This window comes from Eleginops maclovinus, chromosome 2, assembly GCF_036324505.1.
Source record: "Eleginops maclovinus isolate JMC-PN-2008 ecotype Puerto Natales chromosome 2, JC_Emac_rtc_rv5, whole genome shotgun sequence".
Taxonomy (NCBI): Eukaryota; Metazoa; Chordata; class Actinopteri; order Perciformes; family Eleginopidae; genus Eleginops; species Eleginops maclovinus.
Window position 1 is genome coordinate 16,897,947 of NC_086350.1, and position 144,179 is coordinate 17,042,125.

General features: G+C 40.2%; 5 protein-coding genes across 7 annotated transcripts; 3 read left to right on the plus strand and 2 right to left on the minus strand.

Annotated features, from left to right (window-relative positions):
- Window positions 1–855: 855 nt before the first annotated feature.
- On the plus strand, window positions 856–30,029 carry pdhx (pyruvate dehydrogenase complex component X). The gene is made up of 11 exons (XM_063875941.1): window positions 856–1,009; window positions 3,487–3,570; window positions 5,794–5,894; window positions 11,446–11,654; window positions 12,443–12,541; window positions 18,928–19,105; window positions 19,918–20,065; window positions 23,157–23,215; window positions 24,703–24,861; window positions 28,144–28,208; window positions 29,107–30,029. Exons 1-11 carry the CDS (start codon window positions 874–876, stop codon window positions 29,360–29,362), a joined length of 1,494 nt encoding a protein of 497 aa, XP_063732011.1. The 5' UTR covers window positions 856–873; the 3' UTR covers window positions 29,363–30,029.
- Window positions 30,030–35,660: 5,631 nt separating this feature from the next.
- Window positions 35,661–48,055, plus strand: cd44b (CD44 molecule (IN blood group) b). Its single transcript, XM_063909737.1, has 8 exons — window positions 35,661–36,033; window positions 42,931–43,096; window positions 43,674–43,816; window positions 43,959–44,006; window positions 44,796–45,137; window positions 45,674–45,766; window positions 45,937–46,015; window positions 46,211–48,055. The coding sequence occupies exons 1-8, from the start codon at window positions 35,967–35,969 to the stop codon at window positions 46,422–46,424; spliced, it is 1,152 nt and encodes a 383-aa protein (XP_063765807.1). The 5' UTR covers window positions 35,661–35,966; the 3' UTR covers window positions 46,425–48,055.
- Window positions 48,056–49,424: 1,369 nt separating this feature from the next.
- slc1a2b (solute carrier family 1 member 2b) lies at window positions 49,425–78,553 on the minus strand. Of its 3 annotated transcripts, none has more exons than XM_063906108.1 (11): window positions 78,331–78,553; window positions 60,878–61,017; window positions 59,073–59,225; window positions 58,685–58,935; window positions 58,175–58,322; window positions 57,424–57,550; window positions 56,997–57,230; window positions 56,714–56,908; window positions 55,798–55,932; window positions 55,471–55,659; window positions 49,425–53,552 (listed from the first exon to the last, which is right to left on the minus strand). In XM_063906108.1, the coding sequence occupies exons 2-11, from the start codon at window positions 61,005–61,007 to the stop codon at window positions 53,549–53,551; spliced, it is 1,566 nt and encodes a 521-aa protein (XP_063762178.1). In that variant the 5' UTR covers window positions 61,008–61,017; window positions 78,331–78,553; the 3' UTR covers window positions 49,425–53,548. The 3 variants fall into 3 exon arrangements, with proteins under 3 accessions (XP_063762178.1, XP_063762172.1, XP_063762187.1); XM_063906102.1 differs by lacking the exon at window positions 78,331–78,553 and adding an exon at window positions 64,130–64,388; XM_063906117.1 differs by lacking the exon at window positions 78,331–78,553 and adding an exon at window positions 64,130–64,388 and having other exon boundaries at window positions 55,383–55,659.
- A 6,208-nt stretch (window positions 78,554–84,761) lies between these two features.
- On the minus strand, window positions 84,762–105,529 carry pamr1b (peptidase domain containing associated with muscle regeneration 1b). Its single transcript, XM_063876545.1, has 14 exons — window positions 105,363–105,529; window positions 98,790–98,966; window positions 97,755–97,880; window positions 97,106–97,220; window positions 94,368–94,585; window positions 93,552–93,659; window positions 90,324–90,494; window positions 89,964–90,155; window positions 88,887–89,744; window positions 88,631–88,807; window positions 87,918–87,984; window positions 87,512–87,741; window positions 85,859–86,217; window positions 84,762–85,778 (listed from the first exon to the last, which is right to left on the minus strand). Exons 1-14 carry the CDS (start codon window positions 105,514–105,516, stop codon window positions 85,200–85,202), a joined length of 3,531 nt encoding a protein of 1,176 aa, XP_063732615.1. The 5' UTR covers window positions 105,517–105,529; the 3' UTR covers window positions 84,762–85,199.
- A 14,442-nt stretch (window positions 105,530–119,971) lies between these two features.
- On the plus strand, window positions 119,972–122,284 carry fjx1 (four-jointed box kinase 1). The gene has a single exon (XM_063900135.1). It carries the CDS (start codon window positions 120,361–120,363, stop codon window positions 121,642–121,644), a length of 1,284 nt encoding a protein of 427 aa, XP_063756205.1. The 5' UTR covers window positions 119,972–120,360; the 3' UTR covers window positions 121,645–122,284.
- The last annotated feature ends 21,895 nt before the right edge of the window (window positions 122,285–144,179 follow it).

Genomic DNA, 144,179 nt, shown 5'->3' on the forward strand with positions numbered 1-144,179 from the left:
GTGTGTGTGTGTGTGTGTGTGTGTGTGTGTGCGTGTGCGCGTGTGTGCGTGTGTGTGTGCTATGTTGCAGATCACCGTTTATAAAATTAGCAAAGTTACCAATCAAACTACCTCTTTTTGCATTTGTACTCAAATAAAAAACAGCCCATATGTCGAGTCATGTACTCGAGAAAAAATTGACAAAAAAAAAAGACAAAAACAGAAGTATTCATGAGGACCCAAAGATGTCTTGTTATAAAGTTACTTTATATGGACTTTCCATCAGTATGTTTTCCTATTGCTAATTTACTCACCATAATGACCTCATTTGCACAAATTGACACAAATACTACATTTACTCAAAATTACAAACTGTCACAATAGTTTAAGAGCTGGGCTAATAGTTACTACTATAAGATGATTTAGAATAAAATACACAGTATAAAAACAGACGTGCAGGAAACAAAAGATGCATAAAATTAACAAGAAAAATAAATAAATACAACGCTATGAATGATTTACAAATGAATAAATGTTTTTTTTTTTAAACACGTGCAGGAGACGTTTGTTTTACCCCCTGCAGAGGGCAGTAAATATGTGAGCACTTGGAATTTCTACCGATTTTGAACGCAACAGAACTACAGTGAAAAGGACCTTGAGGGACCCAAAATAGCTGCTGTTTTTTATCCTGCTCATTTATATCTAAACAAATAATTACAACATTTATATGTAGATAAAAAAGGCAAAAAGTGCTTAAAGATTCTAAAAGTTATCTGAAGATGATAATTTCATCAGGGTTTATTAAAATTATTATTTTTACTTATGTTCCCGCCTCCCTGCCGTTTTACTATCAGGCATCTGTATGGACACCACTCACCGACGGAGGACGACAACATGGCGGCCTCCTTGCGTCTGGGTCGTCAAGGGATTTTATTTGGCCTTAAATTATCTAATTTTAATAAATGTTTATGGGCTACAAACCCATGGCAGGAGCATGTCAGACACTTCTTTCGGTCCCCATGGATCCTCGGTGAGTGTTGACAGTAATCTCCTAACATAGATGTTGTAATGTTATGTGCTGGCTGCTGACAGATGCTATCATCGTTTTTGTATTTTTAGTGACGCTAATCGTGTAATTAGGTTCCATTGTTATTGTTTTTGACATGACAACTAACACAAGTGTTGTTCAATGTGCGGACTTTTATTGCGTATTCCTTCCTGAATAACGATGTCTTCATATGACCTCAAATAACGTAAAGGCGGGGTCTAAAAAGTGATGGGAGAATGTAACGTAGGGCTAACTTAGTTCAAGTCATTGCCCACCCATGACAGTGTTACAAACTAGAACTAAAGGCAATTGTAACTTTTTTGAGAGGTTTCGACGTGTTTCGGTGTTAGGAGAGGGAGAACATAATCCAAAAGTGCCTCTCTTGAAGGTTTCACTGCAAGATATGGGGGATTTTTTTTAAGTCACTTCTGGACTGCTACTATATGCATTTCAGTAGATTTGTTTGGGTGCAGACTGATTTACATGTCATGCCAGGTAAAGCACTGATATACCTAATCATACGAATGGTGGCTCCAATCCAAAGTGTGCCGGTATGCATGCAGATTCAGAGCCATCATTGAATTGATGTCAGAATTTCTGACAGAAAAAAAAGTCTTCTGAAAGCATTCAACCCTTGTGACGAACAACACACTTGCATGAAAACGGAGAGAAGGGATTCATGTTAGGTCTAAACTATTAGATATATTAATATAAGTCTATATATTTAAGGCAATCATGTCAACAGCTTGTTCGTTTGTTAAAGGCTAGACGGTCGCATGACATTTTGGCAGTATATATAACTGTAATATAAAGAATGATTAATGATTGTGAAATAAAAACAAGGTGTACGCATACGAAAGGTAATGCGTATATATGGTATCTTTTTAAAAGATTACAACTTTTTTTTTTACTTAGTTTGCCAGAAAACGGAGGCGTCATGTCATTGACGTTTGACAGTCAGGCTAATCGGCTAATTGGCCTGTACTTGCCTTCTTTATACATGCTTCCAAATGTTGTGATACTGCCAATTATCCAGCAGATGGCAGCAGCACACACCATGACCAGAGACCACACCACATTTAAACATTTTATGGCCGCATATAGGAAAAATATACAAAGGGCTGGGCCCCTCTCTAGAGGTGAGGTTTTTTACTGCAAAATATAAGTTATAAGGTTGGATAAATCAAACAAGTGTATCACAATTATTCTTCATAATTGAATATGCTTAAAAAAAAAACTAAAAAAACAAACAGCCTATATCACAGCTTTTGTTACAAAATGGTTTGGCAGCTCATTCCTTAACACATGAGCCTCGGATTGCTTATAAAATATGAAGGGTATATTTCAAGACTTGTATGCAAAGACGTTATTGGCCTTTATTTTATCAACTGAGATTTGTTAGAAAATGTTTTCACCTTTCAATTGACTGGATTTATTTGAAAATTGGCTTACTAACACATGAAGACTGTTATATATATTTACATATAATGAAGAAAAACAATATAAGTTAAGCACAAGTCTCAGGTGTGGGCCACATTCCATTCTACTTTTAGAATTTCCAGAGGACCAATTAAAAGTAGACCCAGGGCCACATTTAGCCCCGGCCGTAGTTAACTGCTACTTTGAGAAGACCACATTTTGAGAGTTTTCAGTTATTTCATTGCTTTTTTAATTACACGCAGTATTACATTTGACCTATAAAGATCAAAACTTAACATTCAGAATGAATTACATTTTTTATTAAGTTCTTATGTTAAATGTTTAAGAAACCTTTGCCTGTGCCAACATGTATTATGGGTTCCATTTAAACCAAAATGAAATAAAAAAAAAACGTTCATCTGCCTAATCCGTTAACTTTTTATGTTTCGCATCTATTGTGTCTATATCACCATCTCTATCTATACATCATAAATGACTGCATTATGCGAGCAGTTCACTGAGCATATACAATACACTATACAAAGGGGTCCTCCTTTGAGTTGGGCTAAACAATACACTTGACAGGTCTTTTCTGATGTAGCTCTCCAGGCTAGTTGTAGAAAAGCAGTGATACCTCTGGCAGCATGCAGAATGCATGAATGAACTCTGACCTTCTCATTGACTCCAGCTGGTGACAGTAGGGGGCTTTGCTGGCCCCTTTAAAGGCCGGCAAAAAAAGGGTGCCTCTTGTGCCCTGTCAGCAAGGATCAAAATGACATACGTGACCTGCCAGCGTTCTGTCATAGTGGCAATTTCACTTCCGGTGCCCTGTACCCAAGCTGAATATGTTGAGGCCTCAGGCTAACACTGCTACTTCTGGGTGTTACTTGGTTTATTTTGACATTCACATTGCCTATTCGGTGCTGAAAGATCTGCCTGTAGGGAGATTCTCAATATGGTTTTTATGGAAATATGTCTGATGTGGTTTTAAGCCTGATGACCCTTAAAGTGAATTGTATATTTCTCTTTCTGTCCTGCAGGTGTCAGTCCAGTCAAAGTGCAAATGCCCGCACTCTCCCCCACCATGGAGGAGGGAAATATAGTGAAATGGCTGAAGAAGGAAGGTAAAAAAAAAACACAATACGTCATTTCGAAGGTCTCATTTGTGGTGCACTTTCTCTAACATGCATGCTATGTCTACTCTTTAGCAGGTTAGTAGGTTCAGCAGGTTGGTCCAAATGTATGTAAATCTCACAGTAACACCTTCTGCATCTGTGCTCATCGGTTTAAAGAGCACAGCATTTATTTTCTCATGCTGACGGACTAACTGTATTGCTAATCATTTATCTGATGACAACACATTGCTCTGTAAGGCAGAGGGCTAAGCATTGGAAGCACCTGAGGGCCTTTGGTGGCTAATTGGCTCAAGGAAACATGGCAGTCACTATTCATCACGGCTAAGCAACTCTGCTCAGCCAGGCGCCTCAGCCACACTCAGTTATTAGGAGGCAGCAAACTGATTTCTGATTGGCCTCTCTGCTGTGTTGCCATGTGCTTCTGTTTCTCGGAGTGAGATATGTACATGTAGGTGTAAGTTAGAAAGATACATTCTCACACATCTGGGATGCTACTTTTCTACCCTTAAATTCATCATGGGGTTTAGGGCTGCATGATTTGGAAGAAATTGCAATTATTTTTGACTAATATTGACATTGTGATATGATTCATGATAATCCAGGAATTGATCATTTTGCATCATTGTCTTCATTATCGTTCGAGACAACAATAAATCATTATGGAAGATCAGTACCAAATAAACATGTTTGGTTGTTTTAAGTCTGTAGAAAATGCACACATACAACACATGTTCAGCCTTTTAACAAATATTGTTCTTACTGCGATTTGAATATTGCACTGGTTCATATTGCGATTACAGAAAGATTTGTAACTGTTCAGCCCTACATCATACTCAATAATTGATCTACATATAAAGATTATTTAAAGATGTGTTTTTGTAGCGTATTAAACATGCTTTAACAGAGTTTTTTAATGTTCATTTTAGTAGTCCATTTTGAGTTTTCTTCAAATTGTCAAAAGTTTAGTAGATTGAAGTGTGAAGGTGATGTACGGAAACATAGGTCTTGCCTGCATACTTCTGTAGTCTATACATCCTTTTCTGTTGTTATGCCCATTGCCTTTCTTGTCGAGCAGAGCGGAAGAGGCTTGAGGTCGTCTGTTTAATCTTTAATGTTGCACATCACACCTAACCCCTGGGGTCATACGGTGTTAAAGCCTCATACAAATCCAATTTTGACTCCACTACTGGTGGCACTCAGGGGCTTCCAACATCAATACTGCTCTTTCAACCTTCCCCTCACCCATCCCGCTCTTCCCTTGACACAACACTTTTTCCTTCCCACTTATGTTTTTACCTTAAACATATCCTACCAACTTATTTTTTTTTTTTGTCATTGTACTGTCATTCATTTTCTTATCCTTCACTAGATGATGCACCATCCGAAGATAGAAATATGACCAGATGTCAGATTTGGATAACACTTGCCCTTTTATCTCATAAACACTCCTCCTCCGATCTTAACACATGGACATATGTCACAAAGATGACTCAATCATAGTGCAACTTGACTCTCCACGTTAAATACATTTACTGCAAGAGCTCAAGCTAGAAATTGCTCAGGGATACAATGTAACCAAATCATTGTTCATCTTCAAAATTAAACTATTGATTGTTAAATGATATTCCTCTATGAAAAGCTGGTCAACTGACAACAGTAGGTTTTCCCCTTTGCGCAAAACAGGTGTAGCACAAAATGGATATGTGAGCGTGGAAGAATTGAACCAGTGGTTCCTAATTGCCATCCTCTTTCATTGCTAAGCAGATGGTAATATATTCCAGCTCTCGCATGGCGTGGATCAGTGGGAATCTTCAGGGATTCTAAGGATAGGCAAAGATCTCGCCTGCTTTCAGACATGCTGCGTTTCCGTATCTCACATTCTTTCCCATGAAACATTGATTATGCTCTTCACTTGATATGTAGGCCAAAGTCCCGAGCAGATATTTTTCTCCCATAACCTTTTTGTCCCATCAATGGAATTCTTTCATTAGTTGGCCACAAATGTGTTCTCTGTGCGTGTGTGTTTTGAACCTGCTGCTGAACATCATGATTTATGCATTTCCAATAACAGCTAAAATGAGTTATTTGCACTTAAACAAAGGTCAGAAACCCCATAATGAAGAAATCTGATTTGAGAATTGGGTGCTTATTATGTAATTACGTTTTTATGTTATACTGAAATTCTTTAATGTGTTTCCTTTAAATTTGCAGGTGAAGCAGTGGCAGCGGGGGATGCCCTTTGTGAGATTGAAACTGACAAGGCTGTTGTCACCCTGGAATCCAATGACGATGGTATCATGGCAAAGATATTGGTAAGTTGGTAGTAAGCAAAAACATATCTAAACCTCTCCTAGAAGATGAAGGCTTTTGGGATTACAGATATCAGAAACCGAAACAGAATCAGAAACAGGTTTATTGCCAAGTAGGTTAACACACATGAGGAATTTGGCATGGTGTTTAAGGTTCAGACATAAAAATCAAATCAAAATTAAAACACTGATGAAAAGTGTACACCTAAAAGTTACATTGTGTGAATTAATTTGATGCATAAAGTCTATAATGTGGCTGAGGGTCAGTGTCAGTGGGGGTCCTGGGCCTTGTTAATGATAAAATATAAATATATTTAACTATAGCTGTCGTGTTTAAGTATGTAAATGCTTTATATTGAAATCTGTGCCAGCAACAGGATTTTAAATACAAAAACTGTAAAGCAGTATCGGGTATGTTTTCGGAAGGATTTTATACTCGCATAGAATATATTCCTGTTAATTGTTGTGAGTGTTTCAGGGTTTCCTCGTTGCCTATGCTAATTGGCTACGCTTGTTAAATCTGCTACATAGTGACAGCAAAGCTTTGACAAGGTGTCTATAGTGACAAATACTTCTCTCCTTCCAACCCCCCCCCCCCCCCCCTGTGCTATTTGTGTTTGAATTTTTAATAGGCTGCCGAAGACGCAGCGATCAGTTTTCTTTCATCAGTGTTCCAGCACATGTTCATCCCGCGGAACAGAAAAGAATGTGTTAAGTGGGCGGGAGGGGAGGATTTACCTGTTGTTTAAGCAAGATTTAACTTTAATTTAGTTACCCTATTTAAAAAAACAAAGGGATTGAACTGAAATATTTCTGCATGTATACCCTTGCATGCACACACCCTTGCTCCATGTCGCCGATTATTACTTTAAACACAACTTGTTCTCTGGCCATGACATTTTGGACATGTTCGAAATCTGGTGACGCCTGAGTGGACGGGGGTCTAATTACCCAATGTGTGTGTTTGTGCAACCTTTACAAAAAACAAATACACAATGTGCATGCGCTAATGAACATCACAAATGAGCACGCAGATGCATTGTTCATGAACAAAAACACAACCGTTTCTCACATATGCACGTCCAAACAGAAATGGGTAAATTGATTAATTACTGTAATAAGTGGAGGGGTCATTGTCACGTATAAACTACAGGACTATACCTCATTTTTTTCCCCCTGCCTTTCACTTCACTTGCTTCCGTTACTCCACATTCCCTTACTCCATCCTTGTCTTTACAACTGTGGGGTTGAGGTAGTTTCCATAGCAACCGTCCAAGAATTGGGGGTAGGGGCTTTAGAGCTGTTGCTGGCAGAGAAAGATGGTCTGCATTAGATCAGCCCCCGAGCTCTCTCTCTCTTTCACTCAGTGTTAGAGAGTGTGTGTATAGTTAATATGAAGAACAGCAGCTAGTGGCAATATTTCAGAGGTTTCTGCACCATTAAATTGCGCTGGCAGGGTGGTGTACGCTTTGTCTGGGTCAGTGTGTTAGAGCTTACTAGTTTAATTGTCGCTCACCAAGCACCCATTGGGTTTTCTAATTTAGAGGCTACCATAATTACCAGCCTGTGGTCAAACGCCTGGGCAGGCTTCAGTAGGAGTTGGACTTCCTGTGCTCCTCAGGGGTTATTTATGGGGGTCAAGTACTGCTCTGGCCCTCTACCAATTACCAACCATGGCTGTTGAGGGTGAAAGGAAATAGGGGATATATTTTGCTCATATTGGGAGGTGAATGTTGGGGGTAGGGGGACCAGCGGCATGAACACAGATTACTATATCTCATCAGACTCTTACTGCCTTGCTGTACTCTGACCCTAGGGCTTCAATCTGAAAATCAGCCCTGGGTACAATCAGTCATAGCCTTCAGGAAACGACCCGCTTGTATTTGCAGATATATACTATAGATTTGTATTGCCTCTCTGTTCAGATGTATATGAAGAGGAATGCTACTAAGCTTCGAACAGAGAGCACCAGTCTAGAAATGTAATGATGGGTACATAAGAAGGTTGTTGATTGTGTATGAGTTGGTGATTAACGTAATGAATTTTATGGCAGATAGGACTGATAGATAGGTGTGTAGATATAAGGCTAAATTGATGAATATATCCATCACATGCTGCACTGCTAACCTTTCAGTTTCCCATTCATCATCCCCTTTTATCCTCCTCTCTTCATCACCACACACTGTCATAAAAGGGATCGATTTAGACACCAACCGTTATGTGTCCTCTAAATCAATTGTTGGTATAAGTCACTTTCTAACTGTGCAGCATTCTTTGGTCAAATTGGGTGAGAAGCCTGTGTCTTTGTTGGCTTTAAGATTTCAGAAAGAGAGTAAATAGCCTGTAAGCTTTTGGCAAAAAGCCTGAACTGAATGAGTTTACAGACCATATTTTTCTTCAACAAAAGCCTGCAGTGCATTTGAGAAATGGACATACTGGAGTGGAGAGCTATAGAAAGTACATGATAATGGTTCCTTGATACCCAAAATCTTGTGGTTATTTGGTTGGAAAGCTGAACAGGTTTCAGCTTGAATTGTGTTTTTTATTTGCAAGATTACATTGCTCTGGTATTGCTAAAATGAAGGATGTGGCTGCGATCCTCTTAGTGCAATATCTTTCATGCTCTATCGAGCACAGATAGACCTTGTGTCTTTCTCTCTCTCTCTCTCTCTCTCTCTCTCTCTCTCTCTCTCTCTCTCTCTCTCTCTCTCACCAAATATATCCTAACATACTCAAACACTATTCAACCAGGGGTTGGTCTTTGCTTGGCCCTATTGTTTGTTTGACTGTAATCTGATACCTTTGTAATAACGAAATGACGAACCTAGAATAAAAACGTTTTATAGCAATACGAGCTTTACAGAAACCTCAGCTGATAGAGAGTTGATAATTGTCCCCGGTCAAGCTCAGCTGTTTGTACTCCAGGGACATGTATGGCTCTATCATAACAGTTTGCAGATAAGTAGGTTTAACCTCATAAATGGTGTGGGCTGGCTTTGTAATATCATTAGTCTAACTGATGGCCTCCGCAGATAACACTGGAACAGGCTAGCAGACTGACTTTGTTAATAGTTATGAGCCCATTTGTAGCATCAGAGAAAGGATGGTTGCGAGTGAGAGGACATGACATGAAGATCAGAGACACTATCTGATCCCTCTATCACAAAATAAACTGTTTCATAGTAGTCCAAAACACTCATTTATTCATATGACTAAAGTATAATGAATATTAAACATTTTCCAATGTTTGGTATCCAGCCCAAAGTGTGTAGTATCCCTTTGATCGCAAAACATGTTTAAGAGGTTTTTTTAGCTCTGTGACGAAGAATTGGTCTCTACTCATTTCTCTTGCGTATAGCATAAATTGGATTTTCCCAATGTTCTACCACACACCCTTGGACATAAAGGAAAACTGTACCATGGACAGCAGATACTTGACCCATTGCAAAAGCTGAGATGTAGGCGTCAATATTACTTCCCATAGGTTTCAATGTATTTTGTAACCATTTGATGGCAGTGTTGAGCCCCAAACCCCATCAGTGTCTAAGCATCTGTTTATGCAACTACCCAGCATGCATACTGTTAACAGTGCATATGATTAGGCTGAGAGGAGTACTATAGTAGCATAAAGGTGTGCAGAGTGCGTGACATGAAACCACTCTTTTTGCAGTTTCAATCTAAAAATGTGGCGCCTACTCTGTCAAACTGTTTTCCTATGTCTCTCAAAAAAGCATGCTGCCAGTAAAGCTCAGTTATACTAAATTGTCTTTACCAAATAGGCCTTTTCTGATACGCATACATCTACATTTGAACTGATCTACATTAAGGTTAGGATAAATACTAGGAACAATTTCCCTGAGGGTCAAACACTGCAAATAAATTCAGAGCCTGAGCGGTGGGGGGAGGGGCTAAGGATAAAGTGTCAGCTGCACAACAACATTAAATTCTCAAGCTAACTAGGAATTGATTTGATTAGCATTCTGTTAGACTGACAGTCACTCTGCACTTGCAAATATATTTCCTCACAGAATTAGTAAATACAATTTTCCAATAGGTTCAAATCTATATCTTATTATCGTGTGTGTGTGTGTGTGTGTGTGTGTGTGTGTGTGTGTGTGTGTGCGCGCGCGCGCGCGCATTTGTCATCACTTCATTTTGGCAAATAATTAATGTAGTATGTTATTGATCCTGTCTTTTGGGGTTACTTTTTCCTCTTCAGTTACACACAGATATATTGATAGCTGTTGTAGCATCATATCGTATAACACAGTGAAGCTTGTGTTGTTAAAACCACAGGAACTCTGGGAGGTTTATTGCGTCTTTAGTCTCTACCATGCAAGAAAAAAATCCCTTTGGCACTGAGCAGAAAAATCTCAGGAAATCAGTCAGGATGATTCACTGAGATGTTTTACCCTCATCTATCACTTCCCATAGCAGTTCAGCCTTGATCACACATCGGACTCATTGTTTCAGGTATATACTTCGTCTGAACGTTTGCTCATTAATACAAATCTAATCCATCCATCACTCTAGTTTTTATATAAGTACTTCTCATTACAGCAAAATCCAAATGGGTAAAAATGTTTGAGCCCAAGATGCCTATCAAAATGAATGATTCCATCAACAAGGTAAATGAACTCCAGTACGACTGTCCGGAGGTTTCTTACAGGTCTGCATTAAACTATATAAGCACCAAATAACCCTGCCAGTGCAGCTCTTTCTACCAGTGAGCGCAGGTGTTCATATGTTCTGCTTTTCTTTCCAGTTAGGTGGATATGATAATTGGAGGGCTCCTTTTGATTTTGCAGGCTTGCTAGAGGGAGGGAGTTGGGAAGGAATATGTTGATAACTGTGGATAAACAAATCGTTGGATCAATTTGTACCATTTTAGTGTAACATTTTATATTATTTTTGAATTTGATCAATTGTTAGGAAATACTGGTTTATTTTTTTGCCATTGTTGGACTTTTTCTTCCTGTTCTGCTACGTCTTCTGATATTGAGCTATGCCTTTAAGAGGCACCTCACTAAGTGGACACCTTTTTTATATAGATGATGTGCAGCTGCCCAGCCCTGTGTAATGCGCCTGTCCTTTGATTTAAACTGATCAATATTGACTGAGGAACAACACCTTGCACTGCTTTGGGAGGATAGCGCAAGGCTTGCAGTGGATTTGGTTTACTCCTCAACAAGATAGTGAATCAATAGTTAACAGCTTTGATCCGCATGAAAACACAACCATAGCACTCCAAGAACCTATTGCACCACAGCTGGGTTTTTGTATGATTTGTGCAGGTAACAGGGGGGGGAATGGGAACGATGGAAATTGGTGCGATTGAGAAGGCAGTCATTTTTTTCAAGAGGTCTTCTAATGATGGCTGTCAAAATAAGTATCTCTTATTCAATGACAAATGTTTAACTGATCAATTTAAGAACCACTTTCCGTTCATCCATGCATCTTTATAATTGTTGAACAAGAGACATTTCCATTTAATGAATTCAGTTGCAAATATTCCCCCCTGACTGTGTAAGTGCATCTCTCACCGTCTTTACAGATGGAGGAGGGAAGTCGCAACGTGCGCCTGGGCACTCTCATTGCCCTCATGGTGGAGGAAGGGCAGGACTGGAAGCAGGTTGAGATGCCCCCTCCAGATGCTGTAGCTCCATCTGCAGCTCCACCTGCTACAGAGGTAGCCACGGCCCCAGTTGTGCCTCCTGCTGCCCCCTCTCCAGTTACTCCACCAAAACGGGCCCCGTCAGGACCGTGAGTGTTGCTTTCCTGTTTCAGCTGCTTGTATCGCACACTATTCTAATTTAAACATGCAATTTAGCATAGTTGTTTTTAATAGGCCCACATTATGAGTCAGCTCATTGTCACCTGAGTTTCAAATTAGCTCATGTGTCTAATGCAATATTAGCAATAACTCATAAACTAACATAAAGTATTAACTTCAGCTCCACCCTTTTGCTATACAGCCATGTTTCACCTGTACATAAAGTAAGATGATTTTCCCCTGTTCACATTCAGAAGCATGTGAGATCCAAACTACGCTCTTTACACTTTACTGTATATGCTCTATTGGAAAGCAAAAGAGCTGCCGCAGTAAAAACAGGACGTATTTGTTATGCAAACATTTTACGCTGAGCCCGTCCACATGTCTGATTTGCACCTCGGCTGCATCAGCTTGGCAGGGTTGATGGATGAGTTGTGAGGCAGGCAAGATTATCAGGAAAAGGATACGGGAATGGGCTGTATTAAAGCAGTCAGGTTAAGTAGAACTAAAACAGAAGATGGTATCTGAGCTAAGCAAAAGGTGCTTTGACGTTTCAATGAGCACACAGTCAGTGATGTCCTACAGCTAGACTGAAATGCTATATGTCACTTTTTACTGGACAGGATTTCATTTGGTTAATCTGGTACCCACTATTCTCTCTCTGAAGAGAAATAGAGATAGTATTCGACATGTTTCAATGATTAAAGCCATAACCATTAATGTTTAGAAGTTAAAACTATTTTAAAATGATTCCTGACTCTCTCTCGTCCTCATCCAGGTTGCGTCTGAGTCCAGCTGCCAGACATATCCTGGACACTCATGGTTTAGACCCAAAATTGGCCACAGCCACAGGACTACGAGGACTTATCACCAAGGAGTGAGTATGGATGAATGGATTAGCTCTAAAACCTGTTAAGGCCTGCTTAATGAAAGCAGGTATGATTCAGAACCTCCCTGCTGACATTTACCAACAAGCAGACATCAGTTTCATTAGGCTCAGTCTGCGGTTATAAGAAACAAATAATCTGTTGATGGAAATTGTTTCGACAATTTTCTTTCTTTCTTTCTCTTTCTAATGTAAATTGAATTGAATTTAATAAGGATTTTGAGGTGGAATTTGTAATTATCACACACTTAAAATTTACATGAATTGAACAGCCTGATTGTTTGTTTATTCGCTTTTTCCTTTATTCTGGTGAACAAAGACAAAGCAAAATGCTCATCAGGCTGTGCAGATCAATTAAACAGTTCAAGATTTACAGATAAAGAAATAAGTATTTTGGTGTTTAACCTCATCTTTTACACAGGGAGTGATGTGTGTTCAGTGCTTGTTTATGATAGTAACAAGCCTATGGGCACAGATGGTAGGGTCCCCTTGTGGCCACCATAACACTGAGGTATCTCTGAGGGGAACTGATGTCAGTCAGGGCAAGGCGAGTTATAGCCAATGTGTAGGCAGTGTGAATGACAACAGAAATGTGGGGGAGACTAGATAAGTGAAAAAATGCGACTAAGGTGGTTAAGTCTTCATGTTCTTTAATCCTGTGATGTGGTGAATTCACACTACAGAGAGCTGTGAACACACACACACACACACACACACACACACACACACACACACACACACACACACACACACACACACACACACACACACACACACACACAGCACCAGTGGTTACCTGCCGTCAGAAGGGACCTGATTGAATGCTCTCGTTACCCACCTAACACCCTGCTGGGGAATCTCATTAAGCAACTTCAGTCGCCATAGCAACCCAGTCTCCAGAACCCACTGGTGACCATAGAAACGCAGACCATATGCTTTCTGAGATGTAGGCTATGTCTTAGACAGTGTATGAGAAATATATATGAAGCTTTATAAACCAATTTGGGATACAGAAAGGATCATTAAAAGCTTCATTTCTAGCTGTATCACAAGAGTGATTATGAATAAAAACCTTATTTATCAATCCTAATAACTAATGTGTTTACCACTGAAAGTTTCACTTGAGCGCCTTTTATAAAGAAGTTATTTATTTAGATTTTTTTTTACCTCTGCCACACAAAATGACAATTACAACAATGGTGTGAAAATGCAATTTCACGGTTTTGTCCCTCTTTATTTGCCATTAAGCTGTAATTGTTGTAATAGGTTAATGGAGATGGGCATGTTCTCTGCTGTATGTGTGTCAACGTCATTTCTAGGTTTTGAAGATTAAATTGTTCAATTAGTAATGCAGTTTTAATTATATCCAAATGGTTTGATTAAGCACGCTTGTTCGGTTAATTCAGCCATTTGTTGGACTCAGGATTGGCTCACCAATCTACTTACAGACTCCTCGGCTGTCTAATTAGCTGAGAATGTCTTCAGAAAGGAAAGGCTGATGCAGAAAGGAAGCAAAGTAACGTTCAGCAGGAGAAAAAGACTGAACACCAGAGGTTTAATAAAAATACATACCTTTGCTAAGATAACTTTTTGAATAGAATGACGTGCTGTTTGCTGGCCAACCACAGACAATAATGAGTATAGAGATTTTCTTGTTGTACAGTTAAAAAAAAGTCCTAGCTTGGGGGAAAAAAAGTCTATTCTTTTTCTTTTTTCATGTTACTTTTACACTTGGCAAAACAGTGCATGTGAGGGTGTTGAATGCCGGACTTCATGAATAGAACCTGATGATAAGAATGGTTTATTAGTTGGGAAAACCTGCAAATAAATCCATAATAAGAAAATCAAATATGATTAACATAATAAACATTATTTAAACTGTTTCCTAACTATGCGGAGAAGCCATTGGTGGCAACATTTTCTATTGTTTATATCCTTTTAGTCTTTAAATTTAAGATATACTCATTTTGATGCCCCAGAAGATCCAAGCATATAGTCTATTAGCTTAGGTGTGTTGTGAGAACAGTTGTGCTCTTGTTGGAAACCAAATCTCCTTGGTGAGAAAAGCTCACATAGGCTAAGAGGGCAGAATAGACCCCATTTCCCTTCCTTTGTCCCTTGGTACATCAGATAAAACTGAAACCAGGGAAAGGTACCCCTCCCATTCCACCCTCTTCTCTAGTGAGGCCCCTCTATAGTGGGCATGAATACCAAGAGGTCACGCAACCCAGGAATGAGATCATGGCATGTTATATAATCCCCAACAAGCTTTAAATACAAATTGGGTACAAAGAACACATTTCTGTTACTTTTTCTCTCCCACCAATGTCATTCATATTAGCCAATAGGCAAAGAGAACAGAGTGATGGAACGGTTTCCAACATTTTTACCGCATTGTGGTCTATACCTCTATTGTTTCTTTGTATTGTCCTACAGACAGAATGAATATATGATCGTAACTTGTTCATATGCCGCAGAACACTACCATTGTTGAGGAGACATGACACTGAGGAAACCCATGATGGATATAATATATCATATATGAAGAATGAATTATTATGGGTATTATGTGGTTAAAGCATGATACACATTGGAACTTCCACAGTGAAAGCAATTAAATTCAAGCTGTCAGGCTCTTGTAGCAGCTTTTAGATATTTGTAAGTGTTACTGTTAGCTATACGCAGCTGTTTTTTTGCTTGTTAGTTTGAACTAAGTCTTGCGTAAACGTAAATGTCAAATATATCACGTTGATACTTTTTATGCAACATCTTAAGATCTTTTTTTTAGATCTGTGAAATCTTAACTTAACTTACAATAAGGGATTTAACAGCAATGGGGGCAGGATCAAAAGAGTAATTAAGTTTGGTCTTGACCAACCCAGGTATTTAATACAGATTGTCTTGATCCCTGACTCTCTGGCATGTACAACACCAGAACTGCACTTTAGCTGAAGTTGAAACATTGCTTTAAATTACTCAATATATATCATGTTCATGAGTCATGAATATTTACAAAAGCCTTTGCTGCAACACTTAATGCTAAAGTAACTGCCAACTCCTGCTATGCAAATCTATTGTAAGTGTAGTTACTGTGTGATGCCTCTCTTCTTCTTTTACTCCGGTCTTCTTTATCTATTATTGTTAATATGACCATTCACACCACAGCATATTTTCTACGAACTTCTATTTAAGATTGAGTTATATATGTTTTAATGTGAATAAAAAGGAAGACAACACAATCCATTAAAGCCTGGCTACAACCCCCCTCTCTTCACCATAGCCTGTCCTAGGTGGCAGTAGAAGACAAACTTTATTCATGTGTTGGTGCTTTTGTGTGCCTGCGCTGCCTCATTCCCTCTTTAATATTCTACTCATCCTCCCCCAGTCTTTCAGGGGCTCCTTTGCCTTGGCTGTCAGTACGGGCGTAAATGGTCAGTGTTAAAAGTGCATGCCAACCAGCAACACAAACGGTATCTATGGCGTCATCCACAAGTGTCCACTGAAAGCTACTGTTGACTTGCCTTCCTCTTGCATCATCATTGAAGGATATGATGGAGTTTGCACTACTCAGCAATTTGGATCTTTTTCATGTATTTTACTTTAAGGGTGGTTTTATAACATGTTCTTATAATATTTGTCTGAATGTGCTCTACTCTTTCCAAACCATTCATATTATAGGTGCATATAACATTTGTGCTGCACTTTGTTAATGTAGCGCTCTGTAATCATTAAACCATCATTATGGTATTCTCAGGTTATCTGGGGGATTTCCATGAATCCTCAGTCCTTCCACAAACAAATCATCCTATCAGCGAAAGGGAGAGGGAGGAGCTCAGAGAGGGAAGTGTAGAAAATAGCTGTTGGGCCCAGACAGTTTCAGGCTACATGTTTAGGTCAGAGGCAGCTGGTCCAGAAAAAAACATTGGATGCATGTGGGTAGCTGGACCCCAGAGTGCTGAACTGGAACCAGAGCACAGAGCAGGCACACCTGATACCTGCGCCTCCTACCTCTCTAAACTGCTGAACATGGGGGGAAATCCAGGGCAGATAGTGCACTAAATTGATATTCCCTTCTTCATAACCTTCAAATAGTCTAAAATAGCGACATAGAAGAGACCTTTAGTCTGTAAATGCTTTCTGTATATCTTATGGGGAAGTGTAATTAAATTGATTTTATTGTAATGACAAGCTTAATGATACTGGCTTTTTACTGTACGCTTGAGATAGAAAGAATCTCAGTTAGCCGTGGGATTAGTGTGGAGTTAAATTAACACTCTGTGGTTATACCAAAAAATTTGGTTTTGCCTTTGCTATTATATTGTAGGGCCTCAGGAAGAAGAGGCTGTTTAAAAAGATGGCTATGGCTCGCCTTGACAGTAGGATGTATAATGAAGCTAGGGTTTTGAATATCTCTGTACCTTGCTGCAGCTGACACCTGATCCTGTCTAGTCTTACCCTGATGGGGTTTGTTTGTCAATGGCAAATTATTCTCATGACACCCATCCACTGGAGGAAAGCCAAATGTTACCTCTCTGTACAAGCCTGACAGAAATACAACCCAGATACAGATACTAGAGTGCTGCTTATAAGCTTGCCAAGTGGGAGCAAATGAGTGAAGAATATATTATTGTACCGTCATAAGCTACGCCAGTGTATTTTCATACATCATGTCTTTTATATTGGTCAGAGCAATAAAAAAAAGTGTTGTTCTTTTCAGTCAAAGGAAGTTTGTTAGATTTAGTTTTCAAAGCAGAGATGAGGGCGTCATTAATAAATTCTAGAATTTTGGAAAAAACAGCGTAAAAGAAAAAAGTTAGCCAGAGGCTTGAAACAGCATCGTTCATGTGTGTTTAACAGCGGCATAACAGGAGTCAGTACATTTCACACATCAACAAAAATGGACGCAAAAGCATTGCAGTGTTGAAAATATTTCAAAGGAGACGGGAAATCTTTCCTCCCGTGTAAATGTTTGTGAATTATCATTTATTAACGTCTTTCATATTAATTCTTCTAAAGCATGTTAGTGAGTGTTGACTTATATAGTTTTTAAGGTATGTTTATAGCTTGTTGCACTTCTATTTTCACTTACACCACACACTTCAAGTGGCTGAAAATGGTATGAAAACATTGTATAAAGAATGCAAACATACACACTAATAAAAAGTGAAGCCACTCCCAACCCCCCTTTCCTCTGACCATCAATGGTGCTGCTGGGGAGCAGGTGAGCAGCACCAAATCACCCCCCCCCCCCCCCCCCCCCCCCCCCCCGTCATGCTCTCATTCTACCGAGGCGCCACTGAGAGCATCCTCAGCAGCTGCATCACGCTGTGGTTTGGAAGCTGCACCGCCTCCAACCGCAAAAGCCTGCAGCGCATCGTGAAGGTTCATCGGGGTCTCACTCCCTACACTACAGGACATTTACAGCACCCGACTCACCCGCAAAGCACTCGGCATTGCGGGGGACCCCTCCAACAGCCTCTTCAGCCACTTGCCTTCAGGGAGAAGATTCCACAGCCTCCGCTCGAGCTCCACCAGGCTGAGGAACAGCTTCTTCCACCAGGCGGTCAGGATGCTGAACTCTCTTCCTCCCTCCCTCTCTCCTCTGACTCTCTCCCTCCTCCCTCTCTCGCTCTCTCTCTCTATCGTCCGTCCCTCCCTCAATCCTCTCTCTCCCTCCCTGTCTCTCTCTCCTCCCTCCCTCCCTACCTCTCTCCCTCCCTCTCTCCTCTCGCTCTCCCTCTCTCCGTCCCTCCCTCTCTCTCCCCCTCTCTCATCTCCCTCTACCCCCGCTCCCATCTCTCCCCTGACCTCTACGCCCTCCGTCCCACCCACCTTTCCCCACAGTCTCAATGGAAATGTACCAGGACATTAATCCCCCTCCCTCACACACCCCTCCCTCATCCAGCACCAGTCACTTTCTATTCTGCGCTGCTACTGAAAATGTAATTTGCAGAAAGTATTTTTTGCATTAAAGCACTACTTGCACTACCATCAAACTGTGTTGATTGTGTCGAACATATGTATATATTACTTAGTTTTCTTTGTATACCACGTTTTACTCTCCCCTTTTTCTTTCTAGGCTCTTATCTTTTTATCTTGTATGTTCTTGTTTATATTGGCACTATGGGACTGCCAGAAACGGTATTTCAATTGTCTGTATGTATGACACATGTGGAAACTTTGACAATAAAGTGGACTTTGACTTGACTTTGACTATAGACAGAACTTTCTCTTCCTCTGGTTATCGCCGACGCAAACCTGCTAATTATACCAATTTTATATTGAAATACCAAATGATTGTATGAATTCATCTTCAAGTGAGTATAAAACACAATGCATCTGTTACATCTTTCTTTTATTTTGTTTCTCTTTAACAGGGATGCGTTGAATCTCTTGAAGACATCTCCTACCGCCAAAGCAGCTCCAGCCCCAGCTCCAGCCCCAGCTGCACCCGCTGATCCGAGTCCAGTCCCCACCCCGGCAGCTGCCCCCCCACCCCCAGGCAGCAGACCCAACATCCCTCCTCTCTCTGTACCAGGAAAACCAGGCGCACCGGTGAGCACGCCTCACACTATCTCTCTCTAACAAAAACACTTGCACAACGTGGTGTCGTGGTTTGGGATTGTAAAAAAAAAAGGGATATGTTCATCAGCCACAAGCGCTCAATGACTCCTCCAACGTTTGACTTGTGTCAGACCCCTATCTGGGATGAGGAATGAGCATTTTAAGTATTTCATGACTGTAGTTGGCCTTTTAACCCTTGTAGTATTATCTCCTATACATCTGTTTGCCTCGGAGCGCATGGACTGGGCTCATTGATGGAGGTGTTGGATTCCATCGATCAGGATATTTGTAAATCAATACAACTATTATTAACCAATAATATTGATGCATATGGAAAACATCAATACATATCATTATCTATAAATCATGGTCATATTTTAAAATTCTACCTTTTTGTATTGTTTTATTTTTAAAAAGAATATACTGGTTTTCATTATGTCGAACCCAATAATATCATTGACAAATAATACCTTAGTTGTTTTTTGTGAGTTTATATAAATATAACTCATTTTAAATGGGCATTCCATTTTGTTTCATATTGATTGCAGGCTCCTAAATTGAATTGAATAAAAAATGATATTGTGCAGCCTTTGCAATTCCACAAAATACAGTTACACACACCAAATAACCAATATATTTCATATTGTGATGCTACTTGTGATACACCCCCTAAGTCATTGATAGTTATTTCACCGTATTCTGTCCCGGCCTTTATTATTATTTATTATTATTATTATTATTATTATTATTATTCTCCTCATTTAATTATTTACCTCCCCCTCCCTACAATGTTTCTTCCTCAGGGCACTTTCACTGAGATCCCAGCCTCAAATGTCCGTCGCGTTATTGCTCAGAGACTGACGCAATCGAAGACCACCATCCCCCATGCATATGCGTCAGTTGACTGTGACATGGCGGCGGTCATGAGTCTCCGCAAAGACTTGGCCCAAGGTAAATAAACAAGCTACTTCGAAAGAGTGTGTATACATTAGTGCTATTCTTCATGCACATGTAAGTGTCATGTCTTACAGTAACATTTGCAAGGAAAAATGTCCTTGAAGTTGCAGATTTCAGGGTTTTTCACATGACTGCCCTCTTAACAAAGAAGTCTTTTGCATTTAGTGGAGCTCTGGTATGGGACATGTCAGGTTGGTCATGTACCTCTGGTTCAAACCAGTACCTCTCTCCTTTCTGTGTCTAATACCCTGGCATGGCATGGGGGGGGTGAGGGTTCACATGCTGTATGGGTCATTAAGAAGGTATAATTAGGGTAAAAATGATTAATAGTGAATGGTCAGATCTAATTTCTCTTTAATAAAAGCTGTTTTACAGTCTTAACATTACGGCTTTATTCATGAGGATGTTCCTTTTTGCTTAGAAGAAAAAAATACTTAGGCAAAGTAACCGTTTCTCTTTGGTTCGAATGGATTTGTTGGAGGGTTTGCTCTTTGGTGCACCTCGGGTTATCTCTACACAGTATCAGTTAGGTAGGTACTGTATCGATAGATTGAGAACTTGAGCGTTAGGAGAATAAATCAATTGCTGTCAGTGTGTTTGACATGTTTGCTCAAGTGACTTCCCATAGCAACTGCTATTGAGCTACTGTGTGTGTGTGTGTGTGTGTGTGTGTGTGTGTGTGTGTGTGTGTGTGTGTGTGTGTGTGTGTGTGTGTGTGTGTGTGTGTGTGTGTGTGTGTGTGTGTGTGTGTGTGTGTGTGTGTGTGTGTGTGTGTGTGTGTGTGTGTGTGTGTGTGTGTGTGTGTGTGTGTGTGTGTGTTTATCCTTAACAGCTTCTTTCCATGGATTCCTAAAATGTGACCGTTGCTTACTTTGGGACATTTTCTGTTGAAATAGCGAGAGTGCTTTACCAATTTTCTAATTTTAAACATTTAGTTCAACACACTATCACATATTGGCTTTATTTAGCCTTACTTTGCCCAGCTTTCAAACAAACGGTAAATCTCTGTGGGTCCTGTCTCTGTGATGGAGGAAATGGGGCGGTCATTCCAGACCTATTAGCGAGGTTATGTGTGTACTTAGGGATTCTCTCCCCGGTTGTTTTTGTGGTCTCTCATTGTTCAGGAGCAGCGCGATTTCACGGTTAGCTCGTTAATCATGCTGCTCACAGCATTCATAACCGTCTGGTACTGCACTAATGGACACTAGTACAAGTTGGCAGCGATGCCAGGCCAAGCCCGATCAGCCCACAGCTCTCACCCACAGAAGGGAGGGAGCAAATAGTGAGCGAGTCATACAGAGAGATACAGTATGCAAAAGTATTCACCCCCCTTGGCATTTTTCATGTTTTGTTGCCTCACAACCTGGAAGTAAAATGGATTGCTTGAGGGTTTGCATCATTGCATTTACAGAACATGCCTACAACTTTGAAGATGTGTTTTTACATTTTTTTATTATGAAGCAAACAACAAAAAGGACAAAATAACAGAAAACTTCAGCGTGCATAACTATCAACCCCCCTCATTTCAGTATTTTGTAGAGCCATCTTTTGCGGCTGCAAGTCGCTTTAGATAAGTCTCTATGAGCTTGCCACATCTTGCCACTTCGATTTTTGCCCATTCCTCATGGCAAAACCTCTGCAGCTCCTTGATGTTGGGGGGTTTCCGCTTGTGAACAGCAGTCTTCAAGTCAAACCAGAGATTCTCAATTGGATTGAGGTCTGGGCTTTGACCACTAGGCCATTCCAACATATTTAAATTATTCCGGTTAAACCACTCAAGTGTTGCTTTAGCAGTATGCTTCGGGTCATTGTCCTGCTGGAAGGTGAACCCCCGTCCCAGTCTCAAGTCACAGGCGGACTGAAACAGGTTTTGCTCTAGAATATCCCTGTATTTAGCACCATCCATCTTTCCCTCGACTCGGACCAGTTTCCCATTCCCTGTTACTGAAAAACATCCCCACAGCATGATGCTGCCACCACCATGTTTCACTGTGGGGATGGTGTTCTTGGGGTGATGGGATGTGCTGGGATTCCGCACGACATAGCGTTTCCCTTGGTGGCCGAAAAGTTCAATTTTAGTCTCATCTGACCAGAGCACCTTCGCCCATACGTTTAGGGAGTCGGCCACATGCCTTTTGGCAAACTCAAAACATGCCTTCTTATTTTTAACACTAATTAATGGTTTTCTGGCCACTCTTCCATAAAGCCCAGCACTATGGAGTGTGCGGCTTATTGTGGTCTTATGCACAGACACTCCAGTCTCTGCTGTGGACTCTGCAGCTCCTTCAGGGTGACCTTTGGTCTCTCTGTTGCCTCTCTGATTAATGCCCTCCTTGCCCGGTCTGTGAGTTTTGGTGGGCGGCCCTGTCTTGGCAGGTTTGTTGTGGTCCCATGTTATTTCCATTTGAAGATTATGGATTTGATGGTGCTCCAGGGGATCATCAAAGATGTGGATATGTTTTTATAACCCAACCCTGACTTGTATTCCTCAATAACTTTGTCCCTGACTTGTTTGGAGAGCTCCTTGGTCTTCATGGTGTGATGCCTCTTGCTTAGTGGTGTTGCAGCCTATGGAGCCTTTCAGAAAAGGTGTGTTTATACTGACGGATCAGGTGACACTTAGATTGAACACAGGTGGACTTCATTTCACTAATTATGTGGCTTCTGAAGGTAGTTGGTTGCACCAGAACTTTTTAGGGGCTTCATAGCAAAGTGGGTGAATACATATGCACATGCCAATGTTCAGTTTTTATTTATTTAAAAAAAATATATAATATTTTTCTTTTTTCATTTCACTTAGCCAACTTAGACTATGTTGTGCAGATCCATCACATACAATTCAGATTACAAAACATTTAAATTACAGGTTGTAATGTAACAAAATAGGTACAAAGCCAAGGGGGGTGAGTACTTTTGCAAGGCACTGTAGGTGCTTTAGAAAATGTCCCCGTGATAAAATCTGTTGTATGACTTATTTAAATGTGCAACATTTAGGTCACACTTAGGTCCTTCACAAAACAAATGTTCATGTGTCCGAATGTTGCATTAACCGTTCTAACATGTCATTGTTCTTGTTTCTTTTCAGAACAAATCAAAGTGTCTGTTAATGATTTCATTATCAAAGCAGCTGCTGTAACACTTAAAGTAAGTATGGTATAGAATTCCTTTTTTGTTTGTATTTGTTAATTTAACCTATGTACCATTTGTAGGGAGTTTTTGTTTTCTGTCAGTTGATGGGAAATCTGAAAAGCACTGAAACCATCCATCACCATAAACCGTTTTGAGAAGTACACAAAGCGCTAAAGAGAGAGGTTACTCAAGTTGAATTTAGGGACAGTGTAAATAGAAATGGAAAAAAACGTATTTTGGTTATTCCAGCCAGGAATGTTGGCAGCATCCCATAAAACAACGCCAGTTCTCTCCTCATTTTTATCATGTATGGAATACTTGATATGCTTTAGTGAATTTGTGCTGGCCATAGCTGTGTAGGAAACACAGCTATGAAGATCAAGCAGCAGCTGATAAATGTGTCTGTTTGTTGCATGTTTTACAGTTAATGGGAGGAATGTGAAAAAAAAATGTGTGTCCACGTTTTCCAGTTTCTTTAATGTGTGTGTTGAATTCCAAAGCACCACATGTCCGGACACTATGTCCCACACCATCAAAATACCTCTTTGGATTGGCTTTTGCCTAAGATGCGTGATTCACTGTGACACCAGAAAATACCAAATCAACTGTACTTTCCCGGGAGTTGATTTTAATCAGGAAGCAGCATCTGAGGTCAATGATTCACTCTTTAACAAACTTGACTGTACTTTTGTAGACAGATAACCCAAAGATTCAACATGAGTGACTTTCACACAATCAGTCCATTCCTGACATGTTCACGAATCATGTGTGAATGGAAGCAGGTATAGATATTACATTATATTAAAATGTACGGATGTGTTGTAAATGAAGTAATACCATTGCAGGAACATGCAAGAGTTATTCAATCTGACCAAAGACGCTTTCACATGGAACATCGAACCATTCAAAAGACTCCACTGATGACATATTTGCATACTGTCCCTTGACCCATCTATCCCAGGAATGCCATGGCATGTTTAAGACGTGCAAGTCTGAAATATTCCTGATCGTAGTGCAAGTGTGAATAGAGAAAACATCAGTGCGGGCTAAAAGGTTTCCGCAGTAATTAACCAAGAACTATGTGTGAAAGAGGCTTTAGGTATGTTGCTTTCAAAGCTTCACCACAGCAGATTCATTAAGATTATCCAGGTATATCAGATTATTCATGCATTGATAGAAACAGTTTATTTATATGCTTAAAAACCACATCTTTTCTGATTTGCCATTCTACAGAGCAAGAGTGTGCTGTACATTCATCCTCCAAATGTATTTTTCTCACAATAACAATGGAATATAGTGGTCATTTGCCTTGTTTTTACTGCCATCACAATTGGTTCATGTGAGTGCTACTACTGATCTTATAGGAAATAACCGTTTTTTGTATTGTATCAGACATCTGCCTCGATCCACAGTGTAACCTGTATACAGGGATCTTTGTGGTGTGTTACTTTTCACTTTACATATTTGTCAAACCTGTGCTGACCTCTGAATTTCTCTCCTAGGAGATGCCAGAAGTGAATGTGACCTGGTCTGGCGAGGGACCCCGCACACTTGATTCAGTCCACATTTCAATCGCAGTTGCCACTGACAAAGGCCTCATTACACCCATCATCAGGGATGCTGCAAACAAAGGAGTCCAGGAGATCTCAGCTAATATCAAGGTACAACATTTTATTGTGATATGCTATTGTGTGAGAGTTGTCCCCTGAAGCCTTCTTGCAAGGGGAGTTTCTCTCATACTTTCATTGCTGTAACTAGATTACAATTTCAAGGTGCCGAGGCGTTTGCTGTTTACTTCTACGTAGGAATAAGAGGGTTGGGACTTGACTGCAGCCCAACCGTATGGAATAATTACTACGTGTGCATCTGTAGTGCTGTGCTCGCCTTCTAGCTAGAAGTTTATTGCATACACGGTAGTATTTATTTTATTTTTTTAAATATCCGTCTGATCATGTAGAGTAGAAATCACAATGGCAAATCAACTCGATAGATCTGAAGAAAGCTGATTGGATTAATGGTAGTTAGATATTTTGCTTGTTAGGCTGCAGGTCTCAGCTGTCACTGGCCACAGATGGAGTGCAAAGCAACAATGGTCAACTCTTTCTCTCTCTCCCAGTCAGCAGCTGAGGACATTTATTCACATTGATGTGCTCACAAAATCTAATATACAGACACACACTTGATGATTAACCCCTCTGTTTCTCATCAAAACCACACACACACACATACACACACACAGATCAAATAGAGAATCTCTCAAGGAGGGTTATCCACATAATGTCTCTCACCAGCAGTGACCAGGTGTAATGTTCATAAATGCTCACTTAACACTGCAAGACTGCTTCTTAACCTAATGACTCAATATTAGCGAACAGTGGTGACATCACATTTCTGTCTCAACAGCAGTTACAATGGTTGGCGTGACAGTGGCAAAATAAGTTTTAGTATTATAGTATTTGTAATAGTAGCTATTTCTACTGGTGGGATGGAGTAAAAAGTTGAATTATATTTCAGGGAATACACATATCGTATCCCTACGTGTCAGTAAGATTTTTTGAGGGACGGAGTGAGTGGGTGTTAAATTAGGTTTTAGACATACTCCTGCTCCGTCTCAAGCTTTAACAGTATGACTGCTGTAATGGCGTAATGCAGAAAAGATGTTGCAACAACTAAGAGAATCTTTGCCACTACAGGCATTTCAGCCCACTCACTTCAGAACTGTAATGTTAGCATAACTACTTTGGCTATGATTGTTTAATGTTGTAGTGTTCAGTATTATGCATTTGGATGGTGTTCAATTGATGTATGGTGTACATCAGAGCCAGGATTGAATTGTTTAACATGCATTCTAAAGCAAATTAAGAAACAAGATTTAATATATGTGTATTTTTTGGGAGAATGCATTCATTGTTGGATACTCTTTCAACTCTAGTCCAGTAGCAAGTGATCCTAATCTTTGAAATAAGGTTAACTAAAGTGTGCATCTTTTTTAAACTTTTATATCTATTTTTATTTGGTCTAGGTGTAATTATTGCTTCCAGAGTCTAGATTGCATCAAGTTTTCATACATCTGTCCAATTGTCTTTGAGAAGGCAAAATGTATGTTGACATTTGCTCAACATCTGCTATTAAGCCTGGGCACTAACACTGCAGACTTTTCAGTCCACATTGCCTTCAGAATGAGCCTCACCACCCACTTTCTTGAGTTAGACCTACATTGTTGTAATAATTGTCCCCAGATAAAAAAAAACACGTGGTTTGACTGAAGCATGAAGACGTCGCCACAGGCTATTCATGTGATAGCGTGGGACATCAAACATTTTTGCGTGAGGAGCTCTCATCTCAAATGTTACCACCATTTCCCACTGTGTCTCACCGTCCTGTGAGTCAGTCCTGACTTTTGTGTTGGTCGCGTCCCCGCATTAACCTTTAAGTGCATTTCCATTTGAATAAAGTTCAAATTATTTAAAGATGTGGTGGCCACCCAGCAGTGTCGACTAAAAGAAAGAGCTAGGGAAATTTCAACCATAGCTTTGTAACCTCGTTATTTGAGCAATGTCTGTAGTATTGTTGATCCGTGGAACCTTGTGGTATGTTTTGAAAATCATTTTTGTGAAAGTCTAGTGCATCAGCAGATTTTTCTCCAGGTTTGTCACATTCATTCATGCTGAACATCGCAGAGCCTGGCTGAAGCAATGCGTTCCCTTCTGGGTGTTGTCAATTCCCTTTATTCATTTAAGCAATGCACAGTCTGATAGTTTCCATTTATCTCAGTGCTGGCTTTTGGACATTTCTTGAATAAGGTTTATGAAAGTTGACCCCTGTGGCCTTTCCCCAATTGCTTGAATGAGTTTAAAACTTAGAGGACTGCAAAAACAAGAATTGCTCTCAGTAAGAAATGTGTTTGTCTGTTTGTATGTGGCTAGATCACATAGAAAAGGCTTGTTTGACTCCTTCACTTTCAGTTGCTTGTAAATTACAATGACTGAAAATGACGAAAAGCGTGTCCTAAACCTGTACCAAAACACCGCTCTCTAAAGCTCACCTTGTCATATACCCAGTGAGATAATAATCAGTGTGATGATTATATGCACATGATTCACAGATTTCAATGTATAAATAATGTTGACTTCAATGTCTGCCACTTGATTCTTACTGCATTGGCAGAAAACATGCTGTATTGTGATTAATATTGTATGATATATGAAACAGATGGCAATATCACGAGCACTAGTCAGTCGCTTGGTTGGTGGTCGCGCCACTTTGGTTTAGTTGGAATAATCTCAACAACTATCAGATATTGTACACATAGGCATGGTCCCCAGAAGTCGAAATCTAATTAGTTTTGGTGATTCCCTGACTTTTCAGAGTCTTTGAATTTAATGGAAGGATTAGAATATTGTTTGGATAATCATGGTATCTAGAGAATTAATCCAGCAGACTTTGGTGTTCCCCTCAATCTTGGAACAGCCATTATTTTTGGGTTAAGTGGTGTAGCCTGTTGAAATTCCAGGGCCAAGACTTTCTCTTTCCTGTGCCCCTCACTGTTCTAATCAGCCAGAGTCAATGATGTCCAAGCCCAAATTGTTTTACAATTGGCCAGTTTATAATCTAATTTAAACCAGAAAAAAACTAACTGTCTTGGCAACACTTGTCAGACCATTAAGACCTCTTCAAAATCTTGTTCTGTTGCCTAGATATTCTGCAGATATACGTAGATATATTGTTATTGAGGGAATTGATCACCCTACTGCACTAACAAATAAAGTGTGTCTTTTTTCATGTGGACACGTGTATATCTAATACTTTGCACATCTTCTACTGTATGTACAACAGAATGTGTGGCTTTCTTTATCACTGTATATATCCTGCAACATGTCTACTATTCTGCTTGGATCTCTGTAACTAAGTTGGCGTTTTAATGACTGTGAATGTTTCCGTAGGCTCTGGCCCAGAAGGCTCGAGATGGGAAACTTCTTCCTGAAGAGTACCAGGGAGGCTCGTTCAGGTAAACACACACATCATCTCCTGGCTTTAAAAAGAAACTTATGAAAGGTCACAAAATTAAAGAAATCTTAATATTTTCCAGTCACTCCTCTGCATTACGTGGTATTACTCTGTCAAATTTCTCAATGCAATAAACCACTTTTTCATCTCTAACCCCTTAATACTATTTCACAATTTCCTCTGTAGCTCGGCGGTAAGATAGCCATCATAAATTTCCGCTATTATGACATATGACTTGAATCCGGTTCCACAGATAGTTCATACATTATTTATATTCCACATTAAATGCAGGGCCTCAACTGAATGTGGTCCTGGGCAAAGAATACCATTAGTAACTGTGCCATCAATTGCAGAAAAGTGGAAATGGAGGCTTTACAACTCATTAGAATTAATGGTGTCATTTAGACATAAATGGGGTTTCTGTGTCAGGCAGGAGCGATGAATTCCTGTAGACAGGCAGCCCTCTTTGTTCTCCTGAGGAAATATGTGTACGCCGTTCCTCTATTCGTTTTTCTATCCCCCTGAGCTACAATTCTCATTAAGGCAAACAGCAAACTGCCCTGGGGTCAGTCTTGCTCACCATCAACAGCACAGGGAGAGACGTTGAGCCCTGCGCTGCTGCAATAATCTTTACTGATCTGTGTTCTACTTTGTAAAGTAAGATGGTCACAGCTGATTATATTTATAAACCTTATTCTCCTATCTTTTGTAATTTTGTATTCACTCACTTCAAGAGGTAATTGAATAGCTTTTTGAATTAGACAGATGTTTTTAAAAGCCCCAATATAGCTGCTTGATTTTAATGCATTTTCTCCCCTGCTGATCTTGACTAATGATGTAACATGTTTGCTGTGTCTTCCCTCTTCCCATCCCTCCCTTCTTATTTCTCTCCCTATCAGTATATCTAACCTGGGGATGTTCGGTATCAGTGGCTTCAGCGCCGTGATCAACCCTCCTCAGGCGTGTATCCTTGCCATCGGTACCTCCAGGTCCGAGCTGCGGTTGTGCGAGGATGACCAGACCCTGCGCACTCAGCAGCTGATGACAGTCACACTGTCCAGTGACGGGCGAATGGTGGATGACGAATTAGCCTCACGGTTTCTCGATAAATTCCGTAGCAACCTAGAAAAACCACAACGCATGGCCCTAGCCTGAAGTATGAAGTGAGATAGCTGTTTGAAAGGGAATTCAAGGTCATAGCAAGAAAACCTGCTTGACAAAGCCTGTCTCATTTTCTTAAAAAAGCTAATTCATGATCATGCTTGGATTAAGGCTTACAAAGTAGGCATGTATATAGTGTACTCGTGTGTTGTTGACTTGCTACTGATTTAAAACGACCAGGCTTTGTTATGCAGGAGTTAAATTTGGCTTCTGTTAGTGGTAGAGGATTCCAGCAGCGGTGCCAAATATGAGGGCAGAGGTGTAGCTGTAACGGGGGTGGTTGTTCAATCACACCAGTGTTGTGTACATATATATGAAGACATTGTTCCACATCCAGTTCTATTCTTCAGACCCTTTGCATCTACTCTGTGTCATTATTAATGCACATGCAATTGGTTCTGTAAAATAAAAAGATATTTATCGTTGAACATCCGTTGCAATTCAGCTTCCCATAAGGGTAAACCCACATTAACCATTTCCTGCTGTTACAGAATGTTCAAGAACTTAATTGATTGTTCATGTTAATACATGTTAACTTATTTCAGACAGATCGTTTGACAGCCCTTACATTTAATCTCAAGTCCATGTGTATACAAAATAAATACAATCATTTAGGTTTTGATTTCCCTTAGATGCCAATAAATCACATTGTTATACTTTGTGATGTCTCTGTGCCTTATTAACGCATGTTTCTCCGTGTGTGTGTGTGTGTGTGTGTGTGTGTGTGTGTGTGTGTGTGTGTGTGTGTGTGTGTGTGTGTGTGTGTGTGTGTGTGTGTGTGTGTGTGTGTGTGTGTGTGTGTGTGTGTGTGTGTGTGTGTGTGTGTGTGTGTGTGTGTGTGTGTGTGTGTCATACTATTTAATTAGAATCTAAAGGCACTACAAAGTAATTATTTTGCAGAAGCCAATTAGGATAATTAGCTTGGCTTAGTAAACAGGTCAGTCTCTGTTGGCAGATGTTTATCTTTGCTGTAAGCGGGCAGAACAGCTGTTTACATGGTTCACCGCAAAACACGGGTGGGCAGAGTTTATCCTAGATATACATAAGCAGGTTCAGTTTGTTTTTTTTCTTTAAATGAAGGTAAAAGCTGCTGTAAAAGGGAACGTTTTTATACCTGACTTTATAACGTGTCTGGTTATCACACCACATACAAATGAAGCAAGATAATGCAGTTTGACGAGGATAAGCCCTTGCTCTGGGACGAACCAGGAGCTCACCTGGTAAAGTGGGCGACCCATCTTTGCTATTACATGTATGCTGTAGTTTTCACATTGAACAACTCTGGAAAAAGGCAGTGTACATATGGATGGGAATGAAGGGAGGGGGGCAATTGGCAGAGGCTAGCTGTTTTCTACAGTGTGCCGAGACACACACACAACTTCCACAGTGCTAGTTACCTAGGATATGGAAGGTACACTCAATTAAAAAGTGAAGGGAGACCAAAACACAGATCCCTTTAACATTTAAACCTCAGTCATCTCAATGCACTTTATCATCAGTGATCTAATGTGTTTAATCGCGAATGCTTTGAATTCTTTACACATCTTTTAGTTTTTAACTCACACCATATTCCATCATCTACGCGGAGCCACGCTAACCTTTTCCTTCCAGCTATCTCCTTCTTATTGAATATGAATGTGTTATTACGTGATGAGACATGCTCAAAATCCAACCGCTGCATCGGGCAAATGTTCATCTATGTGCACAACTTCACCAGCTGCTGGGGTGAGATACAGTAGCTTACCACTGATCGACGTGATATCGGGTCAAATAAAGAAATTGAAACAGCAGCGAGAGAGGGCAAGACCAATATGAACACTGCCATCAGAGAAACGTGAAAAATCCACATGCTTTAAGAAGTGCTTAGAGGAAATTGAGGATTTGTTACCCCCAGTAACAAACTGACAGGAAAAATCATAGCTAATGATAACCACGTGTAATTCTCTTTTAGAAAGCTAATTATTTGTCTCATGGTCTTGTGCTACCAAACCCCCTGTAGCATGATAAGATGTTTGGTTTGAACAAGGCTTCCTTGTGTCATTGGTATGCATTATCCTTCAAGCACAATATTTCTTATGAATTAGACCATTCTTGTCAGTTCTTATATGCCCCCCTGCTCTGTTTCTCAAGATTGGGAAATGAAGTTTCATTATTAGTTCCGCCTGCTTTATACCAATTTGCTATCAGCTTGTCAGCTTCCAGGATAGAGCAGTTGAACAATGCTATTCTAAATATTAGCTCTGTGAATGCTGCAAAACAGATTCAGACATTTTCTTGGCTTTCCTGTCATAGTCAGACATGTACTTCTCTGACTTCAGCCTGCCAATCTGTTACCCAGCAATCTTGTTATGTGAAACAGCTGGATAAGCGAGCCACCAGACAGAATGAATCAGATTGCTTCCCGCCAAGGTTTTCATGAACTGTGCGCGAGGGGTTGAAGATATTGTGGGGGCTTGCGCCAGCGTGTAGGTCAGACTCATGGACACACAGCATGCGTTCAGAGAGATAGAGGCAGTTGCTATGGAGACCACAGTGAGAAAGTCTGCATTTCTGTTGTGCTGACATTTGGATGTCCTTCAGATCAGTCATCGGATGAGTGTATTGGTCCAAATATCAGAAGTGGTCAGAATTCCATGTTTGAAAGGCTTTGACTGCACAAACAATGACAGGCTTGAAAATAACACAGGCTGGGGGGGGCGGGGGGGATAATGTGGCTCTCATCCACATTATCTCACGCTCAAGTTTGTTCAACCATTGTTGACAGGATTTCCTCTGGTCTCCCCATTTTCCCTCCCAGCACTGCTCTATTCAGTCATTTTTGAAGCCCCTCACCGTTTAATGCACTTCCACTTCCTCTTTCTGTGTAACATTACTACATTTAGACTTGTTCGTCATGTCTTTAAAAAAAACAGTTGTAACACTCAACACTATGCATCCTGAGTTCCCTGAAAGGAAGCAGATGTAAATTACCCAGAAATTAGTTGCATCTGCAAACACTTCACCTGTGAGATCTCTGATGCTGAACCTCACTGTGCTGACTGACAGTCCAATCCAGATTGGGGTAGTCACAAGACTTTCAAGATAGCTATGCAGTACTTTGTGACACTCACTGTCTAAACACACCCACTCTGCTGTCCCAGCACCCAAACACAAGCTAGGCCCTTGCTTTGTTGTTTTTGTACAAAGCCGAGCTTTTTGAAGCAGTCCACTCATGGTACCATGACGCCAGGACAGCTCATTCAGCCTGGGATGACACTGGGGTGAGGCAGAGCTCATCTGTCTGCCAAAGATAGACAACAAGTACACACCCCAACCTCATTCAGCTCACAAGAGACCTCCAGCATTGGAGTAAACATAGATATAATTCTGATTGAAAGTAGTAACAGGAAGCTGTCAAAAACATTGATCTCATACTGTAAATACTTAACACTTAACATGTTGTTCTACTTTGGTTGATCATAGAAACATTTGTGGAAACAAAATCACCAGCTGATATTTTAAATCAGCAGCAAACCACATCTGTGCAAACTCTCATATTCACTCGATTCGAATGATTGAGTTCATGTCTCTGCTCTGTACTTATATGGACATCTTGCAAACTCTTCTAGTCGCAAACCAGTGACTGCGCTGGTGGAGGGAAAAAGGGACGTTAGCTAATAGGAATGCTGAGGAGGAGTCATTCGTCAGCCATTACCAGTATATCCAACCACAAGAGCTTCTGGAGAGAGCGTATGTGGGTTTCCTCACTGAAAAGCTATCATGGAAAAAAAGTTTTCGGAGCTGGATGTGTATGAGTTGACTCAGCAGTCTGATATTTTATTTAGGCCTCATTCATTCCCAGTTTGCAGCTGTTTGCCTTCTGTTCTGTTTTTTTGTTTTGTTTTTTGTGGTGCTGCAAAAGCAAGGATAACCAGATAGTAACCTTGACACCTTGCTCAGATTTTTGGTTACAAATAGGCTTTAACCATCTTGGCTTTTTCTTTAAATGTTCTATTAAAGTCATTTCACACATGAATGAAACATCTGACCGTTAAACATGAGGAATTCAACAAAGGTGACCAAGTTTATTTTACTTCTATAGACTGACAATGATCAGGAGGTGTGTGCATTCCTCCGTGCTCAAATGTTGATGGTAATTCCACTTTTATTCAGTTTTGCCTACATGGGATAATGTGTGTGTTTGGCTGTTTGAAAAGAGATTTATCAATCACAGTCCCTGTTACACATTCACCCAAATATGAATTTAAGGAGTATTTGCAGTTTGTCTGAATGTTGTTTCTCCAGAGAGAGAAACTGGGACAGAGCTTGAAATGAGAGGGAAACAAAACGAAGGCTGGATAATCATTCGTCATTCGTAGTTGCTTTCTCTGGCACTCTTTTTCATTATCCTATCCTTGACAGAAATGCACTTATACTGTTTAATTGTTTAGTTATCAACTGTATGTTATCAGTTCGGAATTTAATCAAGTTTGATTTAGACACTGGTCTTCATATCATAGACCATACAGCCAAACACAGGGGGAAATCAATGACTTTGACAAGAAAAAAACTAAACTGTAACCTAAATATACACTAGTTACAATCTACATTGGGTTTCCTATACTGTATGTAGATGCTTGTTACAGAACTTCCTGTTTTGCACTGTAAACAAGTTTTACTATGGCAACAGCTAAACAGGAAGGGACTTGAATGTCTTGGGTTGGAAGTGTAAATCTCTCTCATACTCATTTCTCTTTTTGACCTTTATTACTTGTGTGTATCCATTGAAGGTGGGTGTCATAAAATGTAAATAAGATAAGAATTACTGTACTGTATGTAATGCATCTGAACCTTTTCGTGAAATCATAGCAGTCTTTGAGTTTACCCAAAGACAGACCTCTGTGTTTTTTTATAGCCTTATCTTGCTCATCTAATTAATAATATAATACAAATAATAATAGATTATTAATCTACAATCTACAATCTTGTTCCCAAACTACATTAGCTGTTTGAGAAGACTAAGGTAAGTCAAGGGGTCATTACTGATCTCTGTGAAGTACATTGTTTGTTCATCTTCAGTATTGTTCCGCAATTATTCCACTAGTCCCTTGTTCCTGCATGTGTCAGTATTAGCTGTGTAATGGTGTTTGTGTTATGGGTTTCAATTGCAGCCTTTGCATTCAGGGGTATATCATGCTGGTGATTTGATTCAAGGGATGTTTGTCTGTTGGTCACTTGATTGGTCCACCACCTTGCTCAGGAACTCGAACATTAAAGGTTCCCAGGTATTGTATTAAAAAGTCAGTGTTGATGGTTAATAAAGTCCATTGAATTAAAAAGTTTGTATAACTATGTTGTCCTTCCCAATCCATTTTAGGTTTCAGTAACAGGTTGAATGCAAAACTGTTCACTACAAGATACTTCACTCAATAGTGAGCCTCTTTTTTTAACCTTGGCTATACAGTATTACCCCTTTACTTTCTCATTAGTGCCACCATGAAATTGACATTTTTGGTTTTGAGTTAAATAACAACAACTTATAGATGGTTTACCTCAGACCAGCTTGAAAGGTTGCCATTGTGAACATGATAGTATTTTGACTTTAGCATTTAGCTCAATGTATTACTGTGCCAAAATAGTCTGGCTGTAGACTCTTACTCTGGTACATTTACATGTCCTGTGTTTCACACTTCAGGCATGTATCCGGTAAAGAAGCATATCTGCCTTTAAGTAGGTATCTAGTATAATCTTTGTTAATGATTTTTTTTGTTTTATCCATTACACTTTATTTTCCGATTCTTCCCATCTTAATAGGTTAAATGAGTTTGAAATGCTGTAATTGTGCCGTAAACTGTTGAGTGTAATAATAACTGTGTCTGTCTGTCTGTCTGTTTGTCTGTCTGTCTAGCATTTGTTTTCATCAATATTTTGGACCAATAAAAATTTGGAGAATGAAGTGTTTCACTTTGAAATGGACCTGACCTCTTTCGAACTGTAGCACAGGATCACGCTGAGACATACAGCAATAGAGAAAGACAAGAGAGACAAGAAAATCAGATGAATTGAAAATGGAGTGAGGACTGAACAAAAGACCAGATGGGCTCAGAAACTGTTGCTGTTAGGAACATGAAAAGAGGAAGAGGTGGGGTGGGGGAAGGGGAGGGGGGAATACAGGGAAGGAGGGAGACAGAGGGAGAGATCAGCTTCTTCTTTACCATTAATACACGTAGAAGCAGGAAGAGGAAACTGTGTGAGGTGGGGCGAGAGGGAAGGTGGGGCGAGTGTGGGAGAGGCAGATGGGTGTGTGCTCACATGAACCACTCGTGCCCTTCTGTGTGTGTGGTTGTCTCTTTCAGGCAGAGAATAGAAAAGTTGGGGCAAAGTCTGAGTCAGCTCCAGCAACTACCAGACACTCACAGCAACTCCCTCCAGTGACAGACTTCTTCTCTCTCCTTTTTTTTTTTTTGTACTGCTCTCTCACTCAGTCATTCACTCTCTCCCTTTTTCACACACACACCACCATTCACTTCTGGCAGAGGGAAGACAGGACCACAGGAGAACTGTTACACACCTTTACTCCCAGTTATTCACATAGCCATCGCCAGACGCTTTTCCCAGGATGTGGACACTTCTTTTGGGGGTCACCTTCGGATTACTGGCCTCCTCCAGGACCGAACAACTTCAAGGTGAGATGACTGTGCCTTTGGCCAGCAGATAGCTCTTTGTTTGTATCATCAACAGGAGTCCTATTTTCCTTCCTTTTTCTATTTGTATTACCAAATTCTGCCCAAATGTGCCCGGCTGGCCTTTCTCTGGTATAGGATTTAAGTGACTTATTGTATTATTGTCCCCCTTTTTGAGCCTGTTGAGTCATTGAGTATGAGTGTTCATGTACAGAGTAGACTGCTGCTTGTAGAGTGGATGAGTGGATGCCGGCAAGAGAGCGCGTGCTACACCAGCACAGACAGGCTTTCGTCTGGCAGTCTGAGACTCCTGACAGACACAAAGGAGACTCTTGCTCACTCTCTGTCTCACACACATTCACACTCTGGGAAGTGAACCTTATTTATCAGGCTTTTGGATAATAAGTGTAGCTTTCACAAACAGGAAGAAGCAGAAAAAGAGATGTATTTTTTTCTTCTTTTTAGCTGTGCCGCCACGCTTAATGCTTTATTCTCTGACACAAAGGATGTTCAGTAATCGCTCTAGCCCCCCGTCAATATCTCCCCCTTTTTCTCTCTGTCTCACATGTGCTTTCTGTGTAAGGTTTGATTGGATTTGTTGCTCGGGGTGATATATCTCTGGAGGTGAAGTTGGTGCTGAATCAAACAGGTCTGGGTTAGTCTGGCTTGTTCCCAGGAGGTAGTGGTATGGTTGTTCACACACATCTCTTTTGGCTCTTTGCCAAAGAACAATCAGCATCTGGCCATATATTTGACCAGTATTTAAAGGCAATGAGAGGTTGCCTAAACAGCTTGTATGTTCACTGTATGTGGGCAGAGGTAGGAGATGCCCTCCCTCTGCTTCAACATGTGTTTTCACGGTGTGCTGAGGAGTTGTGAAGGTTTGTGTATCACTATGCCTGAGTGCCCAGAATAATTGGTGTCTAGCTAGAAGTGTCCTGTGATGATTGTATCTCGTCTTGGTCAAGATGCTATTTGAACCTTAAACCTCTGGATGGTTTTTGCCTGGAGTACATCATTTAGGGCAATCCTCTTTGACACTTGGCTAGGGTTATGGTTAGGATTAGGGTTAACCAAGAGAAGATTTAAGAAATTGATTTTTTACCATACTGACTGTGTACCCACAGATAGCACATATAAACTTGCAGTATTCAACACAGGATTCTAGTGAGTACAAACAAAAATTTGATTGGTAAATGGACTGAAAATGCCCTAAGTGGTAATCCGACCCCTCCCCCAACCCAAGTTATTAAATAAATGTATTTAATCCATTGAAATTCATTTGAAACTATAACTCTGCTTGAGTGTAACAAAACCCTATTTGGTATGATTTTAAATGCTAATTCGTTGCACTTAAGTAATTAAATTGATCATTAGACTGTAGAGTTGTAATGTCTGTGATGACCTTTCCAATTTTGCTCTCTCTCTCTCACACACACACACACCCACACACACACACACACACACACACACACACACACACACACACACACACACACACACACACACACACACACACACACACGGAGAAACATGCGTTAATAAGGCACAGAGACATCACAAAGTATAACAATGTGATTTATTGGCATCTAAGGGAAATCAAAACCTAAATGATTGTATTTATTTTGTATACACATGGACTTGAGATTAAATGTAAGGGCTGTCAAACGATCTGTCTGAAATAAGTTAACATGTATTAACATGAACAATCAATTAAGTTCTTGAACATTCTGTAACAGCAGGAAATGGTTAATGTGGGTTTACCCTTATGGGAAGCTGAATTGCAACGGATGTTCAACGATAAATATCTTTTTATTTTACAGAACCAATTGCATGTGCATTAATAATGACACAGAGTAGATGCAAAGGGTCTGAAGAATAGAACTGGATGTGGAACAACGTCTTCATATATATGTACACAACACTGGTGTGATTGAACAACCACCCCCGTTACAGCTACACCTCTGCCCTCATATTTGGCACCGCTGCTGGAATCCTCTACCACTAACAGAAGCCAAATTTAACTCCTGCATAACAAAGCCTGGTCATTTTAAATCAGTAGCAGTAGCACACACACACACCAACTCAAATGCACTTGGGCCAGCCTTACAGTGGGACTTCCTGCAAATATGGCCGTATTTGCCTCCTTGGCGGGCGCGTAACGACCCCTCCTGCATCTGCCAGTGTCATGTTTCAAGGTGAATGGTGGTCAGGGGCCGTGTTGGCTGGGACTGGGCCCTGACAAAGAGGGCTTGTGCCTGTACAGGCTGTGAGTACCATCTCCTGCCACCTGAGACTCTCAGACACGTGTTTCCCTTCTCTACCAACGCACCTCCTCTGCAAACCAACCAACCAAATGGACCTGCACCAATATCCTGCACAACTTGCTCTGCTCTTTTAATTTTCTTTCCTTTACCCAGAGCTTTTGACATTGATTGAACTGGTCTTAAGTTGTGCAGGGGTGCTTGTACTCCATGTTTTCTCTATCTCTGTGTGTGCTGTTTAACCTCCTTATTACTTTTTAAAACAGTATTGTGAGTTTCATGCTCATAGCCTCTCAAACCCTAACCCTGTGTGCTTTACCTTCTCATATACACTAAAGTCTTTGTGCTCATGGGGAAACTGCTCAGAAACAGCTATGTAATGTACACACATCCTTCTGCAAGATGCACTGATTTCCAAACTCACTGTATCATCAGGCATAGCAGCAGATTATATCATATCTATACTTAGGTTTAAGGAAAAAAAAGGCGAAGAGGAAGAGGTCCCTTATTGCACATTTTAGCAAACGACATAGGCTATATAGGTTAGCACAATTAGGACTTCTGTTGCCATATACAAATAGTTTGACATCTCTCAGTATTGCTAATTGGAAGTGACAACCTGAAGGCAAAGAAAAACGAAAAGATGTAAGTTCCTCAGAAGTGGATGGTTCTTAATGTGCAATATAGCATTAGCCCTTCTAACGACAGGTCGGTAATGAATTTCCAAGAGCTTGGCTTGAGACCTCTCTGAAACTGGCCATTTTATCAAGATTTGGTGGCTAATTGGTTAAAGTCCCAAGTGTACAAGTGTTGTTTTTACATGTCTGTGTATGGATTACACAGATGCTAACACATGGTCATAGTTTCATAAATGCCTCCCAGTTCTTAGCAAGAAAGTGAATAAGTGCCTTCCTACTACTAGGAACTACCCTTTTTAGATTAAGGCAGTCTTCGAAAACATGAATTTACCCTTGCATTAAGAATAACATCAAACAGAATAAAGATATTTATGAACATATGTGAAGATTACGATGGAAAATGTATATTCTGTTTGGTATATCCAATACATAGATTAAAGTGCAACAAAAACAGCCAATGATAAACTTCTGCTGTGTCAGGAATGTTTTGACATTCCCTATATCCTCATCCTCATATGTTTGAATAGGATGTTCAAGGTCAAATTTCTTATCACAGATTATCTATTTGGATTCATTTAAACCTTATTCCTTTAGGGAGAGCTTGAATGGTAAAATATATAAAAATGAAAGAAAGTCCACATGCCTGTTTCATTTGAAAGAAAACTACTTTCAAAAAGGGGCTATATGGGATGGAGGTGAGAGAAGAAATGGCCCATTAGAAAGAAAATCAGATAGCGAGAGTCATTTTGACCTTCAGGTCATATTGTGAGTGTGTCTGTATGTGTGTGTTTGTGTGTGTGTGTTCACAAACATATTCCCCCATAAATCATGTTTCACCTGTCCCACTGGCCCAGCTGCCCTTTGTTGTGACCAGCAGAAGGAGAGACATACCTGCAGAGTGGGCAGCGTCACTCAAGTGTGATAATGCAGGACACTGGAGCATTGTGGGAGTAACAGGCGACAAGGGCTCTCTCTGAACCAGCTGATGAACTATGGCTAAAAGGATGTTACAGTAGTAGTGGGACCTAAACAGCAGGCTCTATGTTCTAGCACAGAATTCTGCACGACATTATGGGAACCTCTAGTGAGAACATTTTTAATGTGGTGTTTCTGAGTAAAGGGAAAAAGGCAGATCAAAGATAAGCAAGATAAATAATCCAATATTTCCCTGTGTGTTATTAATCTTGATATGAATATACTCAGCACACAGGCTTTCTTGCTGTGCTCCATGCTGCGTCATGGCTCCACAAGGGCGAGAAATGATCCGCCAATGTTCAAGTGCATCTGTGATCTGCCTGTGTGTTTGCGCACCTGCATGTGGGGGGTAATTTGGACTTTATTGCTGCCGTAGAAAAGAGAAACAGAGGGTAATGAGAGAAAACAAAAGAAAAGAAAGGGGAGGGGGTGAGGCAATGGAGAGTCAGGCTTGTCTATTACTTGTGGAGCAGCTGGAGATTCTGGCAAGACGCTGTGTTAAAGCTCCCTTTCTCCTAGGTCTGGTACACCGAGACTATGCAGTATCCTTGGTTTCAACTCTATTAGGTGACAATGCATCCTTTGGGAGAGACAGTGCCTTGGCATAGCATGGCTTCTCAACTCTATAAAGACACCCATGGCCATTCCCTCTGCATACTAATGATTGCGCCTTAGATTCATGTCGGTCCCCTTTTTAGTTCACTGACGGTAAGCCGTCTTTGATCCCAATGTGCAAGTTTTCAAGGCCAGGAACGTTGCCTTGTTATTCACCCCTTTACTTTCAGGGAAACTGTGCGTGTGTGTGTGTGTGTGTGTGTGTGTGTGTGTGTGTGTGTGTGTGTGTGTGTGTGTGTGTGTGTGTGTGTGTGTGTGTGTGTGTGTGTGTGTGTGTGTGTGTGTGTGTGTGTGTGTGTGTGTGTGTGTGTGTGTGTGTGTGTGTGTGTGTGTGTAAGTGTGTGTGTATAAGTGTGTGTGTGTGTGTATAAGTGTGTGTGTGAACTGAAACTCCCTGACAAAGTGTTGGCACTAACTCTAGTTGTTCAACTGCCACTAACAGCAGAAAGCTTCGACTTCCTGTTGTTGCAAGTGCTCTGTTTACTCATAAAAGGCAATGGAAAATAGTGGGGACCTTTTTATTTTGCCATATCTAATCTGATGGAACAAGCAATAGGATAGTGATAGCTATTTTGTAACTTCTGTCATGCATATTGTTGATTCTTTTTTAAAAGGTGATGCATATTTTGCATCTACAGTAGGAGTTGGGATATAGGCAACATGTAGGACTATTTTATTAATGCAAAATCTGAATATTGTATTTTGTATTTACACTTCACAATCTGGGATATTTTTTAGAACGACAGATGAGAGATGTGTACAGTTGGAGGCTAGAGAGTGCCCTCCCTTTTCGCTGAGGCTAGTTTAACAATGTGTCTGTCATCGTAGAGCATGTGATTACTATGTGAGCACATGCTGTGCAGTTTAATTTAATAAACAACAACCCTAACCACTGAGTTGACCTTCTCTCTGAAGCAGTCTCAGTAAAACAAATGTACTTTGTAGTGAATGGGTGATTCAATATAATTACATATTACATTTGTATCACATATATCGCACAGGCAATGTTTGAATTGTTCTGTTGCTAAGTGGGTGTGTTATTCTGATGACGCAGGTTTGCATTTTGGAGAATTCAAAAAAAAAATTCCGTAGTGTGAAAGAGGAAATAATAGGAGTAATACTTACTTTTGGATTTAGTGCCCCAGCATTATGGTTTTGATTCTTACTTGTTATAACCAGTTCTCATTCAGATGAGAAAACCTAGATTTCGATATGTTTTAGTGTATGTAGTGTTTATTACTTTTAACACATTTCTATAAATTGTTGACTTTATTTGTGCTTTGTATTCGTCCTATGACTCTGGTGAGAAAAACAGAAAAAACTCTGTAACAGATTCGATTTTTTCTTATTTTCCTGTATGAAACTCAGCCATAGAAAAAAAACGCTTTAGATGTTCTGCAAAATGTTTTTCCTGTACAAGGTATATTGTTGTGTAAAAAGATCAGTCACTTCCTGTGCGTCGGTCACCATGGCAGTGCTTCTAAACAACCAGCAAACAGATATTGGACTATCATGTGCATTAAGTGTCTCAATTCCAATAAATCTTCATTTGACAACTGGTGTTTGTGGAAAATAAACTTATTTTAGGCCACCACTGAACAAACCTATCAGTGTTCTGATCAAATTTTGAGGGATCATTGAGTTTTCTGGACTTATTTTCCTCCACGAAACCTGCAATCGTGTCAATGTTTCGGTTATGAAAATCGTGCAGCCCTACAGTAGCTTTTTTTTCTTTGAGAGAGGAGGAAACCACCAAAGTAAAAATTCAGTGTCTCATTTCACAAGACTCTTCCCAGGTGGTGTCGCTCTCTTTCAATGCAAATGATCTTCTGCTCATATCAGAAAAAAATCACCAGGTGTTTAAACTCAACTGCCAATTCCTATCTTTGCATTCTTTTTTTTAAATGGACATATGGCTTTTTGAAAGGGATCTAGATGTTTGCACATACATATGCTGCCTGTTCATGTTCAAACTGCTAGGCCGAATTTGCATTTTGTTTTCATTTCATTGAGGGAAAGTAATTTCCCTAAGGTTCCTCCTTTAGTCAAGCAAACTTAAGCAAATGAGCTGACATCACATTTGAGACACTTTGTGCACCACTGTTATGGCAATGTTGGGTGGCATTTTATTAAGGCTAAACTTGGGTCAGTTAGTACAATGGAGACTGACTGAAAGTTTTCCTTAAAAAGGCAGTTTTTAATATTTATTTGCCAGGCATGTCATCCAAATATATTTGTAGGCAAAGTCAAAGTCTATCTGCAGTTCTCTGTTACTGGCTGTACATAATTTAATCTTAACATTATACGTTTAACAGAATTTAAGCAATGACACTCCTTCACCCTATATGTAAATAGTGATGAATATTATAAGACACTGAGTCTGTATTTTCTTTTTTCTGTCCCAACAGTGAATTCCCGCAGCTGCAGCTATGCTGGGGTATTTCTGGCTGAGGGGGAGAGCCGTCACACTCTGGGATTTGAAATGGCTGTAAAGTTGTGTAAGCAGCTTCAGAGCATCTTGGCGAGTCAAGAACAAGTCCAGAATGCCTTTCATAAGGACATGGAGACATGCAGGTGAAACCATAGGCCTTTTTCAAACATTGTTTTGTTTTAATTGCTGTCACCGAGTCTTTTTTGACTGAATGTTTTTAATGCTTATTAAATATAATTTTTAAAATTGAATGATATAAAAGAAAACAAAGAGTTTATGGTAAAACATTTATTAACCCCAAATTCTCAAGAATTAGCCATTTCATCATTTTAACTTTTGGAACTTATTAAGGTTTAAAATGTCAGAGGGAAAATGTTAAATCATGATTAAAACCCACAATTTGACTTAAACTTAATACACATATAGGGTCCAATATTGCATGTTATCAGGAAAATCAGAAAAGAGGAAGACGATGTTTCGGTCTTTCAATACGGATACGCAATTGTTGTCATGTGGTAGACATCACTAGACTTCAGTTAAACTGCTCCTCAAGTTTTTCACTACTTCTCTACATTTCTGAGAAGTGCTTTACTTCAGTTTTCAGTATGATGAAATGTTTTCTGATTTAAAAAATGAAATTCTGAAGCAACCAATTTCCCAAAATGTGCTACAATTGTGTCATAATATGTCTTTTAATAATCATTTTTTGTGTCTATTTAGGAACGGCTGGACCAGCAATGCGAGCATTGCCATCCTCAGACACTCGCCCCATGAAAAATGTGCAAAGAACATGACTGGTCTCATTACTAATCCAAATGTACAGGCTGATGAACCTTATGATGCCTACTGCTTTGATGAAACAGGTGACATATTCTACAGGAAGTCAGTATTACCGCAGTCTAAAGCTGATACACAAATGAAGTTTCATTTCAATTTACAGTCATACACCTGATGTTATTTGTTTGTTCATTATGGTGATCTACTTCCTGTTTCCACATGTGCTAGATGGGCCTGACAAGAACTGCACAAAAATGTTTGTATTAAAACCACAAGGTTAGTATGATGTAAGGATTTACCTCACATTATTGTGTTTACATCATGTGTTGTTTTGTTACAATTTATTTTAAAGATTTGTAAACAGTAAACTGAAAATATGAACTAAACTGAACGAGCATTTGCTCTCACTGTACCAATAACTACCTTTTTTAGAAAACTGCCCAACCTAGATCCTAAGTTAACAGCAGTAACACTTTAAATGGTCTCATTGCAAGGAAGGAATACTGCTTAATGCTGTTTACTATCCTACAGAGATATTTTGGAATTAGAGAACATGATTTGTGAATCCATGGTAAACGATTAGTGTTATATGTTAATCATTTAGATGGATTTGACAACTTATACAGTAACACAGGTCCCTTCTAAGGGACACAATAACTCCTTCTTTCACAAGAATAAGGAACACTGTCAAGTAACATGACTTTTATATTCATATATTCATACGATATTTATATTCATAAAAAAACGAAATAATTGTTTTAATGTTTAACATCTAGAAATAGAAGAGTTGAATGTTATGATGTGGAAAATACATCAAGCAGGATTTATATTGTAGTTTATATCTATATTGTACCTGCATCATGACATTTCTGTAATGGATTCCTCTAACTGTACGATCTGACAAGACTTTCTTCAGTTAATTGGCTTCAGCCGAATATATATTGTGCTGTAACATTGTTTACGGGATACCTGTACGTAGGATTGTGAGACTACACTGACAGACAAAACATATCAAAAGTAACCTGTAAGTGTAACCATGCATAACCATCTCTATCATTCAATTAGCTGAGGAGTCAACAACAGAAGGCCTGGGGGAGACGGCTCAAACAGCACAACCTGTGGATGCTTCTGGCAGTGGGGGCGGGGACCCCACAGTAACCCCTGGGGAAGATGATCTTAGTGAGGGGATTGAAACAACTACTAGTCCATACGAGACAGAGGCTCCAACAGAGGGCCCCACTACGGAAGAGACCAGCGATATTACTTTCCCTCCCAGTGTAGAGCTGCCTGGATCTGATATGATACCTGAGGGGGAAGACAACTCTCGTACAGCCCCTTCTGGAGATCCTACTGTTACACAAGTGCCCACTGAAGAGGGGCATGATGGAGAGCATGCCAGAACAGAATGTAAGAAAAAGCACAAATTAACCATGACGGGCACAAATGTCCTTTTGTTTTTATTTAAAACACATGTACATGTACAGCATATTCAACAAGTTTTTGGACGACTGAAGTCACTTTAAAACACATGACGCCCCCTTGTGTTAGGTTAAGTTGTGGAATGGATTTATTTAAAAAGGTCCTCAGTCATTTTGCCTTTTAGCCACAGGAAGACTGTATATTTAGGGCCTTAAAACATGTATGATTCAATTTGCTGATTAAATTAGTTGGACTTTTGAAACAAAAATGACTTTAAATAAAACTTTACACAGATCTTGAAGGGAAAGGCAACTTAAGCCTGCAGCTTTATATAGAGATGAACATGCAAGTACAATGTAAGGCAATTTAAAGGCTCAAACATCCTCTTCAGTTTCCATTTGGATGTTTAATTTAATGTTTGGTTTTCAATGCAATTTTTTTTATGCTGCTTTGTTTAATATTTCAGTGAGTTAACTGTATCTGGGATTATTTAAATGTTTACCTTTTGTTATATTGACTTGCAGTTCCACCAGCACAACCAAACCCTAATGGCAAAGGACGGGTGCTGGGTCCTGCTCAGACTGAGCAAGGTGACGAGCCGGGCAAAGATTCATCAAGTGAGGAAACACATTACCACACATATACCTCCAGGACCCTGAAGTCCATAGAGATTTCAGTCGAATGAAACAATTTTTGGACAAGTTGATTCCTACTTTGATCGACTGTATATTTGTTACTGACTCAGCTTTAATACTGTGTACTCATGGTATGTCATTGCTCCCTGCAGACTGGCTGGTTATCCTTGTAGTGGTTGTTGCAGTTGGTGCTATTCTTCTCATATGCGCAGCTGTTGCAACAAGAAAGAGGTATGTCTTACTTATTGTTTTTTTATCATACACTTATAGGGCTGTCATGTAAGGTGTTGTGGATATAAACAATACCCCTTGTTTCTCTATCTAACTGTGCAGAGCAATCAATAGTCAATTTTCACATATTTCTCCGACAAGGGGATGGCAAAACAAAAATCAATAAAAAATAAATATCTGATTGTTCTCTTGCAGCTGGTGTGGCCACAAGCAGACCCTGATGATCACCTCCAAAGATGCCGGTGAGGGAAACGGTGCTTCAGCAATAGCATCTAGCTCCCAAGCCCAGGAGAGAGAACAGGAGATGGTGACCCTGATGAACAAGGAGAAGATCACGGAGAACGGCAACACGGAGGAGTTCACCGTCATCAAGCTAGAGGAGTCGCCAGATAAAGAACAGCTGGCGTGAGAGAGTGTAGAAGCAGACAGGGAAGACTAGGTGAGGATAGGGAGGGAAAGTGAGGAGATGGACGGGATATTGGAGGGGAGGGGGGGGGGCTTCAAACACTGGGGTTGAAACTGCTTTGGTGGCCAGCACTGGATGGACACTGAGAAATGGTGTCTGATATTTAGAAATATGGTACAATGAATGTGCAGCATTTTGTGTGTCTGGTGTGCCAGGTTAGTGAGGACTGAATGGCGGTTTCGGATCAACATTCATTCTGGGGTATCATGCATTGGTGCATAGCAGGGTGTGTGAATGTGTTCTATGTCTCTGTGTTTAATGAGGGGATGGGTTTTAAAGGGAGGGGGTGGTGAGGGTTTGTGAAAAACGAATTGTTGACAAATTATTCTCTTTTTTATGGAATTGGTTGTTCCTAAATGATATGGCCTTTAGCCTTAATGGGAAATGGAAGTTGATCATTTTGTTTGAGATACTGCAAATAGCAAAAACATCATTTTGAGCAAAAAAACCTGTGGTGTTTTATTTCTTTGATTTATTTACTTATTGTTGTAACCCTGTGTATATTTCAGCTGTGCCTGTGGACAATTTTTTTTGGGGGGGATGGGGATGTCACCACCTTAATTTATGCAGCTTTTACTCCCTGTTCCTTGCTCTCTGTATATAAAGTATACTGTATGTGTTGCCTTAGCAATAGCCACCAGTGCTTTTTGTTGTTTGGTAGAAAAGAGGCATTGTATCCCATTCAATAAAGGTTGTGTCATGTTTTGAGGATTATTTAAATAAAAAACAGTACCTCAGAGATAAACAATTGTCAATAGATTTTTGCAATAGTCAAAGTGGAGTGGATATTGTATGAATCAACAGGAGCATCCAAACTGTACAACAGATGCACCATGTAAGTTAATATATAATAATTTATTTGGGTTGGAAATACGATGGAGTGAAGTCCCTAGTGTTATCCTGAGGATAAGTAGAGTGATGATGATATACTGTATGCATACTATATACACAGTGTGTACATTGATTAAGGGAAAAAGAAAGAGGCAAAATAAATAACTGGATGAATTAATCATTTTTTGAATGCAGGATACAAATTAAACCGTCACAAATTGAGTGACAGTGGCCTAGCTTTAGATGCTAAATTGCATGGCACATATGATAATGGGGGGCCCATGAGCTGTAAAACATAGCAATGTAAAGGTTCCTTCATGAGAAAGGGGCTTTGACAGCATCGTCTGTGTGCTCCTGTGGGGGAGGAATTAGATGAATGAAGCTTGTGTGCTTGCCCATGCCTCAGTGTGACAGTCTTTGTACATTTTACACATGTAAACAAAATGCTGCAGTTTTTCTACTGACCATCTTATCGATGCAATATTTCATTCATTTTGTCATATCGCTATTATTCCTTTTATGACTGCTAATTCTTCCTGGTTTCAGTATGAAAATGCTGCATTACATGAAACGTGTTTTTAGAAATATCTTTCTGACTTGTTTTTTTCCTGCTTTTAGTCTTTGATTTGTTTTGAAGAGAAGTAGCAAATGTACTAGTGTAGGCAGGTTTTTAAAATGAACTAAAGTTGTCGCTGTAAAGATTTGTAAAGTCATGGATAAAAATAAATGTGTATAGAAAAACATGCAGGAATGTGGTGTGTTCAGTTACTGATTACTCTGTATGTGTGAAGACAAAAAGGAGTGAGTGAATGGCATGACACTGGGATGTGAGTGTACATTGCTGCCATATGGGAGGAAGTGAAGTTTCCATGGCACCATGGTCGTGATGTGGGAACATGTTAATGTGGGAAACAAAGACCTAGATAAAGACGGCCATTTTGATAGTTTCCCATAGAGTGTTAAACTGCATCAAGCTGTCTTCATTGACAAACTTTGAAGAGAGCACAATTATCGCTTATTTAGCATGCATTCAGAGTACAATGTGCTCAATCATTAAATACTGCTCTCAAGCTGCTCAAATGAAATGAGGCAATCACAAGGGATTCATATAGATTAAATTATTCTGATTCTGATTCTGATGATTACTCATCATTTGGTAGTGTATTTTTTGAGTTTGCATTAGATCTTTCTTTATGTGATGCAATAGATACATTACACTTGGCTGACACTTTTATCCAAAGTAACTTACCTCCTCTTCAACACTACTGGTTGGCCTTAGTGTCTTACCCAGGACATTTTTGACATGGCGACTCTTTTGTGTCGACAGTGGCTGGGGTTCGAACCACTGACCCTCTTATTGATAGATTTCCATTTAACTCCTGAGCAACTGCGGCACCTATATCAAAAATATGTATTTTTTCCAACCCGATTGTGTCATTGTTTTCATAAAATGATGAGTCTGTTCTATGTGTTCTCAGCACATATTGTAGGCGGACACCTTATTTTAAAATGTAATAAATGTTTAATGCCAAACTGGATATCAAATAAAAGGTAGTATTCCTAATAATGGGACAGTTTCATGCTAACTCTTTCTTCCATTTACCTGAGCCGCCAGTTTTCTGCACATTTCAATGTATAGAGTACATTTTCTTCTATGTCTTCTAACATCTCCGTAAGCTGCTGGACACGTCATGGATCAGACTGGTTTTGGACTGTTGTGGTCTGATAGAGCATATTATCATTTTCCCGCTCTTTTTGTTAGCATGTGCATCATCTCTGAAGGTGTTAATAATCACTAGTGTCTGTGGTTGCTCTGGGGATAGAGCATAAATGACAAGGGTGCCTGGAGCATACAAATAGCAGTTCATTGTGCAATTTCATCTATTCATCCCCTACCTTTGTAATCAAAATGATTATGGATTATATTTCCCTCAGTTATAATTTGCATCTATTAATGCTTTTTATTTGATAATGTTTTTTGAATAACACATCAGTAAAAGGTTAAATATCCTGAAAGTTTGGGAGTTATAATTACACTAACAGACATAGAAAATTAATTTGCGAGTGTATATCATGTGACAAGATGTAAAAAATCACACAGTGAAAAAGCCATTTAGTTATGAATCAACATTTATTAGTTATATTTGTATATGTACACCAAAGGTACAACACTTATTGATATGTAGAAACAGATTTTTTATGTATACCATAGCCCAAGTAAAGAATTCTGTATTTTTTTTGTCCTTTTTTTTCTCAATATTGTTTCTCCCCCTCACATACGCTCTGCCTTTACATCAAAATTACAACAGCTTTACAAAGAGGGAAGGCCTAGAAAAGTAAGATCAGGAAAGCACGTTGTAGGCAGGACTGAGACAGTGAGACATCAGCTCTGTTTGGGAGTTTCTTCAAAAAGACACATTGCAGTAGAAAAGGACAAGCTCAAAGATAAACTGGCTCTTTGTTTAAAATACTGTCAATCATTTTCCATTTTATCAGTACCATTTAGCTCGGCAAGTTCCAGGTGTTTGTGCGTGCATATAGCTTCATAGTGTAAAAAGCAAAGGCAAGTGGAGTAAAGGCAGTTTACCGAGTGGGATTTAAAAAAAAAAAACATCTATGATGTTGATGGCACATCAGAGGTCGAATGTGTGAAGTTGTGGCATGAAGACAGGGTAACAGAATCTAAAAGATTTATATCAATGTCTTGCAGCTTTAAATGCACCAGGTAAACACAAATGCCAGAGACTAAAGCAAGTTTTTTTTAATGAAAAGACAAAGATGTTTCAGATGAGTCACCTGAGGAGTGTTGCTCTCTAACAGGCCTCTGAATGCATCTCACTACTATGCTATGTTTGATTCCTCGCTCTATCCTACATACAGGGCAAATTTGATCTTTTCCTTTTTATTTGTCTCTATTTTGAGATACCTTGATCACAGTAATTCCCACCAAAATATATTTCATGTTGGCCCCCTTTTTTCAAACCAAAAACGTCCCCTTGCTATCTTTCTTTCTTTCTTTCTTTCTCTCTCTCTTTCTTTCACTTTGTCATGCAAACAGTGTTTGGTTCGTGATCACTGTAATTTCCGATAAATTCTGCATCGCCACTGAACAGAACAATTATATATTTATTTATGTACAATGAAAATGAGTGCACACTGCTTATATCTCCATGGAACAAACATTCAAAACGCTTACATTAGATGAAAAAAAAGATATTTATATATTGGTGTGTGACAGGTAAGTAAAACAACTAGTAAACATCTATTAGAGAATAAAAAAACAAGCAATTTATTACACGATTTCCTCTCTATACATTTTGTCTAATCTAATTTTACTCAGGACATAGATGATATATTTTTTTCTAGAGGATTACATTAAAAATGTCACAGAATTGAAACTATATTCCTATTAACCATTTCAACGCCCCCTAAAATAAATCAAAAGAAAAAAAAAAACATCTGTTACCTACAATATATACACAAAGTGCAAGGAGGCACTTCAAAATATCATGCTTTTAAGATAGTGGTGCAAAAAAATAATCATCATTTTTATTCAATTCATGCTTCTAAAACCGCGTGTTGGAACATAATAGTGGTTCAACACTCAATCCTCATCGATGACACCTTAAATTGTCTCCTCACTGGAAAGATTTTTTCATTTTCTTTTCCTGAAGATCACAAGTTCAAAAGGTCAGGCTCAGGGGCCTGTTGAGGTGTCAGTGCTGTGCTCTGCATTCCCACTGATTAGAAATGTAGTGACTTCGAGGTTTAACAGTGTTTGCGTGTGTTTATATGTTATGCATTTGAAGAAAAAAAAAGTGAATGTGTGTGTGTGCATGCTTGTTTTTTTGTGCGTCAGTCTACGTAGTGTGTACGGCAGAACACCAAGCGCGGTCTTTGTTGTATCAAAGCACACTTCTTTTAGCTGAGCTTAAAAATAAAAGTGTTTTAGGGAACTAAAGGACAGGGTGCTACGCTAATTGTTTTTGTTAAGTTCCCTAGTGTTACTTTAATTGGCATTTGATGTTGGCGTTTGTTTGAAGTGAACATCTCCAAGGCAAGGTTGTCATTAAGCACAAATAAAAGGAAACAAGACAGGAGAGAAGGACACAATACTGATAAGGAAATCTAATCCACAGCCATATCACAGAGGTCTCACCTCTTATGCACACAAGCTTAAAAAAATATAAAATAACAGCCAGTAGTCCAGCTTTGCTTCTGTGTTTGCAGTTTCTTTCAGCTATTTGGTTCTATGAGAGGATTCTTAATACCTGATAGTTGGCAAAATTGTGGAATAACGCATGTGACGTGTCTATTGTTCTTTTCTGAGTTTCCTGAAAACATCTTTGCAACCATATGGACACACTGCTGCAGCATCTAGGGTTGAAGAAACAGTCTTGAGCTCTGGTGGTTAAATATATATGGTTGTTTACTTTTTTATGTCTGGCTAACAAGAAGCTGGCAAGCCTCCCGGAAGAGAGCAAGACCACTGATCTATCTTTGTTTGTGCAGGCAAGAATCCATCTGACAGCTGAATGTTTCTGATCTACCACCAAAAAAAAAATGGTGGTTCACTTTGTGTACTCTGTCAGTAATATCTGTGTCTGTTCTTTCTGAGAGTACGCATGTCGAGTATCCTTCAACCACTGGAATGTGTCTAAAATATGTGTGTGCGCCTTCCCAGCATCTTATCATATTATAAAATTGAACTTTTTCAACAATGCAGTTAACTGTCAACATTTTCAGAGTCAGTGCTTTGAAAACGTGTGCTTTAAGAAGGCCATTGTAACGAGGCTCATCAGTGAGCAGGTAAACATATGAAGATTTAAATATTTCATTCCTGTGTAAAAGAATAAACATACAAGCCTGAGTATCTGCAGTCCCTTATCGTATTTTAAAAAGCTAAAATTTGAACTTGGAATATGATCAGTGTCGACATGAAAGGGTAATGTGCATGACTTTGATTATGCCACTAACTGGAAATGAGCCTCATTATCTTTATTTGTGCTCTATATAATCTCTTTTTTGTGCTACTAATTATTCAGATTTGTCAATTATTCATGTTGTTTGTCTTGACAATAGTCATTTTGGTGCTAATGTTCTTTAATTTCATTGGCATCACTGATATTTTTTGGGAAGAATGGGAGAGCATATTTAGGGCAGTGATTTTATTCACTTTGAGGTTTAGTCAAAAAATGTGATAATATCATCTGCAGTGCCAGTCAGTTTGAATTGGGGAACGATGCTGGAAAAATCTGTTGTGAGTGACGTCACGGAGGCAGTTCAAAGGCCTCAGTGAGTTGATTGATTTTCTGCCTGTTTGGTCCCTATAATTGAATTGGTCGTGTTCTTAACCCCAGCTCTCTTTATCTTCTTCTCTCTCTATTACTCACAAACACACACAAGTTTACAACTGACTCAACAGGTGACATAAAGAAAAAAAAGTCCCTTTTCTTTAGAGTAAAACAAACGGGGGAGGAAAAATGTCGTTCATGATATAATTTGTGCTTTATAATACGACTGTGTCTGTGCTTGTAGGTTATGAGGCTCAGTGTGGCCTCCTACCCTCTCATCAGTGTGCTGGACCTCAGACATAGAGGCTAATATTGGGCTTATTCAGTCAGATGCACTTTAAAATATCTGACAGTAAGAGAGTCATAATTGGTGTACAAACATCACGCTGGTTGTCATTAATAATGCTCTCACTCCAGCTCATCTTCTGTCATTAGGATAATGAACTACCGGTATTAAACTTGGAAGCTAATCTCAGGACTTCCCATGCTACACAGCCAATTCCTCTCTCATCTTAATAACTCCTCCCACAAATCTAGAACTGAGATGTATTGCTATGAAAAGCTTATCTTACATTTTATTTTCTCTTCCTTCCCTCCCCCAGCCTTGAAGTATGATGTGCAAGTATATGCTAATCGGACACAATTGTGCTCTAAGTATACCTCTGTTATTATTTCACGGTTAAGTGAATTAGTATTATATATCAGTCAGATAGACAGTTACAAAAACGTTTAAAGGGACTAATAAAAAAGAAAACTAATCTACATAAAAAACAATTAGTAGTTCTGTTTGTGTGACTTTTTTTTCATTCACTCTTTTTTATCACCAGATAGGAAAGCTTGTGGAGCCCAGGAGCAGGGGATCTCTGTGCTGCCATTATTCATGTTTCCATGGTCCCTCCTCAACAAGCGTGCACTCCGCAGCAGAGCCGTTAGTGGCTGAGGTTACCTGTAAGCAGTTAGCAGGAAAAACTAAACACTTGATCCAAGGCACAGAGAAAAACACAATTCATTTCTAATTAAACGTTGGATCAGAAATAACATTGCATTTTAAATTCTGTGTTCCCACTTAGTTTCAGCCAAGCAATGTGATTGCTCAATCAGGCTTACAGAGCTTATAAAGCCTGGTAAACTATCATTTATGACTTACTGTCCTATAAAAAAACAAAATCTTGATCAATCAATTCGGCTAAATCCTGGTTTAAGTAGAGGTAATTAAATAACACACTAGCTGTAAACATTGTATAAGGTTAAAACCAGGATAAGATTTATCACATTCTTTTCTGTTGTTTTGGCTGCGGTAGCAATGGTACTCTGGCAATTAAAACACTGCCTCTTAGGTATCATAGCAATTTTGCAACATACATAAATGTCTATTAAAAGCATTATTTGAACTTCAGTTGGAGCACTGATGATCATGCTTATGGAAGTTTTCTTCAACTGAACTAGGAACACACCACACATAAATGATGAACAAAATGTCTGAAGGCAGAAACAAAAAATGATAATACAATGAATAAAGACAAACATAAACAGAATACATTGAAAACAAGGTACACAAACTACAGAATAAATGCATTGTTAGGTTTTTAGTTATCCAGCTCTCTACAGTCTTTGGAAAGGGTTAGAAAGTAGTCATGCTATTCACAGGCAAAACAGACCAACAAACGGAGAAACAGTCATTGTGGATACTGGAAATAGCAAGCCTTTGTGTTAAATGTCAGTTATAGAGTCGGAAAGGAGGATATAATTTTTTTTCGATGGCCAGATTAATTGTGTAACAGTTTGCCAGCGTTGCTAGGCAACACCTTACATCCTTTAATAAATGAATAGGATCATCAGTAGACCTTTTCCGCCAGGGTGTGAGAGTCAGGGAACAAGCACTCTGAACTCCCATGCATTATTCTTAAAGCCTGGAATAAATTAAAGACGGTATTCAAAGTGCATTATGTTTTACATTAAGGGAGCTACTTCACAGCTTTCCATTTCACAACACAGTTCTCACAATGGGCAGAAATAGCTGGTGTCAAAATTATTCAAAAAAAACCTAAGTGGGAATGACTCACTGACAGCGTGGAATATGCATATATGTAGGGGAGCTGCTAACGAGATCTAACACTTTCCATCGTATTTTAAATTTGGCAAGAGAGGGTGAACCTTTGGGAATAAAGCTCTTAATAGAATTAAAATCAACTACATTTTAATGATTGTAAGATAAGGTAGAATGGATTGCATCGGTCATTAGACTGAATCAAATGGGAGGAGAAGAGAAAAATGAAGTGAAAATCTTCTTCTATCGAGACGTTATGTTTTGGAAAATGAATACGGTATGAATGTTTGATAGAAGGGAGGGCTGCTAAATAATTCCTTAGGGTCGTGATGAGGATTAACTGACTCTGCCTTTTAAATTAGAGCCAATCCCCAACAGGTTACAGTCATCTGATGAAGCTAACTATAGAGCTGATCCATCACTCATTTGCCTGCACAGAATATTTTTTTGGTTTATTTGATTATTGACACCTTTTGGCTTTACATTTCTTGGATGCATTCAACACAAAAGCTGCTTTTCCAGTAGTCAGAAATACATACGTGCACATACTTCTGTTGTTCTTGAGCTTCACGTCTGTCTTAAAATAACATGTATTGTGAGTGTATTGACATTAATATGTACAGAGATGCAGGAATAAAACAAACAAGAGTGCAGAAAACATGCAGGGTGAGCATGCAACAACAGTGAGGATTATATACAAGTCTCTATGTCTGTAAGCATTAATTGTACCTTGCATTCATCTATTTCTACAGAATTGTTAGCAGTGGCAGTAGCGTTTGTGCTAGTTGTAGCTGTAGCGGGAGCGGTTAAGACGCACTGGTTGGAATTGTTTTCGTGGTGGTTCTTCATGTCATCGTAGTAAGACGGGGTCTTCGTCATCATTTCGATGTCATCGGATTTGGCCGTTTGTGCATCAAGCTCCTCAAGCTCAGCCTTGGACAGGTGGTACACGATGCCTGCACCGTAGGAGTCACCCACCACGTTGACTGAGGTCCTGAATCGATCCCTGAAGAAAGAAAATCCAGTTTAAAAAGATGATTTTCTCTTTTATCACTATAGGGACTTCTATACATAGAACAAAAAAGAAAACCAAGAGAAGATCGACATGTTATTACAAAATAGCAATGTGTTTTTTATAACTCACAGCAGCCAGTCAACAGCAACCAGCAGACTGATGTCTTGGGTTGGCAGGCCTACAGCAGTCAGGATCAGGAGCATAGTTACCAGGCCGGCACTGGGAATACTGGCCGCTCCAACACTGGCCAGGGTGGCAGTCAGACTGAATGAAGACAAAGCAAAGCAGGACTCAATCACATGCTCCAAGCCAACTTCACCTAAGCACATCCTCCACAACCTACCCTACACCCTGACGCTACTCCTCAGAAGCCAATGAACATTACATGATCCACTCCACATAGCTACTGATGAAAAAATATGAATTCTCTATGGTACTTGTATAAAGAGGAGCAGCTGAAGAGAATCAGAGAGGGGGCTCCATCACACATGAAGAGGGGTTTACATGTAACAGATGGGATGTTAAATTGGAGGGTTTGGTAGATTGATATGCCATATAAATGTCAAGGTGAAGGTTGCACATCCTTGACTCACTCTATTAACAGAAGAGCATTTGGGGAAGATAGTTAGCGATACTTGGTTGATGTCTTTCCTACTGCTAAGCATGAAACATGACAAGAAAACATGTTTTCTTTTCCTCATTGTGGTTTATTTGCTCGCATGTAAATCAAGGATTTGAAGTTGTTACTTTGAGGCTTTACTGTCCACTGTTAAACACCTCTATTCTGCCGCTGTGTTTGTCCTCATTTATTAAGCGCTATCTGTGTTTGATAAACAACATCCTCAGGAGTCCATTTAAACCCTCTTAAAACAATTGGAATTGCAATTCTTACTGTTATAACTAAGACTTGCTTTTTTTTATCAAATGTTTTTTTCATAGAAGGATTGTTCAAATGTTATAACAGGTTGAATCATGATATATCTTGGCTTAACAGTGTAAAAAACAACAACCTATAAAATATGATATGTTTGAAGTGTCTCCTGACCTGACAGTGATAATCTGACCAGGGTCAAGGTGGATGCCGTTCATTTGCGCGATGAAGATGGCTGCCACTGCCTCATACAGAGCAGTTCCGTCCATGTTGATGGTGGCACCAACTGGGAGCACAAAGCGAGTGACTCTTTTGTCAATACCTAAGTTCTCCTCCAGACAACGGAAGGTGACAGGCAGTGTACCAGCACTGGAGGGCAAAAGCAGAAGGTTGGTTATACTTTGTTTCGACTGTATACGTACAAAAAAAAAAAACTAGCTATTATTTTGAATCTGACCTGGAGGCTGTCCCCAGGGCAGTGATCCAGGCCTGGAATATGCCCAGGAAGAAGGTAAAGGGGTTTTTCCTGACAATAACAAAGTAGATGCTGGGCAGGAAGATAGCTCCATGGATGATGAGGCCAATGATCACGGTGACCATATACATGCCCAGCTGCCTGCCTACCACCTCAAGGTCCTTGATGGAGATGATCTTACCACAGATGAGACAGGCAATACCGAAGGGAGAGTACCTAGAGAGACGACGGAGCTTTAGTTGTTACTACTAATGCAGAACGACAACTTTGGCAGGACAAACATTCAGTTTCCAAAGCTATAACCTTTACAAATGCTGTAATGTCTTGAGAAATAACTTTTCAGTTATTTCTGACTCATTATAGTTGAGTTTTCAAATGAGTTTCAATGAGATTCTTAAGTGATACTAACCACATGATACAGATGACAAGTTTCATCACAATCTCATTGAGGATGTTGAAGAATTCAAGCATGAGCCTGGCCCTCTCTCCCATCTTGCCCATGCAGATGCCAAATGCAATAAAGAAACCAATCAGACCTGTGACAGAAAATAATAAATGTATCAAACGTTGAATATCCTCATGGACAGGTGCGTTGACTACTACATGAAGGGGTTATCATTAGGAGATTTTGTTTACATTCACAGCAAAAAACATTAGGTTTGTCCACATGTTTTCAATACTGTTAATATTGCTTTTACTTTTAGCCATGCTAGCTTGGCCCTAGGAACAGCAATGTATGTTGGTTGGTCCACAACTTTGGCCCAGACAGAATATCTCAATAACCATTAGATGAGTTGCCGTAAATTCTAGACGAGATATTAATTAGGCCGAGGAAATGAATCCTTATGACTTTGGTGATCTTCTGACTTTTTATATATATATATATATTTTTTTTTTTATATTGTCTTATGACAGAATAACTGCAAACCTAAACACATGCAGATCAGCATCACCTTCACTTTGTTTTGTGCTTATAAGCAAATGATAGCATGCTAAAATGCTATTATTAGAATGGTGAACATGCAAAACATTGTATGTACGAAACATCAGTATGTTAGCATTAGCCTCACAGAGCGGTTAGCATGTCTCTAGACTCCCAGTCTTGGTAAACATTAATTGTACAGTTTACATACTGTGAGTGATTTTGGTTTGTTACATACCCAGAACATTCATGCCACTTTTGAACTGCAGGGTCTTTTTGGTGATAAACATGGGCTCCTTGGTAATGTTAGCCACCAGGCCTTCCAAGGTTGTTGCATTGACATCCTCAACAAAAGGCACCTCCGTCTTCTTTGTCACGGTCTGTATCTGAGGTAAAGGAGGAAAACATAAAAGTGATTAATGCAGATATGATGTCCCCTGTGACTCAAGGCCACTCAAATGACTCTAATCATATTTTCTAATCTACCCCTAAAAATTCCTCTCCAATGTGCATTTGGATTCAAAGTTAAAGGATGCTTTTTCTGTACAAGCCTACCTATTTCCAGAAAATCAAGCTTCTGAGTCTCTCTTGATATATATGCAGCAAATAATATTCCATAAGTGATTGCACTCATCAAAGATTAGCGGTGACATCCAGATATCACAGACAGACTTTCTAAGCATCTAGCACCTGACCTGACTCAAACTAAGTATGTGTGTATCATCTTGTTCTTGTTGCCCTCCATTACCTGTTGGAAACAAGCCTGCACCAGGTTCTCTGGGAACAGGTTCCTGATCAAATCAAAGAAGGCATCCAAGCTGGACACATCGTCATTTTTCTCGCCCTCGCCCAGATTCTCCTTCAGTTTGGGGTTGCCAGGGTGGATAACTAATACAAGGATGACTCCCAGGACAGCAGCAATAACTGTGGTGGTCATGTAGTACACCATGGCCCTGGTGCCCAAGCGACCACTGGATTTGGCATCCAAACCTGCAAGACCTGTAGCAAAAACAAGATGGTGTTTGATTATCTGGACGTGTTGAACAGAAATGTTGACTAAATACTACTTCTCAATCATAGTAGTAACATTTAATAGTGTCTGAATCATCCAATACAATTCATCATTTTTACCCCACCTGTGATTAAACTGGAGATGATCAGGGGCAGGATCAACATCTTCAGCATCCTCATCAGGATGTCTCCGGGAAAAGCAATCACCATGACAATGTCTGGGTGGATCGGGGAGGCAACACGAAGCAAACACCCAAATACAGCTCCCAAGATCACACCTGAAGTGCAAGAAAGAGTGTTAGTGAGTGAAACCGCAAGCGTGTATAACAACAAACTAGAAAAGAAGCAGGAAAGAAACCGACAGGAAAATCAGATATTACACATGAATAAAAAATCATTACCAAAAATGTTATCCTTTTCATATTGGTGTGTTATGTTTAAAAGGAACCCCTTGGATATAATCAGTGAAATAACAAATGGGCTCTTATTTTCTAATTTAAAAAGTCTTAATAATTATTTCTCATACTGCATTCTGCCATTGCATATGTTTGGAGCTGTGCAATGTGCTGTCTGTTTCATGCTTAAAGTGGACAGTGGGTTGAGGAGATAAAATTGAAACCTGCTGAGAGAAAGTAAAGCTCATAGAGGATTAAGATCAGATTTCTTTGAAGCAGTAGGGTGGAGGCAAGCATGTCAGATTCCCTGGTAGAGCTCTGTAATCTGTACAAACCCAAAATGTTTTTAAGGATTCTTCTCACTTTGTGGCAGGTTAACCGACTAATACTTGGATTTAACAAAAAGGGGGGACAAGAGAAACATTAGAAAGTGTCATACAAAAGACAAGCCCCCTCTTTTCAAAGTCACTGTTGACCCTTGAATTATGGCGCTTCCAACCAAGGCTTCTTTTCCTGCCACCCAGTGGTTTTGTCCCCAAAAGTAAAGACATGACCTCTATGTGCTCCAACACCCCCTGCAGCCCAGCCAACCAGGCTGGACAGTTGGCCTCTGCGTTTTTCCATCTCAGACCACACAAACTCCGGCTATCCCCCCATGGCTGCACTTCCTCTGCCACCACAACACTGCCAAAGATCACACAGGCCGAGATGTTGTTTAGCAACACACACTGGAATGAAGAAGCCTTCCAGCTTGTTTTTTTAATATTATAAGCTGTATTCTGTAGTCCAGTCTAGAAACATCATGTGGATCATGCACACCCAATGGTTTTGGAAGGCACTTGATTTCCTGTGCCTTCTCTTTGGCCATTTTGCAAGTTCCCATTCAGGCTCTTATCTGCCAAGTGACAGATGATCAATGATCATGCTGGCTCAATTGCTTTGTGATTCCTGCCAAGTGGGGTGAGATGTACACATTACACATAATCACACAAACACACAACCTTTTCAGTGGGACCCAGACAGACAGCTACATATTCATACATGTTTATTTTTATACAGTTTAACTAAGTTTTCTCAATTCATAAGATTGGGACAAAGTTAAAATGGTAGGTGTGGGTTAAACACACATCCGATTCAGGGCATATTACCAGAAAATATATCCCTACTTTTATGCCCTTTCCTCTTTTCATTAAATCTCCCCCTGTAGCCTAGTGAGCCATTGCTATAATCACAATATCTTTCATGCACCACCAGAGGCAGTTTGGATGTCTAGTGCCACAGTAAGTGTTTGATAGCAACAGGTGGCACAGAACTGGGGAAGGTCAGGACACCCAGTCATCTCACTGTCTGTTACACTGAACAAGCACAGATGGCATCTCCTTCTCAAGTTACGAGTGAGCTACATAATTGGGCCCTGAGTTAACAGAACATTGAGCTCAGTGGTGGTCGATGTCCTTCTTTAGCATGTCCTGTTTATTTTTGTTTAAAAAAAAGAACAACCAGAACAATAATAAGCCAATGATGAGGTCACTTACCGAGAATGGTGAGTGTGAGCAGAAGGTTCTTGCACATTTTGGAGCAGATGTTGGCACATTTGGACTGAGGCCTGGCCTCAATGGGCTCCAGGTGACTCTCGTGCATCCTCACCTCAACTTGTTTAGGCATACTGTTGGCACTGTGACAGAGAGAAAGAAAAAAAGAAACTGTTACAAAAATGCATGAAAATAAACTCCTATAACACACAATCACAAAGTATTATGAATCAGTTTAATGTGGCTCTGGTCTGTCACTGAGAAAGAACAAGGCATCATTTCTGTTCTTTAGGTCACATGTCAACATGATTGCATCTCATATTGTTATTCATCCCTTCTCCTTGTAAGATCCAATAAGCCTCTGGTGTCAGATATCACATTGGTCTCCTGCAAGATTATTTTTGAATACTGTGCTATCTAACATTTTCCTTCACTGACTCTACTAGGGCTGTAACTAAATATGTTTCATTAGCAATTGATCTGATGATTTAATTAAGAAGTAGTACAAAAATGTCAATCTTAATGTGTAAGTGACATTTTTACATTTGTTATTATGTCAGTCCAAAACCCAAAGGTATTCAGTATATTTCAAAAATAAAACTGAAAAAGCATTTCCTGACATTTTTACAAATGTAAAAACTAGCAATTAGTTTACTCATTGTTCTACAATAAAAAAAGAGAAAATTAGAGAAGAGCCGATCATTTGGATGTGGATGATATTTCTGAAGATTATCTGGTGTATGGTTTAAAAGAAAAAAGTGTACGATTAAAAATGTTAAGCATTCAAGTGTGTTACCAAGTTGTCACTCATTCTCTGCCCATAGTTACCATGGCACCCAACAGATGGAAGCTGACAACAAGCGACTGCTTCTAAAAATGATTCCTTAGGGAGTGACATGCAGACACATGGCACTTTGAGTCAATTTAAATCTGCTCAGTATTTACAGGCTGTGTATATTGTAACTATACAAACTTCCAGGACGGTGTTTTATCATCGACAATAGACTGAAAGAAAAGTGTCAAAGTCAAGGTCAACTTTATAGTCAATCTTTCAATTTGTGTGTACAGACAGAAAGACCGAAATGCTGTTTCTCACAGTCCCGAAACGGGAGAGCAAGGGGCTGCTGCGTACTGCACTACATTGACATACACCTAGCAAACAACGAAGCAGATTGGATCCTGAATACAAATTTCAGCTATGGAGACTTTATATTTCAAAATACTACATCAATTCACTAATATTTTTTCCAATAAACTACTGAATGTGCGGGGTTTCAGTGTATGCAAATTGCAATCAGAGAGAAATTCCCCTGGTGAACTTATTAAAACATTTATTCAAGACAGGGGGCGCAAACATATTGTCTGTAGAGACATACACCCACTAACGCATTCTTTCTCAAACGCCATAGTATGAAGAGAGGGCACGGTCACACAGCCTAATTAGTTGAATGAAAAGTGATTTCCCATTACAAGCAGCACGGAGCAGTTTCCTGCAGTTCCGGCGAGGTGTGAATGTGTTTGTTGGCGAGGAGAGAGCCAGCTGTGTCTGTCACATGCCAGTTAGGCAGGTGTTGAACAACTCTCTCAGAGCTTTATATCCATCCTCCCCTCATGAAGCCACAGGAATAATCTATCAAATTGTTTGACATCTTTTTTGTCTATGAGGAATCAAAAATGTCTCTGTGTTACTTTTGATCTCCAATAAGCCCATGGAAATGTCTGCTGTGATGGATCACAGAGAAAACCAAAGAAGAAATAATATGGCTCTGACCTTTCACCTAACCCCCTGGAGTTCATGGCCTTAAACTCACAAATGGTGGAGTCAATGTTTTTTTGTCCTCACACATCCCCCCATTGTCCACGATGAAGTCACAACACTTCATAGAAATTAATCATGTTGGCAGTCAAGTTTTTTTTTTTTCAAAGCTGAAACTTGATCAAAGGCAAGACAGGGAGCTCGAATCAAAAGGCAGAACACTTCTTCTTAACCAAAGGCTCTTTGTGGAGTTATTGTTGTTGTGTGAGTAGTCACTAATAATTCCACACAGCGCACACAAATACTCACACATTTACACACACCTCCCCCAGTTTTTTGTATCGCTGCTTTGTAAGTTTGCCTATAGGAAGACCACCTGGTCAGCTTCCAGGCACACAGATGGACCAGTCCTGTCTCCTCTTATTAATTTCAAAGTGAAGTGTGAAATACAGAAAATACATGCAAACAGCAGGCGAACAGTCACCATCATTATTTCATACTTCAGATGATAGCCGCATGAATTAGTCAAACCCCAGGAATAAAACCCTGAAAAATTGGCATTACCATGTAATCCCATTCCATAAGAGAGATGAGGCCAGTTAATTGAATTTCCTCATTTTTTTCTCTCCCTTTCATTATTTTTAGCACTAAGACAGAGAGGAAGCAGACGTTGGATGTTACAGAGGTTGGATATTATTCTGTCGCGATCCTCTCATTAGCGTTTCTCTCACCAAGTCAGGAACGGATGAGAGAGTGGGCTTGTGCGATCAAATGATAGATGAAAATGAAAATCTACAGCAAAGAGAAATCAACTATAGCGGACTGTCTATCATCAGTAGTTGTTTTTAATGTGAAAGAATTTTTGTACTGGAGGGAAAATCTCCTTACTATACATTGTATTAGCTTTGATTTATATGTTTCTCTCTTTCATAAAGAATAAATAGCACATATTAAGCTTACAAATTCAACATCCATTGAGATCAACAGAAAAGGGTATAATAATGTAAAAGTCATGACATTAACATGCTGTTGCACACACACACAGACGCACACACGCACGCACACACACACACACACAGACGCACGCACACACACACACACACACACACACACACACACACACACACACACACACAAGGATCCACACAGTTTCTTCTCCTCAGTCTCTAATGGGATCATTTTATAAACCCGGTTAATCTTGGCTGAGGGCTTAGTCAGATTAATTGCATTACAGGACCATTAATCCACGAAGGGCTAACGATGGACTTATTAAAACAACACCTGGTTTCAACTCAGCTGATATACAACCCAAACTGAGGGACGTTAAATCCATGTAAATTATTGTCAATTAAGAATAGAGTTTTTCTTTTATTTAATTGACACTTCATTTGGTGATTAACAGTGTAGTTACACGTACACAGAGAATTAATGAGAAGAAATATAGAGAAAAGTAAAAAAAATATTAAGCATAGAACTGCATATGGGATGTGAGGACTTACGTCATTTCTGTTGGAGTTGAGGTAAGGACTATGTACATTGACCAGAATCAAATCTCCAGCCTTTGGTATTTAAAAGTGAATCAGCTCAAGGAATTGGTGCTCCATCCAAAGCTGATGCCAGATGTCATCAGGTAAGGTCCGAGGTAAACGCAGAACTCTGCTGACAGCAAGCAGCCCTCAGCTGTCCACCAGTTCTTCCAAAGCATCCAGAGAGGAGCGAGTCAACACAGCCTAGACGAGTCACAGCCACAGCAACCTGAATTGCCCCATCCTGAAGTCTGCAAACCCCCCTCAGCCCCCACCCCCTGACTTCATCACCAACACTACCACCCACAGCCAGCTACACACAGGGCACACACACACAGGGCACACACACACACACACACACACACAAATGTGGAAATAAATACAAAATTGAAAAAAAAAAAGTGGTGGGAGGAGTCAATATCTGAGCTTAAGAGTCAAATCCCTCAGGGACCCTCCATTCCCTGGACACTGTAATCCCCCCCAGAGAGCACCCTTTCAGACTCATCAGGCTACATAGGACAGTGAGAGAGATGAGATGATGATGCCTGCTAATGGCATGTGCGGACAGTAGTGCTTTGTAAGTAGCCCTTTTCCTGATAGAACGACAAAGCAATGACGGCTAGAAGGGTTAATGTTTAAATGTCACAGTTTGGGAGCTTTGAGGTCATCCTGACGGACAGCAGATGATGATGCTTGCCACTGTAGTTACTCTTTAGTCACACTGGTCAAAGAGAATATATAATAATGAATACTTAGATCTCTTTCAATGGTTAAGATGTAATATCTATTGTTTTCAATAACTTCAATATATAGTCATTTAAAAAAAGACAGATATGTTTTTAAAGATTCTGGCAAAAATTAGATGCACCCATTCAAGTCACACAGAGTCCAACATTCATAGATTTAAGTATCCCCACCATTCAACACAACTCCAGAGTGCTTAACTCCAAAGCCAAAATGACCAACGTGATTCATGTGAGGATGGTGTCACGCTGATTTCCCTCTAGTCTCCCAGCAGCATGGGACTTCACATCGTATTGAGCAGTATCACATTATTCTAATTAGGGAAATGTGTTGGAAAGCTATTTCCTCTTCAAACAAATGACCAACTGCACAACAAAAGCCAGAGGAATCCCGTCCCTGTCGGCAAAGGTTGTGTCATGAGAAATCACTCATCCTAAATCCCTAGACATGTCATACTCAGTGAAAGGGCCCTCTCAGGGAAAAGGCAGTATTTTCAGGATGAGCGCGAGAGAGAGGGACAGAGAAGAAGGGGTTACATGGGGGAGTAAGAGGGACACTAGGGGAGAAGGGGGTACTGGGGTCACACCAGCACATCGCAGCCAAAAGAGGGGCCTGTGAAGGGGAAGGCTCAAGCGGCCATCCCTGCTTTTGGCTGGTACCATGTGAAGCTCGCTGCTTCCTCTCTCTTCCTTCTGAAGGGCTTTGTTTCACACGCAAACAGCAGCAGTGGCCCCAACATGCCCGGCCAAGCGCTGCATCCAAACTGGCATGGGTGAGAAAAGAAGGGAGGGGGTTAGAATGGGAGGGGGTATACGGGTATAGTGAGGGAGGGAGGGCAGTGGGCATTTCCAGAATGCCAGTTCTTTCAGGCCACTGATGTCATGCCTGTGCCCACCGTGGGAGAGCAGCGGAGGGACCAAGGCGCCCCTTTCTCTATCCCCCTCCACAGTCCCTTTTTCTAGGATGAATGAATCTTTCAGAAGCGCCAGCCCATTGTGTCCCATAATCGACGGCGATTATCCCGATTTTATGCTGCCTTCCCAGTGCAAGGAGGTTCCCTGAGTGCTGGCATTGAGGACCGCTGCGATGCAGCAAGGACCACGAGGGGTTGTCCTAGCAACACTCTGCGGCTTGGAGAGAAGGGGATGAAGAGGAAAGAGGAAGCATACAGCCACACACACACATATCCACAATCACAAGCACACACACCATGTTAAGATGGGAAACAGCTTTAAAGATTAGAGTCGACATATTATATCTTTACCTCACCAAAGAACATTTAATGTCATGGTCAGGTCAGTGAAGAATTCTTGTTGTATTGTAATCATTTTTAAAACTCTACAGGATATGTCTCAAAAGGAGCGTCTTTGGTGTCCAGGCTGCATAATTAATGAGCTTCTGTCAAAGGCTTTGCCAACAATGCCACGCTACCATCTACAACATGTGCTTACATAATAATTAACAAGTTAGCATTAATGACAGGTTGCTTGGATATACTTATCTAATTCAGGTTGTTGGGAACCATGTGATAGCACAGAGGACGATGTAAATGAGAATACAAGTTTCCCACTGGTCTTTCCGTTCTCATGACTGGAGCATCACAATATACTCTGAGGTAAAGACAACTGGAGCTGGGCCAGGCTCCGGATACATCCCCCCCCCCCACCCCCGGGCCTCAGAGCCACTTGCCATGCAGTGAGAAGAAATGGACTCACACATACTCGGTGCCTAGGAGCTGTGAAAAGCCCCCACACCCCCAAAATGAAGCTCTCAGCAAACACTTCAGGTTGTGCTGTGCATAGGAAGTGAGAGATAAATTCCAGGATCTGAAGAAAGGGAAGCTTTGTCACTCTACGACTCCTTATGTATTCCTTGATGGTTGTGGGGATGAATGCATTCAGTGATAGATAGCAGAAGAGAGATGTGTGGACTGTCATGCAAATCTGGTTTATTCCTTCAGCAGTGTAACCAAAACAGTATCAAAACAAAACACACAAGGCCCTCTGAGAGTGCTGCTTGCTTAGACACAAAAGTAGAGGGACAGTGGCCAAAAAACGTTCCTATCAGGAAGCTGCCTTCAAACTTTGCTTAGCTTTAACCCCAAATTCCAAGCCACAATCAATAATCCTCTTATTCCCTGTATACATTTCTCGACAACGGCGAGAATGGGGCTAGCTTTTTTCAGTCAATTCATCAGGACTACTTTCAAAGAATGTTAATGGTAAATGTTCTCATCCAAAACACAAAACAAACATTGCCCCGGTGATATATATATATATATATGTGTGTGTCTGTGTTTCTATATATGTATATGTATAGATAGAGTCAGCATTTGCCTTGAAAGCTGTCTTCACTAAATATTTTAACCGAACCTAGGAGTGTTTCTGTAAGGAAATACAAATAGAATCAAGCTGATTTTGCTGATATCCACACAGGGTAATACCATGTTGCCCCTCTGTTATACCGAGCAATGTGCTCAAATATAGTCCAATTTGAGCAGAACAATGTATTATTATGTAGAACAGACCTCTGTAAAACTTCTTTGTGTGATTATGAATGGCTAAATTGAATGTGTTCGGGCAGTCTGTTCTTGATGGGCTAAACCTTCCAAAAACAGGGCAAGTAACAGGGCATGGATTCAGTACCATGGTCAGTGACAGAGACTCGGGACTCAGCTCAGGCTAAAATTAGCTGTAGTGCTGAAAGAGTTGCTTTAGTTTAGCATTCCGGCATTGAAGCTATGAAAACTTCTCGTAATATATACGCACAGTTGTTGTCATATTAGTAACATTATGCTACAAAGTGTATACAGAGGGCGATAACGTTTCCACAGGAAATCACACAAATTGACCCCCCAGGAGCAAATATTTTGTATCGCCAATTTCCAGACCAGTTTTCATGAGAAACATTCTTCTGAAGAATGCATAATCTCCTTTTTCGGTTTACGTCAATCATGTGCAGCAGTTAGCATAATGCTTCGTAAATTGTATGAAGGAGCTGTGACATTGAAACTCCTGTTGCTTTCATCACATTTTTTACCATTCTTTTTTACAATCAGGATGCATCAGCATCCTGGCAATGCATGATTAAACCATACAGTACGTGTCTGTCCCTCAGCATCCTCTAAGGTTTCCTTTTGTTTGGCACAACTCTTTGTGTCCATAATGAGGCAGTCATTAGAGAGAGCCTCTGGGAATCCTGAGGCTTGTGTTGTAGTCTGCATAGGTCCCTCAGATGTGACCAGTCCCACTGTAATTATGTGCTAACAGCCTATTATGCTGAGCAGTGGCTGTTATATGGCTGAATTGGGTGATTCCCATTCATCTGGATAATATCTGCAAAGGGATTTAGTTTGATGGAATTTAATCCAACCGCAAGCAACTTCACAGTCGGAGTTAAAATATGTTAGCCTACTCATGCTCACGTCCTTCCCTCTCTACCTAAGTCCCTATTTTCTTGTATTATTGCTTTCAAAGAGACCCACAAACACTCAGGCAATAATACTACCTGTGTCAGATCCTGTAACTCTCAGTCTTTCTTCCATCCCACTAAAATAGTCTTAATTGTCATGCTATGTTTTCAGAAGTGTCCTTGTAAGCTGCAACCAAAAATATTTTGATACAGTCCATCCAGTAACAGCCCCAATATTTTGCCTATAGCTGCACATATGGAAGATCATCTGAGAGAAGATCATCCATAGTCATGTGAAATATTCCCACTCTTCCTCCCCACGGCCTCCTCTATCTGATGAGGGGCTACACCTATTGCAGACAAATGCACATTTTTTCTCCTATAGCTGCTCCTGTGTTCATGCAGGCTGCATATGAAGTGATGTTACTATCATTAGCAAAGGTGCATCTGTTTAAAAGTGCCGTCTATCTAGCCGCATGCAGCTTCTGATGGCTTTGGTCCGATCCCCACAGGAGCTCATTAAATCTGTCAGTAAGGCAAGACCACCACACCCCCTACTACAACCCTCGCTATGGTATACCCGCTATGATGCTGTATGACAGAGGCGTAGAGAGGCATATAATAGACAGAAGGAAGGGTGGGAGGGGTGAACCGCAAGAATGCCATATGAAGATAGATGTGTTACAATGTATGGGGGAAGGGTGGAGTAAAAATGGGGGAGGGTGGAAAAAGGAAGGTGTGGCTGATGAAGGTAAGGATGGAGACAAAGACAGGGAATTGCAAGCAGATGAGAAAATAAGTGAACACGGAGAGAAAGGGTTAGACAAAGGTTAAAGATTAAAGCAATCAATTGAAGTAGAGAATGAGATTGAGCATGTCTCTTCATCCTCAGTTTATGAGGGGGCTTCTGTTTTATCAGGTTATCTGTGGATATATGAAGAGCTGACATCTGTGTTGGGCAGCTGGCCCTGTGAAATGGGATTAGTAGACAAATCACGTTTCATACATCACTAGACTCACCTGCCACACTCTCAAATTTAAATATACGTAGAAAATACGCATACTCTCACTGTCTAACCCACTTCCTGCTCACATTTGTGTGGGTACAATCTGTGTGAATGCAAACACACACACACAGACTCTCTTGTCTGCGTTCATAAATCTCAGTTGGTCAAGTCCCGTGGTATTGGAGGTGGGTTGGATGGGGGTGGGGGGTTACAGTCTCACTCAGGAATTGCCAATAAGGGAACTAAGGAGGATGGATGTTCTCCCACTAATTAAACACTGGAGTCTGTAGGGACTGAGCAGAGCCTACAGCAGTGGCCATGCCCCTGCTCTCCTCACACCACCCCGCAGTGATGACAGAAAGGGCATTCCTGCACACACAGTCAGCTCATTACATGAGCCAGCTTGATGGGTCCACAGACACACAGACACATGCACATATACCTTTTGCACATTGCTACTCAAAGGGAAATTTCTATGTACAATGCTCAGTGGCTATAAGGCGTGTTAGGGCACATCTGCTAAAAAATGTGAACGCTCAGAAAGAAACTGTATACTGTAGCTCTGGCCATGTACTGCACATACATGTCATACAGTATTGCTTGATGGTATGTTCCATATGTTATGAAGTAACTGGATATCATGCAATGCCTTTAACATGAAACAGAAGTTGAAACATATGTAGACATGGCATTTGGTGATGTTAACATACACATAGTCTATAAGCTCCCTGTATACAATGCAGGTTTTATTCTAATTGCAACATTCCTAGTCTGTGTCTTTGCACTGAGAAAAACACATCTGATCAAGGATGACCAAAATACAATGGGGAAGCATATCAGGAAAGCAGGGAAGTGTGACGGAGCTGACAGTCTCCTACTCTCTCATTCTACTGTATGCATTTAATTTCCTCATTACACTCTGTTTTTCACCACCTTTGTCTCCCTTTCTTTGTTTTTTTCTGTATCCTTCTTTTTCACACATGCAACATGACATGTTGTTGCATTCGCAACATACTGTATTGACTAAAAAACAATGTTATGCATGTATGACACAAATCACATTTCCAACAGAGGCTGTAACCATGGTCTTGTTTCCAGGCACGGCAGCACAAGGACAAAACCCATTGAAGTATGAAACACCTGGTGTGAGCGTGAGTGCTGGCCAACTCTTTTAGTGCACCAAACTGGATTTAAATCACCAAGTCCAATGAGGTGTGAAGTGAAAAAAAAACAATAAATCTGCGAAGATAAAAACTGAAAGGGATTTAGAGAAGAAGTTTGGTTGATCTTTAAACAATAACCCTTGACTCGCTTTGCCAAAAGCAAAACTTAGAGACTGCTTTCCTTTCAGGACTACTTCACTGACACTGTTCTTTCATTACCACATATACTTTTACACAGAATTGAGATCATTATATCTGTTGTCACACATAAAGAGCCCAAGAGTGACCCCCTGCTGCTCCTCACTTCATTGTTTTTCTTTCCACAACACTGTTCCCTCCATACTTTGTCAAACTATGTAAATATTTCTGTCACACAATGCCATTGAGAGCGAATGCGCCCGCTTCTTTTTCCATAACCTAATTATGTCACAGTCTTATAGTCACAGTCAATCATTATCCAAACCTATGGGCAAACACATTTTTCAATACAATTCCTCTCACAGCCAAATCCCCAGAGCGCACTCATCTTAGCCTGCTCAGAAGATGGTAAACCCCCCTTAGTCGAGATTTAAGGCATACGACATAAATTCCCCGAAATCCCCCTTTGCAGTAATCCTCTACTTCTATAAGAGGAGGCAGTATTCGCTGTGATGTCAGGATCCATCTGTGAACAAAGGCTTTTGTGCATTGTGCAGAAAGACACATTTTAATTCAATAGACTTATTGAGGTTTATGTATTTTAATAAGGTTAGGGATAGATGGATGGACGGATGGATGGATGGATGGATGGATGGATGGATGGATGGATGGATGGATGGATGGATGGATGGATGGATGGATGGATGGATGGATGGATGGATGGATGGATGGATGGATGATGGATGGATGGATGGATGGATGGATGGATGGATGGATGGATGGATGGATGGATGGATGGATGGATGGATGGATGGATGGATGATGATGATGGATGAGATAGATAGATAGATAGATAGATAGATAGATAGATAGATAGATAGATAGATAGATAGATAGATAGATAGATAGATAGATAGATAGATAGATAGATAGATAGATAGATAGATAGATAGATAGATAGATAGATAGATAGATAGATAGATAGATAGATAGATAGATAGATAGATAGATAGATAGATAGAGCTCCTAATTAACCAGTACATAATGTGGTGAGCCAAAACGCTCTAACAAAACCCTCTCTATGTTCATTAGCCATTGAGGCAAGCCGCTCTTGGAACACGCCATCCCTACTAGAATAATGGGCCACTTTACAGGCCTCCAAGTTAGTTCACAGAATCTGGAGCTGGGAAACCGCTAGCACAGGGTTCATGGGGAGGAGGGGCAATTTAATTGTTTCCTTCGTTTTTGTTTTTGTAACCCCCTCCCCTCCTCTCTCTCTCTCCTCTTTTAGTTCTGAAAAGGAGGCTGACAAACATGCAATGAAGGGGATTGTTGTGTGTTCCGCTGGACAAGTGGGTGAGGTAAACAAAACTAGATTGTAGGATCAGCTGGGCCCATCCGGATGGGATAGGCTGAGCAGTGGGGAGCAGCACACATGCGAGGGACGATTGGTCCAGTGTCTGTGGAGTGGGAGGGTAAAGGGTCCTAAGGGAGAGAGAGCACCGGAAGAAGTGGGTGGTGGACATGGGTGCTGAGGTTACTCCCCAGAGTGCCGGCATTGTATTTGGTGCTGAAGTTCTCATGCATGGCCCGCTTTGGCTCCCTCAAATGTCGGAAAGTGATGGAGCTCTACGCGATTAAGGGGACAAGTGGCAGCTCTGCTCCGCACTCCCACAGCTCTGGCTATTTACATACTCAAGAGGAACATTAATGCCGGCCGATCCCCGGAGCTGAACAAAGAAGCACACAAACCTGCCCCAGAGGCCCATTACGCACTTAATTGAGGATTTGTGGAATAGTTAAAAGGGGCAAAGGAAGAGGGAGGTGGATGAGATGGGGAGGGGAAGTAGGCATGACACTGGTTCAGAGAAACTTTTTAACAGAAATTTTGGTTAACATTTTTTCTGTGTTCCTGTTCAGGCTAGAGCTCAGGATCAAATGTAAAAATGATATATAGCTACATCTTTGCCACCATATGGAAACCCCATACAAACGTTAAATCCTTTTTTTATTCTCTATTTGTCCTTTTCTTCTTAATCCCGTATTCGCTGATCCTCCCATTATCCTCATTATGAAACTGAAATAAAAGCTTTACTTTATAAAGGAACGATAGGAAGAGAAATTCACCTAGAGCAATTATAACAGGATACAATAAATATTTTAAAGTAATTAATAATAAATCCATTATAACTAACATATTTCAAATGCATTTTTGATTCTGTAAGGTCGATTCATCTAGTATTTAAAAGTGTAAAGTTTTTTTTTATATGTTCAGAGAAAATGCTCTTTTTAAAATATTTTATTGGTATGTGATTGCCTTGTTTGTTGTGGCATACGGTAACCATCTGATAACAGTGTGAATCTGTCAGTGCTGCATCTTGTGACAATTGTTCAGATGAACTCTTATATTTGTTGTGAACGAATCACTTAATGTGCTTTAATTATGATTCTTTTGTTGCCGCACAATGGGCTGATTGTTCTCAATGGCATGGTCTTTGGTGCCAAGAGAAAAAACTAAACGAGACCCCCCTCCCCACTGTCCCTCTTCCCTTTACCAATCACTCTCAGAGCAATTTCGTGACTCCCCCAGCTGACCTGAATTCCGATGCAGCAGGTGCCAATGGGATATGGGTGGTTTAGGTTTTTTTTTGCGGGGAGTAACAGGGACAGTGGTGAAGGGATGGATCGGATGATGCCTTCACTGTACCACAGTAAACACTGACTCAATCCCCTCCGGGGCCCCCCATCCAGTCTGTAAATGTTAATGTGATTGGAACTCTGTTGAGTCCTTTTGAAAAGAAGGAATTAAAACTACAGATTTAACCATTTAAACTGGTGCCGGACCAGTGGCTAATAACCAGAGCAGGTTGATCTACTTTTGAAAGAAACGTTCTGTTTCTTGACTCTGTGTTTCAGGTTTTGTTATCTTATCACTGTTATGATAGAAATGTTTACAACATGTACACTTAGTAGGTCATTAGTACATGTGTAGGCTCGCCTGGCCATGACCTTTTACTGCCATATCAGAGCAAACAAAAACTTCCCACATGTTCTGTGTACTGTTTACTGGCCACACTCCATAAAAAGCCCTACAAAGCGGAAATAACATAAAATATTAACATTCAATTTAAGAATCATTTATTTGAACCATGCATTCAATATAAAGAGAACATATTGAGAAACCCAAACATGTTTTAATACATTAGAAAACTGTATGCATATTTTGGTTTTGGCTCATTGTTTTCTAGTCCTTCCATTTGAATGTGTTTTATTTAATTTATATGAGTTTTTGAATGTTGAATTTATGAGCGCACTTAAGAAAGTCACTTACACATCAGCACAGTTTATATGATACTCTAATGATTGCTGCCATCGCATAGCAAAACCAAAGAAATGCCTTTACCATGGCCAGTGGAGATCTATCGTTTTGCCGCCCAGCAGCAGAATCACCAGTGAATGCTTCTGTTTCTGTTCCTGTGCAGTCATACAGAAGTGAAGGGAGCCAGTCTCTTTGTTTGGTCAACCCATGGGAAAGGCCTCACTCTGTCCTGCTCTCTGAGAACCAAAACACTGATTCTATAGGACAAGACTTAAAAAGAAAAAGAGCATGAATCCCACATTTTAGGAAGATTCACAACAGGAGTTAAGTGGTGAGGTGGAGATAAATCGCAATTCAAGACCTGAAAAGCAAAATGCAGGCATAGAAAAACACAGAAAATCAAGGGCAGAGACAAATGAAATCCGATGATATTAAGGCAATTAGGAAGGAATTAAATGAAAGGAACAGAAATAAGGGAAGAGAAAAGGAGTATTGAGAAAAAGAGAGATGGAGATGGATGAGCATGAGGGTGGTTAAGAGAGAAAAGAGGAGCTGGATGGTACTTTGGCAGCTTCAGTGTGTTCCCAGGAGGATTACTCAAGCACTAGATGCAACAGAATGCCAGCAATGGCAAAGAAAAGCTCTATGAATGAAGACCCATAACCAACCACACACACAAAAACACATCTCTGTGGATGTGTGAATTCTGGTATCCATTTCACCTGTTTCCACTCTTCTCTCTTTTTCCCCAGTTAAAACTGTCTTTTCCTCTTTCTTTTTTCTTGCATCCAGCTTGTTCCAAACCTCGGTTTTCTCACTTTCTCCACTGTGAAAAAGAGTTTGCCTTGGCCAGGCACAGACAGGTAACATACGTTCCATCTTCAGGCTGCTTGCATGGCCCTCATGCATGGGCACTGCTGGAAAATGTCTAGGGGGAGAAACAACCCCACTTACTACTCAGCTTGATTATACATCCTTTAACCATTTATCTCTTTTCACCTAAGGAAAGAGCTCTATACTGTCTATTCTCTTCCCAATCTTTTTCTCTTTCTGTCACTCCCACTCTATCTAACACTTCTGGCATTTTACAATTTCAGTTTATCGGCAGAAACTGAAGCCTTTTCACATCATTCTTAGGTTTCATTGTTTTTTCCCAGGCGCTAAACTGAACTGAAGAACTATTATGGAGCAGTAAAACATGTGAAGGCAGCAAAGAAAGCAGGCCAGCATTAGCTGCTGCCTTCTCACTTTAAGTTTTTAGGCTTTATATAAAAAATATTGCTAATTCTCACTGCAAAAACAAGACCATATTGTCACATTCTACCCGCTGCATGGAAACATGGTATAGGATTCAATTATTTGTTCAGCTTACTCTGCAGTGTCAATGCAATTTTTTTTTTACCAGTAAATTCCTACTTACTGGTGATGGCTCATTGGCCATCTGGTCCACCATTCCCATCATCTGCGACTGAATAACAGACAAATCTATACAGTGGATTCTCCTTTTATTAATACACAAACCATTTAACTGTTGAGATTGATTGGTAAAATGTAATTTCCACAGTAAGCCCAGCCAATGAAGAGGCTCTTAGTTAGCATATTGACCTTTGACTGGTGTGCCTCCGTTTTCTTTCTGTGTTATTTAACCCTGGCTCAGATATGTCCATGACTACCCTCCCCCTACCTGTGTGTTTGTGTGTGTACTTCACAGCAGAACAGACTTTATTAGACACAACTAACAAACACACGTTTTCATGCGTTCATCTCCTCTGCCCTGACTAACATAACTCGGGCAATGTCTACCCTAATTAAAGTAACATCTTCACAGATGGCTAACATAACAGATTCTGAAAAATATGATTGTCAGTGGTTTCACTGCCAGTGGGAGCTGAGCGACGCTGCAGGGTTTTGTCTGGGCGTGGGAGTGCCTTTGAATGTTTTCCTTGTGTGTGTATGCGTGAATGATTATTTGGATGCACTTATGTTCAAAAGGATTTCTAGTTTCATGATTGCAAGTTGGATTTACAATCTTTATTTTACAATAATAACGTTTGTAATCCACATAATGTCACTGCAACTAATAAAGCTAAATATTGTCATCACACAATTTATGTAGATTTTTTTTCTGACCACCAATGGCCAAATGAAAGAGGTGTTTTCTTAAGGTGAGACATTCATTTTAATTAATGCAGTCTATTCAAAGAGAAAGATAGAAATAAAAAAAAACATTTGAAAACATAATAGAACATTTTAGCATGCAGGACATGTCTTAAATTGATTGTTATTATTTTAAAGCACATGCAGGAAAAAAGGATTAATGGTGCTTTTCCAGATCAAAACCCCTGTATAAATTACCTTACACTAATGAAGTTCTTCTTTGTAAACAAATGCTAAATATGTGCATTATGTGCCCAAATAGACACTGATGTGGATGTGAATTCATATCCATGTTGTGACTGAATTTGCATCTGATGATGATAAACATACCCTTGCTTATAAAAAAAATAAAATCCACCCCCTACAGATCGAGGACATGCATTTATACATTAAATGACTCATCCTGCCTTCCAGCATGTGTGCGCTTCCGTTTAATGTCTGTGGTGTTCATTCATGTAAGGAGGAAAATGCCACAGTACAGTGGTTTAGAGAGTAGCCTCTGGGAAAAGAAACGCATTAGATGCATGGACACTTTGCTCTACAGATTCTCCTAGCAATTACACTAAAGGCCAAGGCCTCTTTTGATTCCAGTCCAGCCACACAATGCACACGATACTGCCAGGGTTTGCCAGGACTGACCACCAGTGGAAGAAAACATACCAATTAAAATCCAACATGTACGATACCATCCCATGCAGTCAAAAAGAGGGTAGGGGGGACAGGTCCCCTCCCCAGGTTTCATTTATCAACCTGCAGTTGACAGAGTATTCCACAAAGACACCCTGTACACGTTTTTTAAGTGACAAGCGAAGACTAATGCTAAAGGCGATCAACTGAGGGTGCGAGAGAGCTGGGTTTCCATGGCGACATTGATGGTGCTACTGGAAAATTGGTGTGTGTGTGTGTGTGTGTGTGTGTGTGTGTGTGTGCGTGCGCGCGCGCGCGCACGCGCGCGCGTGTATGTGAGTGTGTGCTTGCATGTGCGTGTGCGTGAGTGCTCGCGTTTTAATATGAAACAGGGGAAGGGCTGCAACGATTGGCTCAAGAGGTGGGTGGTGATAGTAGGTAATAAGCATTCCTTTTTTTCCCTCCCAGAAGCATTTCCCAGTTCTGCGCAACAAAAAAAAAAAAACCTGATATGATTCCATCTTTCAAAGACAAAAAAAAAAAAAACACAGGGTAGTGAAGTCAGGGAATGCCACGGAAAACTCAACAACTGCATCAACATCGGGCAAATAAAATGTGCATTTTTGAAGTACCATTAACTACAATAAAACACTGTAATTAACAATGCAGGAGGATTAGTTAATCAGATCAAGCAAGTTTAAGAAGTCATGATTCAAAATTATTGACTCAACCTAAACAAATGCACCAGGCAACTGCAAAGAGGCTCCGTGAAGTTAGGCTTTAACTTGTATAATAGATCTATCATCAATCCCTATCAGTCGAAGTACAATTTTAGTTCGCACCTGGTGTCTAACCAAGATCTATTGCACTTATCAGGTTGCCAAGAAATGTCAAAGGCTAATTGTAAAATAAGTTGTTGTGTTAACTGTCTCCATGAAGAAAGAGAAAGTTAACCGTTGAAAAATAATTAAGTTCAAATCAATGTTCTTTTCTCTTCAACACATAGGAACACTTTGATCGTTTGGCTGCAACAGGGCAAGTTAAGCCTTTCCTGTAGTAAACAGCAAGACGTTTAAGAAAATCAAAGAGATTCTTGTATCTACAGCAGCGGCAGCAAAGTGCTGCCTTTGCTGTCAAACGCGCCACGACATTTTTTAAATGATTTCATTCGATGTAAGTGTTACTATGGGAAGGTTTGCTCAGACCATACAGCAACTCAGTTTTACTAGTATTTGATGCATGCACGTTTGACACGATTATTTGTGAAACCCATAGGAAAGACCAGAGTAAAATAAGATGTTTTATTTTTTTAAATAAAACATCTTATTTCAATTCAGGTGTCACCTATTGTATTTAATAAATAGCCACTGAATATGAAATGTCACAAAAACAAGCAATGGTAATTTAAGGGAGATCGGCAAACCATTAAGCACTAACAGTGCACCTGCAATATTTGTTCGATAAGACAAATATTTGAAATTACCTGTGAGTTGTGGTGATGATAAACAGCAAATGAAACTAGAAGACACAGCCATGTGCATGTTCAACTCCTCCACTGTTGCATGTGTATTGCATGCTAAAAGAAAAAAATAATAATCAGCCGCTTACCTGTGTTGAAAACCACGATGGAAAAAGTTTTTGGTCTTGTCCCCTTGCAGGGTCTTGTCGTATCCGCCTCAAAGGTGGTCAGCCAGCGAGCACAGAGCCACAGCGGTCCAGGACAGGAGCGCTTCTCACACCAAACGAAGGGTTTTCTGTTCGTTAAATCCGAGGAGCTTCGCAGCTCAACGATCCCACTGAATGAGCTCTGCCTCACCTCACTCTTCGGAGCTTTACTCTCTCTCTTTCCACCCCCCCCCCCCCCCCCCTTGTCTTTTCAGCATGGGAATGCCAACTCCCGTTGGTTGAAGATGTAGCCTATCACATTCATATCTCTCTTTTCTCTCTAACTGTCTCACACACACACAACGCCGTCAAAGTGGCAAAACCTGTTCATAGACAAATTCTTAATTTTACGAGAATCTTGCCAGCCCAAGGATAAAATAACTAAATCAGTCATTAACATTCAGAGGGTGTGCTGCAGACTCTCATAGCCTCTCTTGCCCTTTTCGGCTTTGATGTTTTTTTATGACCTTTACTTTGTTGATTGAGATGCTGGCTAGATTATGAGCTAAAAGCCATTAAAGCCAGTGCTTTAATTCCATGCATCCTGTAATGTCTCTCTAATCTGCCACTGTATATGTAGCTACTGCACGTCTATAGGATTGCAATTTAAACTGAAGTTCATATTTCTTTAAATTGTATGTATCCTTGTTAACTGAAAAACTCATACTGACCTGACATTTCTTTTCTTTGCCTCATGAGTAACTCAATGTGGGTGACATATATCTTCAATGGTCTGACTGAGGTTGTTCACAAAGAAAACGTTTTTTTTTTGTCCTCATCCATCAATTCACACCCCTTAAATGGATTAAAAAACTGGGCGCTTTTGAAGGTGCTCAAAGACACTTTAGATATACAGGTAAAACATATTTAAAATACATAAAGCAATGCAATGGGAAAACATGACAATGGCTGTCTTTTATGTGGAGTAAAGGACTCAGTATTCTTCATTTGAAGTGCTTGCTGGGTTCTTGCAGAGCTGTTGAAAGCGTTTTCCAGTATACTACTTCAACATCAGAATCCGAGAAAACGTTTTTGTACTTTCCGAAACACACCGATTATCTAAAGGCTATATGAGCAGAGGTGACAACACAAAAACAGCTAAAAACACTTTTACCTTCAGACATGGCCGCACAATACTTTGTACAACGTTCACCAACCTGTAGCAGGGCCATTTTTTTAAAAACACAACATTATAACAAGAGGACTTCAGGGTGGATGGATCAGATTGTGACCTTGACATAGGAGCTAACTTTGATTGCACTCTAGTTTATGATAATCTATAAGCAGGCCATACACTGATCTATTATAATAGCTCTTTTGAGAGGAGAACTGAGAGGATATCTTTCCCAAATGGTAAAGTAAAACTCAAATTTATCCCAATATTGCTCATCAGTGTGCTCGTGAGAGAAGGTATAAGTGCAGAGTTATTGCAATGATTAATGGTCAGTGCTCTAAAAAGTTGCAAGTCATGACATGTTTGACTGTGATCAACATTCTTAGGCAAACACTTTTCCCTCAGCAATAGAAACATGTTCAGTGTACTGTGTTGACTTGTTGGTGCAGCTTATGAGATAGTGTAGCATGTGATCTCAGGGACGTACAAGCTCGCAATAATTTAGGTATACATCATTTATTGGTGCTTCATACATATACAATATGTATACATATTTATCTCTGTAAAGACTACACTTTTTGGTCACGCAGTTACCCTGTTTTAGTCTGGTAAGGGGTTAAACACTTCCAGCTACAAAGTAACCTGAAAAGAGGGTGACACGGTACTGGGGTTTACCTACATTTTTATAAAATGTTGTGCTTCATCAAACATGATGACGCTCCAGAGGAGCAAGTGGCATCTTGTTAAAACCTCTGCCTTCTGTATGAATGTGTGTGAATGAGAGAATGCTTACTAGTGTTGTAGAAACACTTTGTAGCAAAGACTGGAAAATTGTTTCATAAATTCAGTACAATTACCATCTCAGTAAATGCCTCTCAATAAAACATGTATGTCTCCTGAAATGTCTGCATACTCAAGATAACCAGCCTCTCAGATTATTAGACAGACATATTTAAACTGTCAAATCAATAATACAGTGGTTTGACCTAACCTTTGAAGGTCTAAATGTTTTAAAATGTGTCTGAACTATACAGTTCAATTATATACCAATATTTATAGCTCCTAAACCACTCCTAACACCACTGAAAAAGATATGGGAACAATTAATAAAAAATACTTTCTCCTTTGACAGTGGGCACTGTAAAGGAATTCTGTCACTACATTTAAAGTCAATTTAAATGGAGGTTCAAAATTAAATCTGGAATTAGACATCTGAGGCATGCTCCAGCGCATACGAATGTGCTTTATATGTGTAACATAATTATAACAGACATGCTTATCAATAAAATGAAGTGGGTCTCAGTGAGATCTAACAGCTAGTATCTTAAAAGTAGACTCTGCTGGGTTTTTTAAGCACTCGTTTTATGGGTAACTTATAGCGCGAAAGCTCCAATTAGCATTGGGGATATCCTTTGGTCAGTATCAATCTATAGAACGGTTTCTGTCTTAAACAAACAGAAGTACTGAATTATCACGTTTTGTTCTCTTAAACGATTGGTTAAGAAATGACAAAGACAGTTTGCTTTGAAGGATAATAAATAGATGTATGGCTTGTTGTCCATTAACATTCTAGTAGAGGCTAACCTCCCCCTTTGGGCCTGCTCATGATCCAAAGACAATGTGAAGGAAAGTCAATACTGCTAGGATCCCACTCTGTATGCAAAGCATCAGGAAACCCAGTTGGGTAATTATCCTCACCCTCCTCACCAGAAATATAACCTATGTCGTTTTAACTGCAAGAAGCTGTGACTCCTGCAGGCCTGCTTCCCTTGGGAAGCCTTTGTCCAATTTACAGAGAGCACCAAGTAACTCTCCTTTTCCCATGGCACGTTGGTAAGTTAACATCACTATTTTCATCCCTTTCTTTGCAAGTTACTGATGTTTAATCTAAACTCTTCATTGGGTGTACACTTCTAAAAACTGATAGCTATAGATAAAAACCGGACAGTTAAATCATTAGCCAAAATCAGTTGGTTGACTGACATTGATTGGATTTAAGGATTGTGACAATCCAGGTTCATGTGCACTGCAGTCTGTCCTTCTCTCTATAAAATATCATAAAATATGCAAGGAAATAATACTGCATTCCCCCTTTAGGATTGGATTCCTCCGAAAGTTGGATGTTTTTAATGTGTGCATTTGAATAGTGATATGTGATATACAGCTAAACCATTTGTATCTGCACCTGTAGAAAGGCTACGTCAAGCTTTAATGGCTTGGGAAAGTGTTGGTGTCCTCTCAGCAGCAATCAGAAAACCAAGAAGTGTTAAAAGGATGTTCCGAGGTAATAAAATTGAGAAGTCTTCAGAAATACCCCAGGGAGGTTGGGAGGTCTCTTTGGAGGAGAAGGTTAATGTAAAGTATTGAGCTGTGTGCTAAGCCTTGGATATTTGCTCATGTTTTGGTGAACAGATGAACCAAGGAAATGTTAATGTCCCACCAAACAAAGGAACCACACCTGCCTGAAAATACTGCATATTATCTGCTCCACTATTTCTCTATCTTGCTATCTCTTTAGTCACTTTTCTGTCTCATTCTCCCTTCCTCAGTTAAGCAGCAGCTTGAATTCATGGAGGCTTTTTGCAGCTGCTGGAGGAGTCAAACAATCACAACTATAATAAATCATATTGCTCTGGCTGTGCAATTCAGTCGCAGGGCTGCATATGGACGAAAACACAGCCTGTGCTTTACATCAGCAACAACAAAATTGCTTTTTGTGTGGAAACATCAGTGTGTTGTATATTTATTCAGGGCTGTGAAGTGAATAGATGGCTATCTACCATTTTATATCGGTATGTATGGCCCGGTAATGACTGAATAATACCACACTCCGTTTAGGTACTGTATGTATTAGAGGGATGAAGGAATATAAAAATAGTTGGAGGGGAAGGAACTGGGTGAAGTGCTATGGGTATGACAGAAAATGGGATAATATAATAGGGAAGTACACACATTGTTGCATAAAGCTAGTGATCCCACAAATAGGGTTAAAACCAACAATGAGTTGATATTTCCTACAAGTACTGCCTGTGTCACCAAAGCCTGTGTGTGACCAGTTTAATTCCCCTGTGCCATAGAACCCCATTAATGATGCATAAATGTCAAATTAAATCTGCCTGTTCAATAAATGTATTTTCATCTGAAGCTGTAAATATATCTCAATAACCAATTTACTTTCGTTTAAGTAATGTTTGCTAAAACTATACTCTGGCTTAATCCTTAAACCATTTTTTAAAACAGCTACATCTCCAATAGGAAAGAGCAAGGCAAAAATGTGTTGAGACACGACTTAAATGTAAATGATCAGGACATCATCTTAGCGTTCCCACATTGTTATGTCAATGTTATACTAACGGAGCTGTGTGTGGATCCTTAGTGCCAAAACGTTTTAGCTCTCAGAGGTTTTCTCACACTGAGAACAAACCATAAGGCAGTCTAACTGGGAATCTGGACCGAAACCTAAACATTTTGTAAGTCTGGTGTTAAGTATTTTGCCCCTCCGCCTCTCTGGTGTTCACTATGGTGGTCTCATGGTAGAATTTCTCATCATTATCCAGGTACTTTACTGAGGGTTACATCTCCGTTCCCAGGACAGGACAGGACTCGGTTAAGTGTTGCCCTGTGAGCTCACCGGGGCCTGTGAACACGCAGTCTCCCAGCCTGAGTGGAGAGGACTCTACCCTGGGAAACATGGGACAATACCAAGCTGTTGTTCCACTCTAGTAAATGGGGGAAGGAAAGACAGATAGTCTTTGAAAGATGTTGTTCCTTTGAGGGCAAAAGCTTAGCAGTTTTGCATTCCTATAACAATAATGTAAGACAAAGAATAACAAATATATAGTAACTCACTTTTTGTTAGTGTTCTTTCAAATTGCTTTTGAAAAAAAAAAGACAAAAAGCATTTACAAATGATAGGTGAAAATACAACTAACAATTCTTTAAACTGAAATACTTCCAGGACAAGGGTAATGTATCCTCCTTTTGGCACGTTGGAAGTCTAACTGCCATGTAATAGGCAGGAAAGGGAAGAAGTCCCGAGGAAGAAACAGTGAGGACAATCCATCTCGGAAACGTAGAGGCCTAATTACATCTAGGACTTCAAGCTATGCTTAGATGAATTAAGATTTTGTAAATCTTTATTGTGTTTTAGGCTCATCCACATCCTGCTGTAAATAAATACATTTTTTACATTATTTATTTACATGTTGTAAACCAGCTTCGAACTGGAAGAAATATAGTTGAAGGAAATAAAGTTAAGTATTGAGTATTTCAGTCCAGCACTAAGGAAACGTTCCAAAAAATAATTCTCCTCTTCCATTCTATAGAACAGTCTTTTCTCCTCATCTTCAAATGTCAAACTTCAAATCAGGTCTTGAATGAACTAATCAATGAATCAAATTTGTTACGTTAGGGATCATTCGTGAGATGTTTTTTCTTTTCTTTTCTAGTACACAACTTCACTCTCATCTGCTTCATCTCCAGCCATAGCAAAAAGCTCCTGAAAAATCTCGAATAAACAAAAGGTATACTTTCAAGACGTCGGTTGACAGACAGAGCTAGCGCCCATCTCCAGATGCTCTACCAGGGTTTAAATAAAGTTCCCTCATCTTTGGAACTTCCTGTCCGAGGCTTTAAGATTTGGTAACATCTTCTAAAAAACAATGTAAAAAATATTGTCAGTAATTGAGGATATAATAGTTTTTTCTTAATTTAGTTTTATACGATTTAGTTTTATTTCACAACATCTTTGTACCTTTAGCTGCCAAAATGTGCAAGTCTCATTGGTATAGTTAGGCATACTAAAATGTTTAAACCTTTATTTACTAAAAAATATGTTAATTATTTGAAAGGCATTGAAAGTAAACCTACAACAAGAGGCTCCAGCTCCTCTACTCATTCTTTTGGAGATAAAGTAATATGGTATTCTTTATTGCCCCCTTTTGGAAGTCAATATAAGCTGCAGCTTGTATATCTATGGAAACTCACTTGTGAATAATGGAGGAGGGTCAGAATGGAAGTAATTGATTTAATTTGAGCACAAAAAAGGGATTTGATCTGTGAATAATGTGCTCCGTTTATTGTGAAAATGGTGCTTCTCTGACCTGGATTCATTTGCCTCACAGCACAAACCCAGTGTGTGCTTCATAGAGCAAATATAAGGTTTTTCTTTATCATCTCAATATAATGATACCAATCAGTCAGTAAAATGTATTCCTTCTAGCAAACATACACGAAGATCAAATATAAGACTCAGACCAGCTTTAACACACCCTTTAACACATTCTTTAATTAAAAAACGTCTTCATTTTTATGTCTGTTGATACAATATATACATCCCTTGTGTCATATGAATAGATAGAATAATTCAGTACATTACAACATATACATACTATTGAGTACAACACAAACCATGTCAGCCAGAGGTGTGTAATGGTTTACTGTTTATTTTCAAATCTCTATCCTCAGGCTGAGGGACCTGAAGTCTTCTGATGGAATGCTGATTCCCAGCACATCTAATGTGTTAGCACCCCCTTCAGTTAGAGCACTGTGTTGTCCAGTGTTTCCAATGCTTCTGCATTGAGAAAGAAAATGCCCTTGTGCAAGAAAAACATTTTTTTAAGCACTGAAAAACAGAAAAAAGATGTAACAGAACTGTAAGATATGAAGCTGTTGGGAACAACGTCATATAGTAAGATGTTCATTTCATATTGCTCTCTATCCAGTCTTTGAAGTTGGCTACACGTGTGTAAACTGTGTAGAGGTCAGGATTACACTCCCCTTGGTCATAGCCAAAGCTCACTAGTCCCAGAAGTCTCCACAGCCCTTGACCCTCCCTCTGCACCTGTGTGCTGAGAGACGGATTTTGCCTGCTACTGGCTTGGTTCTCAGAGAGGGCGGGGAGGACGAGGATTCCCCCCATGTCAGAGGGACATATGTTAGAGGGTTCATAGTCAGGCTTCTGGCTGGCACAGAGCATATTGTCCGTGACGCCCACTGGCACGCCGTTACGAGCATACTGCTGCTCACAGGGGACTACATCAGCAAGGTGAACAAGCCCGACCCTTGCCTTCTCATCAGGACCTAAACTTGCATCAGACAGAGGAGACCAGCCAGTCACAAGCCCCTGCTCAGAGGTAGCCTCTTTTCCCTTGCTGTCTGAGAGGCACAGGGGCAGGACTTTTTCTCCGATTCTTGTTTTGTCCAGTAACTTGACAACAGCTATGTCAGAGTCGAGGATATTGGGGTCGTAGTTTGGATGAACAACTATGGAGGCCACCTAAAGGGGAAATAAAGACTTAGTGTGCAAGTTCGATTCAAAAGGATCACCAAAATAAAAAATGATCTCCTCAGGCTTACCCTCAGGTGTTGAAGACCTTTACTTTCCCTGTGGTCATCACGATACTGCTTCCCTACCACCACCTTGATTTTCGCAGCATCCAGAGGATACACTTTCCCCAGCTCTGTCACACAGTGTGCTGCGACCACCACCCTCTTTTGGTTGACCAGAGCCGCACTGCACACCAGCTGCCAGTCAGAGGGCTGACTGTAGCTGCCAGTTCCTGCTCCACCGTTCCCCTTCAGTGTTCCTGCCTGGCTGCCTGCCTTGGTCACCTTGGTCTTAGCTCCGTTGGTAGAGCGGCGGTAAATGGCTGCCAGCCAAGGCCAGTGAGCCTCTGCCGGCCTCTCTGGGTCAAAGGTCGGATGCTTCCCACACACTGCCAAAGAGGAGGTGACAGGGTGAGAGGACAGAGAGGGGAGGGTGAAGAATACAGGAAAAAATTAGACTTACACTGAGACTGTGTCAACACTGTGGGACCGTCTTTGATTGGTCTTTCTCTTCTCAGAGCTTTTAAATTTTTTTTTTAACACTTTATGTCTAAACTTTTTAGACTTCCAGGCGGATTCTTGCAACTTTAATCTTCCACGATTTTGTGACCACCAGCATATGAAAAATGACCTTGTCATTGTTGTGAATGTGGGCAGACCAATTTTATTAAAGGCAAATAGATCTTTCTAGGCTGTCCACAAAGAGCAGCCAGTTTTGTGTTTGTGACAAATAGTGGTTAAAGTGCCTGGCTAGTTGTTTTCTTTTTCCTTCAAATCCAAACCCAATCAATAACTACTTTAAAGTTTGGTGTTGAATCATTTAGTCCACCACTCTGTGTGTCGCAGCAGTCATTAGTATTGCGCATAATTATCTTTTACATCACTATTATAGTGAAGAGAAGGTAAAGAGTGAATGGATCTACACTTAAACAAAGCTGTCACAGCTTGTGTATACACATTTAAAAACAGAATGTTTTGAAATTGGAGAATGCTGTGTATGTAGGTTGTCCATTTACAGTAAATACACCTTTCAAAGATGGTGTACTTTTGAACTCTTGCTTCATTTTTTTCATAGTGCAGCGGCACATTTCAGCTTACTTCATTTTAGTAGCTTAGGGAAGTCACTCTGAGGACTAAAGCTAGTTGGAATTCCTAATAAATGGTTGTAGATGCTGTCAATGTGGTGTTCAATGTCTGCATTTAGAGGCAGTGATAGTATTTTAGGAAATATTTTTTCCTTAGTTCAATGTCCCTCCGAGTGACCACATCATATTTTTGTATGCACACATCATCGTATGTTAGCCAAATCCCCATTTAAATTTGACTTGGCAAGAGGCTAAGCCAAGCTTTGCGCTGTGACGCGTTTTGATAAAAATGTCCATACTGTTTTGTTTTGATCATGTTTAATATATAAACTCAAAAATAACTTAAGCAGGACAAAAAACGGTCAACAGAAAAAATGTCAGCTCCAGCAATGAACCAGGTGACCTACAGCCACACCCCTGTGGCAATAACCGGAAGTTCGCAACAATAGAAATAAAAATGATACAAACAAATAATATTAACACAAATATTGATCTCAGGTTAAAAATAATTTTAGCTCCTACTGTTTAAAATGTGTGTCAGTGTGTTTGTTCTGTGAGTGTGGTGGTCCAACAACAAGCAGTCCTCTGCTGCCCTCACCTGGTGAACAGGACACATGACGCCCGCTCCATTTCCCAGTCTTCAAGCAAGTGCGGCGAGAACTTCCAGAATGGTGGTAGAAGGGAGAGGCACACTCGTACTCTATGTGCGAGTAAAGGTGGTGGAAACCCTCTGGCAACTGGGATTGCACGGGGGGGCCTTTAGTCGGGTCGTCAGACTGGAGCAGTGTTGCCAGCCCAGAAGAGTAGAGCTTGTGCACAGGTGTCTTTCTGTGGAGAGAAGAAGAGGCCAAGGGGATGTGGAGATACTTTAGGTTGAGTACATGCTTTTGGGTATGAGTGCAGAAAAATGGCACGAGACCTGTTTTAGATTTTTAGTCACTTAGTAGTAAATTATCTACAGGACTGTTTGTAAATGATATAACATGACACATTGGTAAACATACCTGGAGGTTGCCTGAGGAGGCAGAACTCTTTGTCTTACCAGCTCTGACACTTTGGGCTCACGGCATGCTGCAAATAAACACACATTCATAAACACACATGCATCACACATACAATATAAACACCAAAGTCCCAACATCAGCTGTGATTTCACAGAGCTACTGTAACTAGGATAGTGAGTGGGATTTTGTTCAGTGAAGGCGGTGCCACGCTTTTACGGCATTCATGTGGTGAAGGTAAATAAAAAAGAATAATACCCAACTGGAAATATCCATTTGCTGTTGTTTATCCTCCAACATAACTACTTGCTTTGTCCGCTCTCCTTGGGTTTTTATTTTGTGAGGAAGAGCTCATGAGATTCCAAACCATTTGCCCTTTAAATTACCATTTAAAACTAGATGGATCATTGTACTGCAAAAATCCCACTTGCATTTAATGTGAGCATTATATTAAACATGTCAGAACAGGTTTATAGCCTTTATATCTACATGTTTGATGGCCTGATAAAAAGGAAGAAACTCATGACACAGTCAGTCAGCATTACAATCGAGTGTGTGTATGTGAATGACATACTTTACATGGAAAACCTTATTAGAAAGTGATTACTGCTTATGTAACAATTCAGTAACCATAGAAAGAAATACAGTTTGTACATGCCTACGGAAACATCACCAGGAATTAAACCAAAGTAAAAAAGGAAAAAAAAGGACATTACCTCGGACACAGAAAGATTGTGTGCCACTCCAGGTACCATCTGGCCTGCAGGTACGTCGGGCATCACCACTGAGAGCATAGGAGTGGTTACAGAAGAACTCCACTGTTTCAGACTCAATCCCAGGCACCAGCTGGTAGTAGCCGTGGTAAAGTCGAGGGACAGGTGGACAGCTTTTCTCTGCAGGACAGAAAAAGACACAAGTGAGGCTGGAGACTAACAGAGGGTTCATTTTTATTTTTATAAAGGAGTCTCTTACCAGGGAAGCTTTCATTGATTTCCTTCTCCTTTTCTTTTTCCGCCCTCTCCCTCTGCAACTCCTCTTTTGTTTTCTCAGTGGAGACCTTCTCAGTCTTGTCCTCTTTAACTGTTGTTTCCTTTGGTTCACTGCCACCTCTGTACAGGGTGTACTGTGTAATGTTGATTGTAGTGGGAAGGATTTTCTTCCCCAGCTCTGGAGAACCTATGGTATTGTTTTCCTTCTGTGTGTCCTTTGTATCACGTATACCTGTGCTGTTCCTTGTTGTTTCCAGTTCAATTATCTCCACTGTGTTGTCATCCTCAGCTATGACTGTCGTCATCTTCGTATCATTAGGGCCCACTTTGCCCTGATCCCGTTTTCCATTGACCTGCTCCTCTTTTCTTTCCTTCTCTTGTTGACCTTTGTCTTTTTTCACAATTATTTCTGTGATATCTGTCTCCAAGTTTGTTTTTGGGTCACCTTCTTTTTCCTCAGGTGGTTTCCCTACTTCAGGTACTTTATTTTCAACTGTGTTCAGGCTGTTGTCAGGGCTTTCACTATCCACTTTATCTTTGCTTCCTCCAGTTGGTGTCTCTAATCCAGTATGTCTTTCTTCCAGCTCTCCTTCATTCCCACCCTCAGACACAGTTTCCTCTGGAATGGTACCAGTGTATTTATCTTTTGTGTCGACTGCTGTTGTATTCTCATGCCCAGTGTTTATATCTCCCCCTCCAGCACTTTCTTTTACTCCAGTTGTGTTCTCTTGACCTTTCTCTTTAGTTTTGCTGATATCTTTGTCACTATCGGTTTCTTGGCCTTTCCCAGTCTCTTTGGTCTTGTCCCTATCCTTTTCTGCTTCAGTGAGAGAGTTATTAACTGTGGAAAGAGAACATAAAAAATATCATTACCTCATTGTTTGTTAGCAGCTTATTGCAAATCTTTATGTACCCAGTTGGCTCATCATGCTGAATGACTCATTTTGTGATGTGTTGAAGACTGACCTTATAAAATAAAGTAACACAACTGCATGTACTTTGCAGTATTTGCTCAAATATCTTAACTCTAATCCCTATTATTGAAGATACTTTTTCTGACCTTGGGTGCAAACAGGATGAGTGCCACTCCAGGTGTTGTTGGGGAGGCAGGCTCTCTGGGAGCCCCCACTGAGTTCATAGGGCTGGTAACACATGTACTGTAGCGCAATGAGGACATCATTGGGTCCGTAAACCAGGAAGTGGTCCCCATGTTTCAGCTTGGGTGGTAGAGTACAGACTCTTTCCACGGGCACTGGAGACAGGAAAGAAATATCAGGCTTGTATAATCTGCAAATCATTCTTTTTCCATAATCTGCACCGTCTCTAATGCAGGACGTATGGCATCCAGACCCGATGCAAATGAAACACACATTTTCCAGATCCCAAATGTCAACAGTATGGCAAAATATAAATATCTTACCACACTGTGGGGCAGGAGCACTCCAGGAGCCATCCTTCAGGCAGATGGCAGTACGGAAGCCCCGCAGCTCAAAGCCAGGGTCACAACGGAAAGTGATGCGAGCCCCCGAATGATGAAACAATCCCTCTGTGGATCCATGGGTGGGTACTGGAGGCCTGTGACATCCCACCACTGAATGTAAATACAGGCATGTACATTTGATTAATGAACATGTCATATTTTCCATTTTTTTCCACTGAATTCTGGATCATCCAAATTAAGTCTATAGGGGATTATAGTCAGCATTCCTCAAACATGACTCTATTACCCCTCCCTGTTGCATAAGACCTTCAGTGAGTTCAACCATTTCTGGTGTTTTCAGGTAGCCTATGAAAACAAAACCTCAGCTCTCAGACACATTACTCTTGTTTCACAAAAGTCCAAATAATTGAAAGCATAGCCTGCTACTAAGAGGCTTATTAATGAGTAACTTCACTCGTTGTGGTAAAGTTCACAGCAAGACTTTTACACATTGCTTGTAAATGAAGAAGAAAATAGAAGCAATAAAATAACTTTAGTCAAACTGTTTAACTTTCCAGTATTGTAAAAGAGGATTTTATGAAGTGGCGTAGTAGAGATTGGTAATGTGGTAGTGGAATACTGTGGAAAAGTGGACTACTATGTTAAATCCTACTGCAAAATAAAAGCATCAATGTCACAAATGGGGGAATTATTGTGTAATCTTTGCCTGTGTTGTTTTCTCTGTGAACGTGATGTATTTATGTGTCAGGGTTGGGGAAACTGGACCCAAGTGCAGTAAATCAAGGGGAAGCAGGTAAGGGTCAAAAACAAAAAGCGAGCTTTATTCAAAAGCTGTTGACGAAAACACGAAGCAAGGGGAACACAGGACATGAAAAACACTTAGCTCCAGACATGAAGGGCGACAGGAACAGGCAAGTAACATGGACAAGATCAGGGAGGAAATGACGACGACCGAAACACAGACAGAAGGGAAACAGGGACTAAATACACATGGGTAATCACAAGATGAGAGACAGCTTGAGGGGGGAGGAGAAACACAGGGGCAACTGGTGAACACAATGACACAATCAGGCACAGGAGGGAAACGCAGACAGGAAGTGAAGCTTAACGAGTTACACAAGAGGGGAAAACATTTCAAAATAAAACACAACACAAGGACATGACAGACACGAAACAAGGATCATGACATTTATCTCTATCAAATTGTAAATATTACGGTACAGGACTGCACCACCCAACACTGAGCTCACAAAAACCTAAGCAAATGTTAAAACTGAGGTTTAAACAATTACAACACTACACACTGTGTGAGCAGGACATTTTTCTGTGTTGTTGACTTAAAGTTGGGTCGGATCCATGAAATGCATTGTCTGTGGTTGTACATCTACAAACCAAGGAACCCTCCCTATAATCTGGGAAGTTTTTGCCTTATGGCATTGTCAATCTAAATTCCGTTAGGGGATGGAAAAAGCTGTTTGCAAACCAAACGTGGAAACTAAACTAAGTTTGACCTCCTTTGAATATGTGTTTAAAAAGTTCAAGCATCCTGGGCTGAAATGTTGTAATGCACCTTAATGATACATTTTCCATGTCAGATTTTGTACACAGACAAATTGAAATGAGTTCCCGGGGTGGAATGCTGAATTACTGTACATCAGGACACAAACTGTAAGTTAATCATGATTCCTTTAGTTAATGCCTTGGAAACTATGTTGAACATCGCACTCCCAAACAAATTAAACTTAAGAATAGATTAAGCTGTGCCAGAGAGAGTGACTGAGGAAAAAAATGTTATCCTATATTGAGTTTCTACAATAAGGCTTCAAGACTTTTATTATGGAGTTTTAATTTAGGCTTACAACAGATGACAGGTTGATTATCGTAGAGATAAAATATAGCTGATGTCGGGATCATACTTAAGATTCCTCATCTGACTCTGAGGAAGATGTAGAGACTATATTTCTTTCATAAAGTGTCAAACATTAGCTGTTTTCCACTCTCTTCCATTACAATGAACAGCTGAGGATCTCTCCTGGGAATACAAAAGAATGCACACTTTGTGGAATGAAACTTCTGGCTTTTTTTGAGAGAGTCTCCTCCAAAGGAAAAGTTGGCTCATGTAATAGAGTACAATTGTTTCACCATTTGTTTGATAGATGTGTATATAGCCCTAAAAATGACACCACAAAATATAAGGGAGTGGTTTCAGAGGTCTGTTTTTCCAGGTTCTTAAAGGAGGTGTGTTGGAAATAAAAACAGAAGTTAGGGTCCAGACACCCATAAATAAAATGCCTTTTAGGCAAACCACACCCTGATTGAGGATTACCTGCCTAACAGATCGTAGCTCTGCCAGTTTGTCGTAAAAAACCTAAATGTCCACACAGATTTAATGTAAGTTGAAACGTCTATTATTTTTATAACCTAGGCCCCATTTTACAATGTTTCTGCATCTAAGTGACGTACTGTATGGGGAGAAACATTTTTGCAACTGCTACAGTATTTTGCTTGTGATCTGCTACCAGGAGCCACAAAACAGGCTGCAATATAATCCTTTTAATAACATACCATTCATTTATATGCAATAAAAGTGCTTGTTGCCACCAACGTTAGATCGAGGTGACTTTTTTTGATGGAAGACAATAGTGGAAAACTTTAGGGTGGCATATGGGTACTGACACTACCACACTCTTACACAGTGTTCTTCTCTTCAACCTTTTCTTGATTTCAATTAATTATGAGCATTTTCACCTCTAACTATTCTCCCAGTTGGTTTTCTTACGAAACCCTATCCAGCTGTTCCTAGCAGTATGAATTCACATATTGATTTGTTCAATGCTGCTTTATCCCATACAAACATATTGTTAGAAGTTCATTATAGCCTGGACGGAGACTTCATGGACAGTGAAGGCAGCTGGCCTGAACCTCGTCCAAACCTCAAAATCTAATCTGATTAAGTTTGGTACAAGTAGGTGTGTCTGATTTCGGGGGAAAATGACTAAGATAACCCTGGAATTGTGTCAGTGTCAAAACAGTAATGTCTAACTCTAATAGATGCCTTGGGAGATGGAAATATCAAGTCACGCCTACAGTATGAGACTTGTTTATTCTTGCCTGTGATGAGAACCTTTTTTCCATCATTTATTATATAAATATTTTCTTCAAGCTGATCATGCTTTAGAATAGGTTTATGTTATGTTACAGACTCACCATTTTCACACCTCTTGCCCGTGTAGCCAGCCAGACAGGCGCAGTGGTAAGTGTAGGAACTGTCCAGGACACAAGTCCCATCATGCAGGCAAGGAGAAGAGCTGCAGGCTGCAAACACACAAGTGTGGGACATTAGTGTAGAAGAAGAAACCCTGTATATATCAGCATTATAACTATAAAATATATATTTCTAAAGGAATGGCAGGCTTCGCTAAAACTACATCAAGGAGTTTATATTCAAAGTGCTATTAAAATGTCACCTATTTTTCCATTTCTAAACGTGTGCTGGCATTCATACACAGAAAGCCTCTGTTCACTTTTACTAGATCTGGCTGAGCTGCTGGTAACTTACATTTCTGTTTGCTTCAGAGTTTTAAAGCTTGAGAGTGAGGACATTTCTGGAAAGTGAAGGCATTTTCATCGGTCATGACTTCCTCAACGGGCTGTTAGCAGTTTCAACACCCTGACGAAACTCTCGGGTGCCAGTCACGCACGGCTGAAGGCTTTATATTTTACATTAGACTGTGAGTTCCTTGGAAACTTCTCTATTGCTTGCATCTGTTGTTACCCATTACTCACAAGAGCCTCTGTTGTTCATCGAGTCTGATTCAACAAATGACTTTTTATTCATCATCCCTAAACCAAGGCTAGACTGTTGGCTATTGTTATTAGATTAAGACTTGTTTTTAGGTGGGATGTTGAAATACCCCTTAGGTTATAGGCAGGATTTGGGCATGGAACTACATAAGGTCAGAGGTAGACTATGAGTAATACATGAATAGAAAATATAGTAAATAACACTGGTCTCTGACCTACCTGAGCTCTCCTGAAAAGTGGCAAAGAATCCATCAAAGTTCTTGTAACCATCAGACACAAAAAGTATGTGCAGACTGTTTCCTGAGCTGTGAACCGGGACAGGCCTGTTGTTCCCACAGAATCGAGCGATAACACCCGAGTTGATGCTGTCACCATCTCGGACCTCCACATAATCATAATGACAAGAATGGTGAAACTCCAGGCTCAGCATCATGAACCTGTTAGAGAACGGGATGCATTAAATCCGAGTTAAGTGTGCTTCTAAACTAAAATCCATAATTTCAAAATATATTTAGTGTTACTCAACCTCAACACATGTATGGATTTCATGACATAAAGCAACCTGAGAGATTGTTGTTGTAATAGTTCCTGGATGTTTTATTGTTTACCCCGGATTATGAGAGAACTTGTGTTCCCCGACAATGCAATACCAGCTGGCTTCATGGAACTGACACAGTTATCATAGCTACTAAATATGATAACAGCCGCTAAAGGTGATTTGCCCCACTATTAGAGAGCTTGCTGCTCTAAATGGCATGTGATATTACTCTCATTTTAATCTGGTATCACAGCAGTTAAAGAATTCTGTTGATTTCTTTTTATTTTAGTTTTTCTTAAACGGAAAAAAGATAAGTGGGAGTTAAGTTGTTTGCAGTACAAAAAATGAAAGGAACAAAGTAACCTGAGCTCATGAATCAAACAGGTATAGGCAACTAAGACTACATTATAACTACTAACAACTGTGTACTGTTATCATATGATTCAGTATGACATATTGTAAAGCACACTTATTATTGACAATTGGCAGCAAACATTAAACAGTTAGAACATCATTGGTTCTGTGGCTTTGGCAGATTTATGGACATCTTAAGATCTGCACTCTAATATTTTATGGATTGCTTTAAATATCTTTTAACAGTCATTACGTGCTTAGAGTTAATTTGAAATGCACTCGTAAACAATAGTTTATTTATGTTCTCATTTAAGTAGTGCTGATGACAGCAATCATCTGACAATAATCTCACGTTACTGATATTAGCAGCTGTTGGGCAACACTTTTTTCCAAAACAGGTAATATCACTGTTTGATTCAGTTGCAGTAAGAGTGTGACATTGAGAGGACTGCCAGCTGGATTAGGAAAAACACAATGGAGTCTCTTCCCCCTTCTCTGTAATTTCAGATGTAATCTCCTTGGGCTAACATCAGAACTGACATGATCGACTGAAAGACGTTATACAGTGCAATGGCATGCTCCCAAATCCTTTAGTTTTGCCTTTTAACTCAGACCCTTGGCTCAGTGTAGCCTAGACCAGTAAGATATACAGAAATGCTAAATGATAGCCTGCAGCAGCTCCCAACAAAGTCAGTTGTAATTTTTGACTTGTGATGGGTACTATGAGCAAAGGTAAAGAAGTATAGAAAAAAACCTTGGTTATTATAGGTCACAAATATACAACTTTCCATTAGTCACTCTGGAGTCCAGCTGCTCTGTTTCATTCAAATTAAAAGTGACATAAACATTGTGTTGATGTCACAAAGGAAATAAGAAAATGACATTTAACACATTTCTACACTGATGATGTTGTTAACAGTATTGCAATTCCTTATATATAGTTGAACACATACTTTAAATGTATTTTGTGCACACGGCAAACCATTTTCGTATGCTTGGCACATTAAGCCTGCATCGAACTGTATGGTGCTTTTGTTCTGCTAAAATACTGCTCAAAAGTTCATCAGCAAAATGCTGTATGTGTAATGGAGAAAATGACAGAAATAGAAAGTTATCACAGGACTGAAAATGAATAACTCTCCTGAAAAAAACCCTGGGGTGTTGTGATTTCCAAAGCTTGTTGTAGGGTTGCCAATCGTCCATGACTTACATCTTGAAGAAATATCCGAATGGGCTGGAAATTTGACTTAAGCAGGTCAGCTATAATAACTATTACAGATGGACAATGAGTTTTACCAAAACGAGATGCTTTAATGCCAGATGAAACAGGGGTAACTTCAACTTTATTAAAGGTTTGTAATATTTGTTTTTGAATTTAAAACAGGCACATATTTATATGTAAGCCTCCGTTATTATAATCCCACACCTATTATAAGTTCCCTTCTCATGAATGTTGTTCCAATGTTAACTGTCAACAGTAAAGTATGTGGATTATTCTGAAAACGTCCGTCCAAAACACTCATCTGTTGAATATTTTAACATCATCGTAAGCCACGGACCACCACTTGGATTCAAATTGAAACTTTTCAGAAAACTAGATTGTCATGACATTTTTTTTCGCAATTTAAATTAATTAAAGTTGGGTCTGGTTTAGTGTTGCACACCGTCCAAATCACCATGTCAGCGTAAGAGAAAGGTCTGACTGCACATATTATAATTCTGCTTTAGTCAATTCCACTGTTATAAATGGGTCTCAGATAATGTCCAGTTGCAGAGTATGTGAATAACATCACCTGAAACAAGGTGGTCTTGGGCCCGATTCAGTTGAAACTGCCTTTAGGGAAAATGTGTTGGGCTTGTTTGTATTTTTTTAGGGAAATCAAAATGTACTTATGACCACTTATGCACAGGATGCAGTGACAGGGCCCTTGCAAAATGGCAACACGAGAGAAAAATATTTAAGAGGTAGTAGTTAGTTAGTTAGTGAGTTAGTGACTGATAGTGCTTAAAAAAGGTTGACGAGGAGCAGCGAATAACTATAAAAGCACACGTTTTATATTCTTACCTGAGTTCTATAGTAAAGGGTCGGTCCATCTGGATGGTCCACTCACATCGGGCATTGTTGGGATAGCTCTCAAGCACCAAATGGCCCTGCCTCTTATGGATTACTCCCCCACACTCTGAAAAAAACATGGGAAAGAATTATATTTTGGAAAGTTGGTAATTCAGAGCTGGTTCATTACAGTTAATTGTTATTTTGCGGGCTTGGATTCAGCTGCTTTGGTAACCATTCAAACCAAAGCAATTACATTTGAGTTTGCAAAGCTACTGAAAGCCCTATGTTTTGCTAAACGACACAAAGAAACATAAACACAATACACACAGGGGCAACAAGGCATTCAGCAGCCTTTCCAGGTCTGCTTTTAATTAACTGTATGTTTGTTGTGCCCCATGGCAGTTTATTTTTGTACTTAGAAAGCTATAGTCACTGTCCAAATGTTACATATTAAATAGTTTTATGAGCTTCTCAATTGTTGACTATGATGTGTCTTTCAGCTCCTAACTCTTGGGCATATGGCAGCCTTCCAAGCTGGCATAGTTGTCCCAGATGAGGATAAATCACCAGGAATGGAAAGAACATTTTCCCTGATAGAAAAAGAAACGTATAGAAGAGTCATGTAGGATTCGCTATTTGGGGGAATGAAGGGACTTACTCATGCAATCTCCACCGGACCAGCCAGGCCGACACTCAGCGCAGTATTTCCCAGTAATGAAGAAGTCATCCCTGGGGCCCCATGTCCCATTGTTACAACGCTTGCAGTTCTCAAATATACTGCAACCTGAAATGAATAGAAAAACCAAGTGATAGTAGAGTTTTTAAAAAGACAGGTGGATGGACAAGGAGACGAAAGACACAGCACGTCTTTTAAAATGGCTTGTAATATTTGTCACAATGCCATGTTTCCTCTAAAACAGCACTGCTAAACTCATTAAGCCCCTCTGTTACTGCAACAGAATACACTAGCGTATTAAAGATTCCTAAAATAAAAATGTGAAGAAAACTGGGAGGATGTAACTTCACTCAAGAGACTACTACTCAGTCCAAGGGGGGGGGGGGTGCAACATCTGACCTGAGTGCAGGTATGAATTTTAACCAAATATGCGCCAGTGATGTGCACGGGGCCTGACACATCTTTTGTTTTTCAACAGTAAAATGTGATGTACAGGTGTCCATAAAATTCGGAACAGCTGTTGTTTTCCCCATAAAGGAAAACACACAAGGGCATCAAGCTGTGAAGAAAACCATACATACTTCTACATGTAGGTTACATGAACGAAAAATAACATGCAAGACAGGGTTTGGATGGGTGAGCCCCAGCTCATGTTTATTCACAGATGTATTTGTTGCACAGCCAAAAACACATTTTCCAAAGCGTGACCGGTCACTCCTGGCTCTGAAATCTACCAGAAAGTGAAAGAGCCAATATAAAATTAGCTTGAAAATAAATTCTCTTACATAGTTTTTAACATGTCAGCTGTGCAGATGTTAGACATCCTTAAGTGTTGCACGAAGTTCAGGGCAGATTTTAGAAAAAGACCAGTTCCAAAGATGGAGATTCATGGGCAGATTACAATCAGCAGATGTGGACTATATGAGGAGAATGCCAACTTTTTATACCGTTCAAGTTTATGAAGTTCGCAACTTCTCATAAAATTAAAGCAAATAAGAATATTTGCAGGGGTTCTACCTGGGTGAATTATGCAGGGGTCACACTCATTGATGGCGTTGCGACAGCACGGCACGGCGTAGCCCACCGGAGTCCCCTGCAGGGGGCATTTACAGCGGATCACATCGTACTCGCAGCAGCCCCTGCACATGACGTTCCACTCTGGGCCCGGGCAGTGGTTGTACAAATACCTGTAGTCTAAACAAGACAAGATATCAAGGTCAGTAATGTCTGTATGTTGACATAAGAAACGTTATAAGTGTACAAGCATAGGTGGAGAAACTATGACATGGTTTACGATAGGGAGTGGAAGGATTCTGGGGATTCCAGTGTTTGAGTGAGATGCTGGTCTCTACTGGCTCTCTGGATGTTTCCACTGCCATATGGTTGTTTTGGGGAACCGCAAGTCTCAAAGTAGTTAACGTCCAGTGAGTGTTTTCTTAAACATTACATCAGACAACATGCCTCAATGGTAAAGTCACTGTCATGAAGAACAGTCGACAATGAAAAGTTATTCCTCCCAAAACATTTTCCAATAAATACGATGTTTAATTGGACTGGTAATGCAAGGACCTGCGAGCCAGAATCGTTACAATTATGTAACAGTGGATTTAAAAGTCAAAATTGTTGAAAATGTCTTGTGGCAGATGTAGACAGAACTAACAGAAGCTGCATTTTAAACTTGGCAACACCTTGGTGCAGCTTTGTCAAACCCTCCTACCGGCCCTGCAAACACTCATTAGTGGTTGTTTGCAGACGGTAAACTGGAGAGGAGAAGCGCAGATGTCTTGGAGAGCTGTGTCGTCCCTGTTGCCCGTCCACAATAATGATATCATAAATTGTATGTCTCTCCAGCTACAATCTGGCCTTCTCCTCAGCTATTTCTCCTAGCAGACACTGAGGTATGACAGCTGCACTGACATCAATCAAACAGAAAGTAGGTTGTGCAATGCCACTAGCTTAACTTTGATGTAGTTTCTTTAAGGATAGAGTTAGTGCTTTATGAAGCTGATGCAGTCGTTTAGCTGTTTTACGATTTCTGTCAGCTCCTCGGGTCATATACTGTGTTGATAACATGGTCTCAGCTGGATTTGTGTGTTAACCTTTTAAAACATATTCAGCAAGCCAGCTTTCTATGTGCCATGGTGTACGATTTCAGGAACACGATTAAATATCACTCTAACATGTTTTTAATCCATGGCGCCCAAAATGCCTTTGTTGTCATACCAACTGACCGTTTTCCTGTAGTTAACATTAATGTAAACTTACAAAACCTCAGCTTTGTCTTTGAATCAAAGCTGATGTTCTTGTGTTGATGTCTTGATTTTTTTAGCTCGGTTTGCCTCCGTGAGACCCAAACGAAGAAGCTCATTGTTTTGTTTTTGTAGATTTTTTAAAACAATTTGAGAAAACCACAACTATCCATGGTATGGGAATGTCACCAGATGTAAGTCAAACGTACAAACAAGCGTTATGGCAATGAAACAGCAAGTAATAACCTATATTTTATCACAATCGTTTCCTCCCCACAATATTTCTGTAAAATTAATAATGAAAAAATAAAAAGTCTGCCAATGCTTCAATGAGAGCACTCAACTACATTTGTAAATTCACTGACAAGTCGGTGTTGTTTTCTTTTAATTTGGCGCTTTGGTCCAAGAGTAAAAGCAAAAACAGATGATTTGGAATAAATATGTATTGAAGCTGCTAATGGCTTTAATACAGTAGCCTGAATTGGATCAGTGGTGTCCAAAAGTCCATCCAAACTCTGGTCTGCTTTTACTCACATGCTTACGAAATGCAGACGGAAGCAGCTTCACTTTCAACAAATACGACTGATGTTATGGTTGCAATGTGACCCAAATGACGTAAGTCGGGAACTGAGAATTGTCAAACAAGAGAAGATTGATTAGTCATTATTCCCTGCGCTGGCCAATATTTCTTTTACATCTTAAGCTACCTTTCAAGCAATGAACAGGGGATGATTACAGAGTTTAAATTGTGGGATGCCTGCCATATGGGGATTAAGAGGGTCTGACACCTTTGCCTCTCCTTATGGGACAGTTTTTCCTGCTTTGGTTTGTGCACTGGCCTGAGAGACTGTGAAAGCTGATTTATAGGACATACATTTGAAAGGGTCAAAAGACTTTATGAGCAGGCCTGTTAATGTCATTACATGGATCACTGCTGTGTGTCTTGTCCTTATAGAGCTGTGACATCCAGTAGTTGGATCTGCCTTCTCAGCATACTTAGAGAATAGACAATACAATAAATCTTTATGCTATAATTTATGTCTTTATGTTTACAGGACTAGATCTGTGAGATGTTTCCAGATTTTTACAAGTTGTTCTTAAACCCTCCTTCTTGGGAAAATAAACACAGCCAGCAGTATTTTCAGTCTTTAGTCACTGTAACTGATTCAGTTTGCTGACCTCCAGCTCTGTTGATAAGAGTGTTTTGTTTTTCTCCGGAGCATGACTCCAAGGTTTTTCCCCTCTAGTGCTTGACTCATGCTGGAACGCATCCATTTTTCAGGAAGGCTATCCTCTCTCCTTAATAGATGTTTACCGATTCTCAAAACAGCAGATCATTTTTACATAACTGCTTTGGCTGGCGCCCCTGCAATTTGAATTCATATATTTCAGCGATAAGCTTACTGCCTTGTAAAAACAAAGCTGCAGGCTGTGGCTTCCAGGTCAACACCTGCAGGTAACTACAGACTGGACAGTAACCATTTCATGTGGGTTTTAACAGGAAAAAGGTCTGACCAGGTGTGGAAGTGCACATGTTCAGGAGCAAGCTGACAAGCCAGTAGGTGTTTTTAGCAACCACTAATACATGCATGAGCTGGCCTTCAGTGTTTGGGCTTTAGGCCTATCAAGCCTTTTCTATTTGAAAATGTGTTAAATAATGGAATCAACATCACTCCATTTATGTTTATGTTCCCCAGGCCTGTAATTTAACCCAGGACTGTGGTTGTGCTCTGTGCCCCAGTTAATGTGTATTTAATCACAAACTGGAAGTGTTGACAAGTGTCAGAGATGTGCTGTAAAAATTCATCCGATTACAAAGTGTGCTTCCTTTTTGTGCCTTGTGGCTTTATAGCACCCCGTTTTATTTAAATCGCCTGATATCTTTTAAACTTTACATGTAATAGTGTTTACATTTTTCCCATTGCAGAGGTTACTAGTTTTGTGGAATCACAACAATTGTTATCCTGTCAGTCCTGCAGCTGTGTGCAGATTTTTGTGTGGGACGTTTGACTGTTCCATTATATAAGAATTGTATTGTGTTGTCTCTTGTGTATTTTGAAACATGCATGTCAAAAAGCCTTCAAAAAGAAAACTGCTGAAACAGGGGCATCATAACAGACAACCCGTCGTCTGGTGGAAAACTCATTGTGTCACAAACCACTCTCACACAATCAGAGGCTCTACAGGCCCACGTTGTAAGCCATCATGTCTCAGCTGATAAACTTTGATGTGGATCCAGACGCTGACATCATTATCACCCGGGGCAGGGATGTGGTCACGGAAATTCATGCAAATCCTGTGAACCTGCGTCTGACTTTACTGCCCTGCTGGCCAAGTAACCTGTCAGGAGCCAAAGAAAACCATCACTTCTGCCAAGAACAAACTAAAATGTCCAGATTACAAATGCTTTTAACCATAAAATACCACATTCAAATATAAAGGTCACAGATACACATAATGTTGCACAAACCCTGGAGAATCAGCATTACTGGATATTTGATACACAAAATATGCTGCAGGTGCTGAATTTGACCTTACAAGTGACTCAAATACCTGCATCAGCTCCGAAGTAGTGCCGTCATTTTCTGGAAGCAACTTCCCCTGTACTCAGCTAATAATAAAACCCAAGGTCAGTGTTTGCTGTAATTTTACATCAGCATCGACTTTGGCCTGGCTCACATTTACAGCCAAGTGCTGTCTCAGGAGTTTAAGATAACTTATAATTGAGCTTTAGCTTGATACAAAAACAGCTTTCTGTCATTTCCTGTTACAACTACTAATTATTTAGTTTGTCTTTTTCTTGCTCACTTAAAAAAACGTTTTATCTTATCAGTGCGAGTCTCATCTTGCTACACACCACTATCACAGCTAAGCTATTTTTATCTTTAACAAGCCTGAAGAGCACAATGTGGAAATGGTTTGAGCAGGGCACTTTAAAATCGGTTCAACATGCCTATTAAATGCTGCACAATGCTGTGACTGTGTTAACCTATCTTGGATACGTAGTATTCTGCAATTTCACTTTTGGAAAGTATGCTTAGCTTCCTTGGTAAATATGAGAAGATTGATACAACTCTCTTACTGTATGTTTATATGGTTATCTACAGGTAGCTGTTTGCTTACCATCAGCAGAAGATAAGCTATACTTCACGTAGCAAAGAGACTGGAAACACTGAACAAAAATAACGTGGCTTTGAAGGGTGACACTGAAGGAAAAATATGTACATACATTTCAGTTTTCTTGAAAATGAAACGCCTGCATAACATGTTCAGCTGCAAGATTTAGAAGTGCTACAACGCAAGGGTTTCTTTTAAATTTGGAGCCAGGCTTGCTGTATCCCTGTCTCCAGTCAATTTCAATGTAATCAAATATGCTTACAGTAATTGATGTGAATTAAGCTAAACTAATTTTACTAATGGTAGTCATTTATTATATTTTACACACAAGAGAATAGTATTAGTCTTGGCAAGAAAGAACCAAATATATTTTCCAAAATGCTTAACTATTGCTTTAATTTTATTCTGTTGAACTTAATTACAGATAAATAAAAGAACAGAGGATATGTCAGAAAAAGTTCCCTGTAAAGAGAAGAGTTTACAGTATACATCCACTGAATAAATTGTTTCCTTCTGACAATATGGTGCTTATTATACGCTGATGTATCATGGAAAAATAGGTGTTTCTGTAGCAGCTGCAAGTGCATGTGCTTTGCATGTATGTGCGAGTATAATTCCTTTTTGCCTACTGCCCACAGCAGCTGTCTGGTATTTTGAGGTTGCAGTGATTTTGCTATCATGGAACAGGGAAACTCCCAGGGGAGCTTTGTGGGCATTGCATATCCGAATGTAGACCAATCCTAAGCACCGGTCCCACTGGTCATCCTGTAGATTTGCTTTAAATAAACTTCCCTCCACTCGGGAAACCATAAACCCAATAAGACATCCTCTCACCATTACCCACTTTGGTGAAATGGTGTGAACACACACCCCAATATGTAGGACAAATTGGAGTCTGATATGTGCACATTTGTCTTCAGCATTTAGCTTTTCAACTTGAAAGGAACTCTAGACTCTGATATGATACACTATTTTTCCAAATGCTCAGTGTGAGGCTATGTTTTTCTTCCTGTAACCATATTCAGTGCCAAGTTTTCCTTTTCTCCCATTTAATATCATTTTTATATTTGCTCAGCATTTTTTCCTACAGCACCCTGCCCAGTAGCCCTGACAACTATGCGATGAACTAAACAAACTTTAAGGAAAATCTGTGAGAAAAGCAGGGCATCTGAGGATTCAGGTGGGTGGAGGAAAATGCCTCAGTAGGGACACCAAAGCACATATAAACACAGGCACGCCTGAAAAGACATGTTCAAAAGGCAGGGTTTGTATGTAAACACCTTAGCTTTGCTTGAAGAAAAAAAAACTATTTAAGATTACTCAACAGAGAAACATCTGTCATCAGCTGATAATGCAGGATTATGAAACAAGTCTTGGTAGAAAGGATATTAGCTGACAACAACAACAACTTCTCAGTCACTGTAACCTAACACAGATGTGCTCAGCCCAGCCCTATGCCACATTCACCAACATTACAAATTGAAGGTTTTAATTTGCTGCCTAGTAAGCGTGCAACAAGGATTAGACAAAGACAGAGGTTTGGTTAGGAGTCTTGGGACAGTGTATGGTAAACACATTACCACAGCCAGCGTGATTGACTTGAATGTGACTCATGTCTTCCTGCTGCAGTTGAAATGGTCAGCCTGGGTAAACAAGTAAGGATAAACTGAATCTCAAGGAGAGCACACTTTAGGAGTTAAAGCAAAGCTCCCGTACAAAAGGGAACGAGTGCCAAGATTCAACACCCCTCTAAGGACTGCAACTGCCTCACTTTACCTCAAGGAATGTGTTGCTACATCCAACTGAGGCTTCTTTTATTAAAGAACAGAAAAGCAATCTCACTTTAACTTCACACAACAAACAACTGAGTAGAAACAAGTATGGAAATGACAGAGACCATTTTTCTGTTCATGGGACAATAAAACAAACCCACAACAGGACAAGAACAAGAGTTGTAAAGTCACAGTTTGCATAAACTTTTCAGTGCTGTTTATTCTTTGCAGCCCCTTTAAAAAGCTGGATTTCACATCACTGTCTCTCCGTTGGTCTTCTTTTACAATCCTGAATGAGCGCTGCTGTGCTCTTAATGGATAGATAGGGAGAAGGGATGGAGAGAGTTGCTGATGCCGGCTTTTTGAGAACAAAGAACACAAACCAAAAGGCAGTGCCAAATATAAAGGCAGTGAGAGGGAGAAGAGCAGTGAAAGTAAAGCCAGTCTCTTACCATAGGGCCACGCTGTCCCTTGGGGAAAGGAGATGAAGAGGGAGATGAGGAGGAACCAGCCTTCCTTCCAAGAGATAACGGTGCCGGTCCAGGGGGCTGTGCGGGTGCCCCCATGGGTTTGCCCCAGCTGCAGTCCCCGTCCTACAGACAGCATGCTGCAGCCTGGAACTCTGTTTACTTTCTGAACTCAGCTGACATCACTTTCTTTTGGCCCTTCAGTCCTTCCCTCCCCCTCCCTCCAGTTATCCCTCTCTCTCTTTCTCTCTCCCTTTATTTCTCTCTCAGTTTCTCTCTCTCTCACTTGTCTTTGGCTTCAGGTTACAGCCCAGCCTCGCAAGGAGTTCCACTTGCCCTGGTCTCCCAAAAACTCCCAGAGCTCCACTCAGAGGAAGACGTCACTGCTCTTGAATGAATGCAGACTCCATTGTTTAATGCACAACTCATTATGGTTTCACACACAAACACACACACATGGAGAAAAACATAACAGCCAGTTTATGTTCAACATTGGCAAGACGAATGATACAATTTATGGTGCTTCACTGCTTTTGTGTTCATATCTAAAAAATCTGGATGTCATTGTAATTGAAGTTCACACCAGCTGTGTTTCCAGAAACGTGTGTGGTAAAGCAATAGCATCCAGTCAATCTAAGGTAGTAAATCCAACAACACATTTGTTAAGTTAAAGGAATATTATGTTATTTGGTGAAATATGCATATTTGTTTTCAAGCCAAGTTATGTGAAAAGGTTGATGTCAATCTGTAGGATAAGTATAAAGCTACAGCCAGCAGACCTTAACTTAGCATAAAGACTGTTAATGGCAGACCTTGCAGCCCCTAAATATCTAAATTATTAGCGTGATATATTATCTCTATTGTTTGATCCGCCGGAAAACAAATCAACATGTTGACATTTTACATATGGTTATATGGCAGAAGATTTCTAGGTTCGGGCTAAGTAATGCGAAACCTTTGGACGGAGAGAGACTGGCTGTTTTCGCTTTAACCAGGCAGAGACTTAAACAAGAGAATGGTAGCCAGTGAAAACACCCTTTCTTGTCTGTATAATCTCCTGGGTGTGTTTTATTTCAGCTGGATGCAGCACTTTAACTACTTCATTTGTTGTTTTTTGTCAACTGGGACGCCAAGGTACATGCAAGAGCTAACAGGGAATACAGATCAAACGACTCAGAGCCAGAGGATTTTGACCAGAGATGGAAGACATGAGCAGTGCTCCTGTCTTTGTATGGTTGGAATATTGAAAAACAAAGACTGAAATCAAGAAGGTTCATAAAAATAAAAAGGGAATGAAGACATGGGGCAAGTGAGGGAGAAAAGAGTCGGGCTAAAAGGAAAATCAAGAAAGAAAAGGTGGGGGGGAAGGAAATATTGTCTGCCTCTCTGCTCTTTATATCCCCCCTTTCACCACCTCTCTACTGTTTGTCCAGATGCTTAAGGGTTTATTATGTGAAACCCAAGGCTTTTGGGTTAATGTGGACACTGGTTTTGTATTTTCAGAGAGGCTACATCTGCGGTCTACTCTGTCAGCAGAATATACTTCTGTATACAACTTTCTTTGGATTACACTCAAAGAATTTGTGTCAATATTTTGTTTTTATATTGTAAGCTTACACACAAAATTACAATACATAGAGGTTATAGAGATAGAATAAGACCAAATGTTGTTTGGTGCTTTTGAGGGATTTTCTTCAAAGGTTTTTGTTTCCCTAAATTCCAAGTTAACAACAACTATGAGTCATGGAGGTAAATACCACATCTAAAAAGCTAAGTTCACTGTTCTGTGAAACCATATATCTCCAATATCTCAACTTTACATGAGCTAAGAAAAGCTGAGACATAAAAGGAATACCATCAGGGCATATACACCAAACACGCGATAAGTGACTATAATGGGATTTATTCATAGATGGGACTTATAAGTTAGGCAACTGATAATGCTACAATAGAAAAGATAATGGGAAAATTACTTTTATATCTTTTTGAAGCCATTTATATCATCCTATATAGCCATAGCATTGAGTGATGCTTTGTTTTTTGCGCTCTGCCCAAAACAAACTATGTCTTGTTGCATATTTGGTCTTAATTCTCCAGTACACAATAAAGCTTGACTGTAAATGGTGAAAAACACAATATATTGACTATACTGTTTTAATGACACAACACAACAGGTTGACATCTGATAAATGCAGTTCAATTATTTCAGTCAAGGAGAGTTTGGAATATTGTTTAAGCTAAAGCTGAGGTTTTGTTCCTCTTTGAAATCTGCAAATAATTGTGGTTATATTAATTTAATCAAACTTATAAGTCAATTGAAACAAGGTTAGAGGCTAATGTCCTGAGGAACAATAATGTCTTCACTGTCTAATTAGCATCTGACAAACTGGAATGAGCGAGGACTATAACTGAGCGCATCTTCAAAGGTAACAGAAAAAAAGCTAGCTTGTTGTTAGCTGTTAGCAGTTCTGTGATGTGTTAACCAAAAACCGGTGCACAATACTGCATAGGTTAAAATAAAAGTGTATCTGTTGGATTTGCCACTGAAAATTGTTTTTGATGAGTGTAGGAGCGGGGATTTACTATCCAGTAAACACTTTTTTTATTAAGCATCTGCTTTGCCCACTTGTCTCTAGCAGTCCACCTTGCCAGACAAACAGAACCCAGCTTCATTCATCATGAGTTTAATAGAGTTATTTTCCTGAAGGAAAACCTTTTCTCATGAACCCACGGATCACACTCATCCTATGCTGCATTACAGAAGCTTCTTAGTTGGCACCACAGTGACTGAGGTTGGTCAAAGAAAATGGGCCCCCTTCCCACAGCGCACAATAAAATCTCATTACCAAGTACATAAAGGAAATGGTGCAGCAGGGGTAAAAAAAATTACCTAGGAGCCTCTACACTTAATGAGATCCACCGTGGACTACACATTCTTTACAGGTTCAGAGAATATCAAGTAAGAACAGTTATAAACGTTGTCTGATTATTATTATTAATAGCTTTAACTTCTTTGTGTCCCAGAGTTCGCACAGGGTCAAACAAAATGAAGGTGTCCTGACTTTGGAGCCATGTGGGTTTAAAATGAAATAATCTAATCATGGCATCACATTCTTCTTATTTCCATGGTTACAGAGTAATAACTGTAAACAGAAGAGACCTTTTTTTCTTCTAACTGTTAACAGGTCTCACTCTATCATGGCACAACCTGCAATCTCCATTAAATGTGGTGGATGGAAACTAGGCCTTGGTTTTCATAGGTTAGACAAATGTGTGCAGCAGCTTGAGAGCAAAGACATCCAGCACAGTGCCATGACAAAGTGCAGGTTAAAAACGTAATAGTGCAGGTCTGAGGCGAACTACACACAAAATACACTTATTTATGTGTAAAAGAATGCTGTTCTTATGAAGACAGCTCATTTTTATAGTTATTTTGAGGTTTATGCTGTGCAAACTACTTATTATCTATCCCCTAAGAGGAGCAGGGCTCTGTCTTCCTTCTACCTCACCATTCTTTATCCACCATAACATAAATGCAGTTAAATTGGAGGAAGGAACACAATTAGGTGATGATGACACGTTGTTAAAAAAGGCAAAATGAAAGAGAAAATTAGTCATTTACAGCACACTTATGAATGCGCTTTAGGATATGTGCCTGAACTTACTGACCCTGTTTACATGAAACCCACTCCCCTGCATGCTTATAATATTCATTTTGACATTTCACATACGCCTATAGGTGAATCACACTAGATTAAGTTGGATGCAGTGCCCCAAGCATTACATTTCACATCAATGCAGATACTTCCAAGCAGTCTCAGTATCTGAAATGCAGACTAAATTTAAGTAATCTTGCCAGAAACATTTAACATAGTTTTGGCTCACATATACCCGCTCTTTGATTTCAAGTCACACTCTAAATAGTCCCTGCCTGGCTTTTATTTGCCTCCTTATTTATGTCAGGTCAAACTACATTCACTTTGAATCTCTGAATCTGTCGTCCAGTCTCCACCCTGTAAAACTATGCAGCTATATCTGCCCTTGCTGGAATAGACAAAGACTATTACACACTTTTAATCCATCTGCGGGAGATCGTAACAGCAGGGAACAACATTAAAGTAAATATCATAATAGAGACCTTATGGGTGTCTATAGATAGGATCCTAGTGATATGGTCCACATATCTGAGCATGCACATGCACATGCAACCTGGTGAGCTCCACACCCATAGCATATGTGCTGTACATCCAGGAACACTCTACAATATATTGGACTATCTGTATAAAGTCACTGTTAAAGTATAATGAAAGCCTTCTGACAACTTAAAATTCATTAAAAAAAAGTATTTAAATAGGAAAATACTTTGGCCAAATCACAGCATATAGTAAATATTTGCATGCCCTAGCTTGGCCCTGCATATCCATTCAGCCACTTGTAAAATCAGTCAGCATTTGCAAACCATAGCAAACATCATTACAAACATATTTCTTTGAACTTTAACTGATTTAAAAGCTTAAACGCCGATAACTTGAAAATGAAATGTTGGCTTAGAAGTGATATTCTCTTTTCAAATAATTGAATACTGAATATGTTTCAAATAGGTCTTATTCCTTTCGATAGTGTGAATGGAATTTGTCTGAGAAAAGTCTCACGCCTCCATCCAAATGGCTCTCAAGATCATAAATCTTGCCTAGCGTATCCAACTTTATAGGCAGGGTATACTCTACAGCTGTGGCGTCTTAAACATTGGAGCATAGCTACCAAACTCTAAAAATGAAATTGTTAAAAGGGAAAGAACGTCCGTAGCTGGTAGCCGTAGCGCTAGAAGCTTCTTTAGTAATTGCTGACCAAGATTTTACTTGAAACCTGGAACCACACTGGGATAAAGAAATGTCACTCTTGCTTATGGAAAACTCAGAACGACAAAGAAGGAGACAGAGAAATAAAATATGGTGTGCAGGAGGAAAGGAGTAGACTTTCCATCTGCTCTGGGCTCTAACAAGGAGTCATGAGGTCTCTGACATGAGACACAGCGTCCTGCAGACCTGCCTCGGCTTGTGTTTGTTTGGCAATTGCATTTCCTTCCCTTGATTCTTGTCAGTTGTTCAGTGATCCTTGTGTGTCACTGCTACTAAAGAATAGCCACACGGGCAATGAACCAGACAACTGTCTCACACGGGAGAGTTTGTTTTGGTGCTCCATGGCAACAATGTTTCTGTTTTGGACATCTTTTTTTTTTTATCCTCTTCCTGTACCCGTATGCGGTGGAGCACCAAGGCTGGGCCGCTGTGGTGGAAATAATTTGATCAGAGAGATATAAGGGAGGTGGGAGAAAGAATAAAAAAAATTGTGTTGAGTGAGGTCAGTGTTAGCGACCAGAATTGGAACCACCAGGCTACTTTAATGTGGAAAACAGCCACTTAAAGCCCATTAACAGAAGACCAGCACATCACAGTTCTTCTACTTCTCTCCAATATTGCTGCTATAAAAGCTCTCGGTGTGTTTTGTTATTTGTTTCTATTGGTTATAGCTCTTTAGAATGATCTCAGAATGTTGTCTGACAGATGTGGCATTTCATGAGAGGAATAGCAGGAGGAGTTCACAGTTTTACAGATCAGAGCTCAATGTGGAAACAAACAGGAGAGAGATCACGCTCTCTGTGCAGGATGTAGGGTGTGGATTCCGAGTTTTGCCCTCTCGAACATGATCTGCTGTGTGTATTTATAGTCATATTAATTTTGGACTTAGTTTTATGGGAGGGTTTGTTGCTCCGCAGCCACCACCATAATAACAGTGGATCCAGGGTGGCATCCTTTACTGACATGTTAAATATTAGGCCTGACCAAATAGCATGCTTTAGTGCGAGTAAATGGGATATGATAGAGGGAAAAAAAGTTAGACATTGAGATCATTATATAAATAATAAAAGGTAATGCTTATTAGTAACTACAACTGAATTTTAATTACAGAGTTAAATCACTAAAATATGCGTCGTTGCAGCATGTGCTAGCGAAATGTGTTTATGTCCTTCATAACCATGACAATGATGAACTCAAATACACAGTTTTTAATCTAACATAGACTTGTTACATGTTGGTTTTAGTAGCTGGGTTCATATGATAATGTTCAGATAATTATATAATTCAGATTAAGATGGTGAAAGAGTAAAGTAAAAGCCCACAGTTTATTCTATCTACTGATGGTTTAAGTTAAGCATTAAAACATCAGTCACAAGGGGCCAAATTTTAGCACAAACAGCAAACTACATACAGTAAAAAAGATCAGATACAGAGCTCTTCAAGCTGAAGTTCTATAAGAGAGCACAGCAGCCTCTTGTGGCCAAACAAGGAAACCGACACATGTTTGGGTAAGTTGGCAAATATCATAACAACACAGAACACCACATGGTAATGTAATGCAAAGCAAAAGTCATGTCAGGTTTAAGACAACTTGTTTGTGGTGGAGAAAGAAAGTCTGTCAAATGTAGATGAAGCCAACTTATTGTTTCATTTAGGGCTTTAAAAGACGTAACACAGACATCACACAAATCAACCTGAAAAATGCTGTCAGGACACTCTGCACAGCAGTGTGTATGAAATATGTGTGTGTGTGTGTGTGTGTGTGTGTGTGTGTGTGTGTGTGTGTGTGTGTGTGTGTGTGTGTGTGTGTGTGTGTGTGTGTGCGTGCGTGCGTGGGTGCGTGCGTGCGTGGGTGCGTGCGTGCGTGTGTGAGTAAAGACAGAGAGAGACAAAGAGAGAACAAGTGAGCAATTAAGCTAAGAAAAAACAGGAACCAAAACTGAAGAATAACAGAGAGATTTGAAAGTTCTTAGCCATTTCTGAAAGAAAACACAATCTAAACATTACTGGCTCTACATTTGTACATTTTTGGGTTTGCATTTCAGTAGGCTACTGTGTAAGATCAAAACCCTTTGATCTTCTTCACAGATTCATGGCATTCATTTAAAACCTTCCGGAGGAAAAGGCCATGATGTTGAAAGACCTGGACTTAATAAGCTGAATGCCAGGATCAGGATCACTTGTCTGGGATCAATCCTAAAGTAACACACCCATAAATGTTAGATTAAAAAATCTGATCTTGATTCAAAACATGCAGTTCAAAGTTACTTACGTAATTCTACATGAAATAGTACCAGGGTCTTAAGTAACTGATAAATCCTTTTGATAGAGGAGGAAGTGTTTCTGTCTCTAATAAATATAGCCTTACAGAACTCTTACATCATGTATTGCTCATACTGATGTCTAATCAGATAACGGGGGCAGCTGAAGACAGAACCCGCTCCAGTACGTAGCTTCAACTATGGTGTGACTGTGGAAACATTCACATTTAGAAGTATATCAACTCAAGTACTGTGCCTTTGTACCATTTTGAGGTACTTAACTTAAGTGTTTCCTTTTATGCTAAATAATGATTTCACTTAAATATAAGTCGAAGGATTATTTTTTTTAACATTTTACTTGACTACATTTGAATCTATTAACTTGACAAACACAGATTATCAATTCAAAATATAAACAAATCATAAAACTCGACACTATGATGAACACATAAATCATACATAGCTATAATGTAAATGGAGAACATAATTCTGAAATTAACTTTTCTGCATAAGTCCTTTTACTTTTTGTATTATAAAGCATATTCTTTATGCTATCTTATGTATTGTACAAATGTTCATGGGGAGTTAATGTACAACACTGCCACAATTCCCTTTCAACAAGAACATTTCAAATAGGATGCATATTTCCCCTTCTTAGTCCTGCAAACTGAATCCTGAAATTTGGTGTAAGCTAGAGTTTTAAAAGTGTATATTTTAAATGAGTGGGAGGTTTATCAGAGAAGGCATGCTGTTGTTGATCCTTAACATTTACTCCCTCTAGAGGGAGTAAGAGCCTACAAATCCATATGAAGTATCTCTCAAGGAAGGCAATAGATGCATCTAAAGTAGACATTGAAGACACAAGAGCAAGCCTGATGTGACAGAGATCACATGTATTTTATCTTGTGGTGGCCCTTCACAAAAAAGTGCAGATCAAGATGAAAGGAACAAAAAAACCTGTACCGCAGCATATCACTTTCTACCATTTCACATGAAGTATATCAATTTGTTCCCTCTTCCATCAGTTATGGAATATATTGATTTGCCATTGCAAGCAGCAAAGTGAAATCAAGATGTCCACAGCGAGACTCTCAGTGGCAGAGGAATGTAAGTAGTAGGTACCGGACTGGAACGGGGTTTTACAGCGTATTACTCTGATCTCATTTCATTATTTATATTCTCGTGGGGGCTGGCTTTTTGATCAATTTTCCACTCCCTTCTTTTATCAGCAACAAGGCCACTGTCACTTCGTTAAATTATTCAATTGGGTCTGCTTTGTTGTTAATAGCAGTGATTATTCTTGCTTAAATGGCATAATGTATGCGCTTACAGCCAACAGTGATACAAACCTGTCCCGGGGGACACAAATCTATCAGTGGCGGGTTTCTATATGCCACATTAGAGATTGCAGGCACCAGTGAAGCATAGAGAAGTAAAATACACTCAACATCTAAGGCTTTTGGAGGAGAATCGCTCTACAAGGCCACAGCCATAAATGATGAAGCCTATAGCTGACTTCCAGGAATGTAAAGCCAGAGCTAAATGGGCAGATAGTTTACTCTCCTATCTATATCACACTTCAGGGAAATTAACAAAGATTAAAAGATAAAACAAAGGGGATTATTTGTCATTTAAACACACTGTGCCAAGAACGCAGAAAGTTTTACAATTATTTGAATCAAGTTGAACTTTTTTTATATTTTACACGATTCGGCTCACTCAAACAGACTATTTTGCATGTTAATTTGAAGTGAGAGACTGATAGAGTTCTGGGTAAGGTTTTCATTACTTTTGTTTGACTTGCAGAGGGTATTTAGATTTCTTTTCCAAATGGCTTGTTTGTTTACCCATCCCCCACCAGGGTCCTGTCAACACTACCGGCCTCGTGGATAGGAAGAGGTCAAATTGCCAAAGGGGTCATTCTTGTGTTCGGGATTCTGGCCTTTTCCTTCCTTTTTATCCACCAACACCATTATTGTAACTGCGGAGAAGCTGGAAAGAGGTAGTGCAACTCAGACAAAGAAATCTTAAGCTGTCAAAATGTTAATTAAGTTGTAATCATAAACCAATGTGCTACAAGGGTATGTCTAACTATTTTAACCAATTTGCCTGAGCTGTCAGACTGAGTCGCCTCTACTGGCACATTGAATTGACATCTTAGCACTATTTAAAGCTTTAAAGCATCAGATCCATTTAAAAGCACAAAGAAACACACTGATACTTGAGTTTTTAGTCAACTGGGGTGGGTCGACAGATATCCAATATGGTGAATAAATATTAATACAGCACTGCACCAGGCTTTAATCTGAATTTACACTTTACATTTATCCATTTGACACAACAACTTACCACTACCTTAAACAAAGCAATTAGCCCTCAAGTAAATTTAGCCTAGTAATTAACACCACAGTATCTGTGCATAGAGCTGAAATAAATGATTATCTGGGGATTCTGTTTAAATGAATCAAGCTGATATGCACGAGTCTATACATGTGTTCAAAAGCATTTGAGTGAATTCCCTCCACTCTCAATATGCAGAAAAAAATACATGTTTTTCATTAGTGGTTGCTTCAACTTGAAATCTGTAAAGGTTTTGGGAGGAGTTGAAAAAGAGGCAAACATAACCACAAAACTCCTCGCTACTGAACACTCATTTCAATGTTATATGATGAGAGCCAGGACTTGCCCTGTTCACCCATTAAACTTGAAGCTGCTAAATGTTTCACTGAAATGTTAGGAGGACATTCAACCACCGGCTCTAATCCTAACTGGCTGTGTGACCCCCTTGCAAAAGCTGGAGCGGTACCATATCCCACAGCACACTTCATGTGAAAATAAAATAAATAAAAAATACACAAAGGCTTTTAATGTCATGACTTTCCTAATAATGACCACATGTTCTTAAGCTCTCCCTTTAGCCAATTTAAAGGCAAGCCTCGCCACAAAGCACTGAGCATGCTTGGGTCAATAAGCGAGTTAGCAGAAAGGAACGTAGAAAGAATTCAATTCTTGACTTATTTAATAGGGGATTTGGCGTGGCAGGTCAGGAGGTGTAATCCAGGAGATTGGACACTGATTCTTTAATCGAGTGGCTCGACAGTACATCTCCTTCCTCTCCTCCCCAATTGTGCTCTTGTAAGAGGGTCTCCCTTGTGTAGCACAGCATATCAATAGCCCACTCCTTTGCTGGTTCAACTCCCCTCCCTTTTAGATTGCTGCTGCATGGAAACAGATGGAGATGGGGAATACAGTACTTCAATAAGCTAAACATCCTGCTTTTCCCCCACAGCTGACAGAGTGTGCAGCATTCATTAACAAATGTATTTTTCATTAGCAAATAGAAAGCGATCCAGGCATTGCTAAAAGAAAATTGAGGATGCGTATCAGGAAATTGGCACAGGCATGCTAAGGAAACCAAAGTGACTGGTGGAAAAGAGCAGTGGGTCCAAGCTGTGCGGTGGATCTCTGGATCGGCAGGCAGATTGTTTCTGCTCTCCGCCTATCAGATCCTCGGTTCTCTCTAGATATAAAGCCAAAAGGGCGACTGCTGTTTCGTATAAAAACAGCATCATCCAAGAAAACGCTATAAAGGAAAAGTAAAGTGTGCAACCTCTTATATTCAACGCCAGCAACATCTGCCTGATAATAGAAGCCAAGAAAGAGAAGTGAGCTGAGAAGAAAGGTCCTTTTTGTGCAATTTCTGCACTATTCCACACTGTTATTTGGTATAAGTGCTGACGAGTTTATGTCTCTGTCACTGGTGGATAAAAGAAATGTCTTATCTGTCTCGAGAGAATTTATTGTAATGGTACGTACAATCCTCCGCTGCAGGTTTGCCGCAGCGTGATTGTAGCGTTCTGAGCAGAAAGAAATATTCTGGGCTTTTTGAACAGATGGCTATATCCCTGATTCTGGAATGAGAGCAGGTATTGTAACTTCAGTGTGCATCCATACACACTACTAGAATATTAAATCAAATAATCATACTTCCTTTTTATTATCTGCTCCACACTAAACATATGAGTACACGCTTGTCTAAAAGAACACACGTTCTTCCAGATATCCTCATCAGAGATGATGAATTAATCCCCCGCCCTGTCCCCGAATCCCTGAGCGTGAGTAATTGTCAGGCCCTGTGAAATAATCGTAGCTTTCAACGCTAATGGAAGCCCTGCACATTCATTATTCAGTCCAGGAAACAGAGTGCTGCAAAGTGTCAAGGGACCTATGAGTTATTGCTCAGCATGAACTAACCTTAGACTACGAGGGAAGGGACAGAAGCACACTGCACTTTCTCCTCCTCTGTCCACCATCATTTTGCCTGTCCTGTGCGTCCATCTGTCCATCTGCAAAAGGGGGCAAGCACCACGCAGAGAACCCGAGATTGTACCACAGCTGTGGCGTGGCCAGACGGGCCGGTGATGGGTGTACTGTGACACTGTGGACAGAATGACAGACGGTCAGGCCTCTCTTATGTCACTGCATGCGTTTGACCACGGACAGCCATGACTGGTGGAGTAAGGCTTTCCCGGCGTTACGGCCCTCCTGGGACTGCAGTGGGATTTACGAGGAAAAAGGAGGGAGGAATGCGGCAGGACGAGGGGGGGGGGGGCTAAGAGGCTTTTCTGACCTGCAGATAACACATGGCAAGAAACAGATAGGTTTGATATGTGAACATGCCCCAACTTGTGCTCGAGGGGGTAAGAGACACCTAGATTTGTGCTGCCGCAGACAGAGCCAGTAAATACAGTCACTCTACACTTCTAAAAAGCAACACACATCAGACAGAATTCCAGCAATGCACTTAAGCCTTCTTCATTTCCTATGTCTGGACACTGAAAGTCTTGCCGTTAAAGAGCGAAGTGAAGGGAAACAAGCAATCGTAGAGGAAGCAGGGTTTCATGTCAGGAGTACAAAACAAGTTAAGAGATAACAAACCAAAGTGATGTGTAGTATACTGTACATTAATCTTAAAATACTAGAAAGCGTCTTTTTTATATCCATCGACACTTTTATGTAGTTAGTAAATGTTTAGTAACCCTTACTATCTGTACTTCTGGGACACAGACACAGTGTGCAATTTACAAAGGGTAATTCGTTTTAAACAGCTCTTAAATCAGATGGTGAAACCCCACCTCCACAAGGGCAAACTGTTTTGTCTACCATGTTAGAAAAACATGCTCAGCCATGCATCACTAGACATTTTTTGAGATTCTAGGACTTGTAAATGGTTCTTTACTCATGCTCAACTTGGGGATTGTGGTTCCCTCTGCACGGCCACTGCTGTCAATCTGCCTTGTAGAATCAAACACAGGCTGGGAATATAACAAATTATTCTGCTAATGGAAAGAAAAAGAAAAATCCAACTTGGCAAAGCAGAAGCGAAGGTTGCATGAGCAATAAGACCATATCAGAATCATGACCATATCAGAATCATGACCATGTCAGAATCATTTCACCTGGCTATTTATGAGAAGTTGTTTCCATCTCTATTGCTTGTTATTAGATATAAAAAGATACACCAGAGTGGGAGGGGTTATATGTAGTTCATTAGATCTCCCTTCAGGCTAAATAAATAACCTGAATATGAGCGTGAAGGCTCCCGGCGTTTAAAGCATACATTAGCCGACCTCTATAGTTTACTGGGTGTAATTGAGAATTCTTGGCTGTGGCTGTCTTTTCGACTGAGGCAATTTAGAATGCCAGCATGTTGCTATAATTATGACCCAATTAATTGGATTAGCAAACTAAGGTTCAAGGTAGAGTGTGAAAACATGAATTGAATGGTGAAGGGTTGGGGAGATGCTAATGAGGAATTAGTTAATGAGGGAGATGTGTATAAAGGAGTTTGTGTGCCTGGGTGTTACTAACAGAAGCCTTGGATGAGGATGAAACCAGCAGGAGTTGACTTCATTGTGCTCTGGGTGTTATGGGAAAATTACAACTTACTAAGCAGCTGAAACTATTACACTTTTCAAGGATACTAAATAGCTCATAAGTCCTAGACCTTATAAAAAAGATGTTTGTCTGATTTGTCTATGTCATGAGTGAGCAACTCCATATGCATATATAATTGTGGGTTTGTTTCTTAACATTTGGGTTTTTACTATCCATTAGTATAATTATTATGTCTGAAGACTTTTGTACAGTTATGGTTACAGACTCTTTCTGCACCTCTGCAATAAGAAATTTGTCAAATAAAGACAAAACACACTATAACAATTTGAATGATACATTTTAATGATACGATTGTATATTTGTTTAAGCTTTCTATAGATATAACTAGTTTTCCCATTTTTATAATACAGTGAAAATCTGTTATTGTGACAGCCCTAGTTGAAAGCTCTGTAAAACTGTGGTCAAATTTTTTTTTAATGTATAAACTAATTTTGAAGATGAGAGATATAAAAGATTGGAGGAAAATGTATTTTTACTGGTAGATCTAATTGACAAAGCAACTTTTAAAAACCCACTTAAATGAGTGCTATCTTCCAGGTGTTACATTATTTGAAATGTCTCAAAATGTTCTTTCAGCCTAAGAAAATTATTTTGTAGAATTGGGGAACAGCCCCCAAGGTCTGAAACTATACGTGTATACAATGATGTCTGTAATTCTTGCAAAAGTCACATTTTATTGTCTTGGCTCTCTGCTCAACACTTGGTTTTAGAAGAAATGACCCAGTAATAAAAGTGCTGACAATTACATTTGAGGGTGCTTACGATAAACCGATAAAGTGACTAATTACATTAAATATTTGGTTGCATTGATTTCCATTCAATGAGGTCTACAACTCATAGACATATTTTGATTGCCCTTTTCGGCTGCTATCTTCACTTATTGCTTGTTTCAGGAGAGTTGTGACTTTGGCGAAGTCATCAGCAGGGAGTCATATGAGCAGCTGGATACATGTCAGGTGACTAACTTGAGCAAGTCTAGAACAGGATATGCCTTGTCTGTATTTGTATGCTCATAGTTGTGGGTCATTGTTCTAATACTGAGGGGTGTATCCCCAGAGTTTGGCCTACTTTCATTTTTAAATCCAATATAATCGTATACAGAGCCAAAACAATACAATATATGGCGCTGATGCTAGGCTAAGTGTCTTTTTTTTAATCCACAATGACTTCAAGGTAATGACAAACAAAAATACAGAAAACAAATATGTGAATGTTAAGTCTGGCATCTATCCCTACCTGCCTTTGCCTCATGCAGCTGGTGCAGGCACAGGCACGAAATATAATTTGTTTAAAATGGTGACATTATTTCCAGAGTATTTCAGCCTCAGGTATCAATTATCATAATGGCTGCCTTTGCCAATACCACACAATCCTCTCACATCACACTTACACACACAGTGCGGTGCACTTGCTCCGCTCCTCTCTGAACCCTCCTTCCCACGATCCGCCCACCATCTCGGGACTGGAGTCACGTGTCTCAGCGCCTAGTGTCTCTGCGAGCCGACACCACCACAATTCGAACTCACCCAGTGCAGAGAGAAAGGGAAGAAGAGAGAGGGAGATGTGCACACGGACAGAAAGCACCTACAACGTCAGTGGGTTATAATGGAGAGCGTTCATTAAAGGATATCCGCTGTGGTGAGCCGGAGCACTACGTTTCCCGCAGAGGAGGGATGTGACAAGGCATCTGCTCAGGACGGGAGATGAGATTCACACTGTTTCGAAGACCCTCTTCTTCCTGTGATCTCAAACAGTCCGCCTGTGAGCCACCGGGCTTGAGGGGTGTACGGGACACTGGGCGCTCGGCTCACAGTTTAACGGTGGATTGAAGAATATTCTTTATTTCGTTTTTATTTAATCCTGTCAGAGCTCTGTGGGTCTCCGAGGGGAAGGGTGGTCTTCACCATGAGGGCTGTTTCGGCAAACTTGTTCGCTCTTCTTTTCCTGTGCGCCCTTGCGAGTGTATTCTACGTCTGGAGCGCACTGGAGAACCGTTTGGAGCGACACAAACGCGGGTTCTCTGCACCAGGCGCAGGGTCTTTTCACCAGGGTCTCCCCGCGGACCTCTCCGCCAAAACTTTCCGGGCATTGCTAGCTGTCCCAGCGGCAAAAAGACCGCACTTGGGGGGCAGACTCGAGGCTCGCAACCTCACCCATCAAACTGCCTCTGCAGGAAATCGAGATTACCATGTGAATGGGGATAACAAGAGGTCAGCACTGCAGGAGGGCCTGGTCAAGTTAGGCTCCCCGGTGGAGGATGGGATATTTTGGAGTGAATGGCTAGAAGATCTTCTCCCCGTGGGCTTCACAGAGGAATATGCGCGGTCTTGGCGAGAGAGAGCCAGGACATATCGGATAGTGAAGCTGGAGCCGGGATGCGGCAGGATATCTAACCAGCTTGCCACTTTTGCAGATGGGACCAAAGCGTGTGTGCGATACGGGATAAACGCTGATCAGGTGCAAGGGGAAACTTTAACCTACTACCTTGCCAGTTTGCTCGGCATCACAAACCTGCCTCCCCTCGTACTGTCCCAGGTGAACAGTGACAGTGAACAGTGGGCTGCAGTGAGGACGCGAATAGGTGGTTTACAGTGGAGCGATCGGGCCGTGGTGTCTCTCACGGAGTGGGTCTCTAACCTGACCGGGGTCGTCACACCTGCGCCGCTCAGACAGGAGAGCAGCGGGCTGCATCCTGTGCTCGGGGAGCTCCGGAACAAGACCACGGCGGAGCTGCTGGAACTGATGCAGTGGAGCGACCTGATCATGTTCGACTACCTGACTGCAAACTTCGACAGACTCGTCAGCAATCTGTTCAGCCTGCAGTGGGATTCGCGCGTAATGGAGCGGGACACCAACAACCTCCTTAAAACACCCCGCGGCGACCTTGTGTTCATAGACAATGAGGCCGGACTCGTGCATGGGTTTCGGGTGTTGAACATGTGGGAGAAATACCACAGTACAGTACTGAGCTCCGTATGTGTGTTCAGAAAAAGCACCATGCAGCGCGTGGCGGAGCTGCACAGGCGCAGAGACGCCAGGAAGAGGCTGAGGGAACTCTACAGAGACAGCGAGCCTTTGTCCCAGGAATTAGGATTTCTCTCGGACGAGCACGCTGGTGTTCTCGAGGACAGGATAGACAGAATATACAAACACATTTTGCATTGCAAAGCCAAGTACAGCCAGCTGTGAACATTCAGCAGGCACAGCTGATGGATTTGCTGTCTGCAGAGTATAATGAGCTCTGCAAAGGCGCCTGGCACACCTGTGCTAAACTGATGTCTAATATCATTACTGTTTAGAATATCCAGCTGAACTACCTCTTGTGAATAGAATGTGTTGCCTACTTTATAAATAAGTACATTTGACAGAATTCCCCCTGCTGAGTTTTCCACTGTATGCCTCAAAGAGAGGAATGATTAAGGCCAGTCTTTCCTGTCTTACTTCGCCCACTGAGGCTCACCTTAATGGGATTTAATGTTATATGTCTGACTAGGGTATAATAACGCAGCCCCTCAAGTGTTTTTGGATTCTTGCCTTATGTTCAACAATCCTAATGATACACTCCTAAAGCCTTAACATAAGCTAACTGAATATTTCTGTTGACATCTGGATAGCTTTTCATAGAGAATTGTTTGCACATTATAGCAGCACCTGCACTCCTGTAATTGTGTTTGGATTGCATACTCAGCCTTAAAAATCATATCATACCCATTGTACATGCTGTAAGTACTTTGTAAATATTGTCTGAAATTTGATGCTCCACTAATTTAACATGCATTGTAACATTCCAAAAATCTTGTGTCCTTTTGATAAATACACTTTAATTTAATTTAACTGTTGTCGGACTATGTATTCGGTATGCCGTTTGTGCTTAACTGCCTTATTAGAGTGCATCAAATATTAACCTAGTCTGCCTCTGTACCTCCTCCCTCTGTACTTGCCCATTACAGTGCTCTCATTGTGCTGCAGAAATATCTTGTACTGGCACAGAGTTCCCCAGGAGCCATTCTGTCAGCCACTGGCACGCTACATCAGGGATCTGTAATCCTTTTTATAATCTCACCCAGAATGATAAAGTGAAAGACACAACTGACATCATTTGACATCCTTTGAAAGGGGTTTAACTGTTTCCTAACTATATTTTATCATTCTGCTTCTCACAACCAGAAGACAGAATATTTGTCATTCTAGTAATACAAACAGTCAAACCAAGGCTGGTTTTATTGGTTCAATGTGTTTAGCTTAAAAGTAAGAAAATTCCCTTTGTGGGTGTATGTGCTGTGAGAGGCCAGGCCCACAATTAATGAGCGCTCCGCTCTCTGAGGAAAGCTTGTTTACAGTTTTTCAAAGGTTGAATTTGTAACTCTGAAAGGTATTCAACTGAAAAAAGTACAGGTATATATAATGCCTGGGGGTCAGCTCCAGTATCCTGCCTTATGCTTTCACCTTGCATAACCACATCTTTCTTTAATTCGACACTTTTGGAAGCATGCTCTTCTTATTAGTTCCACTATGGGCGCAGCTCTCTTTCTGATTCTTGGTTGTAGACTTACGAGCACATCAGAGGGTAAGTCAATGATGAAACTTTTGAAGGCCTAATTTTTTCCAGCCTCTCACTGTTATGCACCTCATCTGGTTTCTTTTACAATTTTTTTTTTTTATGTATAGCCAACTTCAGGGCACGCCTTTCCTGTAACATCCAGCTCCACAGAGAGGGAAAGTGCATCTGGTTCAAAAAGTGGCTCGATTTTCGCACTTCATTTCATGGCTTACAGCACGTGTGGCAGTATCAGTGAATTATGTTTCTCCCTGCTAGCTCATTGCATAAGTGGCAGAGAGGCAGCAGAGGTTTAGGCAGGTGTAACTGAGTCTTTTTACAGACTAACTGCCTGCTGCAGCTCTAATAGGGACTTGGGGATCAATATATGCAATGACTTTTGGATAGGAGAAAGCAGGTCATGTTAATGTGCCGGCAGTAGGGTTAGTATGCGAACATGTGTGTTTCTGGGGGGCGCTGCTGCAGCTGGGCATCATGCTCTTAGCATGTCTGTTAATTCCAAACGCTGGAAAGAGATTTACGACAGGCTGCTGCATGCACCAGGGATTAAACACAACGCTGAACTGAGGTCTGCAGGTCCAAACTAGACTCACAACCGTTCCTTCTTTTCCTGTCGCGTACGATCTGCCTCATCTCGCCCCACACATTCATCTTCACTGGTAACATCACTGTCAACTTCATTTGTTAGCTAAATGGAAGATGAAAGTTTCATTTTCCTAATTAGGTTTTCTTTTTGGGTATCCCTTTGCACTAGAAAGCCATTTTTTGGAGCATGCCAGCTGTAATCACACTAATGGGGGATATCAAAGAGGCTGTTGAATCACCCTTTTAACTGTTCACATATGTTCCTCCCTTACTCTCTCCGCCTGGCTTATTTCAGATCACCATACAAACTCCTTCAAGTCCACCAATTGTTTCACCCTGAGGCAACAAAATGTTCATGGACAACACTTTGTGACATTGACTAATGAGTGCAGCTTGTCCCTTAGCTCGTGGCATCAGCACAGTAGGTTATTTTGTAGTACATGGCAGTTAGTTATGCCCTTTTACATGCCGATGTTGTGTGGCTTCTTCCAGATGTGCTTGTTTTCTGTGTCAGGAGGCTGGCTGAACTACAGGCTCAGGCAGTCATACTAGCCAGGGGCCCACAGTAGGCCCCGGCACAGACCCCAGGTACTCAAGCCGATCTTCTATTTGTGCACATTGCAAACATTCCAGAGGAGCTGAGGGAGGATCATCTCCATGGACACACAAACGCACACAGATACTTCTCAGGCAGGCGGGTGGAAGGAGCTCCAGCTGAGTACATAAACCGTTTAAAGTTGGCTGAGATCCTATTTCAATATTTTTTTAAATGAGGATAAAGTCAGGCTTATCAGCAGGTCACATTTAAAATTATGAAACACATTCATGCAAAGGAACAACTTTAAGAAATGCGTATTACTGACACTTATCTTGCTGACATTTTTTTTTTAAATTTTACACCAGTTTTTTGATGCCATTCTTTCAACAACTTCTACAATTGTGACTCAGGAGCTTTAAAGGTTCTGACGTAAGGTCAACAACTCAGGCAAGGCGACGTAAATTATAGGCCTCCCAATAATTTGCAACCGAGAAAAAAAGCAATCATCCATGGCAAGAAGGTGTAGCAGAATCAAGATTGGAAAGAAAGTAACCCGACATCACCCTGCGTTGGACAGGCATGTTAGTGGCAGGCTTGGGGAGTAACGGAATACATGTAACGGCGTTACGTAATTAGGATTAAAAAAAAAGGTAACTGTATTCCCTTACAGTTACAGAAAAAAAAGACGTCATCAAATTACTGATACATTTTGAACAAATAGGGATTAGTAGGAGGATTACAATGGTAAAATATATTAAAGAATAAAGAATGATATGACGATGCACATGCGCGCACATTCACAAGTCTCACAACACCATTCTGGTCATCAGGGCAAGTCGTAAGAATGCATTTACTGGTCGGAAATTTTGAGATCATTTTGTTTTCAAAGGAGAAAGGGGAAACAATATTACAGTGCAGTGCAAGCTGTGCCTTCCAGCTTTAACTGTCGTTGTCCAAGGAGTCGACATCAAATTTGAAGAAACATTTACAGGTAAGACCAACCGTTAAGTTTAGCTACACGGGAAATCCAGTTAGCTAAAGTTAACGTTAGTTAGCTACTAGTCTACTACTACTTACGTTACTAGCTACTGAAAAATATTTTGGGACTGTAAGTGGTGATGCTTGTGACCGGAATGGTTTGTGGTAACAACACTAGCCCCAGACCGGAATAAGTTTATGGCAGTTCAATTGAAGTTTGAGTGTGAAGTGTCAAGTGTGAATAGCATACTGAACAAAGTACATTTACATTATATGTGTATCATTCCTGCTATTAATCTGACAAAGAATAATCGTAACAAAGGAAGGAATAGCTGGACAAACAATTAAACAATGAACATAGAACATTATATTAGGCTAAAAAGTTTCACCAGCACAAATATGGAATGAATAAAGAAAGGAAAATAACTTTCATTTCCTGAACCCACTTTACTTGAGACTTCAAGTTTACCAGCTCTGGTTTGGAGTAGCAGATGCTTTTTAATGTGCACTTTGTGTTTCTCAGAAGAAGCATCCAAGTCACTTATTTCTGACCAAAGCAGACACTAGTCGGTCTAAGATGGGTGAACAGCCTGCTGAACATGGACACGGAGGACAAGAGGCATTGCATCCTCCCTTCAAACAAGCAAAACTTGGACTTGGACACAGCAGCACATCCCAGAGTACAGTCAGTAGACTAATATTTGAGTTTGGGATTGATGATGTCCAGCCTTTCTCCTTGGTTGAGCAGCCTTCATTCAGAAAGCTTGTAGAGGGAATCAGTGGTGGCAAAACTGTCATGTGCAGAAAGACACTAGTCCAGCGTATTGAGAGGGAATTTGCTGCCATGAAAGAAACCTGGACTGCAACACTTCAGAAAGTGACACATATGCACAACAGCAGACTTATGGACTGCACATAACAGAAGTTTTTTTGGTATGACATGCCACTGGATTGAGGGGGACACTATGGAGAGGAAGTCTGCAGCATTGGCCTGTGGTCGAGTGAAGGGATGGCATATATTCGATGTCATTGCTGCAACAATTTGTGAAATACATGCAAAGTACAAAGTACAACTCAAAGTAAGGGCCACAGTTACAGACAATGGGAGTAACTTTGTTAAAGCTTTCCGTGAATTTGAAACAACTGAGGAGGAGGCAGCACCAGACGAGTTGGATGATGGGATAAGGTTCTTGGATATGGATGCAGTTTTGGAGATGGAGGGAGATGAGGAGCTTCATTTTTTTCCTTCCCCCTCATCAAAGATGTGCAGCACACACGCTCAACCTGATAGCCACCAATGAGGTAGATAAAGCAGCATCAAAAGGGCCATCCCGGAAAGTGTATCGAAGTGCAATGGGAAAGTGTTCTGCCATATGGAACAAGGCACACCGGTCATCAGCAGCTGCAGAAACAGTGCAAGATATTGCCAACATGAGGGTTTCTGTTCCATGTGTCACAAGATGGAGCTCTGAATATATGGCCATTGCCAAACTGATTGGACTTACAGAAGATCAGCTGGCGTGACCAGGCTACACCCTCATGAGATGACTTTTCTCAGGGAATATGTAGCTGTGTTACAGCCAGTTGCTCAATCCATTGATCTTCTACAGGGGGAGAAAAAGTGTTATCTTGGGTTCCTCGTTCCAACGATCTTAAGCCTCAAGTCTAAGCTCTCTGACAAATTGGCACATGTGACCTACACAGCAAACATCATTGCTGCAGTCATTGAGGCACTTGACAGCCGCTTCGGTGCCATGCTGAGCAGCCATGAGGCAAAAATGGCAGCAACCACCATAACAAAATTTTGCTTGTGCTGGCTCCCTCCGGAAAAGAAAAAGGATATATGCAAAACAGTGATTCAGGAGGCAACATCTTTGGAATCCAGGGCACCTCCTGCAGCTGAAATGAACATCAGCTCTGACACTGATGGATCAGATGAGGAGTTTTTTGTGTTTGGGAAGAACAGGGCTGATCAAGGCACAGCGGAGGAAGAGGTTTGGCGGTTCCTCGATGATACTGTGAAGAGCATGGATTTTCCTTGGTTAAGCAGCTCTTCATGAAGTACAATACTACACTGCCTTCTAGTGCTCCAGTAGGACATCTGTTCAGATATGGAGGAAATATATTTACCTCATCTCATAGCAGAATGTCAGATGAACACATGGAGCAAGTCCTCCTCCTTTGTTACAACAGAACGTTTTGACCAAAACTAGGATTTGATTGAATGTAGGCCTACAGTTGGGATGCACATGTATCCAGTCTTTGAGTTTTCCAAATGGTGCCTACACACTTAACTGCAATTGTTTTGCCTTGTAAACTATGCTCCATGGTCGTAAATTGTAGGTCTGTACTTTTCATTAGAATCTTCTGCCTAAATTTGACTTCTGGTTTTCTTTTTATTTCTTTTTGAAAATTCAGTCGGTGGACACCCGATTTGTTAAAAAAAAATACAGTGGATGTTCTTAACCCATGTACTAAAACAGCATTTTCTGTTTACCTTGTATTTTAAATTAAATTGTAAAGTGTAAAATTGTATGTTTACTTTGTAAACAATACTATTTTGTAGTCCAATACTTGGAATAGGTAGGCGTACTACCTGAATTTGCTTTATGGTTTTCATTTACTTTGATTCTTCTTTTTTTTTTTTTTTAATGCAGTAGGTGGACACCTGATTTGTGTATGCTCTTAATTCATGTATTAAACTAAAACAGCATTTGTAAACTATACTATTCTGTAGGCCTAGCCAATAATTACATTTGAAATCTTTAGGCCTGTTTGCTATGGTTTTCTTCTTTTTGACAGTTCAGTAGGTGGACACCCGTTTCGTTAAAAATACTATGGATGCTCTTCATCCATGTAGTAAGCTAAAAAAAGAAAGCATATTCTGTTTCTTCTAAAAGGAGCAGATTTTATTTCTGTTTTGTAAGCTATAATGGTATTGAGGTAATCCAAAAGTCACGGAAAGTAATCAGGTTACGTTACTTTAATATTGTGATACTTAGATTAGGTTACTGACTACATGTTTTAACAGGTAATTAGTAATTGTAACGGAATACATTTTTAAAGTAACCCTCCCAACCCTGGTTAGTGGCGATCAAGAGCTGTAAAACCCTGCCATGACTACCATGAGAGAATAAAGACATTTTGATCGTAGTCCAGACATTTGCCGTTAAATGGGCCATTTAAATGACACTTTCACACTGCCGTATAACTCAGTGCTTATCTCTGCATCCCCTGATTTGGTGTCAGCTAGACTGCTGGCTGTAGCCTTGTATTGATCAGAAAGACACAAGAGCAGTATCCGTCTCTTCATCTAACCTGTTGAGAAAGCAAAAAGCATATTCCACAACATATCAAACTATTCCTCATTTTCTCTCACTAGAATAGGGCCTATCAAAAAGTCATCATCATCACAGGACAGATACTTGATTACAACAGACTAAGTCGCATGATTCAATTTATGAAAGACTGAGTGCTCTGGAATCAATAAAGTGAAATTAACTGTATTGCAAGACACCAGGTGACTAACTAACTTCGACTGCCCCTTTCACTGTGGGCCTGCCATGTGTGAATGGACAGACATAACTGGCATTTGTTCATGGCTATAGTGCAGGGAACTTCCTGAGCATGACTGAATGATTTCATTATGAAACACGGCACATACTAGGGAGAGTCGGTTAGACACAGCTGAGTGGATACGCGCCATGAAGAGTAAACTGGGGGCCCGGGGTAACGGCTGGAGGGGCTTTGGCCGTGCATAGGCTGGACAGCCGGGCTGTGGTGTGCCTGCAGAGCTGGCACAAAGCCTGGCTTTGTCCAAACCAGGGGTGAAAGCATAGGGTCAGGACCTTTGGGCATTCTTCCTCAAGACCAAGTAGGAGGTAATGAGCAACAGAGACAGGGGAGAAAAGAGCGTTACATACCTCAGTTAATAAGAGAAAAAAACGGGTTAAGTGAAGTGACTTCCTCTGTTTAGATTTCAACATGCATATGTCCAAATTCATTTAAGTCAAGGTGTCATAGTTAAAATAAGCTTGTTTTTCTTTTTTTAGGGACTATCCACAGGTGCTGGTTTTGGCTTTGCGGTATGTAGTTCCATTTCATCACAGGCTGAGAGTTTAACAAGTGTGTACATCTGGAAATATCACAAGGGACACCCCGCTTTGTTAATATCTGCCATATGGATTTACTTTTAAAGTCAGCTGTGATAGCACACAAGTGTTAAATGAGAGGGAATGAAAATAAAAAAGAGATAAAAATGGTAGAAAGGCAAGGTGAAAATATGGGTTTTTTCGGAAGGGCAATGAATCTGTTTGTGACTCCTAAAACTCTATGACAAATGTCTCCCTCTTTGAGATAGAAATTTCCCTAAACACTGATGGCTTATGTCTTTAGCCGATAAACTTGCGTCCTTGGGTGAGACATTATTTTTTGCAGGGCCCTATCACAGTATATCATACAGAAGAGAGCGGATTTGAACATCTGTTCAGCTGTTTCCCACTCTCTCAGGGTTGCAATGCTTGCAAATTATAGAAAATATTACATCCCATGTGTACTTTTCTGTCACTAAACTACGTTACATTCATATTTTAACTCTGTTATCACAACCAATGAGTCAGATGTTTGATTTAGTATATGTTGACAGAGATACATCAGATAACCGAGATACATGGCCTTATCATAACTCATCATTGTTTTATGTTATTAATAGATTTGAAGCAATTATACAGCTTACAGTATGTATACAAATAGACATACACATCTGAATATAATCCATTCAACAGTTTTGGAAACAAGAACTGTTTAACCTCAATTTGGATTCCGTCTATTCTCCGTTAATGCGATTTGCGTTATGCCAGTCAAAGCATACATAAAAATAAATCCCGATTAATTTCACTACTTAATTCCATCCTATTTGTCATGCCTTGTCCCTCAGGCTCTGTCTCAAAAATGTCAGACCGAAACCCACAGAAAGTCATAATATAAAACATTTGCATTGTATATATAAAATAGAGGCTAAAAATAAAAGGCTTAACAGTTGCAGTCAAATTAAATGTAAGTAAAGGAGCTAAATTTAGCATTTGCTTATCCCTGTAAAATTCTGTTTTGTTTATCAAATTGAGGATTACCCAGGCACGACATCAGCTCCCCTGTTAGGACTTTGTTGTGTTCAAATGTTTAGCCCATCTTCTCTTTCTTGCTTCTACCAAAATGTCACACAGCATTTGACTGACATGCTTGACAGGTATTCATATTCCTCTGGGTAATGCCCATTCATGTTTTGCTGCAGCCGGGGGACCTGTTTCAAGTACATGCCTTTGTGCTAATTTGCATCTGTATTCATTTCTATGTAAATGTGAATTAGTATGCTTATGGTTTTGGTGGGTTTTTTTTCTGTCTTCTGATGGAAAAAAATAATTGATTGCAATCATGGGGAGATAATCTATCATTTTGCTGTTGGGTGCGAGTTTTTCTTGAGGCATTCTAGCTGAGATTGTGGCCTTAATTAAAATATTTATATTCAAATGTTGTCTGAGGAGGTTGAAAATCAGCACTAATTCCAGACAAAAAGTTGATTAGTTTAAATTAGCTGGCTGGAAATATGAATAATATATAAGGACAAAGGGATGCTTTTTTGTAATTCTGAAAAGGGGTATGCAAATCCTGAACCAAATGTCTTGCAACATACTTCTTTGTCAATTAAGTTTATTTAAAAATGTTTAAGTGGGCTGGGACTGTCATACGGCTTTGTCCTCTTCATGCCTGAAGTGCAAATAAAATCAATACACAGAAGGGCATGAGGACGTGTGATGCTTGATGACAAAATACCTACAGTAAGAGCTGCTGAAACAGCAGATTCCTTCCTGCTAGCTGACCATTTACTCTTTGAATGTTAGCATTGGCTCGAGGCAGTACTCTGTCGGAGACCTCCATGTGGTCACAGTAGTCCTTTTGAATTATAGCACCCATTGGCTGAGCCAGTGCTCAGTAATTTGGTCATTTCTATGTAAATTGTTCTTTATGCCGCAATTGTAGGCTGTTGTACAGCACAAATGCTCCGGCTTACCTCGTTCCATAATAGTAGACTGTTACATTGAAAAGATTAAACATTACTTGGAGAAAATGTCAGGAGTGTCAATAAGTGGAGTAGATGGGTCGACAGGAGTGTAGATAGCAGAGGAATGCACTCAGGCATGCGGTGACAAAGACGGGCATACAGTAAGAGGCAGAGCGGAATTTTGGGTTGCTTCCAGGTGCTGGCTCCACTCTTCAGAGGGGTGAAGAGAGAAGAGATCACAGGAGACAAACATTAGAGGGGTTTATGGCTGACACTGCAGTTTCATTGTCATTTGAACAAGATTGGACATGCCTTGCTGAAGGTGAGATGATACTACCAACCATAGGAGACAGCAAGAGGAGGCAATATATAAAACCTTTAACACACTTAAATACATTGATTTCTTTGCTATTCTTCTTTAAGATGTTATACACTTAGGCATGGGTTCAAACCTAGGCAGCATCACGAGCCAGACAATCTCTAGGGCTGTTCTGAATACCATTTTTTGTTGATGAAGTATTTAAAAGTATTTTGAAAGCTACTAGTCGAGCTACACACAAATATTGCTATGCCTCATAATTAATGTTTATGATGCATAATGAATAATGTAGGATTACTATTCCTTATTTGATGGGCCACTTGGGATTTATATGTTTACTATGTACCGTATATTGTTTTCCGTACCACTGCCCTCTCTTAGAGAAAGAAACTAAATACCTATTTCATGTGCATAGGTAAATCAAACATGTAGCTTTCATTGTTTCATTGCAACTCAGTGTGAGGGTTTTTACAGTGTTTTGCTGAATTTTTTAACGTAGTAGTTTCATTGGTCCCCTTGTCTCCCTTCTGTGAGTCATGGGAGCAGGGCTTTGCGCACAATCAACTGCGTTGCCATTCTAAGGCTTATACATATGATACGATACATAACCACCCAATTCTTTATCCCCAAAACCAGCCTGTGTTTCAATCAGTTATAATGTTAACAATATTTTTTGAAATAGTTGATTCAACCCCGATTATCGTTGTCCTAAAAACAATATCACTTTTACGTGGTAAAACCAGCAGAGAAGATTTGGGCTTAGCCTTATGGATCATGGATAGGATGTATCACAAGAAGCGCTATGATCAATGCTCTTACAAGCGAGAGTCCATTTTGTTTGTATAAAACCATGATGATTTGCATGTAAATGCATGCACAAGCACACAGGCGATGCATTACACATTCCTGGTGTCAGTTTCACACTATTCCACTGACAGGTTTATGGCAGTACATTTGCAAATACATGCAGATCTGTGCGACAACAAGGGAAGTGAAAAAGAAGGTTGCAGGTTCTCAAATAAGCATGTTAGCAAAACAGGACTTTAAAAAAAAATGAATATTTAAAAAAAGGAAAGGAATGGAAATACACTGAACATGCTTGTTAGATCTTAAAGATATGCACACAGTGTTTGTTGAGTAGCACTGAATACCAATTCGTTTTAGTTTTAGTAAAACTCCATTATGCAAGAAACTGCCCAAATTTGAGCCATTTGGTCAAATAAAAAAGGTCAACAAGTGCATCAAGAAATTAACTCTAAGCCATGTATGTTTGTGGCTAGTGCGCGACTGAGAAGGTCTTGAATGGAGTGGAACATTTGTGACATAAACTGGGAATCTGGAAATAGCCAAGACTGGATGAAATGGAAGGAAAAAATGGACAATAACAAAAAGGGGCAATGAAAAAAGCAGACCTGCTGTTTTTCTCGTCTTTTATAACTGAACTTTAATTATATGTTATTAAGTCCCCTTTGAAGATTTCGCCTCTCGCAAAGACATTCCTTTCCGTTCCCACCTGTAACCTGACTCATCTCAAATAACAGCTCTGAGACATCCTGGCGCATCATGCCAGGAGCCACAACAATTATTCTGACATGACTGCAGGGTGAGGCTCAGTGTCTAGCACTTTATGACACCCTTTACCAAAAGAGGAAACAGCACAGGGTGTGGTAGTTCATTCCTTTTCACTTTGAGTGGAAACTCAGGCAGCAAATCTTTGTGTTTCAACCTTATACACTGCATAACACCCATCCGTTTGGCAACAGAAGTGATATGCTGCATGTGGGAGGTTCAATACCCTCTCAATAAAAAATAAAAAAAATACAGGACTACGGGAAAGTAAGGCCATATAATGTTCAGAGAGGATGAATGCTACAAAACAAAAAGGCTTGTGGCTGATGTCCTTGTCTTGGTTTTAAAGGGTCTCCGCTATTATTGTTTCCCATTCAACATTTTCCCTTGACCCTTTCTTATACTGTTTCTTTACATCTATTTGGGTTGTGCAAATATTGCCCTTCTGAGATCCTGAGAGCATTGATTGATCGCGGGTGGGGACTTATCATCAAGGCTGGTTACAAAGACATCTTCCACAAAATCAATGCCGCTGAAAGAGAAACTAAATCTTTTTAGTGTTCCACAATTATGTGTAATATAGCACTGTCTCCCACAAGGGGAATATCAAATATTTTTCTCATTTAGCCTCCATGTTTTTCCACCTCCTTCAATTTGTGCACTACCTCATTTATTCTGTATCATTTATCCTTTATAAGCGAAAAAAGAGGAGTTTATTGGACACTTGGGGTTTGAAATGCATCACTGAGATCAGCTATACGAGTCAGTTTTAATGGAAGAATTGATGACCTCCCATCAGGAAATAGAAAGGGATAGAGATTAGCTGTCAGATGCACTAAGACAAAAAACAGACATCTTCAGCAAGGGCAATGAGAGTGCTAAACCGTGATTTATTCATTTGTGTGTTGACTTTTATGTTTTTCCTGCTTTGCCTCTCGTGCAGCAGGGAGCAATAGTCATGTCATCTTTATGGCTTCATTCCAGACCCTTCATAGCACACAAAGAAGGACACACAAACTCAAACAATTAGTTGATCAATTGAATGGATGATCAGCAATTTTGATAATGGATTAATAATGGAAGCCTGTTTGAAACTGTTGCCAATTGAATATCTTTGTTTCATGGGCCGGTTATCAAACAGTTTAAAGGTGTCACCTTCGGCTCAGGGAAACTGGGCCATCATTATCCCCATCTCCAGAATACACATTACCCAAACACATCTACGGCAACTTAAATAGGCACAGGCTTGTCAAGCTTTGGATGTTTTTTGTTTTTTTTGCACAGGTGTGAATGATACATATCATTTAAATAGGTTAAAGGCATCAGGACAGCAGAAAGTATACATCTCTTTTGTTGCAAACTGAAAACCATACTGTTTTGGTTTACCTTCGCCATTAAATTTAAAAATTGAGCACATAATGAGTTTTTTTTCCATTTCAAGTGTACCAGCACTTCAATGGCTTGGCTTATTTGAAAGATCTATTCCTGTTATTTTCTTGTTGTTCTGAGTTTGTATCTTTATGGTTTGTTGCACTTATTGAGAGTTGCTTTGGATAAAAGCCTCTGCTCAAGGATATGTAATGTAATCACATTACATTACATATCATTTGGCTGACACTTATCCAATGTGACCTACAATAAGTGCAACATGTAATGTAATGGTACCAATGGTATTCCTAAGAAACATGATGTGCAGTACACTTACAGCGAGAAAGATAAATGCTGGTGTTGTAAGTTAAAGTTAGCAACATGAAGTTTAATGTGGAATTGAGATAAAACAAATGAATGAACATTAAAGAAATACATACTGTATGGATGAAGGAAAGGATAGTGAGCTGGTAAGCAACAAAATTCACAATACATAGGTTCATTTTTAAGTCTTATGTCTTTATCTTCTACACGGATCATCAGGTGCCAAGAATTTTGAATCATTGTTGGTGACAGGCAGCTTTATTCTATGTTTCACCACAATGATGTTTATAGGATTAAAGTACAAATGTAAGACCCTTGTACAAAGCGTCAGCGCTTTCAACCAATTCATGGTTCTGACAGTAGCTCAATGACCAAACCAACTACAGCTGATATCATTTGACAGCACCAATTGTCATTTCAGCTAGAACAAATGGAGGTAACAAGCATTATCAATTATCATTACCATTATGAATGTAAACTGCTCTTTTGCTTTTTGAGAAAGGACAATCTTTAAAATGTTTTGACTACTGTTTTAGTTCTCAAATAGAAGAAGAAATACAAGAGGCTAATCCATGATAACAACAAACAGTACACAAACTACAACATCACAACAATATAGCAAGAGACTGAAAGGGAGCTAAGGATATACACCTGGTACACACATCCAAACAACATCTGGTTTTTACAGACACACAAACAAATGGAGGGTAACGTAGCGACAGGAGAGAACCGGACAGATGGGTGAATTTGAGCATGCTGTGCAGGAACGACATTCAGGCCAGGCCACGACCCCAACCATGTTCTGTTTTTATAACCCTCAGCCTTTCCGAAAACATCCCCCTCTCTGTCATACCCAAGCTCTCAGCATTTTCTTTTCCAACCGAAGTTGCTGCTGGACTCTGGCATATAAGCCTTCATGTTCCCATCTGGTAAAAACAATAGGTGTGTGTGAGTGTGTGTGTGCATGCCATCAGCAGGCTTGTATTCCACGCCGATTCCGTGTTTCAAAGACATATTACCCACATCTAAGACAGTTGACCACCAGAACTAATCCATTAGTTTTGTTGGCTGTCAACATGTCGCCCTTCATAGGTATTAAGGATGCCTCTGACTGCCTTACTGTCCCCCCTTCACCCCTCCCAGGTGTTCCCATAACTCACCGGGCCTCAAATCCCATGCGGGCATTCCTGAACTTCAGAGGCATATCGGCAGATGAGAGCCTGGATTTATAGCTTGCTGACGGACAGTGGATAAGGGGGGTGTAGCGGGGGTGGGAAGGTGATACGATCCGCTTCAAAGAGTAGGAAGCGTTTGTTGTTGTTGCTCTCATACGCTCGCTGGTGAACACATATGCGAAGCTCTCTTTCCCCTGCTGTGCCTCTGGCAGCTGGAGTGCTCAGTCCAAACAGTCAAACACAGTTATCCTGGCTTTCATTTAATTTTGTAACCGGCATGACCAGATGTATATATAAGATATTGCAGCTTTGAAGTTTGCCTTTCTTACTCTCACACATTGGCAGAGACACAGAAACTATTACAAACATGATTTAAACCTTTCATTTTTCATAATATCAAAGGTGACCCTTCAAAGATTGCCTGCAAGCTTTTTTTATTGCACATGCATAAAATATTTCTCTTGCTCTTAAATACCACCTCGTTCTGCTCTATTAGATTTTGTTTGTGTGACTTTGCATACGCAGTTATAGGTCACAGACAAATGTGCAGAAGTTTTCATCCATCTTTATTTGTATATGTGTGAGTGTGTTTTTGTTTGCGTGTACGAGCACCCTCTGTTTGCAACCAGCTACTGTTATATTGCAGGAGCCTACGCAGTGTGTGAGGATGATGGATGTGTAGAGTTGTGTCGTTTCTCTGAGCCGGATGTGTAATGAACCCTGCTTTGCTTCTGTAACATTTGGACTGATTGATTACAAACAAAGGCCATTTAACATGCAGGGGTGCTGCCTCTTAACAATGCAACATAGCTCCACAGATGAGATTATATGGCATGAGAGAAGACCACGACGTGCTGCTTGTTAAATGAAAGCCATGCTGTTATTAAGCTTTCCTTCCGCCCACATGTAACAAGATGATTCATGTACAATTTTCCCATCTCTGTATTGTACTGGGAGAATTAAATCACTACACACTTTCACAGAAATGAGCTGTTTTTGTTGCTGCAGCTTTAACAGGCAAATTGTCTCTGATATATCCTTTTCTCATTCCCTCCACCCTTGTTTTTCTTATTTAACACTCACTTAGATTTTCCTCTTTGAGTTGCCCAACTCCACTCATTTGTTAAGGTGGAAAGCTGATGTAACTTGTGGCTCTTATTCCCAGTAACCAGGGCGATCCAGAAGGCCTGGGTCCTCGCACTGCTTAATCAGACCACTGTTTGTTCACTCTCCCTTTTCTCATGGTCCTGCCTGCCAACTAAAACCAGCCAGGCATTTATGAAAAGCAAAATCTGCATCTTCTCTCACATGGTAGTTTTTGACTTAGAAACTAAACTTCCAACACATACATTATCCATTCCTGTTTATATATATATTTAATCCTGTTCTCATTTTGTCTCTCCATATGCCCTAACATTGTTTTCCCTCTCCTCCCCTCACAGGGAGCCTCTCTATCCTACCTCATTTCAGTCATTGCAGGAGAGCCGCAATAGCCTAATGCTAGATGTGTGTGTGTGTGTGGGTGTGTGTGTTTTGAGTGTTGTGGTGGCCCTGAAGTGACACAGTGAGGGTATAAATAGAGTAGGCCCACAGATCACTGTGCCAGACAGAATGTGGCATCTGCTGTGCTGGGAGTGCAATGTGTTTGAGAGCCTCTAAACTCCTCTCCATTCCTCTTCCCTCCCCTCCCAGTCTCTCATCTTCCTTCTCTCTCTGTAGTCCTGTCTGTACACCCCCCCACCCCCAACTTCTCTTTATCTTTACCTTCATCATCTTCATCTTTCCTCCTCCTACTATTCCCTTTTCTCCTTCTTTCTTCCCTCCCTTTGCCTCGTTCTCCCCTCCCCCTTCTCACATACTGCCACACATCTGCTGCCATGTGTTGAGTGTTGCGCACTCAGTCCCATTTTCAATTTAGGCAATAAGATCCTATTTCTAAACACACAGCGGGAACCGGAGAGAGGGAGGGGGGGGGGGGGGGTGGAGATAGAAATCGAGGATGTGGGGAAAATGGGAGCTACATGGCCCTGCAGTGGTTAACATCAAAGCACTTGATTTCATATTTAGCACAGTTTACAAATTCCTCCACTGCCACATTACACATGTTCAATGTAAAAACAATTTAATCCTGTGGGATTAGGTGGTGTACTAGCCAGGCAATCACAAGTGGGAAGGGACAACTCTGTAAGCGCAGGAGATAAAAGCAAGGTCATTGTGATTCTCTGCAGGTTTTTACCCACCCAGAGCAGATTATCAGTCCTACTGATTTAGCGATGCATTTCCCCTCTCAGTGAAGCCATTACAGTGACGCTCACACCTCTGCCCCTGCTATGTCACATAATGCTGCGTACTATAGAATATTACTGTAAACAGGATTGTGTATCTCAGCATCATGACTCATTCATACTTTACACCTACACTCCCTCCATACACACACAGGACACAACATTCAATTAAGAATGATTTCCTTATAGCATCAATGTACTTACTGTATTCATTCATATTTTTTTTTTCTTCACAGAATCACTTAATCTCATAATATGGTTTTGCTGTGACTAGTGATATATTTCCTCAAAGACGGGGGACAAACAAGCCACACAAGCACATACACACAGTCCCAGTGTCAGCCAAACTAATAAGCTGCTTAGCTGTCATTAGATTTCCTTTCTTTTTTTTTTTAAAGGGATTCATCCATTCTTTATGCTTCCTCCCTTTTTCTCTTTTCAACCTATATCCTCCTCCTCAGCTGCTTTCACGCTCTGTGACAGGTAGTCTTCTGCATTTGTTTGCTGACTCAATGTTATATCCACCCTCTGGCAGTCCAATAATTGTTTTAAGAGTTGATATTGGACACTGCCAGTTGGACAGGGAGTTGGGGGAGCTGAAATGTCGAGGATGGGGAGCTGTCCAACCGTCAGTCCGAGCAGCAGCAGGTCATCTTTTCATCCTTTTGTTTGCTCGCAGGCAGCGTTCTCACCCATGAAGAAGAAATTCAATCTTCATCCTTTCACTCACTGTATTTGTCTCCCCCTCCGCACCACCCCACCCCTTACGACAAAACTATTGTCTGCTTCTATCGTTCCTCTAACTTACTCTTCCCTTTTTCTCACTTCTTCTCTGTCTCCTTCTTTCTCACGACTCAGTCAGTCACAGAAGCAACACACACACAAAAAGACTCCCCTCCATTTTGTTGCCCTCGGGCATAGTTGTTTGAGTGAACATTGTGTGTTTCTCTCTCCTTTAAATCTGTAATTACCTCAGCGATTGTGCCAAATGCAGTCTCGCCCCTTCCCTCCCCACCCCACCTCCACTCAGTCAAGGAAAGGAACCAGGTTTATGTGGCCACCTTTTGACTAACTGTTGTGGCGTTGCCTGGAGATTCGTGCTATACTCTGATCAGACAACATAAATCAAATGACTCAGAAGGTCAGCATGAAAAGATAATGAGGGGTCTGTGATGTGAAAGGCTTTGATTTAAAAACCTGTTGTCAGGTTTTCTGTGGGAAATGTGTTTCCTATTTATTTTCATACTGAGAGGTGTGTGGAAACCCTTAAATCATCATCAGCACACTCAACATTGTGCTTGGTTTGGCAGTCAAATAGCGTATTTATTGCCAAGTTGGAACAATTTTTTACTTTTCAAAAGGACTTCTCACACAGTCTCTGCCTATCTCACTAAACACACTCACCTTGGAGCTGTCTCTGTTTCAGTGTGTTGTCAGCTGAGTCCCCGACGATCAAGTGTGAGACTCACAGGATGAGATACTCGGATCTGGAAGGTTTGAAGGCATTTGGCATGGGTAATCATCCTGAGAATTTTCCTGGGCCACATCAGTGCCAGGAAGCCATACGTCAGGGGGCACAGAGGAGCATTGTGACCTGGCACCCATGTTTAGAGGCCTGCAGAGAGGGACCAGAGAGAGGAACACAGAAAGCCATTGTTGTATAGGCCCAATGATCTGCTCTGTGTCCTCTGCTATGATGTCATGGCACGCAATGATCCAGCTGTGACCAAGCAGGCCTGTCTGTGGAAACAGTGTGTTAATCTAAACATTGTGTGAATTTGAATGTTTTAGCATTAAAGTGACATTTTAGTGAATTTGCAGCCCTATTTTCTGTTAAACAACTTTTAACTGAGCTTCAAAGGTTTGGATGCTGATCTTTTAAGTGTTGTGCACACTACTCTACAGAGGCAAGTACACACTTGTTTGCTTTTAACGAAGCACAGATGTAGCAGGAAGATTACTATGTCATGAGTAAAGCCGAGACATAACAACCTTACTCAAACCTCTAAATGCGTTTGACTCATTTAATCGATCTATATCCAACGGATCAAGTCCAGACATATTACACTATTTATTAGAGAACATAGCAGTGGCATTGCGATAGCTGCAGCTGCGTACAAAGAAAGAACCTTTACAAAAGTGTAAAACAATGTTTACCCCTTGCCTCTGCCATATGATATATGCTTTGGTATTTATTTGAGTGCAGTAAAAGTAAATTGCAATCTAGAAGTGCACCACATCTTTGGTGTCAAGCTTCAAAATGTTGTGCATAGTCTGCCTGCTTACCCTATAAGCACCTGTTCTCTATTCTATTTTGGTGACAGTCGCTGAAGGCCAAACAGTTACTGTAATCATTATGCACAGAAAAACTGACAAAACACTGATAAATATTGGAAATTCAGCCCAGAAAATGGCATTCACCTTGGCGAAGGATTTAACCTGACAGTGGCCATTCATTGGCTCTACCTCATTCATATCTAGACTTCTTATTTATTTATATTCACACTCGCAACTCCTTGACAAGAATCTCTCGTAATACATCCTCACAGTCCATTACCAAAATCCTTCTTTTAGCTATAAATCCAAAATACTGACTTAAAGGATGGACACTTACTAATATAAGTGCTGGAGCCTATACACACAGATCACCTTCCAAAACTAGCAGATTGAGTTTACTCATCTATCACATTAAGTCAACAGACTGGACAAGGACTGGAATGCAAAGAGGTTCAATATTATTTTTCAATATATGGTCGAATTCTAAGGAGAAATAGAGTGGCACTAGAGCGCAGACCTATGATGAATTTAAATGCTCCTTGGATGGTCCCATCTCCCAATTTAGAAAATTGTTCTTCCAACTTAATTTTGTTCATGACCTTAAAATTATATTTTGGAAAACAGGGATGCCACAAAAAAAAGGTGTCTTGTATTTTATTGCTCAGAACTTTTTAAAATCATGTTGACAACTTGTTTCTCGAGTTTTCCTAGTCACAAACATAATCTACATGGCAGAGGTAATGATGTTAGTGGAAACTACCTAAAGGTTAGCTTAAAAGCAGAAACTCAAAAAATCAATGGAACTACAACTAGGAGGCATGTTGGTTTTGTTTAGAACTGTTGTTGGTTATAGACGATAAGATGTGTTGTTGTCCTTACATGGATGATCTTAATCTTAATTAAAACAAATATATATCTGCATATATAATATAAACATAGTACCCTTTACAATTTAGATTATATTAATTTATGGAGACAGAAAGTACATTTTCCAACTCCCAACTGTTACTCAAACTAAGCTATATGCTCAATACAGACTTACAAGAAATAATCCATCTATACAGCCTGAAATGCTCTCCCATGTGTTACCAATAAATGAAAGGACTACTGATGTATGATATATTTCAATTTGCCTCAGGAATACAAGCCTAAGCTTAATTGCCTCCACACACTGAACTGTGCAGTGAGAATTCAAAGTCATCATATTAGCCGTGCTGGATGTTTGGTTCTGAACAACGTTATTACTGACGTCCCACGGCACCCTATTTCTACAGCTCTGAATAAAAGTAGACAGTGAACCTTGCAAAAAACTGCCGATTGTATATTCGCTGGCCTACGGTGGTGTAACACAGTTACCGTGGTTACGGAGTGTGTGTAACAGGCTGATAAGAGCAGTGGTGGGATCAAATAGAGGTGGGGTATGTTGAAGGAATACACGCCAGGCCAGTCATGGTTATTCACTCGGTTCATATGCTTTGTGCTTTCCGTCCCACTTCGTGTCTCTGTGTCCATCTGATATAATGCTTCATGTGTCTTGGGAAAGCTTAGCAGAGTTTCACCTCATGGAGTCTTGGAAAATACTCAAGCGAACAGAAGAGACTTTACTGAATAGATAAACTGTATGAAAGGCAGTGGGTGTCTGCTAATCATTATCTTCCAGAGATTTCATAAAGCCAACTAAATTATAGAACAATGCATTTAGATTTCCATGACTATGTGTGAATGATAAGCTAAATACAACATGGATTTGTGGTCACATAAGGACTGTTTCTTTAATATACACAAATTCAAAGAGCCATAATTCAATAGCTTTGTAGAACCCAGGCTTACAAAAACAGTTGTGATGCAGTACTCTCTGGGGATTATTGATTAAATGACTTATTGATGGAAGGCTGCTTGCTCGAAGCTGGATATTGATTCTGGGTTTCTAGGGAATAGAGGAGACATCCATAAAGAGATGTTGTAACTCATAATAGCCTTGCAGAGGCTAAGAGGACATTGTGAATAATGCGGTAACATAATCTGTGAAGGGCTTTAATGCTTATTAAGTCAGAATTTTGGTAGTGCATGCACAAACACACAGAAAGTTTCTGTTATCATTATGGGGAAATGTGACGAGCAATACCAAAACAATGGACCAACAATCCAACCTGTAACCTCTTAGAGGAACCAAAATTCCCTAAATGTAATAAAACTGTTACAATAGCTCATGAATTTTAACAATATGAGAAGTGTGAAACCATAGACACTTAAAATTGAACACTCCTTTTAAACCCTTAACTCCTATTCACCTAACCACAGTGTAGGAAGTTGCGTTCTTGTTAGCCTCCACCCATTCTCGCAAACTTGAGTATTTCTGTGTTGATGATGAAGCACTGAAAATATGTTTTTCTCCTTCTCTAAAAGAGACAAGTAGACGAGAGGGAGACAGAGAGAGATAAGTGTAGATATGCCTTTGGCAGTAGACCGTAATGGCTTGCTGCTTTGCATGATACAAATGATAATGTGTTTTGGACGTATTTATGATAGAGCGGCCATTTGAAAAATGTGAAACTGAGGCTGCGGCCTAGCAATTTGTAAATATATGACCTCAGTTTTGAGGCAGACATTACAGCTTTAAGTTAGATGAATGGAACTTCACTCAGGTGCTCAGAAAAATAAGCAAATCATTTCTATTCAGATAACCCAGTCTACACCTTAGTATTTTACACTGAGGTTGTTCCATCATTTTTACCATGTTAATATAATCACATTTGTCTGTGAGATAATGCTGCAGAATAGAAAGAAAGTCTGATTTACAACAGCTATGGTCATTACAACAATGGAGCTGAGATGCATGCTGGGTAAGTTTCCAGTCCTTATTAGCTGGAGGTCGAATCATAACAGGTCTGATGACAGGTCAGGATGAGAAGTGTTTGAACCAAAGTTCTGCCATCCAAATCAATATTCGCGAAAACCATTGAACATATTTCAATTGTATTTAAATAATGTATATAGGCAAGGCAAGTTTATTTATATAGCACCTTTCAACACAAAGCAATTCAAAGTGCTTTACAAACCTGAAAGACATTAAGAGCATTAAGAAATAGTGCAGCAGAAACACATTATAAAAAGGCATTTAAAAACAGTCATTTAAGAGCAAAGAAAATAAAATAAACACAACAGGTATAAAATACATGAATAAAAGTTACAGTGCAATATCAGATATATAACATCAGTTCAACTAAGCAGCGGCAAAAAGAAATGTTTTCAGCCTGGATTTAAATGTAGTAAGAGTTGCAGCCGACCTGCAGGGTTCTGGGAGTTTGTTCCAGATATTTGGAGCATAATAACTGAACGCTGCTTCTCCTTGTTTAGTTCTAAGTCTGGGGACAGAAAGTTGACCCGTTCCGGAAGACCTGAGAGTTCTGGATGGCTCATAATGTAGCAGGAGATCACAAATGTAATTAGGGCTTAAACCATTCAATGCTTTATAAACCAGCAGCAGAACTTTGAAATCAATTCTCTGACAGACAGGAAGCCAGAGTAAAGACTTCAGAACTGGAGTGATGTGATCCACTCTCTTAGTGTGAGTGAGGACTCGAGCCGCAGCGTTCTGAATCTGCTGCAGCTTTCTAATGGATTTCTTAGTGAGACCTGTGAAGACACCGTTACAGTAGTCCAGTCTACTGAAGATAAATGCATGGACAA

Excerpts from the sequence above, each read along its gene's own strand:
- fjx1 (XM_063900135.1), top strand. The coding sequence starts at position 120,361 with ATGAGGGCTGTTTCGGCAAACTTGTTCGCTCTTCTTTTCCTGTGCGCC.
- pamr1b (XM_063876545.1), bottom strand. The coding sequence starts at position 105,516 with ATGCTGTCTGTAGGACGGGGACTGCAGCTGGGGCAAACCCATGGGGGC. Across the intron at positions 98,967-105,362 it reads AGGGACAGCGTGGCCCTATG|ACTACAGGTATTTGTACAAC; the intron begins GTAAGAGACTGG and ends TGTCTTGTTTAG. Across the intron at positions 90,156-90,323 it reads TGCTCCTGCCCCACAGTGTG|TGCCCGTGGAAAGAGTCTGT; the intron begins GTAAGATATTTA and ends TCCTGTCTCCAG.
- cd44b (XM_063909737.1), top strand. The coding sequence starts at position 35,967 with ATGTGGACACTTCTTTTGGGGGTCACCTTCGGATTACTGGCCTCCTCC. Across the intron at positions 43,097-43,673 it reads AAGGACATGGAGACATGCAG|GAACGGCTGGACCAGCAATG; the intron begins GTGAAACCATAG and ends GTGTCTATTTAG. Across the intron at positions 45,767-45,936 it reads GCCGGGCAAAGATTCATCAA|ACTGGCTGGTTATCCTTGTA; the intron begins GTGAGGAAACAC and ends TGCTCCCTGCAG.
- pdhx (XM_063875941.1), top strand. The coding sequence starts at position 874 with ATGGCGGCCTCCTTGCGTCTGGGTCGTCAAGGGATTTTATTTGGCCTT. Across the intron at positions 24,862-28,143 it reads AGATCTCAGCTAATATCAAG|GCTCTGGCCCAGAAGGCTCG; the intron begins GTACAACATTTT and ends ATGTTTCCGTAG. Across the intron at positions 28,209-29,106 it reads TACCAGGGAGGCTCGTTCAG|TATATCTAACCTGGGGATGT; the intron begins GTAAACACACAC and ends TCTCCCTATCAG.
- slc1a2b (XM_063906117.1), bottom strand. The coding sequence starts at position 64,167 with ATGTACATAGTCCTTACCTCAACTCCAACAGAAATGAC. Across the intron at positions 59,226-60,877 it reads GCTCACACTCACCATTCTCG|GTGTGATCTTGGGAGCTGTA; the intron begins GTAAGTGACCTC and ends CTTGCACTTCAG. Across the intron at positions 55,660-55,797 it reads GTTGCTGTTGACTGGCTGCT|GGATCGATTCAGGACCTCAG; the intron begins GTGAGTTATAAA and ends TTCTTTCTTCAG.